This window comes from Oryza brachyantha, chromosome 3 (genome assembly GCF_000231095.2).
Source record: "Oryza brachyantha chromosome 3, ObraRS2, whole genome shotgun sequence".
Lineage (NCBI taxonomy): Eukaryota > Viridiplantae > Streptophyta > Magnoliopsida > Poales > Poaceae > Oryza > Oryza brachyantha.
The window spans coordinates 26,689,616-26,811,511 of record NC_023165.2 but is presented as its reverse complement, the minus strand read 5'-3'; the positions used below and the strand labels follow the sequence as shown (position 1 = coordinate 26,811,511).

Sequence of the window (121,896 nt, the reverse complement as noted above, 5' to 3'; positions counted from 1 at the left end):
AGCATCAACTTGATGTTTGGCTAATTTACAAATAATATATATATATATTATTTATAATTTAAAAGTAAAGATAAAAAAAATAAAATACATAAATATCTTAAAATAAACTTTAAATTTTACCTCAGAGAAAAAATTAAAAAAAGTAAGATGGAAGTGCTAGCGAGCTGGTGTGTGGTGTCGGTGTCACTGCCGGACATTTCCAGAAGCGCTCAGCTAAAAGCTCTCGGCTCTCGCTATCTATAAAGGCGATCCCGCGCTGGTCATTTCCACTACGCAAGTGCACTCTGCGCCACACGGCTCTCTGCCACTGCCGCACGCTGCGACGTGTAGCCATGGCGGCGGAGAAGAAGGCGGACCTGGTGCTGCTCGACTTCTGGGTGAGCCCGTTCGGGCAGCGGTGCCGGATCGCCATGGCCGAGAAGGGCCTCGACTTCGAGTACCGCGAGGAGGACCTCGCCAACAAGAGCGACCTCCTCCTCCGCTCCAACCCCGTCCACAAGAAGATCCCCGTCCTCCTCCACGCCGGCCGCCCCGTCTGCGAGTCGCTCGTCATCCTCTCCTACCTCGACGAGGCCTTCCCCGACACCCCGCAGCTCCTCCCTCCCCTCTCCGCCGCCGGCGCCGGCGCCGCCGACGCGGCGTACGCGCGGGCCAGGGCGCGGTTCTGGGCGGACTACATCGACAAGAAGCTCTACGACTGCGGGTCCAGGCTGTGGAAGCTCAAGGGGGAGCCGCAGGCGCAGGCGCGCGCCGAGATGGTGGAGATCCTCCGCACGCTGGAGGCGGAGCTCGGCGACCGGGACTTCTTCGGCGGCGGCGGCGGCAGGCTCGGCTTCGTCGACGTCGCGCTCGTCCCGTTCACGTCGTGGTTCTACAGCTACGAGAGGTACGGCGGGTTCAGCGTCGAGGAGGCGTGCCCCAAGCTGGCGGCGTGGGCGCGGCGGTGCGGCGAGATCGACTCCGTGGCCAAGCACCTCCACTCGCCGGAGAAGGTGTACGACTTCATCGGCGTGCTCAAGAAGAAGTACGGCATCGAGTAGGCGGGCGGCCGGCATCGAGATCGATCGCCGGTGAATGCGAAGTTAGTGGTTGAGTGTGCGAATTGGTGTTAGCCGTTGTGTACTTGGGTTGGTGGCAGGCAGCTGAGAGTTGCCTCCCGTTCTGCGTGAGACTATGGCTTAATAAAGTCTGTACTCCTTTTAGCTTAAATAAAGTATGTACTCGCTTGAGTGCTCGTTTGCATGCACTATACAAATAATGTTTGTTAGACATGTTCTTCCTCCATTTTCTTATATTAATGTAGGACATGGTTAACTTAAGGCTTTGATTAGTTCTTTTTCTACTAGTATCCTATCAAATCTTTGAACACCGAAATAAAGCATTAAATATATATAAACATTAAAACTAATTATAATTATACAGTTATGAGGGAAATCGTAAGACGAATCTTTTGAGCATAGACATAAGACGAATCTTTTGAGCATACTCACTATATGATTAACCATAATTGCTACAGTAACCAAATGTGCTAATGATAGGTTAATTAGACTCCGTTTCAGAAAAAACTTCATTTTTTCGATTTGTTGTCTAATGTTTATACATCCGTCTTATTTAAAAATTAAAAAATTAGTCACACGTAAAATATTATTTATGTTTTATTATCTAATATTAATAAAAATATTAATCACAAAAAATAATAAGATAAAGAGTCAAAAAAGTGTATCCAAAAACTGAATAATAAAGTTATTTTGGGACGGAGGAAGTATTATATTTAACCCTTCTCTTATTAAATAAATATGCAATTGTCGTTTATTTTGTTGTATTTATTCTATGGTTAAGTAAATTTTCAGTATGATTTAATACTTTACACATTTATATAAATAAATTAAATAAGTCTAATGGTTAAACACATATGCCTTAAGAGTTAAAATCATTAAATATAAAAATAACTCAATTATAGCCACTAAAATTGGAGGTGTTATGTGTGACTAAACACATAACACCTCGGGTAGGTATGATAGTTAATCGTTTGCTACTCTCATATTTGTCATTTCGCAATATATCTATAACAGGTAGACCATAGAACCACATGTCATATACATGTAGTATGCTAAATTGTGAAACAACTTAAACTAGTTTTGTGCTTGTTTGGAAACCAGTAAAAACAAACCACTTCTAATCAACTCCGTATGAAAACCAGCGAAGACCGCTCATTTTTCGCGAACCGCCACAAATGTTTCACAAAACCACAAAAACCGTGTGGTATAGCAAACCCTTGTTCCATCCAGTTCCACTTCCATCTCCTAACTCATTTGTAATCTCCACCGAAGAACAGGATGAACCACGAGATGATCAGATCCATCTCAACCTCAATAGTGCAAAACCGCGCAACAGAGAGCGCGACCGCAATACTGCCACTACAAATATTTGAATTCAATTCACTCGATAGATGTTTCTGGAAGGGAAAGGAATAGCGCTGACTACGGGACACGCTTATTCTTGTTCGAAACTCACGTCTCCCACAAAAATTTGTACATAGCAGCTTCATCTGGGAAGAGAAGGAAACGCACAAGCTTGTCTCTCAGCAATGGCAATGGCAGGCAGCTGCAGGAGGATGTTCATGATGGCCAGAAAAAAAAAGCATAGCAGAACGATGTAAAAGAACACGGGCAGTCATCGCAATAAACTTGTAGCAGCTCCACATGGTGAGTTCTTGCTGGAGAAGACGCCCAGATTTAATCTGATGATGTCTTCAATTCCTGCAGGTTGACAGAAATGATGATGAGATGTAAAATCCTGTAATTAATCTGTACAATACTGTAAGATGTTTCTTGCGGATGTCAATTCGTGTAGTGATAGGAGTATGAGAATACATCAGCTGTTAGGTAAACAGAAAGTAGGATGACTTTTGGGGGCTGATTTCTGCTGTATATATTAAGATCAGAATATTGAACAGATCATGTAGACCAACTCACCGGCAGCTTTTACTGCACACAATGAACAGAGGGAAAAACACTCATGTCTGAAGAAAAATGAATACATTTTCAATATTTGGAAACAGCATTCATGTCTGGAAGTTCGTTGCAGCGAGAACCATAGCAGCATACATTTAGGAATGAAACATCTATAAGGACCTAAAATAGCAGTAATTTACTCGCTGTTGACGAGCATGGCAATCACGCCAAAAAAAAAATGCACTCCTACCAAATAATATCTTAATCTAGAGACCCCCAAAGTAAAACGCACAAACACACACATAGCCCGAAGGTGCATCCACGCATTCACTCGAACCAAACATGCTCGGAAGCTCCTAGTTAATTAGGATTTTCTAAAAGATATACTATTGTCAACAAAGCAGGACGTTCAATATTCCTTCTGTTTCATATTGTAAGACTTTTTAGCTATATCTAGATCCATATATTAATCAATATATTATTTATACATATGTCTAGATTCAACATCCGTATAAATCTAGACAATCCTAGAAAGTCTTATATTATGAAACAAAAGTAGTAGTTAGACGCATAAAACCAACTAGCTAGAGTTCCTTTTGATGGGATGTTTTATGCTACTAGTACTTAACAATGCTCAAGTTTGCACATTTAATTGTGTACACTACGACCTGGTTAGGTCCCCAACCAGGAACACTACTCTCATCAGACACCATTTGAAGGAAAGCAACGTTTTATCCATAGGATACAAAGTGCCGAGCTCACTTTGGAAGTTTGAAAAGCACAATTCAAGGAAAACTGCCACAGAGCACAGATGCACAAAGTCCTACCCATTCCAGAAAAAAAAAACTGATCCATTTTCGTTTCTAACACTGTTTAATAGGCTTCAATGCAAAGCAAAATATATGGAATCCAACTGTGGTTCACATCAAGCTTTAGTTGAAAAATGCTAAAGCTTGATTAGAACAGGTGGAAAATTTTATGATGGAATAAATAAGATCAGCAAACAATTATAACAAATCAATAGAAGATTTTCTTATACCAGGGTTTAGAAAGTGGATCTTTTAGAGCTGTACTAACTCTATCGTTTATTGATATAGGAGAACAAGTACTAACTAATCATGCACAGGTAGAAATGCTTTATTGTACTGTCAACACTTTAAATATCTTCTTTACTCAATGTTTTCAATATCATACTAATACCAAATATATCTTTGTTAGTACTAGAAAAAATATTTTATTATGGCATCCTGCTTACAAAACTAAAGCTCACTTTACAAAAATTTATTGTTTGGTCCACCATTCCAGTATTCCACCATGAGATCTATATATGTGTGACCATATAGTTTTTGACTTTTTAATTTGGCTTTTATGTGATTGCACCAAAATGTCATTTCAAATTTTGAGTCCACAAAAAAATTTACCATAAAGCATTGTCCCTTTAGACATATAAAGCATTGCTTCATTTTGTAACTTCCTAAATCAATTACTTGGCTTAGTATTAGTTTACCATGGTTTATAATCCACTTGAACTGCTAGGTTCTAATGAATATGCATTTAAATCCAAATAATAAAAGAAACACTTTTGCTTACTGTATAAAGATCTCACTTATCTCCAATAATTTTCTTCCAAGACAATATGCTGGTTTGAATGCTTCATTTAAGGCTTGCTGCGTATGTTGATACATCGAACGGTACATACAGCTTACCAGTTCATGTTGATGCATTTCATACCAAACTTGCATCCTTTTTTTCTTGTAATGTGACGTAGCTAGGGCTTTCTACAATTTATTGCATTAAAAATTGCAAAACCGTGCACTCAGAAACCATGTGATTGGCCTGATTCCTACAAAATCCTTGCCTCGGTGACGAGCAATCGACACCTGTTTGGCCTGAACGCATGCAAAGCTAAATGCAGGTGTCCCGCCCCGGAAGTTTTGGGGACACACGTCGAATGGAAGAGAAGAGTTTTAGTGGGATTTTCAGGGGACGAGGCTACCTCGAGCTCTTCCAAGAAGATCGCAATCAAATCAAAATGACGAATTTGCGCAAACATTTAGGCTTAAATTACGAGAATTTCTTCATTTCAAGAGTTTGTTTTTTCATCTTACTTGGAGGATGTGTTGCCGGGATCAGTTCTTGCTCTTCTCCTTCACGCCGGAGTGCCGGAATCCATCCCACAGCTGCAATGCGGCGGTGCTGGTGAGCTGGCCTTCGGACGCCGCCGGATGCGCCGCCGCGGCAGCGTGGCCAAGAAGGAAGGAGATGGTAGAGCCATCCAGCCTTTGGAGCTGCTGGTGGTGGTGGCCGGACAAGTGCGACGGCGAATTGGACTGAAGGGTCCCCCTGTTGGCACCCAGGTAACCCGAGGACATGGAGAAGTTGAGGTTGTAGTCGCCGGCCGGAGCCTGTGGCGCCGCCGCCAGCTGATCTTGAGCGAGGGAGTAGTGCGACATGTCGCCGGAGCTGGAGAAGTTGAACGGCGGCGCCGGCACCATGCCGATCGGAGGCGCGTCACCGAAGCTGGAGGCGGAGAAGCCGTATGTTGACACCCCATCCGCGCCTTTATTCCCGGGGTGCGCGATGCCGACGCAGTCGGCGGCGACCTCGGAGACGGCCGCCGGCTGCCAGGACTGCCTCTGCTCGCCGCTGCTAATGGCGCCACCGGCCGACGCCGCCACCCCGGCGATGAGCAGCTCGGTGAACGACGGGGCCTGCGCTGGGGCGCTGGCCACGGTGACCTCCTTGTCACGGGAGCCGCCGCCGCCGCCCATGCGGCTGTCGGAGCGCGAGAGCGAGAGCTCGGACCCCTTGCTGGTCTCCGACGTGCTACTGCATCCGGACTTGCTGAGCTGCTGCTGCTGCTGCTGCTGCTGCCGCCGGCGCGTCGCCCCGGCGGCGGCGGCGGCATCCGCCTCAGCGGGGATGGCGGCGAATGCGGCGGGGTCGAGGGACGGGAGGCTGTCGATGGCCGGCGAGGCGGCGTTGATGAGCCACTCGATGGCCTTGCTGGGCTGGTCGAAGCCGAGGCGGTCCTGCAGGTCGTAGAACTGGATGGCGGTGGCCACCGACAGCCGCACCCGCCGGTCGCGGATGCCCTTCGCCGTGTACACCTTGCTGTGCCGGTCCTTCCCCCCCGTCGCCCGCACCCTGTAGATCCGCGACGCCGTCCCCGTCTGCCCCCACGCCGCCATCTCCGCCCCGCCGCCCCGACCTCGCTTCCCCTGGGACGACGACGACGACCTCCCTCCCCCGCCGTCCCCCGCCCCCGCCTCCATCCCTCACCACGAAAATGCGGCGGCCGCCCCACTCGCCTCCCGCACCGCACCGGCGGCAAACACCCCCCTCCTCCGGCAGATTGGTGTCTCCCTCCCTCTCACCGTCTTATCCCGCGCCGCGGCGCGCCTGCGTGACGACCGAAGAGTGCGCCGCGAGCGAGCGAGCACTCCCCCTTTTCCTCGCGGTGTCTCTCGCTCGCTTCGCTTTTGTGGCGATTCTTTTTGGCGTCGCGCGCGCTCTCTCCCTCTCTCTCTCTCTCCCTCTCCCTCGTCACGCGCGGCAGGAGGGGGAGACGCACGCAGACGCCGCCAGCTCGTGCCGGCGCTCGCTGCTCGCTGGCTTGCTGCTGCTGCTGCCGTGCAGCCGCAGTAGTAGAGAGGCAGGCAGGCAGGCGCAGGCTTTGGGCGGGGCCCGGGCGGCCGGCGCGGAGCGTGTCAGATCTGCCTGCGGCTGCGGCGGCGGCAGCCTCACTGGGAGTGTGTCAGTGGAGTGCTCGGCAGGCAGCTCGGGGTGGGCGCCGGCGCGGGCGCGAGCGCGACGGCGTGAACGGGTGGGTGGTGGCTTTGGAGGGCCCGACAGCTGTTGTTACTGCATGATGCAAGGGGGCCCAGCGAGGAGGGCAACAGTCGATGGTCACATTCCTGCACGTACTACAGTAGTGGTCTGTTTGACTGTTTCTACATTGCCCAGCACATGTTTTTTTTTCTTTTTTGCACATTTAGACCTATTTAGTTTTCAAATTTTATTTCTAAAAATATCTTATCGAATTTTTAGATATTTAAATAAATTATTAAATATACATAAATATTAAAATTAATTATACAGTTATGGGAAAATCATAAGAAAAATATTTTAAGCCTAATTAGGACATGATTAGCCATAAGTATTACAGTAACCAACGTGTGCTAATGATAGATTAACTAGACTCAAAAGATTCATATCGCGGTTTTCAGAAAGAATGTGAAATTTATTTTTCATTTGTGTCCGAAAACTCCTTTAAACATCCGGTCAAACTTTTAATATGACCTTTTTTAAAAAAAAAATTGACAACTAATCAAGGCCTTAACTCTAAACATGTTGCAGTCATCTGTCATCCTGCATTTATACTAGTCCTTAGGTTTTCCTTACAAGGCTACAGGTAACTACCATAAATTTGATAAATCACGTAATTTGATTAAATTATTTATTTAAAACATATTGTTCAGATGTATTGATGCTATCGTAATATTAACATTATCTTATTTTACTGATAATGGACGATTTGAGAAATCTACGTAGTCACTCAAGTCTCGGAAAAAAGCACGGGTGAAGCAATGGTAACACTATGCCACTATGGTAGCCTTCTCCCAACAAAGGTTATGGATTTGGTAAACTAAGAATAGTCTAGCTTCAAAATTGGCTCGCCTTCTCTCTACCGAGCTATTATCACCAAAAGATATAACTAACCGAAATCAAACAGCTAGCATAATTTATCGCAGCTATAGCTTAATAAGATGAAACCAATCTCGCCAGCTAAGCTAGATGAAACGCAAAATCAAAAACGTATGCAAGCTCACTACCGTTAGAAATCGAAACATGCCAGATCAGTGCATATTGCAAGCTCACTGCCAATAAACGTATTAGGCGTGTACATATAGAAATCCAAACTAAACCCCATGACATCCTAATCAAGCCAAGCGGCTCTTGAGGGACTATTTTGAAGTTGATGTTACTCTTCTCTCTCCAAATTCATCCCTCTATCTTGGTTCTTTTGCTCACTATCTTTCCAGCCCAACAAATTGAATCCATATGAAATTACTATAAACTATATTAAATTCCAAATCAACAATGTTATGGCTCCAAATCATCCTTGTTCGAAGCACTCTTATGCACCATCCTATACATTACAATGAGCCAATTGATGCCACTATTGCCATCTAGCTCCACCTCCGTCAAAATCACCAGTATTGATAAGCTTGCAACACTAATCAAGCCACTGTCCCAAGCTTGAAAAAACTCAAGCTCCTCTTGGAAAGTTGTGAAAATTCGTACATCATCCCTTCCATGCAAGTTTGCACCGCAGAATTTCTCATCGGTCTGCTTTATTTAAGCTATTGAGGCATCCTTCGTCATTTTCCTCCTCTCTCTCTTTCTCTCCCTACATCAAGATAGTTGCTATAAATATTTCAATGAGACCAAAATCATCTTTCATATCAATTTTTTCACTCCGGCTAGGCCCCTATCGCCCAACAAATATTTTATTTCTAGCAATTCTTGGATAAATTAGTGGTGTTGTGAGATAATCAAGGTGTCCCTCCTTATCAATACTCATGATTGCGATCTATATGGTCCAATTAAATGCAGATTAGCAGTATGTGCATAACTTAAGAAACAAACTATTTTGGGGATTAGTGGAAGATGCTACAAGTGAAATCATTTGGGTCCTTCTAAAAGGTAAAAATCTTTGGATTTTTTTAAGGTGCCACGAATGACCATGAGTTGTTCATTATATTGGATCTAATTTTATTACACTACACCGGTAGTAGTATGTGTAGTAGAAATTCTATTCAGTAAAATTAGAACTAAAGTATATAACTTTGTGCGTCATATATCATGTTAAAATAGTTGAATTTAATAAAATATATCTTATTAAAGTTTCGAATAAAATATTTAGTATATTTATCAAAATATATAGTTGGATCTAAATTTTACTACACTAAAAAAAATATACGGTAACAATATCCAAATATTTAGGAAATACTGGCTATATACGTTGGCTAACTACTATAGCTCTATATATCGTCCTCAGCTGTCCCCCCAACCATAGTAAATATTGAAGTAGTTATGTCCCTCAAAGGCTTAAAGTCGAAGATGTACATGTACTTTGGCCGGATCAGGTTGTATTTGTTTTTGCCTCTATATATATTAGCAAAGGCCCAATGCCATAGACATGATGACGACAGCAAGATATGGATCGAATTGTGTTAGCATTTTCAATTTTGAAGAAACTCACGATCATTCGAGCACCATCAATACCTTTCATGTTTATTTTACAGAATATGAAGTACTCCCTTTTGTTCTAAAATAATTTCACCTTTTCTAAATTAACATTATTTTTCTAGTTTCAATTTAAAGTGATTCTGACCATATCATTCGGCGAGATCTTATTTTCCATGCAAGTGATTCTGACCACGTTGTTCATGTTACGACGTCGAAACAGTTGCTCAATCAAAGTGCTACACCCAACAGTAAACGGCCTCTTTCCTTTTCAGTGCGCTTTACCGGCGTGGTTGGAGCCGAAGGAGCAAACCAACGAAAAAAATTTAAAAAAAGGACACTTTTATTTTTCGCTTATGCTAATACTACTTATAAACTAAAATTTTAATTTTAAGCTTAAATTTAGAGTTAATTTTAAAGTTTCTTTTTACATTTTTAGTCTTAGATTTTTATATATTTAAAAATATATATATATATAAATTTTTTATTTACAAATATATGTTTTGGCTTTTTTTTCATTGGACCAAACAATCACGGAGTAGGAGCGGAGTAATTGACACCATCATTGACGACGGCGCAGCTGACAATTTCTCTGGAAAAGGCAGGGCACACCGCACATGTCGTCTGAGAATTCAGTTAGACAGTGCCTGCCGCCTGCAGTTATTGCGTAGTAGTACCATTCCTTTTCCCATTTTAAGCCTTCTTAGGCCCTGTTTAGTTCCTAAAAAAATTTCACCTAAAAACATCATATTAAATCTTTGGACACCTAAATAGAGTATTAAATATAGATAAATCGAAAAATTAATTGAACAGTTACGTGAAAAATCGTGAGACGAATCTTTTGACCCTAATTAGTACATGATTAGCCATAAATGTTACAGTAACCCACATACGCTAATGACAGATTAATTAGGCTCAAAAGATTCATCTCGCGGTTTCCATGCCAGCCATGAAATTCGTTTTTTTATTCTTGTTCAAAAAACTCTTCCGATATCTGGTTAAACGTCTGATGTAACATGTAAAAATTTTTATTTCATTCACTAGACACCCCCTTATTTTCCCCTCTTTTTCTCTTGCGTTTGCGTTTGGGCGTCGGTGTAGGAGTGGACTGGAGTGGAATAGTGGACGGATAGTTCATCCACTGTCTGTCGGCATTTCGTGGGAAGTTTAGAAGACATGGACTGTTTGCTGGTATATGGCGAGAATTTTAGGTGATTTAGGGTTCGTTCAGTTTCTAAAAATTTTTAGAAACGAGGTCACGTCGACGTATACGGTAACACATTTAAAGAATTAAACATAGTCTAGATTTTACCCGAAAACCACAAGACGAATTTTTTAATATAATTAATCCATCATTACCATATGTTGGTTGCTGTATCATTTATGGCTAATCATATAGTACTAATTAAGCTTAAAAGATTCGTCTCACGATTTTTCCTATAACTGTATAATTAGTTTTAATGTTTATCTATATTTAATGCTCTATTTAGGTGTCCAAAGATTCGGTGTGATATTTTTGGAAAAAAAATTAGGAAAGCCTTATACCGCTTTATGTGAAAATTATGCAACTGTACATGTTTTGAAGATGTCCTAAACAATTCACATATAGGCTCTCTTTAGTTCCAATAATTTTCGCGTTCACACGTTATATGAAATCTTTCACACGTTACATCAAATCTTTGTACACATGTATAGAACATTAAATATAGTTAAAAAATAATTAATTACACAGTTTACAAGCAATTTATGAGATAAACATTTTGAGTTTAATTAGTCTATGATTAACCATAACTGCTACGGTGCTGTGCCCTAAGCAATTGACATAGTTTGGCATATAACTACTTGAGCCTTCGGCTTATCTACTAAAGTAAATGGCATGCAACTTAACCCAACACACGGCCTAATGAACATCATGTAGTGTGTGGCGCCGGCTCGTTGTTAGGCTCCTTTGCTAGTCTTTTGTCACCACCATCTGATCGTCGATCCGTCGTCCATGGCCTCAGCCCTTGGGTTGATTGCCCATCCTATGTATGGACGCGAGGAGCACACAATATAAGAACAATATATTTCAGCAACACCACATATATTCTAGAGCAAACTATCACAAAAACTACGGATTTAACAACAAATTTATCATAAACCTACATATTTTAATGCCTTATATCTTAAAACTACATATTTAAAATTTCTCGCTAATTACAACTTTTATAACTTTCAGAATAAATTAATCTGGACCTTAACCCTAGAAATATATAGCTTTGTGATATGAAATTTAACACTAAATTTGTAATTTTGTGATATAGTAATGCATATCTGAATATATAATTTTGTGAAAATTACTCATAGAAAAATAATGCCTTTATTTCTAATGCGGAAAATATCTTCACTCTCGTCCGCACAAATCATTTCTAACCAAAGGGAATCACATCTACCGCATGACAATCTATTTTTAGCCCTCGAAATTCTATTGAAGTCCAATTTTTACCATCAACTATGGAACATTATTATTTTTGGCCTTAGACTTTCCAGACGAAGCAACGTCCATCCTATTATTGAGGGTGAAAAATATACTTTTCCAAAAGTTCAGGTCCCCTTTGATTGGTAGGAAGTTTTCATTATTTCAATACTATAAAAAAATTTCTATAAGTGCCTTTGAAACAAAGGATTACACCTTGTCATTCCCTTTAAAATATCTATGGATTGAACAATCATATGTCATGTTTTCTTCTTCTCGTGACTCTAAATTCTTCTCCTATAAATGAACTAAACGATAATGTTAAGCTTTCTTCTATTTTCAATATATAGAAATTTGATGGACGTGATATTTCACTCCTATAATTTTTCTAGTCCGGCGTTTTTCACCGTCGGTGTTTGAAGAAGGTCTTTTTGTCAAAAATTGGACTTCATTAGTAAAAATATACCGATAAAGAGGGTCATTTTTTTTGGTTTTTAGGAAAAGACAGTGCTAGCAAAGACAAAAATAAATTTGATAAAAAAAACTCAAAATCAACTCTGAACTTAAAATTAAAAATTTATATTTTAAAATACTCCCTCTGTCCCACAATAAACCAACTCTTCGGTTTCCGTGTAGAGTGTTTGACCGTCCGTCTTATTTAAATTTTTTTATGAAACTTAAAAAATTAGTCACATGTTAATTACTATTCATAATTTATCATCTAATAAAAACAAAAATATTAATCGTAATTTTTTTAATAAGATGAAGAGTCAAATATTATAAGTAAAAAGTAAAAGATTGTTTGTTTCGAGATGGACGGAGTAGAAGCGAATAGATGGTCTCGTAGACCCTGTTTGGATCCCGTAAAACTTTTTTTAAGTCCCTGTCACATCAAATGTTTTGACACTAGTAAGTATTAAATATAGACTATTAATAAAACACACCCCATAATCTGGACTATTTTGCGAGATGAATCTATTGAGCCTAATTAGTTCATGATTAACGAATGTGATGCTACAGTAAACATTTACTAATTGTGGATTAATTAGGCTTAAAAAATTCGTCTAGTGAAATAGCTTTTATTTATATAATTAGTTTTATTATCGTCTATATTTAATACTTCTAATTAACATCAAATATTCGATGTGACATGTGACTACGAAAATTCCTCATCCAAACAGCATCATCATGCGAAAAACCACCATGATTACTTTCTGCGAGTCCGTGACATGACAGAGTACAGTGAATTCTGGATTGACAGTCGTACGGCTCAAAGCACTGTATGACAGCACGGACAGCTGACCTGGGAACAACGTACTAGTGATTCAGCAGAAGTTCCCCCTGGATGCTCCCATCTTTTGTCATAATACTAAGCGTAGTAAGTGTAGTACGTTGTACTAACTCCGTCTCGTAATAATTTTATTTTTCGTTTTTTCGTGTTCAATGTTTAACCATTCGTCTTATTCGTAAAATTTATAAAAAACTTAAAAAAACTAGTTACATATAAAGTAATATTTATATTTTATCATCTAGTAACAATAAAAATATTAATTGCAAAAAAAATTCAATAAGACGAATAGTCAAACGTTGGACACGGAAAAAAATGAAAAATAAGATTATTATGGGACGGAGATAGTATATGACGTTGCCAAACATTTAGATTTTAAAATTTAATTTTAGGACTGTTTTTGATAATTTATCATTTACTTCAGTATATGTTTTATGCTAACCCCGTCCTATAATAACTTTATTTTTCGATTTTTCTATCGAACGTTTGACTATTTGTCTTATTTAAAAAATTTATAAAAAAATTAGTCACGTATAAAATACTATTCATGTTTTATCATCATCTAGTAACAATAAAAATATTAATCATAAGTTTTTTTAAATAAGCCAAAAAGTCAAAACATAAGATCTAAGAACTGAAAAATAATCTTATTATGGGACGGATGTAGTATTATTTTTTAAGTCGCTAAAAGTACAAATGTAAAAATTTTAACCATGAATCTCTTTCTGTTAATACACCATGCGTTATATTGTACCAGTATGCGTGATACAGAAAGGTGGCGTTACAGTGTTTCGTTTCTTTCTTCCGATTTTTCCTGTAGAATTGAAGTTTAAATTTGAATCATGACAAAACGGTGATAATTTTTCCTAGGTATACATGATTGCAAAAACTCCGTTTTGCTATCAGGCAATATACTCATTGGGCTGGATTACACCTTGTCTGAAGTGAAAACATGATACTTTGGTTGGTGAAGAAACTAGTGATTTGATATAAAACCAGAAGCAAAGAAGAGAGAAAAAAAAAAAGGAACACCGGGGATTTTGAAAATTTTTTAACGGTAAACATGATGCTACTAATATAGACAGTCATAACCATTAGGAATAAGTGGAGACAATGAAATAGTTGTAGCTTTTGAAATACAGCAGCTGAAAAGGTTGCTGGAGCATGACAGATTTCTACTTATCATGACTAACGCAAAGTTGTCTGTCAAATCAGCTATGAATCAGTACAGCATATTTGTTCACATGTGAAGGTCATATGAACAAGGTTACTGGAGTTAGGACTTAAGAGATTGTAACAGCTCGTCATCTGAGCAGCAAGTTAGTTCAAAAATAGAGCATCATGTCTTCAACGAATGAACCAGTTGAGACGTTGGTATCACCGATTTATGCATCTGCACCAGCGACATGTAACCTTGACGATTCCACAGATGGCAGGATCACCAACTTCCAGTAGTCCAAGCAAGTATGAAGTGAGCAAGTTGACACACTTCTCAGAGGAAAAGAAAAACAGAAAAGTTGATGAGGTGGATTAGGATAAGATGAACCTTTCTCGAGCGGCATAATTGCTAAATTGAACTTGTCAGTCTCTGGAAATCCAGCCCAGCAATTTTCTTCACAATGGTTAGATTGGACGATGGAAATAAGTTATAGCCAGTAGTAGCTGAAACGAATGATAAATCACTCAAATAGTAGGGAATTCACACAAACAATTACTGTTATAGTTTATCTCGTTACTTTGTTATCCTCACGAACACATGGAGAGCCAATTAAAATGCGAACAAGCCAGTCCATCAAGGCAGCAGTCATCAGCATTCCAAATGTTTGGGTGAACTCAAAACTGCTATTTATACCAGTTCCTTTCAAATGCATAAACTGTGTGCATTCTTAAAAGAAAAAGGCAATGACAAAACTGAGTGTTCTATTTGCATGGCCGTGAAATTCAGTCTGAACTCTATACTATCATATAAAGAAGAAGAATAGCCTTGTTTTACAGGGAAATATTTGTCAAGTGTATACCTTGCACATACAGTTATGTACACAGCTTAGCTATTACTGTTTGGCCTATTCCATGATAGGTAACCGGCATCACCTTGTGGCCTGCAAACCAATCAAAACGTGAGATAAATTCTAATTGATAGACAACCTATATCTGCCGCATATGCAAATACACCCTAATTAAACAACAATCAGTTGGAAGTTTTGTTTATTGATGTTCGCATGCACAGAACATTCAACATGTGTGTGTAAGGGAAGTTAAGTTATCAATGGAAAATAAAAAAAGTATATCAAGAGGGGTATATTGCCTTAAGACAACTTGTTCCAAAAGAAAGAAAAACAACGCCATAAGTTCACACAGGACAAACTAAGAGGGTTAACATTATTAATTACCTTGGATTTTTCACATGAATCAGAGCAAAGAGAATGGTTAAGAAAAGGCTCAAGGAACCAGTGACAAGATATGCATATCCAAGGAAGTCATTCTTGCCACCTAGCCAGGTTGATGTTGTAAGAATTAGGCTTTTCTTGCCACCAAAACTGTACGTATTGTAATTGTTTGCTATGTGCATAGTAATGATTTCATCAGCTTGTAGATCCTCTTCAATGACACCATAGAGCTTTCGAAATTGGGGAAGAGCAGAAGTTCGCATCCACACTATAAGATCTTCCTGCTCACTCAGCTGTCAAAAAGATAATGTGTTTTGCTAATGAAAAAAAATGTTGTGCATGAGTAATAAGTAATAAACAATAAATGAGATATACAATTACTCACTGGTAAATCAGGGTCAAGTTTTCCTCCCCCAATTAAGGATCCATTCTGAAAATTAAAAGGATAGACATCCTTGCCAAATTTATGCTCACGGTCACTTTTCCATGAAATATTTTTCCTGTTAACCTTTATTTCCATGGATCCACGTGTAAATCCATAAGTATCATTGAACAAGCTCCAGGCAATCAAGCCACATGGAACAATTGGAAGGCCATTATTCCTTTCAATAGGACCACATGAACTATGTGTGTACTTCTGACCATAATGTAGTTGCTTATCACTTCTACTTTTGACATACCTGTCAGCATCAACAAATTCCATTGTTCATCAATAACACACATGAGATTCTTTTTCAGAGAGAGATAGTCAGATACATCGATACAACTTGCTGGAAATTGAATAAAGCTGTGTCATCACCTGCGATGATTCTGGTAAAAGTTCTCAAGTTCATAATACACATAAATTGGCGCTCTCATATGGTAATTAACCTGCAAATATACACACTATGACTCTCTGACCAAATTACACATAAACAATAGAATGTTTGGGTGATATCAACAGGAAGAAACTGCAACATGATTTAATCTGTGTGCTAAACTAAACTCAGATAATTTTATTTTGATACAAATAAAACAGGAGAAAAAACTGCATTCTGGAAAAAAGAGATGATAGATCTCGCAGGAGTCTACCTTCACTTGTTGCGTACAGTTCTTTGAAATCGAGCTGTCCTTAATATAGGCTTGCTTGTTTCTTTTGTAAGCATTAGGTACACAATCTATATCATAACGGTGAGCAATTTCTGCAACCTGCACACCCAAAATATGGAGAATTTAGTGCACGATCCCCAAATTGATGGCAGTTCAACATCCAGCATACAGAAATAAAGACAGTTACATGATTTGAAGCATGAAGACAAACAAGCCCAACAGGTACAAAAGTAACCCCAATCATCAAGAAAATTGTTATCACCTGAAACAGTGAAATTAATACCATATATACATTAAACAACAAATGAAATTCCGTAGAAAGCATATAGCTGAGGCAATGCGAACTTACACATCCTGGCGTCATTGCCGGTTTCCAAGCTGGGAGGTTTTGTTGGGTGAACCTATAGAACACTGCAAAACCAACATCATTAACTTTATGATGATGTAATAAAGCGGAATTTGCATAGAGTAAATAAACAAATGAAATTAAATCTGTGAGTTTGAACATACAATCCTCATCCCCATCATCTAATCAACTTCAGCGTCTCTACGAAACCTACCAAGCAAATGAATCTAAAAGACTGACTAAAAATGCTTCAATCTCCACATTTACATGCTCTTTGAGGAGCGATAAACCATTCCTTCGAGACGATGATTAACCCTAAGCCAAATGAAGCTTGCCAAATTCACGTTTACTTTTGTTCCATACAGGGAATCTCTACCTACTCTCTGGATGCAACATAGCGTGAAAATTATCAGATACAGTACTGTAGCAAGCAACAAGAGGAATACCACCAAAAGCAAAGAAGCTGCTGCAGCTGCAGCACGTAAATGTTAAGATCGCGACATGATTTGACGTCACCCGCGTACGATCAAATCCGCCAGATGGAAGCGAGCCCGTCGTCAGAGCTAAGAGGCATGGACTCACTCACCTCCCGATCTCGCCGGCGGGAACGCGCGCTGCCCGCCGTTCCCCGCGGCCCCACCGGACGCCGAGGTGCTCGCCTCCTCCATCATCCCCCTCCCTCCCACCCACCCAAGCCCCTCCCAGCTCGCCGGTGCAGTGAGTCGTGTCGCCGCAGGATCCGGTGAGAGAATGGCCGAGGAGACGAGGCGACGGAGCCTGACGACGACGAGCCGCAGAATCTGGGCCTGGACGTTGGGCCCACGTGATGTTCGGTTAGGCCCGGTGGGCCGTGGAGTGACAGCGTGCTTTAATTCTAGGGGCCCAGTGGGCCGTCGAGTGACGGCGTGAGGTCGGTACTAACGGCTGCCGCTAACGACTCTAACGGCCGATGCGAACCGAACCGGCTCCGCTGCTTTCTTTGCTCGCTCGCGTCGCGGTCGCGGAATTTTTTTTTCCCCCATCTCGCCGCGGCGGAGGGAGATGCGGGAGGAGGTGAGGAGCTCGTCGGGGGCGGCGGCCGAGCCGCCCCCCACGCCAGTCGCCAGGTACGGCCGCGCGGCGCACCTCGGGGGGCGCCCATTTTGGTGGTAGATTCGCCGCGGTCGCGGGGGCTGCTTGGTCGGTTGATTCGGGGTCGCGGGTGCTTTGGGTGGGTAGTTTGGTGATTGGGATTCGGAGGTAGAGCTCGATTTGTTTCTGGGCACGATCGCTCGATGGCGATTCGAGGTTTCTTGTGTACGGCGAGCGTGGTGAGACAGTGTGGTTGGTAGATGCTTGGTTTAAACCCTAGGGCGGAGGCGAGCTACCTGCATTCATCCATCGATGTTTCGGTCTCGGCGAGATATATATCCATCTAGGTAGAACCAAGTGATGTTCATGCAAAGCAAGATGGTGGACTATAGAGTTGCTTAAATTCCTGGATATCTGGAAAATTTATGAACCGGCAATTGTTTGTGGGCATTGGATTGGATGAGTTACTGTGATTCTGGGAGCTCTTGAGCCTTGCATGGGCATACTTAAACTCATGTATTTGTTATGCTTTTCAGTTCTGCAGGACCCTCATCACCTGCTATGCAAGCTAATGTTGCCAGCATAGATTGGTCGGGTAGTAGACAAGCTTCCAGAGTTGATTCCTCATCACATGTTGCTCCGCATGCCCACCAGCCTTCGCATAGTTTCGATGCCACTGGAACTGCTTTGGATTCTGCACCATCATGTAGGCCATGGGAACGTGGAGACTTGCTTCGTCGACTGGCCACATATAAGCCTACAACTTGGGCTTCTAAGCCAAAGGTTATCTCTTCTCTCACCAGAGCTATTAGTATAACTTACTGCCATTGTTGTTAGTAACAAGAGTATCAGGGCAGTGCTTTTGCATTTGCTTTATTGTTTGTTATAATCAAATTATGAATTATGATCATGGTAATATCAACCTATATGCACAGACTTTTCTTTGGTGATGTCAGTTAAAACAATAATTTTGTTGCTTGGATGTATTGAAATAATGAAATTCGACTGTAGTTCATGTCTATTGTGCATGTTCTAAATGGCATTTTTTGTTTGTGTCTATTAGGTTTAATAGTAATCTTTCTTTCCATCTTCATTCTTTATTTTTTAAGAACATTCTATACTCTTGCAACTGCACTTTAAGGAAAAAAAATATTGCAGGCTGCTAGTTCTCTGGCTTGTGCTCGGAGAGGTTGGGTGAATGTTGACATGGACAAAATTGAATGCGAGTCATGTGGTGCGCATCTCATATTCAGTACGTTGACATCCTGGTCCCCAGCTGAAGGTGTGTTTTCACTTTTCAGTAACTAAGCTTTTATAGATAATATGGTAGTTTGAAAATTTTCTGGGGTATTATGTGTGACCTACCAGTTTTCTTCAGGCTTTTTCTGTCTTTTAATGGTGTTAAACCAGTCATGCAACATTTTGTTTTAAATTCCAAATCTAATTAGAATAATTAGAAAGCATAAACTTGCAAAATTAATTTAGCTATGATGTACTCCATTTATTTATATGGTGGTACAAAATTTGAACGCTAGAAATGCTTATATTTTGGAACAGAGGTAGTAATGCCTTAACCATGTTGTGACTAGCAACACATTTATGCCTTCTGGTTTGCACACTTATTGATGTGAATGTCATTCTTCCGTTGTCTTGTGATGCCATTCTATGATTGTCCTTGCAAAACTAATAGGCAATAGCTGAAAACTTGTGATAGACCATAAAATAATTGGTGCACCGTTGTGATCTTTTTGGGAGAAAATTATCCATTTGTCATTCAAAGATTCCAGATTTTCTTATTTGACACCCACAATTGATTGTTCCCTTATACGCCATGGTATGGAATTTTTCATCTATGCCTCCGCTTTCACCTCAGATCAAAAGCTATTGTTAGGGGTGGAAAGTTTGCCAGTCTTTCGGTAAAATCACAGAACTACCACTAGACCCACCTACCAACTTATGTCTCTCTCTCATAAGTGTTCGCCTAGTTGCTCTAGTCGCTAGTTGGTAAACCACTCGATCAGGGTGTAATCGATGGATTAGTCTTCACCAATTTGCTATGAAAGTCAGCCTTAGGTGATCTAGCTGGTCCTAGTCAATCAATTTGAGTCGGTGATTTTTCAATTAGGCCGATTAGGAGGTAGAAATTGGTAAGATCTGAAACTTTTAGGCCCAGAGATGCAGGTTAAGGGCATCTGGTCCTGGGTGCACCCGCACTACTGCTCATAGTGGAGGCTTTGCAGCCCCAAAATGTACTACAAAACATTTCAAAATAGCTAGTGTCTGGAAAAAATATTTATGGTCATATTGGAGCCTCCGATTAGTCATAACCTAGTCAGCCTAGTTGTTAGTGGGGCACCGACCGACTTTCAACTAGAGACTAAGTGAACTCTTCTTCCTCTTTTGCTTTCCTCTGCTGAATGCATCTCAAGATTCTCAAGCCGCATCACGCGGTGGGCCTTCTCCATGTGGGTCGCAACCTGGCCTCTTCCTGTGAGGAGCAGTGGAGTTGCCTGAGGTGCAGGGTCAGTAGCACGTTGATTGAAGACTTGAGGTTCACACATGCAGCCATTTGTCTCACGCTCTGCATCAGATCAGGTTCAAGAGTGTTGAGTACAGCTCGAGTACCTCAACCTCATCCTCTCTGGTTTCACATGGTTAAGATTGATCTGTTTGGCCATGCAGCTACCCATTGATAAAATTGCTCTCTGCTTATTGACAACTTGTTTGGTCATAATTGTTTGATAAATTTTGGTACCAAAAATCACCATGTAAAACATCAAAATACCAGGCATTAATTTTATGCGGAAATAATTATGTGATGATGTAAAAGGATGGCTCTGTGACTTGTGAACCTAGAATATTATTCCAAATAGTAGGCAATGTCCACATCTATTCAATGTTGGCTGTTTTCGTGTATATTTTGAAGGAAAAAAATGTTGGTTCAAACGGATTTCAAATCTGACCCATAATTTGAAATAATAAAGCCATTAATAGAAAAGAAATCAACTAGTACTATCGGAGTTGGTTTGCCACCTAATGTGATTAGGTGGATATGATGATTATCTGTACCATTGAGATATAACCTGGTAATGCATGCAATGCGTGGGGGCCCATTGTCTTTGATCTAGTTAATTTTCTAGTGGAATATGGTTCCTTATCTGCCCATGAACCTCAGCGTACATGTATGACATGCAAGGGACACTATCATTGGCTGTGTTAATCTTGTTAGTGTCTCCAACACGTGCACGTGATTGTTTTCTGTAGAGTGGTTGGTTGATTTGGAATTAATGAAAACATCTTGAGCTGAAAGATCGGAGGGGTAAGGCTATTCGGTTGCGTCGTCTCTGCCTATAAAAGGTGCCGACCCTCCATAGCGTAGGGTTGTCCACCAACGCTCAAAGATACATGAGGCTTGTAGTTCTCACAAGGGCACTTTAGTCATTTCCATTCTCTCTAGATGGCTTGTTTATGGTGATGTAATTGGAATGGCTAGAGAGGATGAGTAAAATTGATCTAGTGGTATAAAAGGGAAATACTACATTTCAGATGGCATATAAAGGAACTTTTGAGGTTATAATGGCAAATAAGGATTTTCTTCCTCTTTTTTTCTTTTGATAAGTTGCATGTGTCTCATGTTTACAACTAAGTCATATCTTGAATTATTTATTGGTTAAAACACCCAACATTATGTCAATAAAGGTAGGGAAATTTCATTACGCATCATCAACAAAATTGTCTAGATTCTAGTCCATAACAAGTCTTACTGATGTTACTAATGTCTCACCATTTTACTAGGCTGGAAAATAAATTGGTACCTCTCCCTTTGCAAACTGAATTTTGTTCAGCTTTGAAACCTTTCTTTCTATGTTCTATATTAGTTTCAAACGCTGGAGAAGCCTTTGCCGAGCAACTTGATGCATCACACCATAACAGCTGTCCATGGAGAGGCAATAGCTGTGCTGACAGCTTAGTGCAGCTCCACTTAACACAATCAGCCCTTATTGGGGGTTTTAAAGATCGATGTGATGGACTTCTGCAGTTTACTTCCCTTCCAGTAATTGCTTCATCAGCAATTGAGAATATGAGGCTGACCAGGAGTACACAAATTGAACGCTTATTATCCCAATCAATTGCCTTTTTATCTGGAGAGCTGAGTTACAAAGCAGAGAGCACACCAGGAATTGATATCCAGCAAGATGCCTCTTGTAGCTACTCAAAAGTATGTTTACTTTTCTTCCATGTTCTCTTGTGAGGTCTTGTTCTTTTTCATTATTATTTTGCAGCGACTTTGGAACTTTAGCTTTCATTAAACCATTGATATAACTTCTGATTTACTTTTGTTTTCTAGGCTAGGAAGCTTATAAGCCTTTGTGGATGGGAGCCTAGGTGGCTTCCAAATGTCCAAGACTGTGAAGAAAATTCAACCCACTCAGCTAAAAATGCAGACTCTGTTGAACCATTTTTTCCCCGTTTTTCTGAACACCAAAAAAATTCATTCTCTGCATCAGCCAGAAAAGATAAAGGAAAAGGCAAAAGACCACTCAAAGACTCTGGATGTAGCATGAGATCACCTTTGTTAGACTGTAGCTTTTGTGGCTCTACAGTCAAGATCTGGGACTTCAGATCTGTGCCACGTCCTTGTCATTTTAGTCCAAATAACATTGATGCACCTGAAACAGGCAAGAAACTAGCACTGACACGTGGAATTAGTGCGGCCAGTGGGATCAATGAGTGGGTTACTGATGGGATGGAAAGAGATCCTGCTGAAGGGCATGATGAAGAAGCAACAAATGAGGGAAAATCATTATCGAATGCTGGAGTGGACCTGAATCTGACAATGGCTGGAGGATTGCCATCAATTCAATCTTCTATACCAATTGCATCCGAGCGTTTTAATGGAGGATTGGGAAGGGATCTAATGATTGGACAACCTTCTGGAAGTGAAGTTGGTGATCATGCAACGTCATATGAGTCGCGAGGTCCAAGCTCAAGGAAGCGCAACCATGAGGAAGGTGGGAGCACAGTTGACAAGCCACAGGACAGGCTTCAGCATGCTGATAGCATAGAAGGAAGTGTGATCGATCGTGATGGTGAGGAAGTTGATGATGCTGCGCAAGATTCGGACATCCCGAATAAGAGATCACGTGGGTTTGATCTTTTTGGTTCCTATCTTCCATCTTCTTCTGGAGCTGGTCCCAGTAGAAACTTATGCTTTGACCCTGATGTGGATGTTGGCAAATTCAGTCACGCTAGAGCTGCAGGTCTAACCGCTGTTGAGAGAGATTCTATGAGGGAATCTTCTGTAGCTGCAATGGATACTGTTCATAGTGGTGATGAAGATTCCATGGAGAGCGTTGAATACTATCCAGGTGATGGTAATGATATTGATATGCCCTCATCTAGTGCGCACAGAAATATTGAAATGGATGATGTCTTGGATCTCAACTATAGTAACCAAGCACAGCAAAGTGCATGTATACAGCCTGCTTCTGGAAGTGATGCAAGGGAAATAGGAGGAAGCAGTACAAATGAAGGGGAGGAAGTCCTTGATGCAGTAACAGCCCCTGCTTTTGCAAGGGATCAACTTAGCATAGGAATTAGTGGTGGGAGTGTTGGTATGGGTGCTAGCCATGAAGCTGAAATTCATGGAATTGATGTTTCTGTGCAAAGGGCTGAGAGTGTTGTAGGCGATGCAGAACCTAATACTGAGCTAACAGAGACGATGGGTCATACTGGTGAATCAGTTCCCGGACCTGGCCTAATGGACGAGTTTGTGCCTGACGAAGTTGATCGACAAGAACCTCATGGAGACAGCCAAGATATGGTGTCTCAGTCAGTGGGCCAAGCTGATAGTGGTTCAAAAATTTATGGTTCCACTAAAGCTGATTCTGTGGAGAGTGGAGAAAAGATAGGAGGGCATGCTGTTGGTCATGCAAGCAGGATGAATCCTTCTCTTTCTTGCAATGCAGGGATGCATACCGGTTTTGATGTATCTAAAGAGGAAGTGACACAAGCTGGCAAAGTATTGATTACTGATGATGTGCCAATGGGGTTAGATTATGACCTTCAGAATGGATTAGGTACTTACAATCAACCCTTGTTACAGATTAATTAAATAGTACTATTGCAATGTGTACTTTGCACCATTTTTTGTTGGTCTCATGCTATGTTATGTTCCCTATTACTCTCTCTGTTTCATATTGTAAGACTTTTTGACTATATCTAGATTTATTTATTAATCAATGTATATTGTTTATACATATGTCTAGATTCATTAGCATTTATATGAATCTAAACAATACTAGAAAGTCTTATGTTATGAAACGGAGGTAGTAGAATGCAGTATTTTTCATAGATACTTTCTACTTGCTATTGCTAGCCATGTTTTCTTTTGAAGTTGGTACTTATTCTTGACTTGTGTTATTCTGTTCAGTGGAAATCGCAACACGACTTGTTTTGAAATCAAGATTCAAATATTTGACAAATACTAGATTTTATTTAATTCTCATCATATAGATAATTTTGCATTGGGCCCCTGTTTCAAATAGGATGGATGGGTTTAATACCAATTGCTCCCTGGACTGTTTTTCTATCCAATGGAATGGATGCAATTCTAAATTGATCGATCTTTCTCTCATCTGTTAGACCTCTGTTTTCTATTATCCTGGCTCTGTTCTTCTCAATCTTTGCTATTTGTTTCTCAGGAGCAACAAATGGTGAAAATGATTTTGAATCAGGACTTCCGGAATTTGATCCTGTTAAGCATCACGACAGTTACTGTCCATGGGTAAATGGAACAGTGGCAGCAGCTTGTTGTAGCAATACTGAATCAAGCTCAAGTACTTCACCACTTTCTGGCTGGCAATTAACAGTTGATGCACTCGACACATTCCAGTCTCTTGGTCAAGCTCAAAATCATGCTATGCGATCTGATTCTGCAGCCTCATTATACATGGTAAATTCGATCATGCTCAGGACCTCTTTTGAGTTCAACATGAAATTTGGAAGTTTGTGGCAGCAAATTGTCGTACTGGCTTGTGATGCAAAACCAGATTTTGGAGTTTATATTCATGCATGTCACTGCAATACTTGTTTGGTCATAAAATTTCCTGACTGAACTCATCGTCTATGTACTGCAGGATGATCAAGTAACTCCTAACCACAAGCTAGCAAGGAGGGCATCAGTAAGCAGAAGCCATGGGAAATGCTGATTTCAGGACCTTCCACACAGGCTTTGCCTTTTCACCCAAAATGTATCAAAAAAGGAAAAAAGGAAAAAGATCACAGCTTCTCAATCATAAATAACATTTGCCAGAGCTCCAATGTGGCACACCGAGGAGCGTATTTACCTGTAGTTCTTCCTGAGTTATGTCTGCGTTTGGACATCATCCCCAGGATGTTGCGCTACCAATGATCAGACAGGATAAATCGGCCAATAATTTATGTTAAGAGTGAAGATTGTTGCCACTTGCCATCGTGTGGCCTATGTTGTTGCTCAGAAACTGGCAAATTGATATGGTGTCGAAACGATTTTATGTATTTGTTCTAAAGGAGTCGATTCAATGAAGTTGTCTCCCCCATTTGACAGGAACATGTTAAAGTGATTATCCACCCAATAAGCTTATTTCTTATTTTGCGTTTATATAGAATTTGAGCACATGGACATGTTTAAGAGCTTGTTCATATTGTTGCCAAAATAAACCATACCAAATTACCAATAATTGGCAATGCCAAATTTTGGCATACTTTGGTGCTACCAAATTTGATAGAGTTGGATGCATTTGATTTATAGCCTTCCCAAATATTGGTAGTATTTTAAGAGGTATCTAAAATTGATCTCTGAAACTAAAATTTGAAAATTAGTCTAGAAAATATATCTCCAATAGGTTACCAAGTCTATTCTTAATATTTACGCATGTTTAAAGTTAACTTTCTGGTATCTTAAATTTAGGGTAAACGTATGTGTTTTCGATACAGTTTATTTTGTTTTGGGCTTCTTTTGGAATATTATAATTTTTATGTCTAAATTTTTTAAATGAACTCAATGCAAGGTTTTAAAAAGTAAGGATTAACGTTCTCTTGTAGATGCTCTAGGAGCGAGTTTACAGAACTACCAAATTTTGGTAAGATTACATTGGCTAATATTTGCTTGGTTCCAGGATTCGAATTACTCACTGCAAAATCCGGTGAATTTAGCATCATCAGGCTCCACCAGTGTTAGTGTTCCACTTCCCTGACTTGTGGGGCCTCTGCTTCCATGCATTGCGATCTTTCCTCCCGCCCGAATCCGACCATCCAATGAGCGTCACCCACAGTGCCAGCTCAGCACCAACGACCAGATAAAGAAGCGGATGAGACGCGCCACTCTCTCTTCAACCTCGAGGCCTCCCCGAGATCGAATCGGAGGGAAGACGACGAGAGAGCAATGCCGCTCTGCAGCTTCTACGCCTCCACCTCCCTCCCCGTCGCGAAGCCCCACTCCGTCCCTTCGTCGTCGTCCAGGCCCTCCTGCACCGCCGTGCCTGCGCCGGCGACGTTGACGGCGGCGGCGGCGGCGCTGTCGCTGCACCTGCCGGAGCTGCCGTCGCGGGTGAAGGACAAGATCCTGAGCCTGGAGCTGATGGGGGTGGACTACGGGCGCGCGCTGGCGCTGAACCCGGCGCTGCGCGACGCGGCGCCGGAGTCCATCCACGCGGTGGTGGCGTTCCTCCAGTCGAGGGGGCTCCACTTCAAGGACCTCGGCCGGGTGTTCGGCATGTGCCCGTCGCTGCTCACCGCCAGCGTCCGCGCCGACCTCCGCCCGGTCTTCGCCTTCCTCACCGACGACCTCGGCGTGCCCGACACCGCCTACCGCCGCGTCGTCGTCAAGTGCCCCCGCGTCCTCGCCTGCAGCGTCCGCGACCAGCTCCGCCCGGCGCTCCTCTACCTCCGCCGCCTCGGCTTCCGCGACGGCCGCGCGCTCGCCTTCCAGGACCCTATCCTCCTCGTCTCCAGCGTCGAGCGCACCATGATCCCCAAGCTCGACTTCCTCGCCGGCCTCGGCATGTCCCGGGACGACGCCGTCGCCATGGTGCTCCGCTGCCCGGCGCTCTTCACCTTCAGCGTCGAGCGCAACTACAAGCCCAAGTTCGAGTACCTCGTCTCCGTCATGGGCGGCGGCGTCGACGACATCAAGGCGTTCCCGCAGTACTTCACCTTCAGCCTCGACAAGCGCATCGCGCCGCGCCACCGCGCCGCCGCCGACGCCGGCGTCGCGATGCCGCTGCCGGACATGCTCAAGGCCACCGACGACGAGTTCAGGGAGATGCTCGACAAGGAGCTCGAGCTGCGGAAGCGGAAGCAACCAGCAGCTTGATGCCGATCAGTCGAGCGTGCATGCGTTCTTCTACCATTCCATTTGATCATGGTAGAATTAAACTTGGATTAGCTGCATGCTTTGTACATAACTATTGACATTATTCGGCGTCACCGTTGGTGATTTGTATTGGAAGATGGTAATTTTCACTTCTTTCATCAATTAGTTAATTGTAAACTTGTAGTAATTTGTATAGTAGTTTGTACCCGGTGGCCGGTGCATGTATATACCGTTTTACAAGGTATGATGGACTTGTGAATAAAGTCATGGAGTCCGGCGAAAAATAAAGCAATCTACCACCCTCCTCGTTTAATCCAAAATTTAAATTTTTAACCTTAAATTTAGAATTGATTTTGAGGTTTTTTATTTTAATTTATTTTTTAGCCTTTGCTTTTAGATTGCTAAGAACGTATATATAAAAGTTTTATTTATAAATTATTTTTTGTTTACAAATATATCGTAATAACCGCTTACAGATGTACTGTACCATGTGTCCAAAATGCCCCCAACTCTACCAAGTTCCTTTCTCATTTATAGATTATTACGGGTTATCACTGACACGCTTTCCAAGTTCCTCATGTGATATTTCCAAAATAAAATTTTCAGCATTATACTACATTCATTCCAAAATATAAACAATTCTATGTTGTTTAGCATATAATATAAAGATATCCAAAAAATCTCTTTTAGTCACTTAAATGGTCAATTTTTAAATTTTGAATTGATTAGATTATTTTTTCAAAGAATCTGATTGGCTCTTAAATCATTGCAATGATCGAAATCGTGGAAATCACTGCACGAATGTTTATATTGTGGTAGAAAACTTAAATCATATAAATACATATATTTTGGAGCGGAGTAACCAGTAGGTAATTTAATTGTCTATAACCTCAGAACATCTATTACACAATCAGATACTAATAGTTTGGTGAGGTTTTGAAGTTCTGGGTAAGTTTTCAAAAAAAAAAAAAGTTCTTGGTTGAATGGTCCTTGTGCAATTCAAAGGCCCATAATAAACAGTCCGATATTAGTATAGCCCAGTTCCATCCTTTCGTAGTTTAAAGGCCCAAAGAAAATCACAGCCCATCGAAGGAAACCCTAGCTCGCTTCCTGCCGATAAATCCAGCCGCCGCGGCGACCGAGGGCGGAGGGGGGGTTTTGCCGGCGCCGTCGTGTTCCTCCTCCTAAACCAATCGCTGAATCTTTTCTCCGTCTTTTTTTATCCCCCTCAGGTTTCCTCCACGATTTTTTCTCCGTCTCTTTCCTTGTTCCCCTCAGGTTTCCTCCACGATTTTCGGCTGGTGCTTGGGCTTGTCGATCTTGCATCGCTGTGCTGGGAGGAGCGTGATGATGTGAATTTTGTCGCCCCAGTCTTAGGATCCCAGCTCCGGGGCCTGTGCTGATTGACATGCTATCAGATCTGACTCCCATGGCTAATGCGTTTTGATTTGCTCTTGTGATGATTTGTTGGCTTCGGTTTACTGTGGTTCCTTGATTGGATTGGGTTTGTTCGTTGTTTCTTTTGGCCTGAGGATGATGATGTGTTATTTGTCGCCCCAGTCTTATGATCCGCTGCAATCGCGGATATATGGTGATTGACATGTAAAATCTGACTCTTGCTGGTAAATATTAATAATTTTTTTTAAAAAAAACATATGTATACTGAATGAACCATATGTATACTGAATGAATGAAACATATGTATACGAATGTTTCAATGTTGCCTTGAGAAGATTTTACAACCTCTGTTTGTTTAAGACTTTTGGTTTCGTGGACATTTGTGCGTCTGACAGTTGAAATTTCATACTAAATTCCCTGTTGCATCGACGCCCTAAAATGTAGTGGCTGTATGGCTGAACGAGCTAATATTGTGATGTTCATGTCGATGAACTGTGATGCGGAGCTCTCCGTCGGAAAGACTGCCGGAAGAGAGGGGGAAAAAAGTCAAAACTGTTTATTTCTAAATAAAAGCTAATCTGGGAATAACAAGTTTATATACTATTTTTAGTGACTATGGCAAACGTTGAAAAATATGGAAATATTCTAAAATTAAATTTAAAAATTTTAAATTTTGACTTGTAAATATTAACATGAGCAAAATGACGAGGCCTAACTGTCCTTGCTAGATTTGATGATGGATCGACTGATTATGATCTGCAAGGATTATGCCATGTCACTGATTACGTTTAGCATTTTGCAAGATTTATGCATTCCACGTAGAAGAGCTTCAAAGAATCTTACCGACAACCTAACAATGTTAGTAGAATATGTAACTTTTTAATTAAAAAAGAATTAACTAAGTAAAACAGCCGTCAGAGTAGACTCATCTGTTCAATATCTGTCCAGGGTTCATACTCTGTACAATGATTTTTTTGCAGGTTCATACTATTGCTTTTTCTCAGAGTTTTAGGGGGTTATCTTTTTATTTTTGGAAAAAAAATTAAATGACATATTTGAAAGAGAAACAATTGTAAATAATCTTATTGATCTAAAAGTAAAAGCTAAAAAACAAACTAAGATGAAAAAACTCTAAAATTAATTTTAATTTAAGATTGAAAATTAAATTTTGGCTTATAAGACTAAGCGGAGGCGGTAAGTGCTCTAATGTACTTTCCCTGTGTTAGATTGAAATTAAATGAATGATTGTGGTGATGGATTGGGTTGATAAAATATGTACAACAAATTAAACAAAAGAAATATTGTTGTGATTGGTTATAATAAAGATAGAATTAGCTAATCCTATTTCATAACAACCTTTTAACATTGCTTACGTATATAGATATTATCCTCTCGGTTTCACAGTGTAAGGTTTTCTAGTCATGCCTAGATTCATATGGATACTAATAAATCTAGATAATCATATATATATATATATATATCAATTGATAAAATTAGATAAAACTAGAAAACCCTACAATATAAAACAAATATAACAATAAATATATACGCGTATAAAACCAGATCAATTAATAAATATGCGACTAGAAAGTCTATAAGTTTTGAAATGAGCAAAATATTCAGGTTAGGAAGAGGATCGACCAGAAGGCACGTCTCTTTCCACGTGGGTCCATCCGATGGGCCGAGACGACACCAATATTCCGGCCCAGTGCAGCAACGAACTCGATTCCCATCCACCTCGGCCTCGCCGTCGCCGTCGCCGTCGCCTCGCCCCCCACTTCAACGGAATCACCCACGCGTAAAACCACCGCCTCCCCAGCGAGAGAGAAGCACACGAGGGAGACGCGCCCACCATTCCGGCGAGGCGACGAGCCAGCGCGAGGGGATGGGCTCGAGCGAGGGGGACAAGCCGCTGCGGCGGATCGCGGCGTCGTTCGAGGAGCTCGAGGCGGTGGCCAAGCAGCAGCAGCCCGGGCCCGGGGCCATGGAGGTGGGCGCCTTCGCCCGCGCCTGCTCCAACGTCTCCGTCCTCTTCGGCTGCCTCGGGATCGCCTTCAAGTTCGCCGAGATGGACTACGTCGCCAAGGCAAGCCCCCCTAGTCTCACGCGCACTTTGCTCTCTACTGCTGCTGCTGCTGCTCCTGCTCCTCGAGGTTTCGTCGGAATTGGTGCCTCGATTGAGCTCGTTTGCTGCTTAGGTTTGCGTAATTGTTTGCTAGCCTGCGTCGTTGTGGTTAGATTGAGGGGATTGTCTGAACCTGAGCTGCTTAAGGCTAGGGGAGTAGGGGATTGTGTCGAAATGATCTGGAATTCTCGCCTAGATGGCTAGATCAAGTATCAAGTAAGGATGAGCGCGCACGCATCAGGATCAGATCAGCTAAACTGCTAAACATTGCGATGGCTTTGACTTGGTGAATTCTTAGTAGTTGATGACAGGTTCATGTCTATAGTATTGCGGCTACTCTCAAGTTTACTGCTCTATTTAGCAAAGCAAACCAGTTTTCAGTTTATCAAAACCTGTTACTGCTGCAAATTTGATAATGGTGTTACTTGGTTCCTAACTAGGCGTCCCTTGAGTTACCACTTTGACTGCACATGCATCTCGATCAGATCAGATCATCTAATCCAAATATTGTGATTAATTTGACTTGTGGATGCTTTCAGTAGTTGGCGTTAGAATCCTATCTATTACTGCAGCTACTCTCAAGTAATACCATTTAGCAAATCAGTTTTTCAATTTATCAAAGCCTTGTACTTCTGCAAATTTGGTGATGGTGTTGCTTTGGTTCCTGGCTAGGCGTCCCCTTAGTTACTACCTTCGTTTTCTTTTAGATGACTTGGTAAAGGAATGGAGGGAGTACCTCTTTAACCGTCACTTGCTTTTCTAAGCTTTTATTTTGTACTATTATCTGATATGCTTCCTCTGAATTGAGTGCAGGTTGATGATTTGTTGGAGGCATCCAAGTCAATCTCTAAATTGCCTGAGATGGTTGAGTTGGACATTCAGAAGGGCACTGTCAGGCAAGCTGGGAGTCATACTAGAAATCTACTGAGGGTTAAGCGTGGGATTGATATGGTTAAAATTCTGTTTGAGCAAATACTGGTTACAGAGTAAGTGGAGCTCTCAAACCGAATATTGGTGTTTTTGCCTTTGCAGTTATTCTAAAGTTGGTATTCTTGGATGGATGTTCAATCAATGTGATCAAAACTATTGTATTATAATTTCAGGGGCAACTCTCTAAGGGATGCAGCGTCTAAGGCTTATGCTCAGGTTTTTGCTCCTCACCACGGGTGGGCCATAAGGAAAGCTGTTGCTGCTGGAATGTACGCCCTCCCCTCAAAATCTCAGCTCCTGAAGAAACTGAATGAAGATGGTGAGTGATGGGTCTGATTTCTCTAAACCTCCATGTTGAGAGCAAGCACAATTTGTTATATTTGCATAACTGTTTGCTATAAGAGAGCTAGTAACACGTAAGTACATAGACTGGTATCTGGTGTTGAGCTAATCAAGTCGCATAAAAGAGTAGAAAAATGCAATAGATGAATTATTGGATTGACATAAAGATATATTATTTTTTTTCTACATGTATTAGTATCTGGTGTATATGAGATAATCAATTCCCAGGAAAGAGTAGGAAAATGTAATGATCGAATTGACATTAAGATATATTCGTTTCTTTCTAACCATGCTATGATTTTATTCTGACCTTGGACAATTTTACCCCTGCAGAAAACTCGGCAAAGGTTCAAATGCAGAATTTCGTCAGAGCATCTGGACCAGTAATTCTCTACGTTGAAGATCTGTTTACCTCAAGGAATCTTGGCATGGACTGGTGAACGAAAGACTATATATCCACTCTGAATGTACTAATCCAACTAGATGGTGTCAATATCCGCATTTTGAATGTACTAATCAAGTATGACGATGTGCTTTGTGCTGTGACTACAATCTGCTATACCTGGTTTCGACCAATTCAATAAGCTTCAATCTATGCGAATCAGATGCAGTGATTTAACAGTTGTGCTGCTGTGGAGGTTATGTTTGATTGGTGGATGAGAATCCTGTGTTACCACATACGCAGTTTGCAACTTCACATAACTGAAATTCTAGTCGCATATAGATGAATGGGTGTGTTTAGCAACTGATTGCAAAATTCCAGTGGTTGCTGCTCCATCTGATATGATTCAGTCTAACGCATATACAGCAAGCCTGTGATATCCATATCGAAAATACAGTATCTTTCAATCAGCTATTGGCAGACGATGCTTTCCCTGTACACGCCAAGTGAATCAGAAAATGGCATGTCACTGTAACACATCGCGATGAGATATCAATATACTAACTCCATTTCATATTGTCCATTTCATATTGTAAGACTTTTTAGCCTCGTCTAAATTCATCAATTGATGAATATATATAATTTATATATATGTCTAGATTCATCAGTATCCATATAAATATAGGTAAAACTAAAACGTCTTACATTGTGAAACGGAAAGAGGGTCAGATAATGTCAACATTGTAGAGATCAAACAGAGATTTCTCAACATTGTAATGATCACCACACAATTTAGCAAAACAGATCATGCAAGCTCAAACATCACTCATGAGCAGCTTCAGCTACCAGTTTCTGGCAACAGCGTGGCACAGGTAGTGAAAACTCAATAAATCTCAAATCTCTGGTAATTTGACCATGACAGCACTAGAAACAAAATCCTCATTCGACAAATTCAGTCTTTCTTTCACAATAAATAAGCTCCAGGACTTGACAAATTTAAACTTTGGCTAGAAGCATCTTAAAAACTCCAGATACTGGAGGACTGTCTCCAGTGTGACTTGACATATTCCTGCACTGTGTTAAAGGCTTAAAGCCTTCTGATTCCTCACCATAGTCCTGGCTGGAGGAAAGCATTCCCAAATGTTAGGTTTTTTTATAACCAGAATGAGATTCTTCTTTTTACAACGACGGAATCGACTCTTTACCTTCACGACAACACATGAACAGCTCACTACCTTTCTCGAATATAAGAAGTGGAAGTTCATGAGAACCAAGATATTCCACCTTTACAATAAAGAATCGCAAACTAACCATCAATGAGAAGTCGAGAACAAATTGTATGCACTGAGACTTAAGCAGCCGGTTAATTAGCTAAGAAATGAACGATGCTACAGTTAGCAGATGTGCATACATATGTAGATGCAACCAAATTCACACTTATGCTGGTGAGTGGTGATTAGGAGGTAAAATGTTGGGAATAAGAAGAGTAAGCATTATGCACAAACCCCAGCCCACTCTCCAAGAGTTTTTGCCCTAGATCAGGGGTACACGCAAGGTTTACATTCTCCATCATACTGATACAACCAAGACCACTACACGGTAGATAAACATTGCTTGATATCAAGGTTTACATTCTCCATCACACTGATGCTAACTACTGCTAGCATATATTTCTCTAAACTAAAGAAGAACCAAACGATCGCATCGTATCCATACCCTCTCTCTACACGCCTGGTCAATCCCCAGAACGTTACACTACACCAGAACACAACATAGCAGAATTCCACGGGGTATTCCAGAGCTACAAAAGTAGAAACTTTCAGGATGATTGTTTGGCTTATTATAGAAAAAAGTCAAACAACATATTTACAAATAAAAAAAATTATGAATAAAAAAATTATATATGTGTTCTTATTGATCTAAAAACTAAGGCTGAAAAATAAACTATAGCGAAAAAACATAAAAATCTATTTAAAATTTAAGATCAAAAATTTAATTTTAACTTATAAGTATAAGTATAAGTGAAAAGATAGGCTATTGACAGATACTTACGCCTGCCTCCTCAAGCTCCAAACACCAAATGAGATTTCAAGCGTGTAGAGTTCTGGAACAACAGAGAAAAGACTGAACTTTAAGCGATTAGAGTTATTTCCTCAGTTTTTAAAACAGTTTCTATATAGAAATTCACAATCTTAGATTTTTTTCTTTGTAGTAAATAATTTTATCGTCTATTAACTATAAAAAAGTAATCCTTTTCAGTCTAGGATGAACACAACCTTACGGTTAGGGAAAGGGAGGAGATCAGCTGGGCCTCATCTCTCGAGCTGAAGATATCATGGGCCTTTCTACTCTTCGCCCCGTTTGGTACTTACTAAATTGTGGCCTTTCCATGTGTAATATTCTCTTTAGGAAAGTTAGTTTGAGCCCCATGTTTTTGTGTAGAGAAAGAAAAGAACTGCTGAGATCAAGGATGAAAATGAAAAAAAACTTGTAACTGAAATTAATTAAAACATTAGTATGTTTAGAAAACCCTAATTTTTGAAGTTTGTCTTATAACCCCCATATTTTGATGATTTTAAAGTTTGAAAAGAAACCCTAATTTCCTTGGAAAGTTTAGCATCCTTTAAATAGCATTACCCAAACAACAAGCAAATTAGATCAGGATGGTGCAATGATGTTCAATATTAAAAAACATGTTTTTATATATGGTAACAAAACAAAGTAAATGTACATCTTCTTCTAGTTGATTGATTTTAAAATGATAGTAGTTGTTTTAGAAACTTGTGTAACTGACTTAGGCCATGTTGGGTAGTTGGTTTGGGGGGGAAAACATGACAACATATTAGTATATGATTAATTAATTATTAATTATAAAGATATAACAAAATAGATTAATCTGAATTTTTAAAACAACTTTCATATATAACTTTTTTTAAAAATATATTGTTTAGCCATTTAAAAAGCGTGCATGCGAAAAAAGGGAATACGTGTTAGTAGTATGAGTCGCCGAACGCGGCCTTAGTTGGTCTATGAGGGTATATACGATGAATTAGATTTGCCTAAAATCCTACCATGTTGGATTTGTATGGATATGGAAAAAATAGATCGAAGAGAGTAAGTAGTGATATGCTATTTTTTTCACCCACCGTAGAGGACATTCATGCGTTATCGATAAGGATGGATCTAGAAAATAAGATAATAGTACGTGCTCAATATGCACTTCTTCGATCTTAAAAACAACTTCAACTCTTTTTCCTATGGACCTATGTCATCTGGTAGCGGAGCCAGTAACCCCCTAGCCTCCATGGTAGATATGCCACTAGTTACCGACAATGACTTCTCATTTGCAGCGAAGCAACCTTGTATGCCCCATATTCTCAGGTAGATTATATAATGTGCATACCTAAACAACATGGGTGTATGCAACCCAATGAAGAAAGAGGGGATTGATTATCTTCTTACTTCGTGAGCCCCTTACTCTTCTTTTCCTTATTTTTTCCTCACATCCCTCTTATTTTTCAGAGGGATCTAGCGGTTAGGGAGTTTGAGCTCCACAACATTCATGCTGAATCTATCCATGCCTAAAAAACCCATGAAATATATGTACAACTATGTACTGTGTATTAATAATTATGTGTGCTCTAAGCTACAATAAAATCTATTTTTACAACTTGTTTTTAGAATAATTCAGGGATCTTTCCTATTTTTTCAATATAATTAAACTTTGTGCCACTAAGATTACAAAATACAAAAGCAAATTATTCTTAAGGCTATACTCCGTATAAGCCAGTAGGCCACAGCGAAAAGGTGCCTAACAAGCATGTCTTTGAGCCAAACACCTCGTAGCAATATTTTTCTTTACGATTTTTAGAATTTTCTAAAAAAAATACACTCTTCAAGCACTAAAGCAACAAGTAGGGTGTAATTAGCAAAAACGTCTGGCTCCTTCAAACAAATTTTCCTGTGCTAATTTCTCATTTTTAGGGTACTCCTCTCTCTCTCCACTCCACCGCCGCCGTCTCCGCGAGATGGCGAATCTGCCGCCGTCCCTCTCCATCGGCGCCGCCTCCTTCGCCGCGCCCTCGCCGCCCCCGCCGTCGCCCGGCGCGTCGTCGTCGTCGTCGTCGGCCCCCGGGGCCGCCGCCGCCGCCAAGGACCGGAAGATGGCGTCCGCGGAGCAGCTCGTGCTCGACCTCTGCGACCCCGAGCTGCGGGAGAACGCCCTCCTCGACCTCTCCAAGGTTCCCCCTCCCGCCACCCGCCTCGTCGGGAAATGCTATTCGTCTCTCTCGCATCGCCGCCTCCGCCGCGGAAAATTCTGATCTTTTCCTCTCTCTCTCTCTCTCTCTCCCGATCGATCGCTCTGGCGCGAGAGGTTTTATGGTGAGATTTGGGGAATCTGTACGTGCCATGTGGCGGGATCCGAAAGTTGCAGCCTTTGTGATGTAATGCTCTGTCTAGGCAAAAGTAGATTGGCGCTTGATGCTACGATGCTACTAGTCTGTTCTGAACGTAGATCGGCTCACATAGCCATTAATCTAGGAGTAAATAGCTTGCTCCATGTACTGTTTGATCGGTGTTTGGTGTAGAAAAAAAAACTGTACTTTCCTCCTTCTACGGAGGTCGGAGGATGCTTCTCTGGGATTTCGTTGTTTGCAGAGGTGAGCAACTAGTTTAATTCTGCCTGCCCATATCTGGTAATGAAGAGAATCTAGGGATTTTCTGCAGTCCTTTGGTTAATTTTAGTTAGGTAAATCATTAATCATATAACCCTTCTTTGTAATCGAGGATTAGCATTTTGGTTCAATGTCTATGCTATGATGTATTTGTTCTGATAATAGCTCCTGGTTGCAAAAGTGAAAATTAGCTCCAGAGGGCATTCTCAGCTTGCGATTTTGTGTTTTTGCTGGATTACTTAATTTGTTTTAGTTTTGATTGTTCTGATTAAAATGGACAATGCTGTTTGTCGTATTCTATATTCTGTTAGGATTCAACCGCCGAAGGCACAGCCTGGAATTTATTGGGAGTTCTAAATAATATAAGACCAACAAAAGCTGCATTTATAAATCGGAACCACCATGCCCTATAATTTTGTCATTTAATATTGATTAGTTACGTAGTCACTAGATATTTTCCATGTCACTATAGCATGAGCATAAAGAGAGCCGATTATACGAACCACTAACATAAACTGCTTCTTTTTTGCTTAAGGAAAGTCGAAACATTAATAGTAGGCAGAGTTGGACTATAAAAGTGCATTCGTCGCCCCGTTGCATGCGTAACCACCCCCACCCTTGAGAAATCGAGAAAAACCGAGCAGTTCATTAAAAAAAAAATCTGTTGGATCCCGTCCTCAGTCTTTTGGCCATCCAGCCTATTCCCATATGGCCCGTTGCAATGCACGGACATGTTACTACTAATATGTGAAATATGAAGTTGCTTGTTTTGCTTTTGTTTGAAGTCATAGGCAACAAATCTAGAACACAGCATTTTTTTAATTAATTTGACAATTATAACAACGAAAAGCTGAATACCAATGTTTTCAGAGCTGCTGAGCAGTTAAAAATTTGACTTGTTCATTTTTTTTGCCACCATGTCATCTTCGTGCCAAATCTTGTTCTTGGTGGCATGAGACCTTGGTGTTCCAACAGCCTTGCATTCAGATCCTGGGCCAGCCTCCAGTTTAATGGTTTTATCAGATATCCTTGCTCCCTAGTCTTTTTTAGCTCATGGGTTTACCTTCCATATCACCAAAAAAGTTGGCCTGCAGGGAGTGGGTTGTACGGATTGGTCCAAGAGCCCACTGTTTCCGACATGATACCATGCAGATGTAAAAGGGCCGTGGCCCAAGTAAAATGGTGAAGTCCACAACTCCACGTGGTGCATTGATCAGTGCTACCTGGAAACCCAGGCCCAAAACTTGCCAAATCGGACACCCTGAATCCGAGTCAGATTCCTACAACTATGTCTGATTCTGACCAGTACCTCACATGTGCGAAAACCCAAATCCGAGTCAGACCCTGACAAACTTATTTTTGCCGGGTCGGCCTAGGGTAGGCCAACCAAATTTTCTTAAGATTGAGAATATTTACATATCCGACAAACTTATCCTTGTCTAGGACTGCAGGCAAAGCTTTCCTGAAATGAATCCTTGCAGCCTATGAGTATGAAGATTTTCTTGGGACATAGGATGGTGAATGGAATTTTCAACCTGTTTCACCCTAGACGAGATAATGAAAGCAGTAACTCAATCTGGTTTCATTTATGAATTTAGACGTAATCCTTATTATGAAGACTGTCATGGTACTACTACTGTACTTCTTGAAGATTCTCCTATCTGGTAGTTTATTAGTTTTTTCCGCTTTGCAGTTCAGCAGAAATTCGTAAATCATTGTTGGTTTATCGTCATGCAGTCACGCCTGGCCATTTTGGAAATAGGGATTTCCTTGTCTAACTATTTTCATGGATTTTCCCTCCTTCCAGAAGCGAGAGATTTTTCAGGATCTTGCTCCACTCCTATGGCATTCCTATGGAACAATTGCTGCACTACTCCAGGTATGAATTTTGGCTCTTGCGAAATGAAATTCATCAAGTCTTCCATGGTTTTCTCATTCAGTCTATTTGTGGCTTGGAACATGCAGGAGATTGTATCAATCTATCCATCACTTTCACCCCCAACATTATCGCCAGGGGCATCAAACCGTGTCTGCAATGCACTTGCACTTCTTCAGGTACATGTTTACATGAGAAAGAAACCTCCTCTTATGACAGTGAGAAACCTCTACTTAGACTGGTGCCTCATGATGGGATGAGAAAATGCCATTTCTGTAGCATGTTGCAATACATAAAAGGGAGATGGTGTAAAGTGCTATCAGTTTAGCATCCCTAATTGATATAATACGACATGTTGCTTTCTGAACTTCAGTGTGTTTTTATTGCAGTGTGTTGCATCACACAGTGACACGAGGATTCCTTTCTTGACTGGTAATGAGTACTGCCATTTTAATTGCAATTATTAAATATTTTCTATGATGATACTCATTGTTCAAGAATCTTTCCGCTCTTGCCCAATATTTTTATCATACATTCTTACTCACAGTATTAATAATGCTGACAGCATCTAGTTAGTTTCAGCTGTGAGCAATATAGAAAAGCCTACTTATGGGCTATGGCAGTCCTAATACTGAAAAATTTCATATCATTGTTTGTTTCTACGTGGCTATACACCTCAGATTGGTTATTGTGAGTAGCCTTTTTCCTCTCTTGATTTTCCTTCTTTGCAGCTCACATTCCACTGTATCTGTACCCTTTCTTGAATACTACTAGCAAGACAAGGCCTTTTGAATACTTGAGGCTTACCAGCTTGGGTGTGATTGGTGCACTTGTGAAGGTAATTGCAAGCCAGAACTTTATGAAAATTATGATATGGGTGTTACTTGTGTGGAAGCAATGAAGCATAGGTTTTTAAGATTGAACCAATTGTTGATTCACTAAGGGTTCGTTTGGTTCAAGGGTAAGGTTGGATGAGATATGGCGATCCATGCTTTGTTAGATATGATAATACAATTGGGTGGATAGGATGAGCCAATTCTTTGTTTGGTTGAATGTATATGGTGGATGGAATGAAAATAATAAATTATTAATCCATAAGAAAAATATTTATTATCACTAATCCTACAATAATTAATATTAAATACTGTTCTGTTTTGCAATATATGCAGGTTGATGATTCTGAAGTCATTGGGTTTCTGCTGCAAACTGAAATAATTCCTCTCTGTCTGCGTACTATGGAGATGGGTAGTGAACTTTCAAAAACGGTTGGTAGCTACCTATCTCAACCCTTTCTATCTTGTTATTCCTTCTCTGTTTTTAGCTCTTGACAACACATTAGCATGTTCCTTGGTATGCTTTACTATTCTAGCCCAAAATTACATGGAGTGAAACTCTTCTCAGTTCTACCCTTTATCTCTATAAGACTATAGTGCCAGATTATTTTGCACTATATGTAACTGAAGGCATGTTGGAACCTGATATTACAATGGTCATGAACCATGATAGTTGGCTTCTGTAGTTCGCATCCTTTTTTGTTTGGCTTGATTTTACAGGGAAGTATATTTTTATGTTTTGACAGTTTTCTAAGTTGCTACACGGGAATGTCATAAAAAGGAAAACAAAAATTCGTTCTTGAACAATGTTGCACTTGTACCTGTTAGCATTAAACTCTACAAATCTATCAAATCTGGATTTATTCTGTCAATTTTGCTAATTCAATGAAGGTATAATTGCAGGTTGCCACCTTTATTGTTCAAAAGATTCTGCTTGATGACGTTGGGCTTCGCTACATATGTGCTACCGCTGAACGTTTCTTTGCCGTAGCCAGTGTTCTGTCACAGATGGTTCAGGCACTTGCCGAACAACCTTCTCCAAGACTACTGAAGCACATAATTCGTTGTTACCTTAGGCTGTCAGAAAACAGCAGGTTCATTATATTTTCTATACAGATTACAAAATGCAGAACCTGTCAATATTTAAATCTGAAATTGGTCTGTAGCCGCCTGTAATTCTTCTCATCTTTGCAGGGCATGTACAGCCCTCAACAGTTGCCTCCCCACCGCGCTGAAAGATGGGACCCTCAACAACTTCCTTCAGGTGTGTCCCAACTCGCAACTCATGAAATTACCACTTATCGTCGCTTTACCACAACAATTTACACTATAATTTACACAGCAAGTTTCAATTGATTACTGATTCTAGCTTCATATTACGTGCGCAGGATGATCATGTCACAAGGCGATGGCTCCAGCAGCTGCTGCACAACATGACTATGGCTGGCATGGGAGGAGCTCCTCATGGGGGCCTGGATCACATCATGGGGATGTGATTATCTGAACGAAGCTGGCTGTACCAACTCATGCAGGATAGCAACTCATCATCTGTCTGAAGTCAGAACTAGTCCATCTGTAGGTAGCCTAGCATTCTAGCAAAAAGATTATACTTTTAGTTTTTACCTTTAAAAAGACAATGGCTGATGGCCATTGAAGGATACGAAATATGTTGGTTGTAGTTAAAGGTACTGCTTGCTATCCTGTGATGCTGTAAAAATGCAACAGACATGAGGAGCTCTTTGCACAAGTGCTCTCAGCTTTTGGTGAACATTCCAAAATGTAGAAACAAAGGTAAAAACAGCACAAGCTTTACATGGTTCTCATCTGTGGTGTTGCATGACCCGATTACATTTTCTCATTACATTTGGTGAGCATAGTAGGCCATAAATTTGCCAGTTTTTGTTTTTTTTCCCCTGTAAATTTGCAGTGTGATCATTAACATGGCTAACTGCTGCAAGAGCAAGCCTCTAGGTTCTAGCCCTTTGATAACGTAGGTTTTTTTTTTCCACTGTCCTTAGAAAAGTTCTTTTTTCTTTGGCCAAGATTAACACATTTTGCAGGAAAATGCCTTTGCATGCACCTGCTAACTTATTCACCGTTGGATCAAATTATGATATAGTACTAATATACAAGTTGTATGTGTAGCATTCATCTGGCTTGGGTAGCTCCATGGGTTACATGCATGCATCTCTCTAGAGACATGGTGACCCTTGATGGCACCACAAGGCCATTTTATTAGCTGCAGGGAGCCACAGCCACCATTCTACTGGTCAAGCAGCCAGGCAACCCTCTGCTGCTTCCTCCAGCTAACCAAAATCCCCTAATCAACATCTCAAAAATCAAAAGGATCACTTGCAAAATTTATTCCTATTTTTCTATTTTGCAAACAAACATACTACTCGAACAACAACACTAATAATATTTTTACAATATTCTCTAATGGCACTTTTATAGTAACAATTATTCAAATTGGTACTAAATTTACCATTACCCCAAATAAAAAGAACACACAAAATCTTTCAAGCCCAAACCCCAAAAGAACAACACAGGAAAGCATCTGATTAGCACCAAACTTACCAACCCCAAGAGCGCCCGGGCTAATCACGCAATTAGCAGGTAAAGTAAGCAGCAGCAGCCTCTGCTTAAGTCGTCCCTTCCGCCACCTCAAGAGCTCAGCTTACTCCTCCCGACTTCTCTCTATAAACCCGCCTCCTCTCCGTACTCCTACAGATCAAAAGACCCCCCTTTTTCTTCCTTTCCTTCCTCGTGATCGGCCATGGCGACCGCCGTCGCGTCCCAGGTGCGCGCCATCCTCGGCGGGCTCCCCCCCGCCCCGTTTTTTTTTTTTTGGATCACCCGCTTTTCGCGCTGTGCGGTGGCCTGAGTTCCTCGCGTTCTTGTGGTTGTGTCTGAACTGAACAGGTGCCTGTCTCTGCGCCCGCCGGCTCGGATTGCCGCGTGAGGAGTTCTGGGATCCAGGTGCGTGTTTCGGTGTCTCCCGATGGTAAATCTTGCTCCTTTTTGGGTGGGTTCTTGGGGTGGAATCCTGTGTGATTCCGCGGCCTCTGAATAATTGAATTGGTCAATATATCAAATAAATCTCAGATTGGTTCAGTAGTGAGCGCTATCAAGAGCTAGGAAACCGCCGTGCTATTGCTGTCTCGTGTTGTCTCGATGTGCAAATTGATCATCAGGGTTCAGGGTTTTTGCTTCAGTAAGGATGTGAGTCATGAACTCGTGGCGTTCTTGAATGGCCGGTGCTAAACTGTGCTGGATTTTTCCTGTGTGGTTCTTCAGGTTACCAACAGTGTTAGCTTTGGCAGCAAATCATGGATTGGTGCCGCATTGGCGTGGGAGAGCAAGGCGGCACGACCGAGGCATGTGAACAAGGTGCACTGCATGTCAGTTCAGCAAGCGAGCAAAGGCAAAGTTGCTGTTAAGCCTCTTGATTTGGAGAGTGCTAAGGAGCCGCCGCTCAACACATTCAAACCAAAGGAGCCTTACACCGCTACAATTGTCTCGGTTGAGAGGATCGTAGGCCCCAAGGCGCCAGGAGAGACATGCCACATTGTCATTGATCATGGTGGCAATATGCCTTACTGGGAGGGGCAAAGTTATGGCATTATTCCTCCAGTAAGTAATTCATGTTCTTGATCATTTTCCCTTTTTTTAAGAGAGAATATTATACTTGTGCTTTATTGGTTTCGGAGTCCACAGTCTATTTATCTCAACAGATACCAAACAATAGTCTTGACGACACTATTAGTTAGGAGCTTACAAAGAGAAAGCTAATCAGTGCCGTAGTATATTAGGTTTAAACCTGGAAGCATTTGTTTTCAGTTTCTGTTCAATGGCTTAAAATTGCAAACCTAGGTGAGAAAACTTGCTGTTAATAGAAGATTGAGATGTATACACATTATACAGTTCCAATGGCGTGTCCATGGCATCATCTTCTTCACTTTTCTCTAAATCCTGTGCAATTTTGCCTGTTACTGTTAGGGGGAGAACCCGAAGAAGCCTGGTGCGCCACATAATGTCCGTCTTTATTCAATTGCATCTACAAGGTATGGAGATTCATTCGATGGAAGGACCACTAGTTTGTGTGTGCGCCGTGCTGTTTATTATGATCCTGAAACTGGCAAGGAGGACCCCTCAAAAAATGGTGTCTGCAGTAACTTCCTATGTAATTCAAAACCAGGGGACAAGGTTCAAGTGACAGGTTAGATGCTTTCTTTCATCTTAAGATGAATATAAATTAAAGGCTTTCTAAGTTTCCTACGAAGTCCTGTTAACTCCAAGTGGAGCAAAAGTAGTTCTTAGTTATGTTTTTCCTTGAAACCCACCTTTGGTATACTATCTATTTCAGAGTTTGTACGTACTTTACAGTTTACAGTATCATTTATATGTACACAACACAAAGTTTAAGATGAAAATTAAGGGGGAGAAGAAAAGAACTCTGCTTCGAGTGCATTAAGAGAAGTTAGTTCTAATGAAGTTATAAAATTAATCTTAAACACTGACCACCATGACAAGCAATCAGCAAATCAACAAATAACGGCTTTCTGCAGCAAAGGTTCCAAGAATCACTCTTCTCTAATATGATCATGCCCCTGCCATGATATATGGTTATCCTGTCTTGCTCTTTTCCTTTCTTACTAAGGTTTGCAGTGCTTTCTAGTTTATGTCTTTTTTAAAATGAGCCTTTAGTGCCCCAGCATACAGTACTAGATCTTTTTTGTTTTCTTTTTCACCCTATTTTTCCTGCTTCCTAGGCATATCTTAGACATGAATCTTCTTTTAGTCCTTTATTGTTAGTAGGATCGTTCTTCTATATCTGCTTCCTAGGCATATCTTAGACATGAATCTTCTTTTAGTCCTTTATTGTTAGTAGGATTGTTCTTCTATATCTGCTTCCTAGGCATATCTTAGACATGAATCTTCTTTTAGTCCTTTATTGTTAGTAGGATTGTTCTTCTATATGAACTTTGTGGCGCATGATGTATGACAAGTATCTCACAACGATTTTTCCTTCTGAACACCAGGTCCATCAGGCAAAATAATGCTCCTGCCTGAGGAAGACCCAAATGCGACTCATATCATGATAGCTACTGGCACAGGTGTTGCTCCATACCGTGGCTACCTACGCCGTATGTTTATGGAAGATGTTCCGAAGTACAAATTTGGTGGCTTAGCCTGGCTCTTCCTGGGTGTGGCTAACACTGACAGCCTTCTCTATGACGAAGAGTTCACAAGCTATCTTAAGCAGTATCCAGACAATTTCAGGTTGCTAGACATCATCTGTCTTAACTCCTTTAATTATAAGTACTATATGCATACTTGGCTGAAAAAGTGCCACAATATGAACATAGATGCCTCTGTCAGCTGATGCCATCATAGAATTATTGGGCTTTGACTTCTGAGAGCACCACATAAATGAAAGATTTTATGTTAAGTTCATTTGTACATATTGCTAAACGACCCATGTTGAATCTCTAGGTATGACAAAGCACTAAGCAGGGAGCAGAAAAACAAGAGCGGAGGCAAGATGTATGTTCAGGACAAGATTGAGGAGTACAGTGATGAGATCTTCAAGCTTTTGGATGGCGGCGCGCACATCTACTTCTGTGGTTTGAAGGGGATGATGCCAGGGATTCAGGATACCCTCAAGAAAGTTGCTGAGCAGAGAGGGGAGAGCTGGGAGCAGAAGCTATCTCAGCTCAAGAAGAACAAGCAATGGCATGTCGAGGTTTACTAGGATCTGATTGTTCTGGGATTATGACTGTCACGCATGATCTGATGATTCTTGTAGGGGTGGTGTAAAATCATCTTTTTCCTTTTCCTGAATATGAATCATAGCATCACCCATGTAATTCATAAGCTTCTGGCATCACATGGTGAACGAAATGAAGCATGGAACTTTTACCTGTTACGAATCTTACGATTGCAGCAGGAACCTTTGCTATCGACCATACCGTAAGGTATTTTGTCTGAAGCTGAACTTTAGGTACCTGTCATGGTCTATGCATATAAACTGATTGGATATTGTTGATTCAAGTCATTAATATAATCCCCTAAAGATCACTGAAACATGCTCTGCTCTTGGAACAGTCCTAGTAACTTTTTGAGCCAATATATCTCTCAAAAGCACAACCTTTTATTTTCGGTCTAAACAAACCCAGAAGTTCAGATGCTAGCATTTTATCTGATCTCACTACGTCTGAGCGAGTTTTTCTTTTCAATACCTGCATTTGTTGCTGAGCTTGCTCTTGCCCCATTCCGAGTTCTGACCATTGAAGATCATCGTTTGCCATCAGCAGCCACATTTTTGTAGTTATGAATGGCGTTATTCAGATCATGCTGAGGCCATATAAATCGCTGTGGTACAAAATATACGATTCTGAACTACTCTTGCGCTTTATGACACGCACATGCTTTGTCCTGTATACAGTAGATTACATGACCTGTTTTCTGTTTATTTCACCTAACGCCACCACAAACGTTAACATGCCTCAGCATAATCTCGACACGACCTAACATCTGACGCTATAGAAGGCCTCCTTGGAATTTTTACGGAAACTTTAGAGAAAATAAAGTAATTCCTGTAATATATATATATATATATATATATATATATATATATATATATAAGATTCACATTTGAAAGTATTTTTTTATAATTGTACTTTTGCGTCACATACGTGGTATATAATAGAGTAATCTTTAGTCAAATTCTTATTTTAACAAAATAAAATATGTCATATATTTTAAAATGGAGGAGCAATATATAGTAGAGATCCGTTGCCATTGCCCGCTTGCTACCCCTTCGTCCAAAATATATAAATGATCTCTCTATATTTAGAAATATTAAGGATAAGAATAAACTACAAGCATGCGCTTTATTAAATAAATGTTGGTTGGGATGAGAATATAGCATAGGGATGTGTTCAAAGAAATTTAAATGTGAATTAATATATATGACGACTAGTATTACAAAACAATTTTATATTTATGAAACTAATCCTTAGAATCCCATGTATATATAGATGGAGAGAGTATTATTGGGGGATTGTTTGGTATTTTTAGAGAAAAAAATCAAACGTTATATTTATAGACGAAAAATAATTTTTGAATAAAACTTTTTTATATGTATTTCTAGTGATCTAAAACCAAATACCGTAAAATAAGCTATGATGAAAAACTCTAAAATCAAGGAAAATTAACTTTTTGCTACTCTTACGAGTAATTAAAACAGATTTGTTACTCGTTGTCTATGGCATATGTGCTCTCATGAGTCTATGACATGTGGAACCAGTGACAAATATGTTATCATCACTCGTCTTTAGTGGCAAAAAATTAAATGTCCCCCAAAATCAATTTAAAATTTTAATTTTTATCTTATAAGTATAAACATAAAAAAGGGAAAATTGTAAAGATGTCATTATAATTTTGTAAAATTAGATATATGCTATTCTGACTCACATATCATTATTTATGCGGATCTTATATGTCATTGAGATACCGATAACATATCTCTAACTTTAAATTAAAAAAAAAAAAGACTATGCTGTGTTCATCGCTATCTTGGTGCAGCGAGCCCACTCCCACGGCCCCACCGTCCACCACCTCCGACGACGTCACCCGCTCTGTCCCGCGCGGCCAAGCCCTTGGACGATTCCAACCGCGGCCACGTCATCAGTCCCTGACCTGGCGGCGCGCGCGGCCGCGTTCCATTCGCCGTCTCCCTAACCACTCCCACCCCCGCCTTCCTCTTCTCCTCCGTCGCAATAACTGCCGCCATCCCCGTCGCCGTCGCCGTCGCCGTCATCGTCGCCGTCGCCGTCGTCCCCCAGGGGCCGCACTGAGCGCGGCGGCTTATCCCTCTGGCCTTTTGGGTGTCTCTTCCGCCGCGTAGGTACGAGAGTGACTTTTGGTTGGGACTTGGGAAGTTCATCAGTTACCAGGTGGTGTAAACCGAAGCCCTCGATAGCGGCGAGGCTCGCGGGGATGGGAGGAGCCGCTCCTGGTTGCGCTGTCTCCGGGGAGGGAGTCGCTGGAAGGAGGTAGAGAAGCCAGCCCAGGCTCCCAGCTACTGCCTACTTGGTGGCGGCGGCGGCGGGAGTCGTCGGATGCCATGGAGGCCGTCCAGCCCGTAAGCGATTTCCGTCTCTTCTCCTCCTGAGTCCTGCGTGCTGTGATCGCGGCTGATACGTTGGTTGCCTTTTCCTCTTCTGCTTGATTATGGCGAGGGAGCTGGTTCGTCGGCTGCTTTATTTTTCTCCATTTTCTAGGTTTTCTTTTGTTGAATTCTCTCCAACGATTTCTTAGTTCGTACTTCGTACTATACTAGTACTATCGAATGAATCATCTCCGAATTGAGATTTGTTTTGGAAATATTCAGGATTTCATTGTGCGCTTCGTTACATGTTCGATGATCAGTAGTTTCCTAGCTGATCAGAATTCAAGCTCATGTGTGATGCCAGTATATTTATGCAATCATTTTTTTCTTTCAAAAAAGGCTAAGCTTTGCCTTATTATGATCGGGAATCAATCCTGTCTAATTTAATCTCAAGGTTGAATTCGGTATCTACTTGCATCATCAGACTAAGTGCGAAAATGGTGCAGGTGTTGACTGACAGACTGAACCCGTTGCTCCACAAACCAGCTTTCCCAGCCGGCGTTGTGCAGCAGCCTCGAGACCATGGCGACAGCGTTCCGGGCTTGTACAGTGGGTCTTTCCTTGAAACGAGGGGCAGGCTTAGCAGCGGATCAATAACATCTGAAGATTCACCGGCGCTGACGCCGAGATGGTTGTCCATCAAGTCCAACTCCAGCTCTGACAACTGCTTTGAAGGATCCAAAAGAGTGGTATCGTGGTCCGACAGGCACGTTTTCGATGCAGAATTCATGGATTTGATGAAACAGGAAGTTGATAGCCAGCTTGATAGGCTCAAGGGGGATGTGACAGGCTTGGAAAACTATGCATTGCCAGATAATGGATATATAATTGGTACACACCTGGGCATGTCTCTTGATGTGATGCTGATTGAGATTGATGAGAGGTTCAACGCCTTGAAGTTACTGCTGGCCGCTGTGTTCCGGCAGGCTAGGGAGATGGCCAGCTCGTCGGTTTCTGATCTCCAGTTGGAGCATGAGTTGCAATTGGAGATCATCAACATCACAATAGGAGAATTCATTGGTGGCCTGCAAGAGGAGATGGAAAGAAAGCTGTATGAGCAAATTTCCATGACAAACTCCATGAGTAAGAATTGGCAGGATGCCATAACTCAATTTGCCAGCATACGCGATGATCTGGGTGCTCTTTCTAAGCTATTATTTCCTTCACTGCAAGAATCACATATTGCTCATAGTAAGCACGAAAATTCAGGCAGCAGGAGTAATAGATGGAAATACAACTTCTTTGGAAAGAAAAACAAGGAGGATCATTCATCTCGTGCTGAGGAAAACAAGAGTTTCAGGAAACAGAAGTCCATAGTTGTCTCGGAAAAATCTGATTTCCGGCATCTGAATGGTATGAGTACAGAGGAAATCATAAGTTATTTCAAGACTGAAATGAGCAAATTGAAGAGGATGCATGAATTGGACTTGCAGGAAAAGACAGAAGAGCTCTTCAAATTCAAACGGGAGAAGGGATTGCTTGCTCTTAAAAATGATGTGGAATTTGAGCCATTAAGAAAGAAAATTCCACAGATCATTTCGAGAATGGACCAAATCATTTCGAAGAACATAAAGATGCCTTCACTGTGCATGACTCACGATGGACTGGACGAAAGATGCATATCAGCAAAAAGAATCGATTCATTATATTATGAAAACCAGCATCTTAGAGGTTTGCTTGCAGATAATATGAAGGATGTCAAGGAATTATCATCTCAGCTATCTGAAGCCAGTAGAGAAATGTCTCGTCAGTTGTTGTCAGAAGATGATCTCCAGAGACAAATTGACAAAATTAAAGAAGAATATGAGGACCTCCGAATTGAAACTGATGTTAGGGATGGAGTATACCAAACTGTTACAAGAAAAATGCTTGATGATTCTATGAACAGCATGCATGATGCTGCAACAAATTTTGATGCAGAACTTATATCACTTGAAGCTGTGATATATGAAAAGGAGAAGGCCTTGTGTTCATCAAATGAAAAAAATCGAATGTTACAAGAAAAAATAACAGAATTAGAGCAATGTTCGATCCAAGATAACCAGAAAGATCCAGAAGTCATCAAACAAGAGAGTACAGAGATTATTTTGCGTGATATAGAGGTGGCTTCCCACATTTCACCAAGAATATCACAAGAGACTCTCAAGCAAGATCTGCAATATGATGAACTTGTCAAACTGAACTCAAGTTTAGAAATTGCTACAGCTGCATTGAAGGAAGTTGAAAAGAAAAATATCGATTATAATGGCATTTTCACAAAAAATGAGCAAGAGAAGCAACTCGAGTGCATTTTAATATCTATTATGAAGTTGTCAAAGGAATTTGTTGAGATTGAGCAAAAATTGTCAGTAGAAAGAAGTGCAAGCAGGTTTGTCCATCTTCCTTTTGATTTGCTTATCAGTAATTTTATCGACATACTACTACTTAAAAACACGAAGCTAATTTAGCGTATCAAATAGATGGTTTTGTTCTAGTTTTCATGAAAGTATCTTTAATTCATTTGTAGGGTTGATTTAAAAGTGTATACGTTATTCCTTGTGAAATCTGCAGCTTGGCTCTTACCAAAACCTGACCTGCAACTTCTGCTGTCCCTTTTTTCTCTCTTTCAGAATATGCTCCATTATAACTTGGTGTGATTATTGCTTCTTTCAGGTCAGAGGATTTGAGTGATCATTGCAACCACATGGTCAGACAAGCCGTTGTACTAACAAAAATAGGCCTCTGGTACAAACAAGTGCTAGAAACAAGACGTTCTGAGCTCCAAAAAGCTGAAGCCAAGGTACTTTTCTGTTTTTGCCTGTCCGGTTTCTATGCTTCACCTTTGCAAAGCAGAAAAAAAATTTAAGCACAAATCAAGGGTGGATTCTAACTTCTTCTGTTTCGAGAGCTTGATTATTTGTGCAAATACCATCGAAGGGATTAAGCATGGAAGCACTCTTTAGTCTCATATTCTTCCTCTGGGAGTCTTGCACATGTAGTGGGTTTCTTCTTGACATACTGATATATAAATACGGCCCATGGCTCATTTAGTAAGGGAAAACACCTCATATCCAGATGTCCTATCATGATCCAACACCCCTCCCCCTAATCTCGACTAGTACCTTTTTTTCTTCACACCGATTACTTCATGGAATAATTAAGCTCTATTGGACTGCAAAAGCATGTGATGTGTCGTTATAAATTCAAAGAGACAGCCTTGAAATATTTCCTATGTGGTTCAGGTTGTCATTTTGGGCGACAAGGTTAATGCGCATTTAAACCTTCTTGAGAAGATATATGTAACTCTTGATCGCTACTCTCCTACATTACAGCAATATCCCGGGGTAAGTATTGCATGTCCTGATATTATGCTGCTTAGGTACTCAGCATGTTGAAATTATACATTCGATCTCTTGTTACGTCTATGCCCTCAGTTGAAGAGAGTTTGCATATGCTTGCATCCATGTATCCTGCAATGATCAGTGTGAACAACTGAATGTAATACGGGTGCTATGTATGCAGTTGCTAGATGCTTTCCTGAAGACATGCAAGCTTGTGGCAGGTTTGAGAAGTAACCAGAACAAAGATGACATAGCAACATAAATAGGAGGGGAAATTAGGTGAGAACCCTTACTACAAAGAAACGTTTTCAAATAATACTACCTTCGTCTCAAAATATTTAAACCTATTACTGGATGCATATTCTTGTAAAAGGTTTAAATTTTGAGGCGGAGGTAGTATAATCTTAATTAATTTATTTATTTTTACCTTGCGTAACTTGCCATCCTTGCAATTTTGTCATCAGCTCCAAATTTTCGATTTTATGTACCGTATCATTTTATAATATATAGTTTAATGGTCATTTAGGAATTGTGGTTGATTTGCCGGTGGTAACTAGTCTATTGAATATAAACAATGCAGGCATGCTTAGGAGTTAGGAGGCCCAACTGCCAGTGCCAGGAGGGTACAACTCTCAACTCCAGTTCATGTGCATAACCAATTTGCCATGTGACTATAGTTGTAGATGAAGTGGAGCATTCTTTCGGTCTGAGTAATCGATATCCTAGGATATTGCTGTATATTTCGAAGCAGCTGTAGCAGCACTTACTTTCTGATCTGCAGTTATATATACACGTCCAGAAAATAGGTCCATGTAGTGATGTATTATAGGTCATGCCAACATGGGTACAATTGGTTATCCAGGTGCCCATTTTATACTGCAAATGATCAACTCAGGAACACATCCTATACAGAATAATCATCAGCAGGTGACCTGCTAGATTACATTGTGCCAGACTGTGCCAGTCTTTGGATAGACAATATAGGTGCATCTTTATTTAGTCAGCAGCCTTGAGTGTGGACGGCCTCCAACAGACTGTCTCTGAAACATGGCTGAAGGAGGTAAACAGTGAAGATCCATACATCATCCTGTACGTGAAGTTGGCTAGACTCGCCAAGGCCCTACGCAGCTGGGGGCAGAGGAAAATAAGTTCCATCAGGCAGCAGTTATAGATAGCTCATGAGATAATTTACCAGCTGGATGTGGCGCAAGAGAACCGACGGCTGACAACACTTGAGCGCCGTCTCCGAGCAGCTTGTAAGGGGAGATGCTTGGCTCTAGCATCCCTAGAAAGAATCAGATGGCGCCAGCGTGCAAAGGTGACGGCGCTGCAATGCGGGGCAAAACTTCCTCCGCATGAAAACGCTGTCAAGACGACGGAAGCTTTACATACCCAGGCTAGAATTTAATGATGAGATTGCTACTACACAAGGGGACATGGAGGAATTGGCAAGAAACTATTTTCAGCAAGCGCTTGGGAGCACAACAAGACAGGGAAGATCACTGAACCTGAATGAGCTTGGTACAAAGGCAGCAAGCTTGCAAGAGTTGGAATCTGAATTTAGTGAAGATGAAGTGTGGTCGGTAATCAAGGAGATGCCCAATGAGAAGTCTCCAGGACCGGATGGCTTCACCGGCAGTTTCTATCAATCTTGCTGGAGTTGCATCAAACGAGAGGTGTTGGCTGCACTCAACAAATTCTATCAAGGCAACGCCCGAAATCTACATATGCTCAACACGGCCATCATAACCTTGCTGCCAAAAAAAGAGGGACCGATGCTAATAAAAGATTATAGGCCAATCAGTTTAGTGCATAGCTTCTCTAAGCTAGTGTCCAAAGTAATGGCTATGAGGTTGGCAAAACGGATGAGTGAGCTAACCTCTTGGTCACAGACGGCCTTTATCCGGGGGAGATCCATCCGTGAGAATTTCATCTGTGTCAGAGGACTGGCACTGAAAATTCATAAAGGAAGAAGAAATATGATTCTCCTCAAGCTGGACATAACAAAGGCGTTTGACTCAGTCTCCTGGCCTTTCCTTATCGAGATGTTAAGACACCGTGGTTTTGGTCAAAGGTGGCGAGATTGGGTGTCGGCACTCCTTTTGACAGCAGAAACAACAGTCAAAATCAATGGCTCTGAATGCCTCCCGTTCAAACCAACAAGAGGGCTAAGACAAGGCGACCCCCTTTCACCCCTTCTGTTTGTGCTCGTAATGAATGTGCTACACGACATGCTAGCCAAAGCCACACACAGTGGCATTTTGTCGGTGGTCGACAGGAACATGCAAGGTCCGGCAGTCTCCCTTTATGTAGATGATGTTGTGCTTTTCTTTCCCCCGACTGAGGAAGACACAGTGGCAATAAAAGAGATTCTCATGGCTTTCGGGGAGGCAACAGGGCTAACACCAAATCTAGCAAAAAGCTCGATCTCCCCGATCAGATGCGAAGTTGGAGAAGCAGAAAGGGTGGCAAGCCGTCTGCAATGCAGAATTCAAGAATTCCCAATTACATACCTGGGATTGCCGCTATCTCTGAGAAAATTGACAAAAAATGATTTGCAGCCAACCTTGGACAGATTCGCCAAAAAAGTAAGTGGTTGGAAGCCAAAGCTCCTATCCACAGGTGACCGCCTCACGCTCATCAACTCGGTGCTCATGGCCCTGCCAGTTCACCTCTTGTCAGTATTGGACATACCACAGTGGGCGATCAAAGAGATTAACAGAAAATGCAGAGGTTTCTTATGGAAGGGGCAGGAAACAGTTAACGGAGGCCATTGCCTAGTTGCATGGGTGGCTGTTTGCATGCCAAAACAGCTTGGAGGATTAGGCATAAAAGAGATTGGTTGCTTGGGGAAAGCTTTGAGGTTGAAATGGGCGGTAATAGCAAAATCACAGAATGACAGGCCCTGGACAGCGGTATGGAAGTATCAACATGATCGCCAACTAGACAGCATGTTCTATGCAGCAATGAAGTTTCAGGTCGGAGATGGCAAGAAAACAGATTTCTGGAAATCCAGCTGGCTGCATTGTGGCCCGATTAAGCAGGCCTTCCCGGCTCTCTTCTCCCATACCTCTAGGCCAAACATGACAGTTCAGCAAGCTATGATTAATCGTAAGTGGATCAGAACGATAAAGGGGGCGCCTTCAACTAGAGCACTAGCCGAGTACCTCCAATTATGGGATGAGTTAGATGATTTGCAACTAGACACAGAGGTTGAAGATGCACTCATCTGGAGCAGGGAAACACATGAAAACTATACGGTCTCTTCAGCATACGACCTGTTCTTCATAGCCAAAGAACGATGCAGGTGGGGCTCTCTTCTGTGGAAGACCAGAGCACCTACAAAAATACGTTTCTTTATCTGGCTTGCTTTCAAGGAAAGGTGCTTAACGGCGGACAACCTATTAAAGCGAGGATGGCCGACGCAGGTTTCATGTCCCTTATGCCAGGCGCCGCAAGAAACCTGTACACACCTGCTCGTCGACTGCATTTTCACCAACCGAGTCTGGGAACGATGGAAGTGCTGGGTATCAGTGTCATTCCAGGTCCCCGGCGAATGTGGCCTGCCATTGGATAGTCGGTGGATGAAGACAAGAAAATGTTTTGGCAAGAGGTACAGAAAATCCTTTGACTCGGCGTTTGTGCTGATCTATTGGCTTATATGGAAGGAACGTAACGCTAGAATTTTCGAAAACAAAGCAAAGTCAGCAACGCAAGTGTTCAATGAAATTAGAGACGAAATCGTCACTTGGACGGAGGCTGGCTATTTCAAATATTGTGAGGAGTAGCCTTTTCCTTTTTGATCTTTGTTTTTGCCCCGGCTCTTGCCGGACTCAGCAAACTCTGCTGAGTTTGTAAAACCCACACTGTACATGCTTCTAACCTTAATGAAAATCGGTTAAGCCCAATCTGGGCTGCCCCACAAAAAGCAGCCTTGAGTGTGTATAAGATGGCCCCTACTCTTACATCAGCTATACGTTTTGGAATCGTCTACCATGTCACTGTTTTTGTGTTATAGTTAGGCTTTGAGTTATCCTCATTCTGTTTTCTCCGTTTAGAAACCCATATTGCCAAGTATTAAAATTGCGAAAAGCACTAAAGAGTATGAAAATCTGATACGCTAGATTACCTGATACGAGAAACTTTGGTCCAGATTGAATGTTGTAAGCAGTAGCGGATCTAGCCAAAAATGTTAGAGGGTCTGAATAAATTAGATAGTGCTTAGATAGAGCTTCAATCCTCCTTTCCATTAATCTTTAACATAAGATTTTATAAAGGTCTTAGTGAGGACTCCCATAATTTTAAGGTGGGTAAGGAGGGCTCGAGCCTCCACCGCCACCGTACTAGATCGCCCTGTTTATAAGTTCAGTTGAATATTGTGCTTCTGTGTATTTGTTTGCCAGGCAAGGTCAGTTCACATTGATAGTGCATAGGTAACATTCTGATATACTCCCTCTATATTTTAACCTCTATGTTTTAATAAGAGATAATGTTGACTTTAGGGCACACGTTTAACCATTCGTCTTATTGAAAAGCTTATGTAATTATTATTATTTATTCTAATTAGATTATCATCAAATATATTTTAATTAACCTATATTTTCATATATTTGCACAAAGTTTATGTAACACAAATGGTCAAATGTATAAAGAAAAATTTAATGATGTTATCTATTAAAATATGAAGGAGTTTTACTCTCCTAATTGTCAACACGTTTTTTTGAAAAAAGACACTTAGCAACTAGTCTAGCAAAACATATGTTCAGCAGCTCATAGGCTCCATTTGTAGCTGTCAATAAAATAAGTGGATCAAGAATTAAGGTTCAGTCTTTGAAGACCGCACAAAATGAAATCCTTAACGACCAAGGTTCATCTTACTGTAGAGATCTCTGAAATCGTCGCCTTACGGAATATGATTATCATAGTTTTCTACTGTCTACCGTTTTAAAGTTTTTCGTAACGATAATCGCTTTGTAACGATAATCGCCTTACGGAATACTATTATCATAGTTTTCCTACGGTCGGCTTCGTAAACCCTCAACCTTATTTTTTTTTCTTTTGTTTGCAGACCAAAATTTAAATTTTTAGTTTTAAATTTAAGTAGATCTTAACATAATTTTATCGTAGTTTATTTCTTAGCCTTATTTTTAGATAACTAAGAACACAGATATAAAAGTCAAAATAATCACACCCTTATCCGCCACCCCATGAAGCATGATTATATGGTTTGCCGCAACTATAATTGCGGATATCCCGGCAATCACAGTTTTCACAGCTATCCTACCGTCGGCTTTGCAAACCTGTATTCGTATGAAGTACGTGCTCGTGTGAACTAGCTATGAACGAGAGCATTGATTTTATAAGTTAATTTTCTCATTTTGTTTGTTTCTCTCTCTTTTTTTTTTCGGTCCATTTCGACAATAGACCATATTGGGCATATATTTCTCCATGATACAAGGCAAAAAGTTTTAGTTCCCCAGACCAAACATAGCTGGCATCTTCGGTTTGTGTATTACAAAACTGTTATGAGCCGTACCAATCTAACATGAGTGAGTGATTAATGACAAAGCTAGCAACATATTTTAAGTTATCAGTTGCACAGAGCATATGGAAATATGAAAACCCACAGGGGTTGACCGTATCTGAGACAATATGCTCTGACTGATTCGTATGACCAGTGACCACAAGGTTGTCACAGTTTGCCTTCACATATCATGTGATATCATGTGATGCGCAATTACCGTAGTACACTTCTGGTCTTTGATTTCGTGACCGACTCAATAAGCCGGTACATCCATCGGTCAAGCATTCCTGTACAGTAGGATGCCAAAGAGTTCGTATCAGTTAAAAAGCGAAATGTTGTTACTATTCTTTTTCTTGAAAGAAATCATTTGCATACAAGATCATCCAATGAGCTATTGCTACTGCGGCAATCCCTAACAGCACCATACTATGTAGGCTGTGGAGGCAAACCTGTCATTGCAAAGGTACCGCCAAGAACTGCACATAAGCGGGTGATGAAATGCAGGAAGTTCCTTCTTTCTTCTTTGATTGTGACTGTAATTGGTGAGAGATCATACAAGAAATACACAGCTGCAGAAGGAAAACATATTAGTCCTCGAAACAGATGAACATACCATGCTTGAAGAGGAGGGGGAGATACCTGGCCAGGAGGACCTATCAGTTGCGCGTTTAGGAACAAAATACTCAGTGACAGAAAACTGATTTGTTGGCAACACCTGCTTTGAGAGGTATCTGTACTCGGTTGGAACAATCTGCATATAGATTACAACAGATGAGATCATTTCTTTTTCAAACAAATAACGTGATGGATTTCCAACTGATCTGAAGGTGGTCTGACGCATATATCAGGTCCACATAACTTGACATAGGCTCATAGCAGAAGGACAAAAAAAAGGAAGGAGATGGGCTTTTTCCACAAGGTCCATCAGATACTTTGAATTATGCACAACTGTTTAAAGTTTTATGTATCATGATCCCATCCTTTTTGGTAAGCCTTCTCAACGTTGAAAGATGGGAACCAGCAAATTGTTGTCTGGACATGTTTGATCAGAAAGGAAACTACTATATGAAAATAGACTCAAAACTCACCTTGATATAGTATTTGAAAGTACCACTTGTGTCATGGAGTATCCTTGTAGTATCATCGAGTGGATTGTGAAGTCCAGGATACTTCGGACCAAATGATAGATCATGGATGACATGACTGACGTTCACATGGCTTGACCCATCAAAAATCTGCATACAAGAGATGAATAATGAAAATTTATATAGTGAAAATAGTAACAGTGCACAATAAAAGCGTAAAACACTTATTTAGAGATAGCATACTAGGCAGCAGACCAGAGCATAGTGCCTATTCGAAACGGGCTAAGCAACTACCTACACGGCATAAATCAGTTAGGCATCTTAGGCAGCAGTGCGCGCCTAGCGCCTTAGTGTCTGCCTTTTCATATGTATTTTTCATAAAAAGTGAGCACAAAAAAGCAAATCAAGGAAAATATTGCGGTTCATACAAGCTGACAGTTATATCATGTGATGGCCAGCACAAGAAGATACTTTCCGTGTCTCTTTTTTGTTACAATCCCAGCCTGATCTGGTGTGCACTATGACGGGTATTCAGTTGTTTACTGACCTTATTATTAATTTATCATTAAGGTCTTGTGTTTTTCTATCTCTCATAATTATTGGCATCTGTTTACCTCTAAAATAGCATATAATAAATACTAAAGTGGGCAGTTTTGCAAATTCTTGCCCAAGATGCACAAAACACTTGTCCAAGGTGGGATTACCAGGAAGTTCCACTAGTTCCCTATGGGATTTTTAGTCCAATAATTAACCCCTTGTGGACATGTTCTGTCAAAAACTTAAAATCTAGAAGCATATATTATTAGCCTGGGAACTTAATACTAAAAAGAAAGTACACACATTTCACAGAAAAAACAAACAGATGGAAGCACAGAAGTATATGCAGTTTTAGATGAATAACCTTCTCAGCAACAAAAATGTTTAAACCATGAACCGAGATATGGAAGTTACCAGCAACCCTCTGCACATCTAGAACCCCATACACCTGTGTAAATTGAAATGAAAAGGTTTTTCACAATTACAAGGTATGCCTGATGATAATTTCCCTAAATATCATTCCATAAATTGAAGTTTGAAGGATACTGGTAGAGAATTATCTTACTCGGCATCCTTCGCCATTTTCCATTGCTTTTTTGACACTCTTAACCATTTTATCTGCATCTTCATTAAAGGTGTGCTCCTGCTTCTTCTGTTCATCATCTTTATGCTCATGGTCATGATCTGTCAACACAATAGCTTATCATATACTCTGTCCGGTTGAAAATATTTGTCCTTTAGAATAAGATTTGGTTAAACTTTTAAAATTCTGACCTATCTGCAATTATTAAAATAGGTGAACTGCCCACATTGTCCCTTCACCTTAATTAGGTGCAAGTGCAACAAATTTCTAGTCAATGTTAATCTTCCGCCGCTGAAGAATGTTTAACCATGAAAGCAGCCCGATAGTTCACTGTTGCAATCAATTTTATTTTATTTTATTTTTCTTAAACTTGTTACTAAGTAAGGTAAACGTTATTTGACTCACAAATACTGCTTCCATGCTTGAACCCGTTCCAGGCTACAAACTTAATGGAACATTCTAAATAAATCATATCGGTCCATCAAAACATACATTGTAACTAAAGCAGTAAATCATGTTGGTACATAAATGGGACATTCTAACTACAGCATATTGTTAGTAATGTTACTATCTCGAGGTTTTCCCAAGATAATCAAGAGTGAGAACATATGCTTAATAAATTACTATAAAGTATTGTTTGGATAATTGAATCACAGTTATAACAGCAAACAGTTATTCCTAGTGAGCTGCACATTTTTTAATTGAGTGCAAGGACACAATGTACACACCAGGGACTGAAAAAATTATACCATGTGAAAATTCAGAGCTACATTAGTTTTCTCTTTATGGAGTCAGCAGAGTATACCATGATCGTGAGTCCCATGCTCCTTTTCAACTAGATCATTCAAATACTCGGTACCAATGATATGGCCATACTTATCCAAGCGAAGCTGCATTCAGAAGAAGAGGTAAGGTTAAAAATAATTATATGAGTGCCAGCTACTGAACTGAGAAAAATACTACGGTACAATTTTTGTTGGAATACTAAGTTTTCTATAAACATGAAGAATAGTGCTTGCACTAGATCAAGACATGCACCACCAGTCCACAGCTAGAAGAGCATATTCTCTGCTAGGTAAACAAATATGCGAGAACAAGCGTTGTACATAATATGGATATAGCCTTGCACCGTGGTTAGTAAGTATGTACATTATCCATACTCAAGGAGTTTGAGATCTGGAGGACGGCTGGTATTCTTAAATCGGGTAGTAAGTAGTTGCCTTAGCAAGAATAGTTTCCCTAGGTGCTGTGCTGCCTAGTTTGTCCTAGCGATAAACCGGGTCGCCATCGACAGCCTCTTGTCAATGCTCCCTTTGTAAAGAAAATCTACATTCTTTAAATCTTAAGGAAATTTGGCCACCCAATATTTGGGATGACCCTGCAATACATTATCCATACTTTAGGGATGTAGTGTTACTCATCGCAAGCAATGAGGATAATTAGTGCAGCCACATACTTTGCCTATTGGAACATATACAAAGTCACAGATGAACCAAGTGTTCACATCAGGTGGTACCTTCCAAATATTTGTATGCAAGTCCACTTCATGCTTGCCCGACATGTCAATTGCATCCACACTTAAGACTAGACAAAAGAGCCAGGAAAAAAATTGTCGACATAAAACCCCTCATGCAAATTAACATTAAAAAGAGAACTCATATCAAACTGGTAAGGAATATTTAATCAATAACTGACCTTCACATGGTAAAGAGGGAAACGACATATTTATATGAATCGGGAGAGTTTCTCCTCGTTTGAGATCTACTGACATCTGCAGACAGCGTCAGTTAGGTAGTTTGTCATTGGGAAGGGACAAAGCAAGGAATGGAAAATCATCATTTCCAAATAGCAACCCATAGACATCAATACAAAAATAAGAAGACAAATGTATTCTTTATCAATGTAATTGAAATAAGTCTTGTTAAATTTTGTCATCATGCAGATTTCTCTAATCAGTTTTGTTAAATAGACCAAAACAGGAGGCTATCACCTACAGACATATTCCCATTACTAATGAAATTTGAAAATCTGTTACTGAGTGGCAAAATGATCACCTTACAGTACAGTTGCACATGTTAAACATAAAGAGAAAAAAGGGAAAACAAAGGACCATACCTGATGAACAGTATAGGTGGTAAGATAAAATTTGAGCTCGTGCACGAATAATGTAATCATTATAATTAATCCAAAAATCGTGACTGCAGACATACCAATGGTTGTAACATGTAAGTAAACATCTCCAAATGAACCATTAGTACCCACAGGAGAACATCATGAAGAGATAGAATCTCCATACCGATAGCACCGGAGTAAGTTTTCTTTAGTAAATGATCTTCCGCGTGTGGGAAGGCATTGAAATTTTTCAGAGACGGTATCCTCCCCATCTTTCAGCTGCCACAAACCATATCAGCATTGTCACATAAGAATTACGCATTAAAGCACTGCCTTAATATTGCACAAAACCAAGTAAATATTCTCTCTAACATTTTACTCCAATTCTCCAGAAACAAATACTTCCTGAAAGGGTAAAACGATACCAGTCTTCAATAATCCCTCCATAATCAACACACCATGATAAACTCTTCCCACAAAAATGTTACATTTAATCCAAATCTCTTAATGTTTCCGTATAATTACAACATTATATCACGCATCGGATTACCAGATCGATCCAAATCCCCCGAATTCGCCCAGAGCCCATAGCATCGTATGATAAGATATCAAACTCTCAAAAACTCCGCTCTCACAAGAAAAACACCAAACAATTCGACTACACAGCGACGCTAGCCCACTCCATATCCCACCACCACGCGACGGCCACACCGATCCCCAGAACCCGAGGCCGGAGGGGCCAGATCGGGCGGGAGGAAGCGAGCAGACGACGAGACGGAGCTCGGGATTCGCTCACCTGGGGGGGGGGAGCAGGAAGCCACGGGGCGGGCGGCACCGGATCTCACGGCGACCTCGCCCTCTCGGGACACCACGCCGAGACCGGCGGCGACGGCGACGGCGACGGCGGAGGCGGAAGTCTCGTCGTCTCGTGGCGGTCGGAAACCGGAAACCGGAAACCGGAAACCCAACAAACCCGAAACCAAATTACCTCTCCTGCTCCCGCACGCGTCCGCCTCATCTGCCCCGCACGAGTGAATCTCGACCGTCCATCCGTGATCGGACGGACAGGAACTCTCCCAGCTCAAGCCTGGGCTCCAGGTAGTGGGCTTTTTTTCATTCGACCCATCATACTTGGCCCAAAGCCCACCAAAGCCCGCGTCTCGGCCCACTGTGATCTAGAAGCCGTGGCCTCGTGACCCTCGTCGCCGGCCGGCCGCCCGCTCGCTCACCGACGACGCGGCGGCGCGACGCCCGACCGGCGGCGGCGTCCGTCTCCCTGGCCCTTTTCGAGCGCCTCTCGCCGCGGCTGTTCGGTGGCCTACTGACGCTGCCCCGTTGGGCGCCGCAGGTACGCGATGCTGCGCGTTCGTTGTCCCTGCTCCGGCGATCTCTCGCCGCCCTAGATCCGCCTCTTTTGTTCCCATGTTCTGCCGTTCGTTCTTCGACCTAGGCTTGCACGAGATACTGCTTGTTTAATCTGCGGTTGTGCCACCGTGATTGAACCATTTTTTGTGTGGTTACCTCACCTGTCTGTCACCAATTGAACAGGAGGGATCAATTGCTTGGTGTTGGGGATTGGGCTTTTGCCAAGCTTGCACGAACGGATTCAGCTTGATGGGTGACGCCAAGGAAGAAGAGGAGTGGCCGCGCTGCGTCGGCTGTGGCCGGCGTGTGAAGACGCTGTACGTGCAGTACTCGCCGGGCAACATCCGTTTGATGAAATGCGTAAGAGAGGAACCGCTGCTGTTGACAGTGCATGTGTAATCCTCTTGCCTTGTGCGTTTATGACGTTTAACTTCGGATGCCGTTCTTGTGTAGGATACCTGCAAGGCTGTTGCTGATCCCTACATCGAGTGTGAGTTCATGGTGCGTTAATCTGGTTATGTAATGATATTAATGTTTTGGACAAACTTGTGATCCAATTCTTACGTGTAAAATGCAGTTTGTTTACTCCAGTAGTGATGCATTTAGTTGAGACTTTAACTATTCTTGCTTTGTAGATAATCTTGATTGATCTGATTCTACACAAGACAAGAGCATACCGTCATCTTCTCTTTAATAAGTTGAGGATTTATTCATCACTTGACAAGGTGGGAACCATATGGTCCTATTCAAACTGGCTTGCATGCTACGTTTAGTTGATATAAATATAAAAGAAACGAGCTGGGCTCATCTCATTTCAAGTTTCCTGAGCTCTTTGAAGTTTGCTTCAGTTTCTTCATCAATACTTCTACCTAGTTTTTACCTGTACTCTGTCTTGCCTATGTGTTTTGCTGCTCAAGAATTATTAGCCTTATCTGCCTTAGATCTGCTTGTTATTTTTTATTTTTGGTGTCCATGTTCTGCATCATATGATATCTTTAGCTCCTTGTCACACGAAGGCAAACATTAAAAAAATCATTAATTAAAAAGAGGAGGCACAGGTACTATTAGTGCCCCTCATGGCTCGCCACAACCTACTTATCAGCATTTGAAGGTGGAGTCCATCCAACTAGAGTTTAAAATAGCCAATCCCATGAATACACAAGTGTGGTAACGTTTTTGTAAAAACTTTCTTCCATCTTATGGTAATTCCATTACCCATTATGCCCTGGTATTTTGAATTTGTTTTTGATTCCGTTCTTTTCAGGGAGTACTGGTGTTGTCCATTCTGATGCATATTGTTCTTGATGCATGTATCCATTTTATTTATAAATTTTCATCTTCAATTTTGGTTGTTTTGAAGTATATATTCAACTTTAGCAACCCTTAATTATGTAAGTCAGAATATCTTTCTCGAGAGGCAACAAAGCTGATGGGGATTCTTCCATAAGCACGTTCTCCGCGATTCTCAAGTGCGGAAAGGTTATTAAAGTTGACTACATTTAGAAATTTTATGTTTCTAGTGCTCGTTACTTTGATAATGTATCGTTGTCTGCTATTCTTCAGGTTCTGAGCGATGCATTACTAGGGAACATCGTGTTTATGACCATGTTACTTTTGGAAGTGCAATTTATCCTAAAACTGTCTTTTGATATTAGAAGGTACCTTGAATACCTGCGATGTGGAAGTTTCAATTACATTTGTGTAGTTCATTATGTGCAAATGGTTATTAAGTATCCTTAACTGGAATTATGCAAACAGTAGCTATTCTTTCTTAGTACACTTCTGTTGTATAATATGAAACTATATCAGAATTTCACATTCAATGTGTGATATACATGGGTTGGCACTTGACAGTTGCACTTTGTCATTACTCAGGTGTAGGGAGGTTCTGTTAGCCGTCATCATTTCAAGCTACTTCAAGCTATTTCTCATAGCAATGATGGTATGCAAGATTTGTGTGTATGATTGACTTCTTAGTCTTATTTTATTGATTTTTCCCCTTTCACATTCATTGTCAATTTTTGCAGGTTTGGGAGTTTCCATCATTTGTTATATTCTTTGTTGAAATTTCCGTTCTCTCTTCAAATACTGTAGCACTTAGAGGTAAGTGCACATTGGATAATTCCCATCTTTGTTTATGAGATTTTAGCTGCTGCATCAATTGTTTAGCTGTTCCTATTCTGGTGCTCCCATTCCAATAACATTCATGTTTCCTCCATTTGATGTATAGAACTTATGCAACATCCCTGGTCATTTAAAATTAACAGTAAGGACCTCTCGTCCGGTGTTTGGGTAAAATAAGAAAATATCTGTGGTCGTTGAATGTGGTTCTGCGAATGCATGTAAAAATGCTGGAAAATGTAGGTTTTAGTGTTGTGGCTTTATGTATGTTTGTGAACTGGCACAGCATTACAGAATGCAAGTTACTCTTCAGTCTTCCATCCTTCAGCTTATAAGTATAAGCGGAAATTTGAATTTTAATTTTGGAGTTGATTTTGAGGTTTTCTCATCGTAGTTTATTTTTTAGCATTTGCTTTTATACTGCTAAGGACAAATATATAAAAGTATTATCCACAAAAACTACTATGCAGTGCTAGGTGAAAAAGACATCTCTGTTGTCACAATTTACAGTGATTACCTAAGTTTCGCATCAAATAGTTGCAGTTTTGCACATCCCTTCGATATATCTAGGCTTCAGCTTTGTTACTTCCATCTTCTAGAATTCTCTGAAGTGAGATGCAAGTCCAATACGAAATACAGACAAGTTCATCATCTGAGGCATAAATATATCAACGTGCCTTTTTTCCTTGGAAAAGTACTGAGGGATATTCTTTGATGAACAGTAACCTAACACATAGCTCATACTATTGATGATCACAATGTTCCTGTTTCTTTGCAGTTGTAACAGAGTTTTCGAAGGTCCATTGTTTCGGAGTCTGTTTTGGAGCGCACGCAGCAAGATACTTGACTGAGCGATGGCTCCTCGGGGCTCCATGAACCCACCGTCATGCTTCCTCCTTCCTGAGTCCATCAAGCTCCCTGTAGCTTGTGGTGTCTCCCAAATTCATGAGGATTCAGGACCACCCGCCATGCTTCTTGCGACCATCAATCCCCATATAGGTCGCCGTACTCCCCAGTTTATGCAGCATCTAGGCATACTGTACCACTTTGATGAGCTTGCTCTGATAAAATCAAATCTAATCATTTGAGATGCACCCACTGACTATGATACACACTGTTCCTGTGAGTTGCTTTGGGCCATGTTGGAACTGGAGGTCCTCATTGCTTTTCGTACGAGATGTTGAGCAATCTTTTTCTGGTTTGCCCACGTAACTGGAGTACGTTACAGAACGTTTAATGGCTGGTCTAATTTCGCGTACTTATGCCCAACGCAGTTGCTGCTGCTCCTGTTCAGCAAGTACACAATGAAAGGGCCTGTTCACCTTCTGATGATTGTAGCGGTTGGCCTGTTCAGTTCCGGTTTGTTCCATTTGTAGTTCTACTAACGTTGCGGAAAAAAAGAACTTGTGCAACGGATTGATTGCATTGAATAATGGTAGGAATAAATAGAGACTTAGATTTGTCACATCTAACCACATAACTTATGAAGACAAATACTTAGGTGATGAAGGTTCTGAATATTACTCTTAGCAAGTTGAAGAATTTTGTTCTTCACTACCCTGATTCTCTGAACCTTGTTGAAATTTTGAGCCTGTCTCTCTTTTCCTGTGCTCCTCCCCTGCCTTTTGCTGCTTGCCCACCACCAAAATGCTTATCTGCACTAACACAAAACAGTTCCAACAAATCTGCAATCTGCCTCCTAATCCACACTTTTGTTAATTACCTGCACTGAGGTGAGAACTATTCTAATTCGTTCTCCGTGTCCATGAATGATGCATCATCTATGTATCGAGTATACAGTGCACAAAGTTTTCTTAAACAAAAATACACTTTTTTGGGGAAAAAGTTAAACACTTTTGTACGTGATTTGCGCTAATCTGCTCGTCTAAAGGGTCGCATTATCGGTTGGGTTGTGATCATCGCGGCCGGCACCACTGAAATTAAACAACTGGAGTACGTGCGCACTTGTTTAGTGTGAAAGGCTGGGCATGCTAATTTGCTGAGTCTCTTGTGGAGCCTCCTCTTAAACATGCTTGTGGCACACCATCATTTTTAGGATTTTAGGATAAGGACCATAGTATATCCACACGACGAAAAGTACAAAAACCACACTGAATAAAGTCCGGTTTTGTAGTTCAGGGTGAAGTGTGGACTTCGAGCAAAGGTTTGAGTACTACAAATGGACTTTACCCTAGGATTATTGCATTTCTAGTAATTTTGATACGTATAATTGTAACAACAAAAATTTCAGATTTGCGTGTTTGAGGCCAGCCAAAAGGGGTGATTGTTTGTTTTTTTTTGAAAAAAGTTAAATGATATATTTGTAAATAAAAAATAATTTATGAATAAAATTTTTATATGTATTCCTAGCGGCATAAAAGTCGTCAAGGCTGGGAAATAAACTTCTGTAAAAAAATTAAAAAATAATTTTAAATTTAATATATAATTTAAATTTTAGCTTATACAAAAGTGTCGAAGAAACGGGTGGAGCATCAAACGCTTTATTAGATGTTTGAATATTTGTTGCAGTAATCACCGTGGTTACCAAAAGAACTTGCAACTAATCTCCAAACTTTGACGGATGCTTCTTGGCAATCATCATGGATTCGGTTGCTGCAAACCTAGTGAGCTTAACCACATCTAGTAAGTAGGCAAGTAGCTGGAGTATATTGAGACCCTGCTTTATTAACAGTCGCACACCAAACGTTCCCTAAAGCTACAGAAGTTTACATTCTACAAAGATATACTCCACCTCCTTCCTAGATATTACGGGTTGTTTAGATGGGGCTAAACTTTTTAGCCATATGTCACATCGGATGTTTGGACACTAATTTAAAGTATTAAACATAGACTAATAAAAAACTAATTTCATAAATGAGAGCTAATCCGCGAGATAAATTTTTTGAGCCTAATTAATCCATGATTAGCATATGTGATGCTAAACATATGCTAATCATGGATTAATTAGGCTCATTAGATTCGTCTCGCGGATTAGTCCAAGATTATAAATGGGTTTTATTTATAGACTTCGTTTACTATTTATAATAAATATTCAAATATCCGATGTAATTAGAGGCTAAAATTTAGCCCATAGAAACAAACACACCTTATATATATTCCTATTATCCTCCCTTGACCTTTGTGTTGTGTAACTTTCTAATCATCTACTACTAGCTTAGTGCTGTCACCTTTCATCATCTTCCAACAAGAAGTGGAATTATAATATGGGATTGAGCTCAATCAATGTGGCTCAGAACTTTTTTTTGAGACGGTGACTACTTATGATCAAAGCTGAGATTTATTGAGTTCTCTGTCTGAAGAATATTTTATCTTGAGACCATAAAGCAAGGCAAAAATTCAGTGGGCATTGGATGTGGCTGTCTTGCTCCGGGTCACCAAATTACATGATCAACGGCTATTAATCATCTTGTGCACCAAACCTTAGCTTCAAAGAATTCTTCCTTGTGCATGATTGCAGCGCCAACATATGAAATCTGACCAGAAAAATCCTTGTCCTGTCATGTTGATTTCGGGGGCCATCACTGGTTGTATTGGACCTAACCTATTTTAATTTGGGCCATTGCGACATTAAAAGAACAACCCAAAGCTTTCAAACTAATCCACAATACAGTTCCAAATCAACATGCTTATTTCATTTGTAAAACCAAGAGTTTAATATTTCAATTTTGAAAACGGATGAGTGCAACAAAACGACCAACACACACACACTTTTTTTTTTTTGCAATTACATAGTACACACATGCACATATACAACACTCACACACCTACCCACGAATACGCCCCCTAACATACATTCAAAGAGATAGAAATCAATGGCACGATTTCACTAAATTTATATTAAAAACTCACCTAAGTGTGCATAATATTCGTGGATATTAGTAAATTTAAACCGTAGCAGCGAGAGACGTGCGTCCGTGACTCCATTACCATGCCACTAGTGCTTCCCCAAAACACATAATTTCTCTTCTACTTCCGGATTAAATTTCTGCCTTGACTCAAAACAAATGATCTAGGTAGCGATCGAGGGAGGGAAAGATCAAAGATGGCATCAATAAATCGGACAACAATTAGGCATAAATGCAGCTGACGTTGACATGCTAGAAATTAATTAAGATTAAGCATTAACATGGGATCACAGAGTGGTCAAAGCTATGGCACCCGTGCTGCTAGTAGCTAGAGCTTTTTGCTGCTAATGCGCGTACCTACCACCTAGCTCTATATCATCTAATTTCATATCGATGCATCTAAAATCCTTAATTAGGTCGAAACACAACACGCCAAGCACACACTTAATTTTAGCCAACGCATGAAGACATTATCTGATCAATCACATTTTAGTAGGACGGACGTGTTCCAAATGCTGATTAATCATTAGGCCGACAGTAATTGATCAAACTGAGACTCGATCTCCAATTTTGAGCAAATGGGGTTTGATGATGCCCTGTTCCCAGTGGTTTTGTCAGTGTGCAGAAACTTGGATTTGACGCCCTAACAACACACATAACTAGTGTCTAGTAGTACGTGTCATGCGTACTAACTAGGAAGAAATTGATCTAGCTATATACATAGCCTCCCAAACGATAGAGAGGGCGACGCTATCTCGTGATAGTTATTGATGCCTACGGCCCATTACGTAGACAGTTACAGTTACTACAACATTTTAGGCAGATATTCACGAATCGGGATCCTCTGCAACTTATGCGGTTGCAGCTCTCACCATAGGATGGAAATCGGATGGCCTAAATCAGCGATGCGCGCTGTTCAAAAATACTATAGCAAATTTTACTGTTGCAAATATTACTGTAGCGACCATAGTGCAATGTTCATCATCAAAATAAACGGCTCAGATTACGTGCAGTCATAATTGTAACTGCACCTTATCTCAATTCAATATTCATGGCCAAGTTAGTTGCAAGAGTTCACTGTGTCACCGGATGACCTAGTGAGTACACTGACCAGCCACCGGCCATCCCATTTCTGTGTTATCGGGCTTGAGACAGCGGAAGAATCACGTAAAATAAGGTTTCTTAGTAGTGCATAGTAAAGCTATTATAAACTTAATAAATAGATTATAATTATATTAAAGTAAATTTTAGATAGAAAATCATTAGTAAAATATATTGTTAGCGGTTTAATAAACATACGCATGAAAAACGAATTATTTTTCTTTCTTTTCCTCTCAATTCCTAACAAATAGAGCATTGGCACTAAAAGTCTTCTTAGAGTGTGATTGTAAATTTGTTATGAATTTAAATTATTACTATAAAACTGTTACTAGAAAATTCAAAAAATATTATAAAAAATACACAAGCAACATTTTTTCAAAATAGAACAAATCAGTGATAAATTTACAAATGCTACGAGGTTTCTGTAGAATCTTCGGCTCCCTCAAACAGTACATGTTCTCACTCAAATTAATCAATTAATTCTAACAATGAGTAGCTACAGAATCCATTTCCCCCCTATTCTCACCCACCGCTTGTTACAGTCACCGGCTCAAACAGTGTTTAGCTAGCTTTTCCACGCCAATTGGGGAAAATTTGCAAAATTGCCTTTTTTTTTTTCTGTTCTTCGTTTTTAACTGTCGATCATGGGCCCATGCATGCAGATGCTTTATCTCTAGGCTCTCCTAGCTACTACCATCACCATTCACCAGCAGCAGCAGCAGATTTCCCCAGCACCCCACGGGTGATTGCCCCCATCTCAAACAAATAATTTAATCTGTACCATCCAAAGCGACGAGACTAGTGGTAGTAGCAGGGGAGTGTAAGAGCATCTCCAACAACTCATCTAAATTTGGTCATTCATATCTTTATTTGGATGATTATCTAAAATACTTTCATCCTTCATATCTCTTTGTACTCCAGCAGATCATCTATATATGGTATCATCTATATCTATTTGGAGGATTGGAGAGAGAACATCTAAATATAGAGTTTCTCTCTCCTAATATGGATGACATTCAAAAATAGATGATGAGATAGATGATCTGCTGGAGCTCAACTTTTACTCTTTATCCTCTATTTCTAGGATGGAGGATGGGATGGATAAGCTGTTGGGATGCTCTAAGCATGAAAAGGGCTACTAATGATTTAATCTGTATCATTAAGCTGCTTCTTGCAATTAACTACCTGCCAGATCTATTTGCTCTTTTTTAAGCATGAAAAGGGCTACTAATGATTAAAGAGTAATTTATAAGTAAAATTTATGTACGCATATATTCTTAGTGAAACGAAAGTAAAGATAAAAAAAAACTATAATGAGACAAACAAAATCAATGCTAAATTTATACTGTGAAGTTTAAATTTTAGCTTATGAACATAATAAGAACTAAAAGATATGGGACTTTAAAGTTTAAATTTTAACTTATAAACATAATAAAAATTAAAAGATGGGGGCTAAGGCCCATTTAGTTCCAAAAAATTTTATCCCAAAAACATCACATTGAATCTTTAGACACCTAAATGAAGCATTAAACACAAATGAAAAGGAAAACTAATTACATAGTTAGATGAGAAATCATGAGACGGATTTTTTGAGCCTAATTAGTCTATGATTAGTCATAAGTGCTATAGTAACCCACATATGCTAATAACGGATTAATTAGGCTTAAAAGATTTGTCTCGCGGTTTACATGCGAGCTATGAAATTCGTTTTTTATTTGTATCCAAAACCCCTTCCAACTTCCGGTTAAATGTCCAACGTGAAATCTGAAAATTTTCTTTTTTGGACTAAGACCATGGTTAGATGGCAAAATATTTTAGGTAAGATGTCACATCGAACGTTTGATCGGATGTCGGAAGGAGTTTCCGGATACGAATGAAAAAACGAATTTCACAGCTCGTCTGGAAACCACGAGACGATTTTTTTGAGCCTAATTAAGCCATCATTAGCACGTGTTGGTTACTGTAGCACTTATGGCTAATCATGGACTAATTAGTCTCAGGATTTGTCTCGAGATTTCTCACATAATTGTACAATTAGTTTTTCGTCTAATCTATATTTAATACTTCATTTAAATGTTAAAAATTTAATGTGATGTTTTTTAAAAAATAATTTGGGAACTAAACAAGACCTAAATGGGGCCTAAGTAACCCAGCCATGGTAGGATGGATGGATGCATGGATCAACAAGATGGTATTTTATTCCCCGGCCTTGATCGATCGATCTAGCTATCTATAAAGCGTGTAGCGGCCATAGGATACCGGCATATTGTCACGTTGACATCAGTCCACGCACGCAGCCATGCATGTACTGCTTACTAGTTGTATGTAGCTAGAGTGCACGACTATAGAGTTTACCTAGATGCATTCAGTTATTAATACATATGTATCTATATTTATTAGCATATAAATAAATCTAGCCACGACTATAAAGTCTTATGACGTAGAATAAAGTAATTAAAAATGGTTTGAATAAAACTTTTGTATTAATATTTTTAACGACTTAATGTCGAAAAAGTATACTATGATTAAAAAGATTCAAAATTTATTATAGCGAGAAGTTTGTGAATTTAAATTTTAGCTGCGGTAAGCGGAAGAGGGAGGTGGAGGCGTCCGGATGGGATGGGGGCGGGCGTGTCCCGGGCGACCCGGCACGCACGCATCTGAGCCGTACGACCCGTGCCCCGGCCCCCTACTGCGCTCGATCGCATCCGTCCGTCCGTATGCGCAAGCATTGCATGTGTCGCTGCAGCTACGTGCATGCATCATCGACTTGTACCCTGTGCCCCCTCGCTAGCTGTTCGATCTCTACAACATGCTGTTTCCTCCGTTCCTAATGTTATTGTTTGGTTTTTTCTTTATATATTGGTAAACGAAAAATAATTTATTAATAAAATTTTTATATACATATTTTTAGCTGTCTAAAAGAAAAACTGAGAAATAAACCATGATAAAATCTCTTCACAAAATTAACTCTTAACTTAAGGTTAAAAATTAAAATTTTAGCTCATAGATATAACCGTATGAATGAAAAGATAATGTCATAGAAGTTCTTATCCTATCTAAAATCATTCATAGATATATATATCTAGATACATTACCATTCATATAAATATAGAAAACATCATAATATTTTATAATAAAACAGTCATACAGAGGTAATACGTGCTAATGCTGCACTGTCATTACTAATCCATGGATATACATGGACGCCAAAGTGGTTCCGTTTGGAGATCGACATCCGGTCCACCGGACCGACCGGATTGATTCGCTGGCTAGCTCAACCAGAGCACCATATGTAACTCTTGCTGCATGCATGCACGCACACACCGCAAGTAAGCACGAACCATGTTTGCATACGTACGTGCAAACTGCAGCCATCAATTTAACGGATCTGCTTGATCTGGTACTGCTATGTGCATCTATATAGTTCGATAATTCTTATGATATGATATCTCTAAACGAAAAATAATTTATAAACAAATTTTTTATACACGTATTTTTAATAATTTAAAAGTTGAAGCTAAAATAAACTTCGATAAAAAACATAAAATTAACTCCAGAGTTAATGATAGATAAAATTTAAACTTTTGATTATAAATAGAAACGAAAAGACGAGAGGTTATTGTTTTGGGTAATAACTTATCTTGGCTACGATTTTCTTTTATACGGCTTCCTCAAGGAGTTTCCATCACCACGCTAGCTAGCTAGCACACAGCCATCGTTTTGCTAATATCCGTATTGTGCCATGAACTGGCAACGATAAGCCTCGATCAATACCACGAGTGACGAGTCGACTTGTACCGGTAGGAGTGCCACTAACATGTTAGCCCCATATACTTCTGAATCTAGGTATATTAATTCTGAGTATTGCAAAACTTGCAAGATTTATGTAAGCAAATCAGCCAATTAACACGCCCACGTCACCTATTTACCACCCAAAAACCCGGATCCAATTCTGATTTAATAATCAGCAGTGCAGTGCAGTGCAGCACGAGTTACACACTTGCACACTTACACGACACGATCGAGAGAGTAATTAAGCAAGACTGGTATCTCCCCCCCCCCCCCCAGTGTAAATTTATAAATTATTTTTAATAGTTGATAAATTGTTTTGTTTATTCTGGTTAAAAGCAAAACGATGAGACTTTAATTAACCAGAGGTGGTGGTTGTTTGATTTTTTTTTTGGAAAAGTCGAACAACATATTTACAAACAAAAGGTAATTTATAAATAAAATTTTTATATAAGTAATAGCGATATAAAAGCCAATGTTGAAAAATAAATTTTATTAAAAAAATCCTAAATCATTTCTAATTTAAGGTTAAAAATTTAAATTTGACCTATAAATATATAAATATAAGCAGACGAAAAAAGATAAGAGCTACATCTTTTAGCTTATGCTGGTATGCCAAAATTTAAATTTTTAATCTAAAAATTAAAGTTGATTTTGATATTTTTTCACAAAAATTATTTTCTACCATCGTGTATATATATATATATATTATTTTAATTTATAAATATATCGTTCGTTATTTTCGGCCTGGTGGAAACCCGGTATCGTTACCGAATACCGGCGAGTGTGTTGAGTCAACGCCACGAACACCACACCCACTCACACGCATCCCCTCCTCCCGCCTTCTATAAATCCCACCCGTACGTGGTACCAACTGCTCGATCGATCGACCCGCACGTCGTCGACGCCAAAACCCCTCCCCCTCGCCGGCGACACGAGATGGAGCCGGCCGCCGCCGCCGAGCAGCTGGACGTGGACAAGCTCACCTACGAGATCTTCTCCATACTGGAGAGCAAGTTCTTGTTCGGTTACGATGACCCCAAGCTCGTGTTCAGCGGCGGGTCGTCGCCACACGGGGTGGTGGTGTCGGGGAAGGGGACTCCGGCGAGAGCGGCGGCGGAGCGTGGTAAGGTGTGCGTGCTGTCGATTGATGGAGGCGGGCGTGCTGCGGATGGGTTGCTCGCCGGCGCCGCGCTGGTGAGGCTGGAGGCGTCGCTGCGGCGGCGGACTGGGGATGAGGAGGCGAGGCTGGCGGATTTCTTTGATGTGGCTGCCGGCTCCGGCGCGGGCGGCGTGCTCGCGGCGATGCTGGTCGCGCACGGCGGGGACGGGCGGCCGATGTTCTCGGCGGAGGACGCGCTGGCGTTCCTCATGCGGAGTCTCCGGCGAGGGTGGTCTGGCGGCGGCGGCGGAGGCGGCCTCCGCGCGCTGTTCCGCCACCGCTCCGGCGCCGCGTTCCGGAAGGTGTTCGGCGACCTCACGCTGCGGGACACGGTGCGGCCGGTGCTCGTCCCGTGCTACGACCTCGCGTCGGCGGGGCCGTTCCTCTTCTCCCGCGCCGACGCCGTCGAGACGGCGGCCTACGACTTCCGCCTCCGCGACGTGTGCGCCGCCACGTGCGCCGGGTCGGACGGCTCGGCGTCGGCGGTGGAGGTGCGGTCCTCGGACGGCACGACCCGCATCGCGGCCGTCGGCGGCGGCCTCGCGCTCGGCAACCCCACGGCGGCGGCCATCACGCACGTGCTCAACAACAAGCGCGAGTTCCCGCTCGCCGCGGGCGTCGACGACCTGCTGGTCATCTCCATCGGCAGCGGCGAGTGCGAGCACCGTCACTCCGGCGGCGCCACCGCCGCCTCGACGTCCGAGATCGTCAGGATCGCCGCCGAGGGCGTCGCCGACATGGTACGGAAAAAAGCACGCGATTCGTGCCAGCCTTAGCTCGATCCGCTCACCATGAGCCATCCAGTCATCTGGCATGCATCTTGTTCTTTGTGTTTGCTCATCGCTAACGCTTCGCTCCGACGCATCCCTGGCGCCAGGTGGATCAAGCAGTGGCCATGGCGTTCGGACATAATAGGACAAACAACTACATCCGCATACAGGTCAGATCAGCTCGCAACCACTACGACGGCCATGGCCAATTGCGCTGCAATCTTGCACATGCTTTAGATTGATTCATTTGTCTTTGATCTTGCAGGCGATGGGTTCGCCGCGGGCGAGCCAAGGAGGGGTCAGGTGTGGCGGCGGCGGCGGTGGCGGCAATGGCGCAGGGTGGGGCGTGGCGGAGGAGATGCTGTCGCAGAAGAACGTGGAGTCGGTGCTGTTCCGGGGGAAGAAGCTGGCGGAGCAGACCAACGCCGAGAAGGTGGAGTGGTTCGCGCACGAGCTCGTCAAGGAGCGCGACCGCCGGAGGACGGCCGGCGCGCTCGCCCCCGCCGTCGTCAAGCAGCAGCCGTCGGCGGCGGCGGCGGCCGACGGCCACCCGCCGCCGCCTACGTCGTACTCGAACCTGGTCAGCCAGATGTTCACCACCATCCTGTAGTGTAGACGTGCGTGCGTGGCCAGTGAGATGTGCTTCCGATGTATTCATTCTCTCCTTATTTTGCCTGATTTTTGTAAATGTAGAGTAACAAAAATGTTCGTTGCTTGCCGTGATCTGTACGTAGGACATGTCTGTTTATTTAATCTCCCTCTAAATCTTAGGATGCTTAATGCAGAGCGAGCTGGTTAGTTGACTAAAAGCTGTAGAATCAAGTTAAGTACTACCACTACTACTATAGTGAAAGCTGTTATAGAAAAAACTAAAGCAAACACATAATAGTAATATAAGAGGATCAGATCACTGAAACAAGTGCCAGATTTAATGAAACGATGCTAAAAAAATGTACTTATCCTGTACTATCAGAATTTCAACAGGCCGGTACACACTCATGAGCTGTTGCAACTTGCAAACTTGAGACTTCAGAACAGTAGTTGCTCGCAAGTCTCAGTTTCCAACAAAGAGAAGAAAAAAAAAAAGAACGTAGTTGCTCGCAAATCTAGGGTAAACGTGTCTCACAGGTACGGATGGTGATGAACCCCCTTTGATGCATGGCTAATTTCAGTGTGGGTAGTTAGAATTGTCTAGCAACGTAAAATTTTATAGGTACATGTGTAAAATCTGGCTATTCTCCATTTACTACTATCACATATATATAGCTCATATCCATGGTCCGTCAACTAGACAATGTAAACCATGTGGTATAACTAAAGAAATAAATGATACTTGGATGAGGGTTGAGGCATATTGGTGTCTGGGTTTTCAATATGGAATAGGCACTTCAAAGATAACGACAATATTTATGCCTAGTCGTATTAAAGCGTTGTCAAAAATCAAATAATTATTCTCACAAGATAAGACAACATGTAAAATGGTAAATCCATGCATGATTACCTGTAGGGCCATTGGGCCAACGATGGGGCAGAAATGTTATAATAAGTGAGAGAGCAATTAGCACCTTTAACGCAGGGGAGACAGGTTCTGGGCAGGCCGGACTCGGATCTGCAACTGCAAGAACCCTGCAGCTTAACTCGCTTTAATTAAAAACACGCAATCCGAGGCGCGCTTGTTGACAAGCAGGTGATGTATTCTTTGATCCGTCGAAATAGGTGTCACTCCTCCTGCAACGTGGAGGCTTGGTGAGTTGCTGAGATGGGCATCGTTATGGCTTGAAATGCTCCAAATCCAGCTATTTGTCTTCCAATGTGACTTGCCTCATACTATATATACTGTCCTACAAGGGGCATCACACCATTGATTTCACCCATGGCAGGATAACTGGAGAAAATAAAACATATGAAAAAAAGTAGGAAATTAAAATGCAAGTGCAAATGAAAGGACTACAATTTATAAACACATGAACTATATGGGAATCACGCTTCTATAGATGTTAGGGAAACACAGTAGTGGTGTTCAACTTGATTCCAGGGATGGATAGCTTTCCTTGTTCTTAATGTGGTGGGACTTGGGAGTGAGCTGATCCTAAGTCCAAAGTAATGTGCATTTGATCCTGTTAATAGCTTAACTGAGTGCAAGAGATCTGTATATTTTACTACACAACAGACATTGGACCTACTTACTATACTGTCCCCTTTTATGATGGGAGTGGCCTAACAGCAATGCTGATAAACCATGATGTAAAAACACCAGACCATGCTATGCTAGTAGGTAAATAGGCACGCATAAAGCATAATGATCTAGGTTACAACTTACAGGCTACAAAGTAGTGCTGGTGGTGCAAAAGTAGCTCCAGGAGGTGGTAAACAGGTACTCAGGACAATGCCTAAGACAAGGAGGGGATATAAAATTTCACTCCAGCCACACCAACTTACTTTTCCAAAGATCAAAGCAGTACTGCATGCTACAGGGTGAAGATAGATCACTGATCAGAAACCAGCACTTCTGCACCAGATGGCATGAGCTCAGTATCACCATTCACTGCACCATTCAGGCCACTGGAGAACCAAACACTATCAGTTACAGCTGAGCCTTTGAGTACTGCACGCCCACGCTATAGTCTTGTCCCCCTGCTGCTTTGGATTCCATTTCCATGCATGCATAGGTACATAGGTCACACGTGTAGCATTACTACATAATTCTGCCATGGCTTATATGTGTTTGTATATGCAAGTAGCCAAGAATCTCTCTAGTCTCTCCCCTAGGGATGGAGCTGGAGCCGTCAGCCACGCAATTTGCAACTTAAAGAGTTGGATCTAATCTCACTCCTTTTGCACCAAAACATGATAATCTAGCCACGTTTGCAAAGTGATTCTTGGAAAGAGGTGTGATTAACAATTGTAAGTAGAAAAAAAATTCAATGTTTTGCTCTTCCCACGGTAAGGATAGTTAAGCAGTTACCACTTACAAGCTTCGTCCCCTCTCCACTAGTTTACTACGAGTCAGAATGACGAATTATTTAGGGGTCTAGGATCTTTAGTCACATGTTTGGCTACAGTACATTGAGATTTTTAACGTTTGTTGCCTTGTCATAAACGATCTTCTAGTTTGTTTTTCTTAATGAAGTTATATTATATACATTAGACAAACTAGACCTGCAGTGTTTGTCTAGGGAATCCTAGCCTGCATATCTGTAGTGTCTCGAAATTAGCCAGCACACACAAAACTGTTTTTGTCCGTGATTTTATTTGGCTATTTGCATTGGTTGTTCTCTTCCATTTTGTTCTAGCCTCTCATATTTTTCATCAGCTGAGCTGCCAAATAGGTAGTCGCAATAACATTCAAGGTTATAAATTGTGAAATGGATAAAAGTGGCGCTACTGCCAATTAGACATCACTTATTAATAGCCAATGTATTCTTCCTTTTCTTTTCTTATGGTTAGTCGATGGAGAAATAGCTTGAAGTCTAAAATTTAGGGAATGATTGTTCAAACGTCATATTTGCAAACAAAAAATAATTTGTGAATAAAACTTTTATATACGTATTCTTAACTATCTAAAAGCCAATGTTAGAAAATAAACTTTGATAAGAAAAGTCTAAAATCAACCAACTTCAAATTTAAGGTTGAAAATACAAATTTTAGCTTATAAGCAGAAGCGAAAAAATATAGGTGTTAAATGATGAACATATCGTCCTAACTACCAAAAATAAATGGTAAACTCTCAAGGATAAACCAGAGCAAGAGGATGAAATGCTTCCATATTTGCATCAAAAATATACAAGATACGCATATTGCTGCATCAAATGAATGGAAAATGACTGCTTACTTGACCGATATAATTGGTGGCCACACGTACGCCAACATGCCAGGACCATGCATCTGCTATGACTGTTCTGGGCAGCGTAGCGTACTTCGATTCAGTTGCGAGACTGGGACCCCGGATGCAGCTTTCAGAAAATGTGCTGCTCACCTGCAAGAACAATCAATCTGCGTAAGTGCGTAATGCACGAGCAATGCGTGCAGACTACTTATACCTAACATACAGCAGCTTAGATTGTTTTAGTCAATGAGTTCTCAAAAAAAGAGATGTGTTGCATCGATATTGCATAGTACTATCGACGGCTAGCAACATTTCTATAGTTGTGCAATATTTATACTATAACATTTGAAGAAAAAGGTTGTCAAATGCATTTTCCTACTACGAATTTCAACCTCATTGTCATATATAACAGATAATATATATGCAGTGCCCTGCATCTTCATGAGCAAGAGGCATTATTTTGGTAAATATATGAGAAGAGGAAAATGGGGCACAAGAAACAAAAGTAAAAGGGGATTTTTCTCAAGAATAGAAAATAAAACTTTTACTATCCCTGTACTCAAATATCCCTGTACTCAAATTTTGATAGCTTAGATACATAGTATTTGAAAGTACCCAATTTTACAAATAAAAAGGTACGACATCTTCTGTTACCTTTTTAATGATGGTAAAATTGTTCATTAAAAATATAAATTTACTAGGTAAGTGTGGCTTAGCCAAAACAATACAAAGCTGATTTTACTCTAGCACCTACTTCTGGAGTACTCCTTTCATCCCAAAATAAACAAGCCTACAATCAAATGAGACACAATACTAGTAGCATGAATTTGGATATCGATATGTTCCATTCGATTCTAGATTTGTTTATTTTAGAAAAGAGTAAGTAGCTCACACAAGTTGATACTCGTATTTGAGTTATTGCCAATCTCACAATTATTTAACTGAAAGAAATTTGTGAGTGTTTTTAGTCTTAAAAACTAATATATTATATTTGTTTCATATTATAAGATGATCTAATCTTTCCTAAATTCATATGGATGCTAATAAGTCTAGACACATATTTAAAACATATTTATTAATCCATGGATGGATCTAGATAGGACTAAAACATCCTATAATATGGAATGAAGTATACCACAACTTTTCAGTGTGACAGATAATACTATGAAAAATGGAGAAAAATAAGGTTATATTCCTTACCTTTCCTATGATGCTCCTGAATACTTCATCAATAAGAAAGGTAAAAGGCAGATGCAAGGATATAAATGTAACGGAAGTACGATAAAACAGACAAAATCACAGAAGTATGCTATGAATAATTGAAATGATTACATAGGGGCCAAACCATGAAAAAACTTCTTTTAAACTGCAAAATGTACCTGCTTCTATCAAAGATGCGGGAAATTTATGCTCAGTGAAACAATTACTTGAAGGACTTAATAAGATGATAAAAATAATCTCTTAAAAAAAAGGTAACATCAATTTACTAACATCTTCGCTTACAATAAAGCACACATATTGTACCAAAGTACATCAGTAGACACTACCATACTAAACTGAAAGTTCTCTGTTGGGTAAATTAGGTTAAAAAACAAATATAAATATGACGTTTGGTTGGAAAAAATTTTCTCCCTGAACAGTGCACTTAGACATTTATTATATTAGGTCACTGGGCAGCATCTGATCTGATATCATTGCAAGGGTAGAAGACTTCAACATTAAAAAATTCCAAGGAATATCTAAATCTGACCATTTAAAGATATGATGGTCCTTACAGGACCTATGGGCCACAAAATCATAGCCTTTACTGATGCTAAGAAACAATAGTTGGAGTATATTATATTACCACAAATGCAAAACTTTGTCCGCGATGACATTGGATTTTAAATGCTAATGGCAAAATATATTCAGACTCTCATTTCAACCATTAGATAGATGACCATAGTATAATCATTTTGACTTGAGTATGCTACAGTTAGACTTCTTAATTACTTTTAGGAAGTAGAGTCTGATATAAAGGGTATGCAGACATTTCCATATATCCAGGAGAAATATGTGGGAAACATTAACTCAACAATATTGTACCACATAAAGTATCACGGTATCACCGAAGTGAGAATTGGACCACTGACAGTACAAATCTTGATCAAATTTAATATATATAGTTTTTTTCATTTCTGTCAAATTAACATGTTCAGTGAGCATTCTCAAAAGGATATTCTGTTACATCACTTGGATGACAAGTATGATTCCTAATCCCCTAGTAATACCATGATACACCACCAAAAAACAAGAGTGGTTAGTGTATGGCTTTATTACAGTACCATTATGCATTTCATCTCGTCAACAGGGTTCAGTCTGGCAAACAAACTAGACTTGTAGTTAGTGTGTTTTAGTCCATGACATAGTAGGCCAGCAGAGAAAAGGCACTTTCAAAGTTTCAATGGTACCAACCTGGCTTTTCTATATGATATGGAACAGGGAATAAAACAAATAACCTTCAGAAAAAGAACATATACATGCAAATATTGCCATCATTACTGATTTCTTATTTCATAACAAATTGTCCAGTAAACAGTATGGCCCTCAACTCTCACTTGGGGCTTGATCCACTGTTTCTGTAAAATAGATGCACATAAATAGAAACCAAGGAGGAAACAGAAGAATTATAGGTTAGACACAACTCACAACCCCGATGGAAAGTTTAAACACCCCAGTATTTTGGATGCTCCTCTCATGCCACTAAGAACTGCTCCTTCCACACTTGGACTTGTGCAGAAATCTCCACAAATGGCCAATTTCATGCTCTTGTCCCAAACACACTTGTCGTCTCCACTTGTAGCGGTGGCTGGGAAAGCACTCCCCCTGCAATTTTGTTTGAAATAAAAAATAGCATCATGGATGGAACATGGCATTAATAACTGGGTAAGATTCAACCTAGAATACTGACCATCTGTGGGCTTTCATAAAGATTGGCTGTGGAATGTTCAATCCTGTAGCCTGAAATTCTTTGAGCAACTCCTCTGCCACCTTAGCAAGGGCATCAGCTGAAGGTTTCCGTGGACCAATATTATTGATTACCTTGGAAGCATACTCAGCTGTTGAATGCAATACCCAAGACTGACTGAATACACAGAGTTAATGAAAATGAACCACATCACAGCAAAAAATCTTCATGTGGACAAAAGTCTCAAAATACATATGCACCTGTTAAGTGGCACACGAGCACGTCCTGGCTTACTACTATCACAAAATGCCCAGCTTAGGTAATCAGAATTATTGAACGAGAAACCTTGAACAGGTACCTGATAAAAGTAGCATGGAACAGAAGAATGAAGTGGCTGGATGAAAACTATTAAAGCTTCCAAGCATCATATGACAGACAACTTGCTGGATTGATTAGATTATATGAATAATAAAGGCGATTGAAGACCCCTTTAGTTCCATGCTATTTTGGGATTTACTTTGCTCTTGGAAAATGGTTCCATCCAAGTGTACAAAAGGATAATTAAGACTTAGTCAACTTTGTAGAATAGCAGGCAGAAATGCATTCTGATAACTGATAAGAATGAAGCGATTATTACAAAATTATCATGGGAATCTCATCATAAAAAGGTTGCATATACCTTAGTCAATGGCTCTGAGAATGCTAACATAAGAGCAAAACAGGGGCGGATAGGGATATCCTGAATCATTACTGACAATTGTGGAAGCAATGACCAATCTGAGAAGGAAAAAAGAAGCAACTGTTAAGACATTCAGCTAAGATATCATAAAATATGCTGATCTTATGTGTAACTAGGAACAATAGTATTGTGCAAGCCATATGAGTCCAAGCAAAGAATCAAACAAATTTGGCAGTAAACTGCATTGTGCCCTTCCTAATAACTATATGAGCAATTTCTTGCTGTCAACTTATTATGTAAACATGGTAACTTATAACTTGTAAAGAAACTACTGCATGTCATTGTCTTTCAAAACATAAAATAAAAGTCATACATCCATTGTCTTGAAACCTGAGCTATGGTAGTGCATAATGAAGAGAATATAATAAAACGAACCAAGAGGAGGTGGTCTTCCAGTTAACCCAGAAAATCTTGGTGATGCTATATTCTTATCTGTTGCTACAACATAATCAAAATGGCCAAGATCTCCCCCATCCAAACTAGCAAGTGACCATGAACTCTTATCTTGAACCCAGTCCATCCTGCCAATGGTGACACCAAATTTGGCCACCACACCTAACAAGCACAAGAGATAGCATGTATGGGTATCAAGTTCTAGATATCTTGGTACAGAAGAATTATAATGCTACAAGGTAAGTCTCACCATCCTCTAGGCAGAGTGATTTGCATATTGAGTTCATGCCTGGTACTCCCACATACTTCTTAGTTGTTTCCTCCTGTACGAATATAATGCCAGAAATATCAGGTCAGTGAGTAGGAAGTATCATCTTAAGCCGTGCAGCTACATCAGAATACATCATTCTAATCCACCGAACCCCTACTCCTTCTGATAAGGATCAGCATTACAATAGTACCATCAACAACAGAGACATCACAGGTTAAGTGAATTCTGCACATTTGAGTAACGATAGTTCAATCTTAAGTCAATTGTACACATAGGTTAAGTGAATTCTGCACATTTGAGTAACGATAGTTCAATCTTAAGTCAATTCTACACATAGATTAAGTGAATTCTGCATAGTTGAGTAACGATAGTTCAATCTTAAGTCAATTCTACACATGTGAGTTACGATAGTTTGATCTATCAACTAAATTTATAGAATAATGCACATTATATTCAGTGATGAATAGAATTAGCAGCCAAAAGACGGTTTACTATTCCAAGTTTAATCTACTGCATTCTATGTTGAGTTAAAGGGTATTCACTAGTAAAAAAAGGGGGCAAAATATCCCGATTCTCACAGTCATGATACCAGCAAATACGTGACATGCCCCACAAGTAGGAACGTGACATGCCCCAAGTAGGAGCGGGTTTCCAAGCTTCGAACCTTCTCAAAGTCTGTGAATTTTCCGGTCTCCCGATCAAAGCACGCGAACATGGCCTTCCACTCAGCGACGAGTCCACGCGCCTCCCACCCGCTTACGACACGAGCAACCTCGTCGTTGCTCACGGTGAAGTAGGGCGCGCCGTGGTCGAAACGCAGCTCCGCGCCGTCCTCCATCACCTCCCTGCCTCCACACAAACCCACAAAACGGAGAGAAAAAATATACAGCACCGATCAGCGGGGAAGCAACGCACGCAGCCCGGGCAGTAAATTGTTCGAGCACCTCCGCTGCGCCATGCGTCCACCGGCCCCGCGGCCGGATTCGAAGAGCGTCACGGCCACGCCGCGCGCGGCCAGCAGCGACGCGCATACGGCCCCCGTTACTGCAGAGCGGTCCCCCGAACCAAACGGGATCGCACGGGTCAGTTCGAACGGGAGCGAGCAATCGGATCAGAGGATCGAAGGGGTTCCAACGGGCTGCGTTGCTTACTCCCGCCTCCGACGACGGCGACATTGGTCGCCGTCGCCGATGCAGCGGCGGCGCTCATCGCTCGACGCCTTCCCGGCGACGTGGACGCGGTGCGGTCGGGGAGGAGAGCGCTTCGCGGTGGCGCGCGGCCGCGATCGAAGCGGGCGGGCGGGCCGGCGGGAGGGTTTGGCTGCTTCCGCGGTGGAGATTGCGCGCTGCGGCATCGACGTGGCGTCTCGTGGACCCTTCACCTCTCACTTCTCTGGGCCCTTCTCCATTCGGCCCAACAAATATAGATCCGGCCCATTAAAGTGTCATTTAATGGGTATTCCATGAAGATGCCATACTGTTAACACTACGATTTGGCAAACGAGATGATGGAAAATGGTGGCTAGATCATAACAGTATCTGGATACAAACACAGCGCGATCACCAATCCAACAGGATCAGTCTCCGCCGCCAATGCCGCCGCTGCCGCCGTGTCCAAAGCCACCTCCCTCTCTGCTCATCGTTCTGTTCTTATACAACTCACGCGACACACGCAACGCCAGCTGTAGCAAGGCTTAGTTGGCATGGGCCCACTCCAGCCCGTAGAAGCGCTTGCTGGGTTGGCGAACATGCTTGATACGTGGGTCGTCCTCCTGTAGCGAAACCTACACGTGTTTGTGTGTCGTAGCTGTCGCCGCTTGTTCCTCCGCATCAGCATCAGTGCTTGTGTCGTCCTCATGTGGTATCTTGACAATCCCTTCCTCTTGAAACACAGGTTGTCCCCAAGCTGGCGCTGAAGGAAATCGTGCACGCAGATTCCAAATTCTCCTAGGTAGCAGCAGTCGCCGGTGTACCGGTCCACTGAGTCAACAGCTGGACGATCGTCTTGTTACCCTGATGATGAAGTCGGCGATCCAGAAACTGAAGCGGGACCTGGAAAGGATCAACTGGAGCAGGAAGTTGGTCCAGCACAGGAGCAGTGAACCCATTAGTTGAGCGAAGTTGGGATACATGAAAAACAGGATGAATCTGGCTGGATTCCGGTAATTTCAATCGATAAGCCACGGAGCCCACTTTGGCAGTAACTTGAAAAGGGCCGAAGTACCGGAAAGCCAGCTTGTGGTTAGCGCGAGGGGCCACCGAGGCCTGGATGTAAGGTTGAAGTTTGACATACGCCCAATCATCCACAGCAAACTCGCGAAAACTCCTCTTCTTGTCAGCATAATGCTTCATCTGGAGCTGCGCCCGTTGCAAATGTCGTTGTAGAAGACGTTGCATGAGATTACGTTCGTCCAACCATGAAGAGAGATCAGTATGATTGCAATCAGTAGGTGAGATGCCAAATTGGATAGGTTGTGCTCCATAAAGAACTTCAAAAGGTGTTTTGTTAAGTGAGGAGTGGTAGGAACAATTATACCAAAATTCTGCCAAATACAACCATTGGGACCACTTAGCAAGGGCAGCATGAACAAAGCAGCGCAAGTAAATCTCCAAACATTGGTTGACTCGTTCTGTTTGTCCATCCGATTGAGGGTGATATGCTGAACTCATGTGTAACTTGGTGCCTGCTAACTGGAAGAGCCGGTTCCAAAAGTGGCTAGTAAATACTTTATCTCTATCCGAAATGATGGCAACCGGCAAACCATGCAATTTGTAAATATGCTGCATGAACAAGTTGGCCACTCCACTGGCAGTGAATGGATGAGACAGAGGTAGGAAGTGGGCATATTTAGAAAACTTATCAACAATGACAAAAATGCAGTTGTAAGATCGAGACTTGGGTACACCTTCGATAAAATCCATGGAAATGGTCTGCCAGGCAGCCGTCGGAACTGGTAATGGTTGTAACAATCCAGGATATTTAGCATGATCTGGTTTGGCTTGAATACATACCTGGCATTGTTTAAGTTGGTCCTTGATCGTAGCTTTCATCCCTTGCCATGCAAATAACTGTTTGATCCGGCGATAGGTGATTGGGAACCCAGAATGTCCCCCCAAAGGACTGGAATGCAATTCATCAATTAATTTCATCTGCAATTTCTTGTTAGCTCCTATCCAAATACGACCCTTATATCTTAGCATACCATCCTGAAGAGAAAAATATGGTCTGGCATTGGAATCAATAGCCAATTCAGCTATAATTTGAGCAGTAGACTTATCATGATTGTACCCTTGTACCACTTCGTGAATCCAAAGGGGCTGAGAAGTAGAGATTGCCATGATAGTATGTTCAGTAGGAGAATATTCATAACGTGAAAGGGCATCAGCAGCTGAATTAGATGAACCCTTCCTATAACATATCTTGTACTGCAAACCCAATAGTTTAGTAAATGCCTTTTGTTGCCAATTGGTATGCAGTCGCTGGTTGTTGAGATGTTTCAGACTGTGATGATCTGTTAGGATTGTAAATTCTTTATGCTGCAAATAAGGTCTCCACTGCTCAACAGCCAACAATATTGCCATGTACTCTTTCTCATAAGTACCTAACCCCTTTATGAGCAGAACTCAGTGCTCTACTCAGGAATGCAATAGGGTGTTGATCTTGAGACAAAATAGCACCAATTCCACTACCACTGGCATCAGTTTCAACTGTGAAGTGCTTGTTGAAATCTGGCAATGCCAAAGTGGGTGCCGACACTAGAGCTTATTTCAAATTCCTGAATGAATCATCCAATTCGGTCGTCCAATGAAATGAAACTACCTTCCTCAGAAGCTGTGTAAGGGGCTTACTGATAATGCCAAAATTCTTAACAAATTTCCGGTAATAACCAGTGAGACCTAAGAATCCCCTCAACTGCTTAACATTGACAGGTACCTTCCAATTCAATACATCCTGAATTTTCTTAGGGTCGGTGGAAACCCCTGATGCACTGATAAGGTGACCAAGATAGCCAATCTGCTGTTGCGCAAAAGCACACTTGCTCAATTTAACTTTCCACTGATGGTTTTGCAACAGTTGTAACACTTGTTGTACGTGCACCACATGAGATTCAATATCAGGACTATATATCAAAATATCATCGAAGAAGACCAAAGCACATTTTCTCAGAACTGGTGCCAAAGTCTCATTCATTGCACCCAGAAAATTGGCAGGAGCTCCAGTTAAACCAATTGACATTACTTTATATTCATAATGGCCTGAATGTGTTTGAAATGTTGTTTTGTGTTCATCCCCGGGTGCCATTCTAATCTGATGATAGCCAGCTCTGAGATCTAACTTAGAAAACCATTTAGCTCTAGCTAATTCATTCAAAAAGTTCATTCATAACAGAGACTGGATACTTGCTCTTAATGGTCATGGCATTCAAATTCCTGTAGTCAATGCAGAGTCGCCAAGAACCATCTTTCTTTTTCACGAGGAGAGCTGGAGATGAGAATAGGCTCTTACTATGTTGTATAACTCCTGACTGTAACATTTCTGCTACTTGTCGCTCAATTTCATCCTTGAGAGCTGGTGTGTACCTGTAAGGTCTCAAGTTTACCGGTACAGAGCCTTCTATAAGGGGAATGGCATGATCGCACTGCCTTTTGGGAGGTAATCCTTTGGGTTCATCAAAAACATCCTTGAAATGTTCCAATACAGGTTGCATGCATTCAGGAATAGTGGATTGTGCTTCTGTCTCAATAGTAAGTAATTGGACTAAGCACATAATAGCACCAGATTTGACCATGCCTTGCAATTGATCAGATGAAATTGAGGAGCAACGATTTACCTTAGCAGAAATGCCCTGAAATTTAACCAGTTGCCCTGAGTACTAAAATTCCAGCCACTTGTAGACCCAATTAACGGTCATAGGACTATGTGCTTCCAGCCAATCCATGCCCAATATAATGTCATAATTTCCCAAGGGTAATAGTCTGAAATCATTTTTGAAGCTGTACCCCTGAACCCACCACAAACATTGTGGAATCACATCAGAACAAGTGATCTGCCCACCATCTGCTACTCTCACTTGAATGGCCACAGGTAGCTTTCTAAGTCCCACTAACTTATGCCCAATCTGCTCATCAATAAACGAATGAGTGCTTCCCGAATCAACTAGCATGAGAAGTTCAGTATTTTGTATCCACCCCCTCAATCGGATTGACTTGGCTGATTCAGTTCCAGTCATTGCTTGCTGGGAGATGGCCATCAGGGATGTATCTTCCAGCTCACTACTACCTTCTGGTGGAATACATTCTTCGGGTTCATTGCTTAAAACATCCATCAATTCCTCAACCACATGCAGCTGCACTGAACTGGCGCATTTATGTTCTTTGCCCCACCTCTCCCACAAACGAAACACAAGCCCTTGGTTTGCCTGTATGCTTTCAAAGCAGATAATTGGTCGTCTCTAGCTTTAGAAATTTCAGAATTTCTTTTATCTTCAGAACTTGCAGACATTGAAGATCGGTTGTGGGGTGTCGTTCCAGTCAACTGAAATTTGTGAGCGGGTTTAATATAACTGACTGAATCTGATCGTTTGCTAAGCTGGGTAGGGTTACTTTCCATGGCTTCCTCCTGCAACAAGGCAATGGAACATGCAGTATCCAAATCGGTTGGCTTCTGAACCATCACCACTGTCCGAATATCCTGTCTGAGCCCTTCCACGAAACGAATCACAGAATAGACGGGACGAAACTGGTTATCATAAGCTAACATCTGATGCATGATCAAATCAAATCGTTCGACATATTCCATGACAGTGGAAGTTTGTTTCACGTTAAACCATTGCCGGATTAGAGCCTGATGACGATCTCTAGCAAATTTAGCGCAAACACGATCACACAGTTCTAGCCATGATATCCCTTCTAACTCATCACAAACCGACTGCAACCAAAATGCTGCCAGTCCACTGAAATTTAGAGTCACCACCTTAACCCAGTTAGCTGGATGAACACCATACACATCAAAGTATTTCTCGCAGTTAACTCGCCACATCTGTGGATTCTCACCCGTGAACTGAGGACATATCATCGGAGGAACGTTCCCTCCCACACCCATGTTACTCCAATTTCCAGCAGAAAAATTCACAGCATCATTTTCCCAAGTGGCGTAAGAATTTAGTTGTGGATCACGCTTACCGTGGATGAATTCAGGCGTGTGCTCGGCGGAATCCCGATTCGATTGCCTCTAGACGCTGATCTCCAGATTGGCCACCTTGGAACTCAGCACGCCCAACGCAGTACCCAGTTCATCCACCTTCCGCTCCACCTCGGGAAGCTGGAACTCCATCGCACTCTTCAGGTCGATCATGTTGGTGTGGTTCCTCTCCTCCGCCTCCACGTGCTTCTTCTCGTTTTCCTCGATCATCTTCAGGAGCAAGTCGAGTTTGCTCTCTTGCGCCATGATCTGAGTTGCTTGCCTGGTGATGTAGTGTGGTTTCTCCAGGATTGCGTGGCGCTAACCAATGGAAGGCAAGTTGCCTTTTCGCGGAGTTCGATCAGATCGCCCTCCAATCCTTCCACTGGAATTTGACAGCAAAATCAAGAGAGTAGTTGAGCGAGACCTTGCTCTGATACCAAATTGTTAACACTACGATTTGGCAAATGAGATGATGGGAAATGGTGGCTAGATCATAACAGTATCTGGATACAAACACAGTGCGATCACCAATCCAACAGGATCAGTCTCCGCCGCCAACGCCGCCGCCGTGTCCAAAGCCACCTCCCTCTCTGCTCATCGTTCTGTTCTTATACAACTCACGCGACACACGCAACGCCAGCTGTAGCAAGGCTTAGTTGGCATGGGCCCACTCCAGCCCGTAGAAGCGCTTGCTGGGTTGGCGAACATGCTTGATACGTGGGCCGTCCTCCTGTAGCGAAACCTGCACGCATTTGTGTGTCGTAGCTGTCGCCGCTTGTTCCTCCGCATCAGCATCAGTGCTTGTGTCGTCCTCCTGTGGTATTTTGACACATACATATTATTAATTAGGTGACACCTCGGTAAAAAAGAAATATTGAACTACGAGGAGAGAGGAAAAATTAGTTTCATGATCATAAAACTTTTGGGCACCGTTAACCAGCCCTCGGTAACGCAATAAAACTCGCATCGAGGGACCTGAGACATTTCATACAATCAAACTCTCTTTCCATGCAATCAAATTTTTAACAGTAATTAAATGATTTATTTAGCTTTAGAAATAGTATAATGAAACGTTACATTATGAGTAGCTGTTTTATACATCGTTTCATTGAGTTAGCTGTTTTGGAAACCGTGTAGTGAAACTGAGCATTCGCCTTAGCAAACGTAACTCGTTGATTTAACCAGAGTTAATTAATTACATTTACAGCGCTGTAACCGAGAATTAATTACGGCGACCTCGCGCAGTAATACCTCCAACCCCCTCCGCTATATAAACCACGCAAGCCTTCGGTCGCAGCCACTCCAGAGTCACACGACGATCGACCACCGCGAAAATGGCCAAGCTCGCCGCGCTCGTGGCCACCCTCACCGTCGCGGTCGTCGTCGTCTCCGCCGCGGCCGTCTCGACCGCGCACGGCGCCGTCGCCGGCCGCCGCGTTCTGGAGAACAGGAGCGTCACGCGCATCGCCGTGCCCTCGGCGGTGGCCGGAGCGCCTTCGTCTGGGGCGGCGTTGCACGACGCCGCCGTGGATCTCGGCGTCGACCCGCCGGCGTTCGGAGGGCCGGCGGCGGCTGGCCCAGAGGAGGCCGCGTGCAGTGACAACGACGACGCCGATTGCGACAACAAGGTGCCGGTGTTTGGGCCGTAAGGCTACGTCGGCCGCGTGTACGTGAAGGTTCAGTTCATCGTCGCCTGTGGAAATTGAATTGAAGTGTGTCGCTGTCCATGTAAACGGCCTTCAGGTTGTTTATTAATGCACTTGAATAATGAGATGAAGAACCCTGTCTTAATTTAATCACCTTATATAATGATGGGTTTCTTTCTCTGGGATAAATGTTGCTAGCTACTCCCTCCGTTTTATAATATAAAATATTTGATTTTTTTCTTACAATGTTTAACCATTTGTCTTATTTAAAAAATTATGAAAATATTATTTATTTTGCTTGTGACTTACGAACTTTAAGCATGACTTATTATTTTTTTATATTTGTATCAAATTTTTGAATAAGACAAATGGTCAAATGTTATAATAAAAAAGTTAAATATTTTATATTATAAAACAGATGTAGTACTGATTTATCATACTTGGATATATGAGATATCAAAGATACCACTGTGTGACAGATCTTCGTCCATTGTTTATTAAATTTGCCGTCTTTATTTTTGGAACAACAAAATTTAACATGTTTTCATTTTAAAGAAAATAAAAAAAGGTGTTCCATTTAAAGATCCAAATAAAGCCAAGCCAAGCTGACCGAACCTGAACAACATTGTACAAACCATTCTGACGTTATAAGATTCAACGATGGTTCATAAGTAGATACAACTCCAGAAACTGCTTACAACCAAACAATGGGTAAGATGCTTGCCGGTATTCTTTTGGAATGCTAATTAATCTTAAAGAATGGATATGTCAAAGAAACACGTAAATGTTCAAACCACCTTTTTTGAAATAGTGAAATCAGGCATGGGCAAAGTTTGCAGTAATAAGAAGACAACAAAACTCATTACCAATTCAATTATTCGATATCACATTGTTCTATAACTGTAAATAATATAATGCAGTGCAACGTACAACCCAAATTTGCCTTAAACAAATATGCTTCTTAAGCAGAAAATGCTAGCTACTCAAAACTAATTTCTGGGTATGAATATGTATATACACTACTAGAAAATGTAAGCTTTGAAATTTAAATTTTAGCTTACAAACATGAGCAGAAGCAAAAAGATGAGGATGTATGCCCAAATTCAAAACATATGAGTTGAAATTTTTTAGAAAATTCAAATTTATTAAGAGGGATGAGGCTTCAAACCTAAACCGTACAACCCACCACTTTATAGTGCTAGCTGGAAAAGTCAGGATGTTTCTCACAAACTAACCAATATCGTTCACCGTTTGATCGACACTATTCACCGCTTTGTCAATTTCAATTCAAACACATTATTTTTTTAATTTTATCATAATAAAATACACCATGCTAATTGTTCATCACACTAATTAATCATACTATGATTTCACATTTTAGATAACATCACACCGTGGCTTGACAGACCACACAAAAAAATGTTCAACGATTCAGCCGTCGAATTCGTCTTCCAGATCCTAAGGTGCACATAGCAGTGAGGAGAAAAACCGAGCGTGAGCAGGCAGCTTGTGCAGCCTTTGCTCCCATGTAACTTTATTATCTTTTCGTTTATAATTATACTTATAAACTAAAATTAAAATTAAATTTTTAAATTAATGTTGATTTTATAATTATTTTATTATAGTTTATTTTCTAACATTTGCTTATAGTTCGCTAAGAATATATAAATATATATGTTTTATTTATAAATGATTTTTTATTTATAAATATGTTAGACAAACAATAATCCTCTTGTTTGAATCTCTTCGGGCCTTAGACGCGTAGGCGTTATCTGTAGAAGTGCAGAGCAGCTGAATTGGGCTAAAGACGTTGCAGTGACGACGCCGACAACGACAACAAATGCCGGTGTTTGGGCCATAGGCATATCACGTACGCGTAACTTGAAGGTTCAGTTCATCACTTGTGTGGAGATTGAAATATGTCGTGTTGTCTATGTAAACTGCCTTCAGGTTATTATTACACCCGCACAATGAAATGCAGAACTATGTCCTAGTTTAATCGCCTTATATAGTTGTGTTTCTTTCTCTAGGGTAAATCCTGTTGGCCAGTGATTTATCATATATGACAGATCCTTTTCATTAATGGTTTATTATTCCTCCTTGTCCCTTTTTCTTTTCTCAAACAATAAATTAAAATGTTTCCATTAAAAAGAATAAAAAATAAATTGTACCCCATCCAAAGATACAAAATAAAGCAAATATAAGTGATTCCCGAGCAATCTCTCACAGTCCAGACCGGAATAACGCTCTTTCCCTCTCTATAAATTTCTAGGTTTCATCAAATCTTTTTTCTCGAACGCACAAAAGAATTACACGTCAATATATTAGAAGAAAAGAGTTTTGGTACATGACGCCTATAAGCCTAACAGACTTTAAGCACAGAGCCGAGAAGACAAAAACAGAGCGACTAGACTAGACGCGTAACTAAAAACAAAGTGCAACACCAGGAGAGGGGAGGGGAAAGACCGCTCTACACTCCTAACATGTCTCCAAAGGTGGTGATGCCGGCGGCTGACCACAATGGCCTTTAGCAACAACCAACTCCTTCACCGCAGTAACGGGGGACAACGCCGAATCGAAGATCCTACGGTTTCTCTCTTTCCACAGCTGCCAAGAGACAAGGAGTACTAAGGAGTCAAAGCAAACCCTTAGGTGGTGGGGAAGGCAGACTCTAGACAAAGGCCACCAGTCCTAAAGACAAGCACCACTACGGGGGGAGAGGGGCGTCCGACCCACCGGCAGTAGTACCTGGAGCCAGACCTGCCTAGCAAACACACAATCAAGGAGAATGTGGTTCGTTGTCTCGGGCTCTTGCCCGCACATAGGGAAAATAGAGTGGCTAGCGTGCCACGCTTCTGGAGCAAGTCAGCTGTCCAGCAGCGCCGCTGGAGAACGAACCAGAGGAAGAACTTGCACTTTGCTGGGCCCTTCGTGCGCTAAAGCAGTTTGGCACACGGAAGGGGCAGCTGGCCGACGAAGAAGGCATTGTAGGCCGAGCGTGCTGAATAGCATTGGTCGCTTGTCCAACGCCACAAAAGATGGTCCTGCACTCCAAGCGAGAGCTAGACGTGCCGCACCGCCTCCCAAACGAGGAGAAACTGAAAGATGACCAAAACACTAAGCGCTCCCCGGATATCGGAGATCCAGGCATCGTTGGCAAGACTAGCGGCCACAGAGCGTTTGTTCCGGAGGTGGCGGGGAACTGCGAGGAGCAAGAGTAGGGCTAGAGAGGCTATCGACCGCCCATTGATCCAACGATTGGTCCAGAAATGAGTGGACTCTCCGTCACCGGTAACAAAGAAGGAAGAGGCGGCGAACATGTCGGACACATGACGCTCGGGGTGGTCCTTGAGGTCGGCTCAATAGGGGTGACCCGAGTGTTGAAGCCAAAGCCAGCGCAACCGTAGGGCGAAACCAGCAGTCCTCAAGTTCAGGATCCCTAACCCTCCCAGAGCTTTTGGGCGGCAGACGTTTGCCCATGCCACCTTGCATTGTCCCCCATGGACGGAGTCAGATCCTGTCCAAAGGAAAGCATGACGCTTCTTGTCGATGGCTTTCACAGCCCAAGCCGGTAGGCCGACCGAGATGGCCACATGCACCGGGATGGAGGAGAGCACCGACTGGACCAACACCTTGCGGCCGACAAGGGAGAGCAGTCGACCCTTCCACGGGGGTAGACGACGAGAAACCTTATCGACTAGCGGCTGCAAGGCCGACCTTGGGAGCTTCCAGACCGAGAGGGGGATTCCGAGGTAAGAGCAAGGAAAATCAGAGATTGAGCAGGGGAAGGAGGAACGGATCAAATCAAGATCCTCTGCTGAGTAGCAGATTGGGGTGATCGAGCATTTAGAGAAGTTGGTACGTATGCCAGAGGCCAGGCCAAAGACCGAGAGGATGCCTTGAACAAATTCAAGGTCCTGACGAATAGGAGAAAGGAAGAGGACTAGGTCGTCTGCATAGAGTGAGGTGCGATGATGAATAGCCCGATCACCCAATGGAGAAACCCGTCCGTATCAACGGCTTTGCACAACAGCGCATTGAGCACGTCCATGACCAAAATGAGAAGCATGGGGAAAGGGGGTCGTGCTGGCGAAGGCCCCTTCGGTGAGGAAAGCGGGGTCCCGACATTCCGTTGATCAGCACCCGGGAAGAGGAGGTACCCAGGATGATAGAGAACCAGTCGCGCCAGCGGATTGAACCCTAGGTGGGCGAGCACCTCCAGCAGGAAAGGCCAGCTAACTGTGTCAAAGGCCTTGGCAATGTCCACCTTGAGAAGAAGGCGAGGGGTGCGCTTGGCATGCAGCGCCTTTGTCGCCAGTTGGGCAAAGCAGAAGTTATTGTGGATGGAGCGCCCTTTGACGAAGGCGCTCTGGTTCACCTCAACCAAAGCATCCAAGCGGGGGGACAACCTGGAGGCGAGGATCTTGGAAAATAGCTTCCCAAAGCTATGGATGAGGCTGATCGGCCGGAAGTCCCCAACTTCCACGGCCTCATCTTTCTTTGGCAGGAGAGCAATCAAGGCGTCATTTAGGCGATCGAAGCCTTGGCCGTTAGCCAAGAAGAGGCAGTTGAGCGCCGCCAGGATCTCCCTCTTAATCACATGCTAGCAAGTCTTGTGGAAACGACTCGTGAACCCATCCGGGCCAGGCGCCTTGTCAGAGGGCATGGACTTGACCACCTCCCAAACGTCATCCTCGGTAAAGGGCCGGGCTGTCTAGTCCCTCGAGGGGGGTGGTCTGAAGGCCGAGAAAGTGAAGGTCTAGGGCCAGCTCGCGGTCCACGCAAGTCCCCATGATGCTGCAGAAGTGAGAAGAGGCTAGCTCTTGAAGCTCTCCTTGGGTGATGGCGCGCAGATTCCCCTGACGGAGGCGGGAAATGAAGTTCTTCCTTCTCCATGCTCTGGCGTGCTGATGGAAAAGTTTGGTGTTGGCGTCACCCTCCTTAAGCCAGAGCAAGCGCGAACACTGGCGCGCTATGGTGCGCTCCAACGAGGCAAGACCTAGACACTTAAGCTTTAAGTCTCTCCTCAGCCAGGCTTCAAGAGGGGAGAGCGGGCGGCTCTCTTGCGCCACGTCGAAGCGAAACACGATCTCCTTTGCTAGCAGGAGCTGGATACGGACACTGCCGACGTGTCGATCGCTCCAGCTCTGTAAGCGCTTTGCCGTGTTAGAGAGGCACCAAGCTAGCGCTGCGAGAGGGGGGAGGTTGGCAGGGGGGTGCCACGCATCTTCTTCAACCTGGAGGAAACCATCAAGGGATGGCCAGAAAGCCTCAAAGCGAAACCGGTGCGCTTTAGGCGAGCCCACGCAGGTGTGGAGCAAAAGACCACAGTGGTCAGAAGCAACTGAAGATGCCGCTTGAAGGAGGCAAGAGGGGAAGAGCTCCTCCCACTCCGAGGAGTAGAAGACCTGGTCTAGCTTGACAAGGGTAGGAGAGGCCCGCTCACTGCTCCAGGTGTAACGACAACCCCGCAGTGGGAGCTCAAGAAGATCCAGCTCATCAATCAGACGACGGAAGCGTCCCATCATGCGTCGGTTGATGTTCGAGTTGCTCTTATCACGAGCCTCAAGGATGAGGTTAAAATCACCCGCCACGGCCCAGGGGCCTGCGAGGGAGGGGCGCAAAGACCGCAACTCGTCTAGGAAGCGAAGCTTATCAGGTTCCTCTTGGGGACCATAGACGATAGTGAGCCACCAGGGGACGGTCTCCGCGTGGTGACGCACCCTAGCAGAAAGAGAGAACTCCGCAAGCTGGGGGTCCGAGATGGACCAGGTAGAAGAGCGCTAGGCGAGTATGATATCCCCACTCCGACCAACCGCAGGCAAGAAAGAAAAATCGAAATCAGGGCCTAGCATTTCCAGAATAGCACATGGGGGGAAAACATCCATCTTGCTTTCAACGAGACAAAGGAGAGAAACACGCTCCTCACGAACCACATCGCGCACAGAATAGCGACGGGCCCGGGAGTTCAACCCACGCACATTCCAAACCAAAATGTTCTCATTGCAAGATCCCATGGGGGGATCACCACCGACGGAGCGCGAGAAAGGTCACTCGCAGACAGCAAGCTGCTCGGTCGCCTGGAGGAAAGGCGGGGAACTGGAGAAGAGCTTGGAGAGCGCGACGATGTGGTCCTGCGGAAGGGGCTTCGCGAAGAGGGCGTCGAGGTCAGACATGGCACACGGCGGGATCGGCCCAGCCTCCGGTGCTAGGCCGAGCTTGAGCACCAGAACGCGCTGCGCCCTAGTGATCGCATCACCAGAACCGGAGCGGGCGAGCATGGCCGCAATCCGCTTGCTTCGCTTCGGAACCACCTTCGCAGCCTCAGCCGGCATACCAAAGGTGGCGGCGACGGTGGAGCAGGTAGCAGAGCCGGGGGTAGGGGTTTGCAGCAACTGGCGAGGAATACCCTGAGAGCGGCGCACTGCGCGAAGGAGGGAAGGGCCCCCGAAGACAGCCGGCCGTCAAGACCGACGGCAAGGACCGGCACGTCGACTAGGGCACTCCAAGCAAGGCCGGCAGGGGTTCCGCTGCCGGGCCCTCTCTCCCGGACGCCAGGGCATCGAGCTCATCGAAGAACAACTCTGCAGAGATGTCGGGGGCCCGGAGTGTACTCAGAGGAATGCCGGCCGTCGTGGACGTGCAGGGCGCACCGAGGGGGTCGAGGACCCGCACCCCGGGGCTGGCGCACGCTGACGCCAGGGTGCCCCCGGCGCCGTCGGTCGGGGCGACAGACGGGGGAGCGCGGAGAGTGGCTGGCACGGACGGAGAAGGTGTGCCTGCAAGCCCACCGAGAGACCGTGAGGAAGGCGGCGTGCTCCCGGGGCTAGGGCATGGCGACACCAGCGCGCCGCCAGCACCGTCGGCCGGCGCGACAGACGGGGGAGCGTGGAGGAGGGCCGAGGAGATTGGCAGCGGAGCCTCCCTGGCGATCGGCGAGACCGGCAGAGCCCCCTCGGCGGTCGGATTGGGTGGAGCATGAACGGAGGCATCGTCGACCGGCCCGCCGGCCGATGGGGTGAGGCCAACGGCGTTGTTGCGCGCATCGCGCCGCACCGGGCCACCGAGCGGCGAGGAGACCAGGAGAAGCGAGGTGGCAGGCGACTTCACCGAAGCGTCTTGGGCGGCGGCTAGCGGCCGAGCCAAGGTCGACGGCGAAGTTGAGCCGGCTGCGCCGTCCGCCGAAGGAGAGGTGTTGCCGGCGCAGACCACCGACCAATCCGCCGTCTCCGCGTCGAGCAGAGGGAAGGCCGGCAGGGGGGGGGGGGGTGAGGGCGACAAGCGCAGCGCGGCGGCCGGTGCAGCGTCGAGCGGCAAGGAGACCGGAAGAAACGAGGTCGGCGAGGCAGAGGGCTCCACCGAAGCATCTTGGGCGGCTGCCGGCCGAGCCGAGAACGACGGCGACGCGCCGTCCGCCGGCCGAGCCGAGACCGATGGCGACGCGGTCCGCCGACCGACCCACCGAGGGCGGCGAGGCAAGAACCGGCGGGGCAGGAGGCTCAACGGCGATCGGAGAAGAGGGTGCGACGACGGCCGAAGGAGCGAGCGGCACCGACCACGCTGACTCACCTGGGGTCGGCCCACCCGGCGACGGCCCGCCTGGACGAGGCGCTGGGCCTGGAACCAGCCCAATGCATGGCACTGTGCCTGCATGGGCCAAGACGCAAGATACCGGCCCAATGCATGGTACTGTTCCTGCATGGCTCGCGAGGCCGGGTGGCGCGGGCGGCGGGACTGAGGCCGACTCACGAGCGAGCGGAGGTGGCACGGGAGCCGAGGCCGCAATCCTCCTAGGATCGCACGTCGCCACTGCCAAGGAAGAGACAAACGGTGAAGCTGAAAAAGCTGAAAAGGGAGGGGCACCTGTCGGACCTGGCGGCGGCAGGGTGGCAGGGGCTAAAGCCGACAAAGCTGCCACCTGCGGGGAAGCAGCGGGAGCAGCGTCTGACCCGGGAGTGGACCCCGCATCCACCCTCGCCGCGGGCGGGCCGCCCTCGGAGAGCGACGCCGACGCCGACCCGCCAGGCGCGGCCGGACGCACCGCCATGGCCGGCGCGCCACCAGGACGAGAGGGGCGCCGACGAGAGGAGCGCATGAACGGATCATCTCGGGCGGGGGCGGAGTCACCGGCGGCCGCATGCGAAGCGGGTCGCGACGACGGGGAACGAGCGCCGCGCCTGCCGGGGGCAGCGCCGGCGTTGGGCTCGTAGGAGGGGCCAGGGCCACCGTGGGGGGGCGGCTCGCTGCCCGGAGGAAGAAGCGCCGCCGTGGCCGACACCCTGGATGCCGCCCGCACCCGGATGAAAATCTGGTACTGTAGCAGCGTAGGGACGCCGGACGGCAGCGCCGGCTCCGGGATGAGGAGGAACTTCTCCCTCGGAATGAGGGCTAGGTCGGGGGCGAGCGCCGAGACGCCGAGACGCTGGTAGTCCTCTGGCCGACCGGCCGCCGTGTCGAGGGAGATCAGCCGGCAGGGTGCGATGAGGGCCGCCGAAGTGGAAGGGTTCCAGGCGTGCACCGGGATGCCCTCCAGGTCGAGAGAGACCCTGAACGGCAAGGGGAAGGCGGACGCCAGAGCTAACCGCGACCACGGACAGAGGATGAGCTGACGCGAGGCTGCCGGAATCGGGGAGCGCGCGAGAGCAAGATCTCTGTCACCGGAGTTAGAGAAGAAGAAGACAAAGTGGTCCGGAGGGGAAGAGTGCACCGTGAAACTGCAGGCCGGGATGTGGAGCGCGGCCGACATGGCAGAAGCGGCTGCTGCTGGGGACATCGCCATGTCCATGCCCGAGACACGCGCGAACAGGGCACGTCGGAGCTGGCCCTCGTCGTCGTCGATCTGCTCCGAGCGCTCGACCACGCAGTAAGACACCGGCGAGGGAGGCGAGGCTGCCGGCGACGACGTTTGCGGGGCTGGAAGTCGCCGCGACGACGGCTGGCCCAGGGGTGGAGGGGAGAGGGCAACCGCGGCCGCCGGCGAGCCCTCAGGAGTGGAGGCATCCGACGCCGAGGGAGTGGCGTCCGATGGCGCACGCCGTGGCGCAACACGACGGCGAGAGCCCGGCGAACCGGAGGAGCCTGGGCTCCGCGGGTGCTTGCAGTCACGGGCGACGTGGTGAAGCCCTCTGCAGCGACGGCAGCGGACGGGAAGGCGGCAGGAGGCGGCACGGTGCGTCGAGGAGAGGCAGTTGAGGCAACGGTCCTGGAGGTCTGAGGGCATCGGCGGCGGACTGCCCGCCGGCGCCAGCCAGGGACGCAGACGACGACGTCGACGACGACGTGCCGGAAGCCAGCCGTCGTCGGCTGCCTCCAGCGGAGACGCAACGGTCACCACCGGCGCCGCCGCCGGGGCCGCCCCGAGGACGCCCTCGAAGACGGTAGCCTGCGGACAGCGGGAGGAGGAGGGCCGACGGCGAGGAGCCCGGCGACGGCGGCGCGGGGCCGGCGCGGCAGCGGCAGGCACCTCGCTCGGCGCCGCTGGGACCGGCGCACGGGGCGGGGAGGGAGGCCGCCGCGCGACCTCCAGGTAGGAGGGAGGGGGAGAGGGGGAGGAGGGAGAGAGGGAGAGGGAGACGGCGCGGAACATCGAAGGTGACGACGAGAGGCCATCGTCGCCGAGCTCGCCAGCGGGCGCCGGAGGGACGACGACCACTGAGCGGATGGACATGGCAGGAGGCTGCTGGAGAGGCGGCGGAAGAGTGGCCGCCGGGGCCGGAGTGGCCCCCGGCGCGGACAGCGGGACGCGGTGGCCGGACTACGCTAGCATGCCACTGTTCGCTTCCCTGTACCAGAGCTCAGTACGTAGACGCATCGATCAACCTGACACGCGCGCCGCCACGACGACGACTCTGCAATCTAGGTTTCATCAAGATGAAACACATTCTCTCTCTCAATATAAATTTCTTGTCATCACACCAATTTAGCTGGTATGTCGTCTCATTTAGTGAGATTATAAAACTCTAATGAAACTTGTACTAGAAACATATATTCTTAGATAATTAAATTGGTCTTACTTTTTTAGATAATGGATTATATTAAACCCGGTATCTAGGAAGTGTACACAGCCCAAATCAAATTAGTCTTTATGTGGAGGAGATTGAAGAGACGAGAGAAAACATGTTGCAAAATGGTAAATTGTTAGAGTACGAACTCTATCAAACTGTATAAGTATAAGATAGCGTAATATTTTATTAAAATCTTACTATAGATGGAGTATTATTAGCCCTCGCTCTTAATGACATTTTCTCATTTATACTGGATTCATGTTTGCATATTTTAGTTAGGGTGGTACGCTCTTTACCTCGGTTGACCATTGATAGTAGGACCTAGCTTGCAACTTGTTGCTGGTGACAATACTTTCAACCTACCTTTTAACTTAGGTTTATAAGCCAAATTTATATTTTTAATCTTAAACTTAAAGTTGATATTGGGATTTTATCGAAGTTTATTTTTCAGCATTGGCTTTTTATCTCTAGAATTAGGTATATAAAATTTGTAGTCATAAATTATTTTTATTTACAAATATATCAATTGATTTTTTTAATAAAAAAAAGACCAACAATCGTCGCCTTTGTTTATGGATCGCCCTAGGCCATCACCGATTTTCTTTCTTTTTACTCCTTTCCGTACATGCGTTCTCTCAATTTACTCACTGAAACTGTAGTAGTGATTAATTGCCGCCAGACGCTCGTTAATTTCACCACGGTTACACAAATCGTCTTTTACTGCGCCATTACACACACGCCACGTAGCTTCTGGGATTAATTAATTCCAAAACACCTATAAAATCCATGCATCCATCGATCCATGCCTCCGGTTTAATTTCCAACACAGCTCGCGATCACACGTGCGCACGCATACAGGTATAAATATGCACAACCCACAGGACCAGGCGACCACGACCAAACCCTCCGGCGAAATGGCGGCTAGGCTGCGGATCGCCGCCGCCGTCGCGACGCTTCTCCTCGTCGCCGCGGCAACCACGCCGACGACGTCGGCACGCGGCATCCGCCTCCTTGAGGGAAGCGTCGCCGCCGCCGCCGACGACGACGGCGTCGCCGGCGGCGAGATCGCCGTCGTCGTGCCCCCGACGGCGGCCGGAGGGGCCCCATTGCCGACGTCGTCCTTGACCTGGGCTCTCGTCATGGCGCTCCGTGACCTCGACGCCGGCGGCCTGTCCGAAGAAATGGCCGGTCCGGCGCCGGCGCCGGCGGAGATGTACCGTGAAGGCGACCTCGAGAACAAAGTGCCGGTGCTGGGCCCGTAGATGCATGAAGGCCGACGAACGTACGTGTCAAAGGTGGCGCGAGTTCATACGTTTCAATGTTCAGTGTCACGTCCAGTAATTAAACTAATTAACATACGTACGTCCCAAATTTAATTCGTGAACGGCCGGGCTAGCTAAACACAGAGTGTGTTACCGTACGTATATGTTAATTCTGCCGCTTATATTTGTTTAAACGTTGAATTTACCTTTTTTTTATCTCTTGTTTTGAATTTGTTGGACTTTTATTCAGCTTCGTCAGACCTCAAGTATGTGATGTAATTGGATACATAAACCAATTTTTATTCAGTAAGAGTACAAACAGTTATTGCTTTGCTATGATAAAGTGTGTAGTGCATGTAGTGACCTACGAACAATGTTGAGCATCATTTGTTTTGTTTGAGATCACATATGCCGAAGTATTTGTACTACTTCAAATATATGGTGGTGGTGAAGTCGATACAACTTGAGGTTGGAGTGAGACATGGAAACTGTTTTAAACTCTCGAGGGGACGTCTCTCCTATTGCATGCTATCTAAATAGTCACTAAAAATATGAAAAAAAAATTATAAAGATAGATTAATATGTGGTATATCATTACACAAACATGTTAAAATATAACTTCTGAAATCCATAGCAAAAATAACGAGTATGTGTATACTATTCACAGTTTAATTTGTTATTTTCGCTATAAATGGTAGAAGTCATATTTTAACTTGCATGTTTGTGTAGTGATATATCATATATTAATCTATCTTTACAATTTTTTTATATTTTTGATTATTTAGATATCATGCAAAAGACGAGAGAATGTCCCCTCGATAGTTTAGAATCCATGCTCGTGAGAGAGACATTGTTTTTTACTTCATCCTGCACTCAATACTCCCCTTCTCCTTTATCTCCTTAATTACTCTCCATTGAGATCAATAATTAAGAGGGATCGAGCTAATATAGTCCTATACAATAGATTGGCTTATAAGTGATGGTCATATGTATGACCATCAAGTGTACTACATGATATTAGTGTAAATACGAGGCGTGAGCGCTCTCTAATACCATCCCATTTGAATAGGAGAGAAGGTTGGGAGGGGTACTGCAAGTTGTAGTTCTTTGATTTTCTCATCTTGATTAAAGTAACATTTTAGTTGTTTCATTGTCACGTTGAAAAAGCATTCCATTAACCTATTTGGGACATTGATCTATATTCAACAATTTTCACTGACGGATCTACCATGGGAGAAAATGGACATTAAGCCATTCTTAAAACATGGTTTCGCTGGAATGCCATCCCAAAACAGTGATTCGCTAAAATACCAATTTAACCACACGCACACTGCTATTTTGCTATTTTCTACCTTTTTAGCCATTTTTCATTCTATTTTTGAAAATATAGAGGATGAGGAGACAATTTTGCCCCTTCGGCCCCGACGGAAGGATCACATGGTCAGTCATGAGTACGCCCAAGATCGGGCACATGAACTCAGCCGGAGGTGGTTCCTCCTCTACCGTAGCCATAGCCGACCACGTCGGCGAGTGGAGCTTCGGTACCCGTTGAGGCGGTGGGCAAAAGTGTCTCTCCATCCTCTACATTTTTGAAAATGAAATAAAAAATGGTTAAAATGGAGAAAATAGCAAAGTAGCAGTGTGCGTGTGGTCCAAATTGACATTTTAGCGAATCGCTGTTTTAGAAATAACATTATAGCGAAACCGTGTTTTGAGAATGGCTTAATGTCCATTTTCTCTCTACCATGGGGGCTAGTTACCTTACATGTTCTATCATAAATTAATTAGAGCTTGAGATAGCTATAGGTTTATTCAAAATCTTCAGCTCGTTAAACAATATATACATATATAGATTATCACGTAGATGCATGGTCGATGAGAATCATTAGCTAAAAAACCATGAAATAACTGAAAATATCAAAATTCCCAGATTCTCAGCCATTAACTTTTTATTTTCATTGGGTCAGTGACGGAACGTCGGCCAAAATGCACTAAGGTGCTGTTTGGTTCAACCACGGCAACGCAAACGTGACCGGGAACAGTTCCGGCGGTAACCGATTTCATCGTATCAGATTACGCATTTTGTTTGATTTGGTACAGTAACATATACTGATTAGTTAACGCTGTTTGGTTGCTCTGCAAGGTAATAGATACGGCGTGCATAGCAAAACACGTGACCGTTGAGAATTCAAACATTGAGACAGTCACAACGAAAAAACCAGGGCAAATGGCACCATAGCAGTATAAACCAGTTTAAACTGTGCATAAGCATGTAGCAGCAGTTTTACTAGTAGCAATAATATCTGTCAATAAACATAGATAATGCATCTTCTCAAAATCTGGGCACATAGCAAGCACATAATCTTAAAATATGAGCTACCCGTTTAACAATCTCAAACGCAAATTAGCATAAAATGTCAGACGAGCTCCAAAATGTTGTGACAAGCTTCAAATGTTGTGACGCACCAGTACATCAATTTCATTTTCCTTCATCTGAAAATGGAAGAAAAAAATATAAATTCATGGAAATAAAATAAAGATCAGATGCAAAAACTATATGCAATGAGAGAAAATGATCACGTGCTAATAGACACCCAGAACTACAGTTAAAACTAGTTTTGCCATTGCAAGTTAATCTTTATTAATAAAAATATGAAACCATGTGACATAACACAGTGCTAGTAGCTGCAGTCGCAGCAGCCAGCCGCTGAGTTTCATTCTATTCAAATGCCAAACTCTATACCAACAAAAACACTGTGCAAAGAAAATCTGTATATCAATAGCAGCAAGAAAGCAGAGTAGCTCAGTAGCATCCCACAACCTCAAATTGTTCAGTTACAAGGACAAAGTCACTGATCATTGCGCATTGGACCAAACAATTGATCTACAGTGCAGCAGACAAACTAAACAGCTGATGTTCCAGGATATGAATTCTAGAAATAGTCACGAGTAAACATGAAAATTTGCATTCGTTCAGTTAATGCCATATGAAAAAAGAGTGGAATTTTTCAGAAATTAGTAGAATCAAGATCACATGAAGTTAAGAATTAAAGTTTGACTAGTATTTTCAAAAACTGAAAAGTGAATTACCAGCGAGTATTTTCAGCACGTATTCCCTCCTGAGAGACTCTGGAAGAGCAAGAAGCATACTCATTTGTGCTGGCACTTATACAAAAGTAGTTGCAGCATTGACAACTTCAGTGCCGGTCAATCCAAACTTTTGTAACTCAAGAATAAGCTTCATGCTGCAATTTTTGTAGTGGGTCCACCTCAGCCATTGCCTTCTCTTGAAACTTAGCTTCACGTTGCATAGATGCCACCATTGCTCCCACATGCTTTGAAACATTCTTCAAATCATCTCGAACATCAATGAAAACATCCGTGAAAAGGTCACTTGACAAGATATTTTTCAGTTTGTTGTCTTTCTTTCTCTTCTTGGAGCTTGAAGCAGTTGAATCAATGCTTCGTCGATGAGGTGTAGTTGAATCGATGTTCCGTCGAAGAGGTGTTGTTGAATCGACGCTTCGTTGAGGTGCTTCCCTAGACACCCTATCTTCAACCTCATCGTCGTGAACATCATGAATCTCAATTTCTTTCTCCATGTTAGCAACAGCTTCACCAAGTCCCTCTACGCCTTCCCCAGTAGCAATGTCTTTCCCATAAATTACAGCTAATGTATCATAGTGAGGGAATGCTATACCATATAAATCCTTTGCTTCATTGTTTTTCTGTAAAATAAAAAACATGAGATTACAACACATGTCTGGTATAATTGTTTTCTTATTTTCCAGTTGAAGTGACTATGACAAATGAATAAAGTCTAGCAAGTAATCAACAATACAAGCATGTGATTCAAGTCAAAAATAAAACAAGAATCAAAACACAGAGGAGGAACATAGAGGCCATAGTGTACCTAGAGATCACAAATTGAAATAGGATATCGTTGCCTTCTTCTTGTTCCTTCTGGCATGTGTTCTTCTTGTGCCTTCTTGTCATGGCATGAGCAACAGGGGCAGTGGCGGTGTGTGCGACCGCTGCGGTAACGAGAGCGACGACGGCGGCGAGCGCGACGTCACTGGTGTGTGCGACCGCCGTGGCAATGAGCGCGATGGTGACGGCGGTGAGCCCGACAGCGGCGGCAGCGAGCGCGATGGTGGCGGCGGCGAGCCCGACAGCGGCGGCAGCGAGCGCGATGGCGGCAACAGCGAGCTCGACGTCGGCGGCGTGTGCGATAGGGACGGCGCAACTCGCGTCGCGTGGGAGCGAGAGGATTAGGTCACGCGACAGCTCCGTATCGTTAAGTGATACACCTCGGACCGGGACCGGTAACCCTTTTCAATTGGGCCGGTATCCGATTACGGGGTATTTAATTACAGGCCTCCGCAAACAAACATCTTCTAATGAATTTGGTTACCAAGGTAACGGATACGGGCTGAAAAAGGCCCAACCAAACAGCTACTAAGATTTAGGGGTGATACATGAATCTACATATTAAATATGGTCGTGGCTCTACATAGACTGCAGAACGGCTAAATTAAAACACTCTGCAACATGCACAAACATAGACATCATCACATATACATGCAAGTTAAATCAAAGAGCTACGTCGATCCACGCCAACCACACTGGCCATGTCCACCATTCTTCATCGTGTCCGCCACTCCCGCGCCGGCGAACAGGACACCGCCTGGAAGACGCGGCCGGAGTTCATTTCCTTCCAAATCTCCAGGAAACATGTCTGATTTCTGCATCAGGCACCAATTAACTGTTCTAGGAGCTAGCTGTTTATTAGAATGTACAGTTCTATAAACGGGCTTTAATTAGCCACCAATGCATTATTGCCTAAGAGCATATACAAGCTTTAGACAACGGTCATCTATGTATATTCAGGTCACATTATTCTTTGTGGTATCGTTAATGAAGAAAAATTTGGTCACCATCCATTTGTCCATCTACTGCTCACGCCCATGCTCTCAAGCTGGATGTAAACTATTTTCAAGAAAAACACCGTGCATTGATTATATGCAACAAATACAAAACATAAAAAATAATATATTAAATACGATAAAAAAACTAAATAGAAAACTCATTTTACAACTAGTCTATTTAACTACTGTCTCGGTCCCATAATAACTTTATTTTTCGATTTCTATGCTCCAACGTTTGACCATCCATCTTATTTGAAAAATTTATAAAAAAACTTAAAGAAACTAGTCACGCATAAAGTACTATTTATGTTTTACTATCCGGTAACAATAAAAATATTAATCACAAAAAATTTTTAAATTAGACAAAGAGTCAAAACATTGTATCTAAAAACTGAAAAATGAAGTTAATATGAGACGGAGATAGTATACGTATACGTGAAATAGCCAACGATATATACACGTCCTAAATTTCACCGTGGGTTACTTCATTGAATCGAGGTTAACCGCACCGCGCCATCACACAGCGCGGCGGTTTCGCGGCTTCCATCCGTTCCGAAACTCCTATAAAAGCCATGGATTCACGCCTCCATCTTCAGCACCACGCACTCGCGATCACACTGCAAATTACCACGAGCAAAGACCGCCAAAAGTTGGGAGAGGAAATGGCCAAGGTCACCGCCCTCGCGGCGCTTCTCATCGCCACCCTGGTCGCCGCCGCGGCAACCACGCCGGCGTCGTCGTCCTCCGCGCGCGGCGTCGGCCGCCTTCTGGAGGGAAGCGCCGGCGCCGTCGGGCTAGAGGGCGCGGCGGTCGTCGTGCCGCCGACGGCGGCTGCACGGGTGCTGTGGCATGTCACCGAGGTCGGCGACGTCGACGGCGGCGCTGTGTCCGATGAGGCGGACGGTCCGGCGCCGGCGGCGGAGGCAGACGACGACCTCGACCACAAAGTGCCGGCGCTAGTACCGTAGACGAAGGACGACCTGCATATATATGCCCGGGAGTAATGTGTTGCACTAGTATATATGCTAATAATTAATGTCTCATCAACCTTAATCCGTAAACTCAATCCACCATGCTAATAAGTAAAATTCAAAATGTTTTCCGGCTAAGTATTAAAAATGAGTTCACTTTACCTTTTTACTTGCTTGTGAATTTGTCGATTTTGGTTCAGTTTGGGAGTCAAATATATGAGATGCAATTGGACACATATCCATTAATTTTTTATTCGATAGACATGCTGATTAGGGCTACGTTCGGCTTACTAGGCGCATTATTACGTTCAGCGTAATAATAGGTTAGTATATGATTAATTAATTATAGTTATAAACAATTAAAAAATAAATTAATATGAATTTTAAATAAATAACTTTTTGAAAAAAAAATTATAAAACGTGCGCGCGAAAAACGAGACAATCTGGATTATTTAGGGGGATAGCCAAACGCAGCCTACGAAGCCTACCGACTTGAACTATCAATTGTGCTATTTTCAAACGCTTAAACCTAACCTTTATCATTAGAAAATAAAATCCGATCAAAGTATCAAACTTATTGATATTTACCCTAAATTTCATAATTCTTCCCGTGCTAAGGTCCAGGTGTCCAACGCTACCAGCATCAACAAATGGGCCCGTTGGGCTTGAAGAAAATAGCCCATTAAATAGCCCACTTGATAAAGCCCATTAGTCTGGGCTGAGGAAGCCCATTGACTACAAAGCCCATTAGGCCCAATTGGGGTAGCTCTGCTCCACCGAAGCGAAACGTATCCCACCCACCCCCACCGTCTCCATTTGGACTCCATTTCCACCGCGACCTCGCCTGACCGCCGCCGCCGACGGCCACCCCAGCAACCGCCTCTCCCTCCTCCGGTGGGTGCTCGCGGCGGCTCTACGGCCACGCGCGTGGTCGCGTCCCGTTAACCAACTCCTCTCGCTCACCCCCCCACTTCTGTTCCGCCAGATCTGCCTCTCCGCCCGCGCGGATCTAGCCGCCACCTGGTACGCCGGCGCCGCTGCTCAGGAGCCGAGCCGCGTGGTGTACTCTTCTACCGCGCCGCCCACCATGGTGAGATCCGGTCCTTAGCCAGCTTCGTGGGCTTTTGTGACGCTGTGTGGAGGGTGATCGCGTTCATGTGGGTTATGGTTGGGAGGAGGTGATTACTGGTAGGAATGGATCTCGCGTTGGTTCTAACTTCTACGTAGCTGAAATTTTCTGCATCTTCTGTTCGTTTCGGCAGATCAATTTCGTGCTCCTGATCAGCCGCCAAGGCAAGGTGAGGCTTACCAAGTGGTACTCGCCTTACGCCCAGAAGGAGAGGACTAAGGTCAGCATACGGTACTGCATTGTTTAACACTGATCATAGGATGCTGTTGCTGTTTCTGTCTCGCCGTGGTTTTTCGATTTCGTTCAGTAGTTAGCGGATAGCACAATATACAGTGTAGTTCATGTGATCCATGTGCCGGGCTTTGTACCTTAGGCTGTTTTTTTTTTCTTAAATCTACACTGGTGGATGATGGGTTCTTCTTCTACCACAAATTTTGCCATATTCTTGTTCTCTGCATATTACTCCTGTTCTAGGATCTGTCTGTATGTAGCGAACATGTTGTGTGCAACCTATGATGATGATTCTTGTCTCATGCTCAATGGCACGGTATGGTGCATTTTTGCGCCAGTAGTGGGTTTGATACTCTAATTTTTGCTGAAAAATCTGCTCTGAGCCCATGCCTAACTCTATAGGTGGCCATTGAACGTTCTTGACGGAAAAAGAAAGCTTCAGCATTTATTATTTTTGAATTTTCAGTGTCAAGTGCTTATGTTCTGTTGGTGATCTGCATTGTACAGTTTATCTTATATGTAATTTTTTACTCATGTTGAAAAGGTTATCCGTGAGCTCAGTGGCCTCATTCTAACACGTGGGCCGAAACTCTGCAACTTTGTTGAGTGGAGAGGTTACAAGGTTGTGTACAGGAGGTATGATTTCAGCATGTTATCGATGTTCTATTGTTTGATCGGTTATGTTTCTTTGTGGTGTCTTCTTGTTAGCTCCTTTTATATCTCTGTTTATAATTATGGTGGAAAGGTATGCGAGCCTGTATTTCTGCATGTGCATTGATGCTGAAGACAATGAGCTCGAGGTCCTTGAAATTATCCATCACTTCGTTGAAATACTGGACCGTTATTTTGGCAGCGTGAGTGCTTTGATGCAGTTTACTATATGGATTCTTGTTCATTTGCTTGTTGTACTGCATTTTGAATCCTTGTTTCAACCTTTTATTAGGTATGCGAGCTGGATTTGATATTCAATTTCCACAAGGTAATACCTTTAGATTCCGAAGTTGCTAGTGCAGAGGATCTGGGATTGGAATTATATGATTCTTCTTGCTAGCATATTATCATGTTTAGTAGTTGTTGACTTATGTTTCATGAGTTACATTTATTCATTTGGGCAGGCCTACTACATACTTGATGAGATTCTCATTGCTGGCGAGCTTCAAGAATCTAGCAAGAAAAATGTTGCAAGACTTATTGCTGCACAGGTATAATCCTGGCCCCAGCTAACCTAAAATCTGCATTCCTATTTCCCTGACTTGTGAAGATTATGTGGTTTGGGTGGAAGAATTTGTCTGATCTTTTCCATCTGCAATGTACCTCTGGTTCTTTTTTATGTTTCATTAGAGGTGTTTGTGCCCTTAAATGTCAGGAGAAGCATCATCATCTAAAACCTCATTCATTGCTACTTGATTTTCTTTCTTTGATCTATTTTAAGTTTAACACGTGTACCAAATTACCAATCATTTTGCAAAACATACTTTCTGGTCCATGATGCACACACATGTACATGAAGAAAACCATATTCTGGAATAATCTGTTAGTTATATTTTATTCTAACAATTTGGTTTCTAAATTCAATAGGATTCATTGGTAGAGGCGGCTAAAGAGGAAGCAAACTCTATAAGTAACATCATTGCCCAGGCTACGAAATAAAACTCAACTCCAGTCTGTTGTTTGCTCTCTTTTGGTTTGTTGTTATATTGGTAAATGTAATGTGCTAGTCTATTTGGTCTGTTCAGTTAACTACTTTCAAGGCTCCAGGATTAAGAATGAACATGATATGTAACTACATTGTATCTGTTACTTTGAACTGGAATCGGATCTTCCAAAAGAAAATGTGTATGAAAATGGATTGTGGATTCTCTTGCGCTTGTACCACTTAATTGCTCACGTTGTATTGCAATGCCTGTAAACGCTGCCAGTTATCAGCGTTCATGTGAATTATGATAGCTTTATCTTACCTGCATACCCTGGGTAAGTTATGGACGCACATTTTTCAGTGTGTTGGCATTGTGAAAGAATGACTGAAGGGCCTGGTAATTCAATATTGCAAAAAAGAAATGCAGATAATTCATGTTTTTTGAATTCTTTTCTACTTTTATGCCCTTGTGGGTCGCTACCAGGCTACCACACTCATCTTTGCGTTTATGCTTATGCTTATCTCTACTATTTAAAAATAGAGTTAGATGTTCTCATCCCACGTCATGCGAAAAACCACTGCTTCTTAAAAAAGTAGAAAAAAAATCAAGGGGTTTCTTTAAAAATATTATTATTATTCTTTATAAGATTGTGTAGTCCATTATTAATTATATATATGTGTTGCAATATACTGGTTTATTACTAACAAGGTAAAGGAGTTGATTTTGAGGTTTTATCGTAGTTTATTTTCTAACATTTGTTTTTAGCACTAAAACATGTATATAAAAAAATTATCTACAAATTATTTTCTAATTATTAATAAGCGGTTTTGTTTATGCTTATTACCAGCAAAACAACGAGGTTATAAAATTGCCCACTATCTACTCACTCACTTAAAAAATGGAATTCACCTCACTTGCTACTCAGGCTTTCATTTGTTGTCAGGCTTGCATTGCCTTTATAAACACCTGCCTCTGTTGCTTTTGTGACTTGCCAACGAGTCGTAGAGCATGGGAGGCGTCAGGAGAGCAAGCACTGGACAAATAATTAGTTGAAGCTGTAGATGTTACGAATGCATTTGCGTGTGTGATCTCGAGGATTCGTGCAGGGGACAGCCTAGCACACCTTTGATCCAGGCAGGCCAACATTACTGACATGTGGAGTCTATGGAGAATGCTATGCATTCATGTATAGGATCCCAACTACTATGAAACAGCCAGGCTACACCTCGCGCGTGTGCTACATGAGCGTGCAGTTTATCATTTGGAACAGATGCGATTCCCTAATAAAAAGGTCATTTTAGAGGGTTTTGTAGGACCCATGACACGCTCCACCTAACAATTAATGACATGCTCCACTTACCAAAATTAATATCGTATATTCTTTATATCAGACACATAATATATGATACTTTTCTGTATGACATGAATTAAAGATGATGAGATACCTCATAACATCTCTATAGAAAAAGGGATACCTTTATCTAGTCCCATCAATCATATCAAAAATACTTTATCCTCATATTAATTAGTCTATTTTAGTCATCTTATTCGTGACATGATGATATCTCTTTAATATTATAAAAGGAGAGCCATGTCTATAAAAAAAAAGCAGATCAAACAGACGAGGTCTCTAGAGAGAGCCGGATAGAAAACATACCTAAACCAGATAAGAGAAAAAAAGGGAAGAGTTCTAGTTGGCTATATGTATTCCACAATAATCATACTCAATCATCTACCCAACAGAACTAGGGTATTACACATCTAAGTGGGCTAAACTTGTACTTGTTTGTGGGATTTCATCCACACATCCTTCTTCCCCATCTCCACTTTACAGCACATTCATGGCCCGTAGCTTCCCCCACACTCCTAGGTTGACACACACACACACACAAAAGAACACCGACCTCCTTGCTCGAGGAGTAGCCCTCCAATAGTTGGTGCGCCAGGTAGGGGCGCATCCAGGTGGTCACGGGCTTCACTTTTTTTGATGTCGTTGTTATTTCGAATTCTACAAGGTATATACTTCAACATTGGTAAATACATCTCTCCAAACTCATTCCCATTGCATATTTCAGGTCTTGCATCCTTAAATATATCCAACCCTCACCCTTGTATGCGAAAGGTCGAGCTTTTGCGCTAAAACATAAGCTTTAGGGATGGCCTGCCCAATGCACCAAGGATAGTATATGGTCGTGAGCGACACCCTGGCTGCTGCTGATACCCTAGGGGTTCTAGGCCACTTCATAGTCAGACATACTTTAGCCCTCGGCAGTGGACTGTGGTGCTCGGTTTGGCCCATCTCATGAAGTATGTACCTAATGTCTCTATGCCTTGAGCCTTCCTAATTGCTTGGAAAATACAACACGATGATCCCTCGATGGGCAGGTAAGAGGTAGAGGAGGTTCAATCCATCTTATATAAAACTATAAATATCTTTCTTGTATACCAAGCCTTGATTCCGGGAACGATGAGTCAAAATCTGGGACTAAGCCTTTACGCCAAAGGATAACATGTGGTCGCAAGATACCTTGGGGGTTCGAGCTTGCCTCCTAGTTGGACATAGCTTAGCCCCTGGTGATGGGCTATGGCGTCTGGTCTGAACCATCACGTCGAGCATGCATCCAAGGTCTTTGCGCTTTGAAAGAGCTCGACAAATCGGGCTAGCTTCCTAGCAGGGTCGACCCATTCCTTGGTGGAGTCCCCGGGTCAAGATGATCCTTGAGTGACGCTTCACCAATATCGTTTGGCCTTCACCCCAACCTTCATCAGGAGGTGGAAGTTTGACAAAAAGGCCAGGGGCTACTACCAGTGTTATGGGAACCAGGGTTTCCACACCAGTAGCTCGTGGTGCCGAAGGGGCGTCAACTGGCCGGAGGATTCTCCACTCAAAGTATCCTCCACCAAAGAATTCTTTAGCCGAAGGGTAGGTCAAGCCACCATAAGGAGACGTTGGGTTGGCCGAAGGATCCTTAACCCAAAAGATCCTCCACAGAGGGAGGGGTTGGGCACATGCTAAAATGTCATGAACATTCATTGGTCTATGTGTATTCTAAATCTTTTTAACTTTTCCTCACCTATTCAGGTACTCTCTGCACACTCACAACCTCACTTACAAAATTGAAATCGACCTCTTCACACATTAATCCCCTGTCCTGAGGAACATGCCACACTTCCCTTTGTTCTCAAGCCATTTTACCTTTATAAACACATGCCCCATTTGCTTCCCTTCCTCCTCCTCAATGATCCTTGTGAACTGTCAATTCTGAGTGACAGAAAAACAGAGAGAAGAGTCTGAGTATGGAAGGCATTGGGAGAGCTAGCATTACAAAACAGACCCATTGGAGCTATCTTGCTCATGTGTTTTCAAGTACACTGCAGACACATTGGGGGAAGAATGTTTTGGACTCATGACAGTCCAGCGGGGAGCCAACTCGCGGAATGTCAGCCTGTCTGCTGAACTCCTGAAACTTGCCATCCCAAGCATCGTGTGCTTTGAGAGTGTTTGCTCGTTTGGTATTCACAAGCAACTGGCTTGGGCCGAGATAACAAAGTGGTGATTGTTTGGTTTTTTATAGAGAAAGCCGAAAACCAAATGATATATTTATAATTAAAAAATAATTTATAAATAAAAATTATATATATATATATATATATTTAGTGATCTAAAAGCCAAAGTTAGAAAATAAACTTCGGTAAGCTCTCTGGGACATCCCAGTGCAGGGTGAGATGGGTTCCTAGAGATTTCCATAGGGATTAAAAGCGAGCGGTTTCGGATGTTGTTGTCGCCGTGTAATTTCCCTAGCATGTCCGATGAGGATGGTTCATCTGGGCATGCTATTGCGAATTTGTGATGACGATGGTGTGACGAATCGGTTGGAGTCTTGTGGCGACGGCGGCAAGTTTCTCGTCTGATGATTTGTAATGTTGTTCTTTAGGTCGTATGGACTGTTTGTTCTATTGCTATGGAACAATTCGATCTTATCATCCAAAATATTTATTGATTTACAATTTGTCCATTTCTAAAGGAAAGGTCTTTAGTTCTTTTTCCCAAAGAGACTGACACCGGGTTATTTTATTTATGGAAAATTATGGTCACAAGTAATTACGGGTGTATTTCTGTTACCTGTGAAAAAAATGAGAGTTGCCAACCATGCCGTTAATGATAAAATAAATCATAATAAAATAGCTATTAATTATACAATATTTTAATGAGACGAATGGTCAAATATATGCCAAAAGTTAATGATATTAAATAAAATAAATCGGAGGTAGTATAAGACATTGATTTTTTTACACCTAGGCACAACTGAACCCATTATTTTGTTGGGTTAATTAGATTCATGTCATTATAAATTTGCCAGTTTTGAAATATATTATTACTATTTAACTAATTGTAAGGATGTCATTATAATTTTAGAAATATTTCAGATAGGCAATTTTTGGACCAAATTGTCCTTTGCACATACCAAGAGCACAATGAACCGTAGATGGGTAATATGGTCCAATTTTTCAAAAAAAATACACCGAAAGGGTATGGAGTGGCATATTTCTAATAGTTCTGAAATTATAATAACATCCTTATAATTAGTCAAATAGTAATGGTATATTTTAAAACTGGCAAATTTATAATGACATGGATCTAATTAACCCTTTATTGTTGCAACCTAAATAGTTATAGATTTTTTAAAAAACTGGTTGCATCAATTATGATGATTTAAGTGTATATACAAACATGCAAACCTAAATTTAATCTCCAGCTCTGGAAATAAAATTTAATAAAACCACACAGCAAATAGTACATATGCATGTATACCACAAATAACATTTTGTATTTTTTGCTTTGTTGTGTGTAGATCGAATTTACCCCTTGCATGTTTGTATAATGTCTTATAGCATAATACCTTATCAAATTTTATAAAAAAAATTCCATAACTATCAAAGTCACATGCATACACTTGGATGCAATTGCACCTTAGGTGTATAAGAAAATGATTTTTTTACTATCCTTATAAAGTACCTTGAGTTAATAAAAATTTAGTGTAAAATTCTAGCACCTTAAGACATATGGTACCTCAAGGTACTAAATTTTTACACAAAAAATATAATACATTAAAATATTTTTCCAAGAATAATAAAGAAAACTCATAAGAAAAACGTTCTGCTCTATATCCTTTGCTTCCTAGCAACCTGCCCTGATTAAACTCTTCTAGTCCTCTTCTCTGGACCAGAAGTGTGCACCCTTGGCTAGCCAGTTTCCCCTTTATATATATACATGGCCTATGCGTAGTATTACTCTGGTCTGATCCAACAATATTTGGTCTGAAAATGATAGGAAAAGATGCTGTGAGCAATCTGAACAATATACTGTTGAGAAATTGGAGAGTTCTGGCCTCATGGGAGTGGAAGTCAATGGGAGAATTTCAAGAAGAAAAGTATGATATTCTTTGTTACTTCAAAGATAGGATCCTACAACACAGTTAACAAAACTTGGTCGTGACATCAAATATGATAGAATCTTACATTGTTATTGGTCATTTTTGCTCTTAAAACGTGAGATTGTATGTAATGTCTTAGCTAAAATGCATGTTTTGGCAGTAATAGACATCGCGGGTAGAGCTAGAATAAATTGTAGAGGGAGTTTGCATGTTTGCCGTACTGTTCTGAACTAACTTTAATTTGTCACTCTGGGTGACTGGTTTAGAACGATGGTAACGTATATATACGATTAAAATAGATAAATTATAGGTAAAAAGTTATTTGATCCGGGTTCATAGGCTGCCATCTTCCGCCCCTGATAGGCATGTAGATTTATACACAGCACCACAAAGTAGAGATAGACTGTGGACTTTAGTGAACACTGAAGTACAAAAAGAAGCATTTAAACATCTTTCTAAAAAATCTGACAAACACAGTAAAGTAGTTTGCACAGTAATTCTACGCAATGGTGCTGTTAATTAGTTTGCATACATCGCTGAAACCTACGCCAACCGAAGATCTAGCACAGTAATAGCATCACCCTTTTGCAGGAACAACTACTTACAAGCAACGTCGACAAGCCTCGGTGTGTTTCGTTTACTCCCAGCTGTTCGTCATGAGTTGCCGTCTCGCGAAACGCGTGCAGCGGTTGATCGTCGTCAGATCCACTCCTGCCAACTCCGGCACAGAGCACAGATCGACTCCGGCCAACTCCGGCACGGAGCACACCCAGGCGGTGTTCTTTCGGATATCTGATTTTTGTTAGTTATTCCCTTCGTTTCAAATTACAAGACTTTCTGCTTTTACCTAAATTCATCCATGTCTCAAGGTATATATTTTGTATATATATCTAGATTTATTAGCATACGTATAAATCTAGACAAGATCAGAAAGTCTTATAATCTAAAACGAGGAAATATCTATTAGTGTAAATAATAAAATTATCTGCTAAAAGTTAAAAATTCTATAAGAGAGATAAGACCATATATATATATATATATATATATATATAAAACCTCTATCCTACTACTAAGTGTAATTGTTCCCTTCACGTCTAAGGTGTAGAAACATCTCTATATATTTTTCTACTATCTTCCAAAAGAAAATACAAACTGTTGTATCATTCATATGAGATTTATCAATATCTATACTTTCTGTTTGGTGGGAGCAGAAACAGTTATGAAAGTGTTTTTCATCATGAACGTGAAAGTAGTAGCTACACCTAGTAGTATGATCTAATTTTCTTATATATATATATATATATATATATATATATATATATATATAAAGCAATTTTACCATCCCTAAGTAGGTATTAATAGGTATCAAAATTTTAGTATAAAATTGGATACCTCTCGATACATGATATGGAATGGAGTTAATAACATGTATTCGATGGACCAGTCATCTTCTCTTGATGATTACCTCTTAAACTGTACAATTTGATAATTTAACAATCAATCTCCTTATTATTGATTTATTTATACTAGCACTCGTGAGTATGATATATACAATCATCTAAGCCAGTAACAGTAAATCTAAATCAGTATGTCAAATAATCGCGACCCAATTTATCCAATCAAATATATATGCCGCCTCATTGACCCCTGCTCCTCTGGCGAGTCTTGTCCAACAATACCTTGTCTGATCAGTGACAAACAACAATGCAGTGCAATAGAATGTGTTAAGTTACGTGCACCAGCAAGTTGCACCTAAAAGACAAAGTTACTTTATACACTTCCACACTCTTACTCACGCAAACTCACACAAGACCCCATAAAGTCTCAAGCGTAAAATATTAGAGTGGGCTTCAATTAATTTAATTAATTACGCACCAGTCAGGATCTGTACAGTGTACTCGAGACCTCTGACTCTGATACCATATTAAGTTGTACGTAGCAGTCAGTTACACTAAAAGCCTAAACTAATAGGGAAAAACAGGTAATTCACTCTGTGTACTCCAATAGAATGCGAGAGTACAGCTAGGAGGGAAAAAATGATTTGGTTTTGCATTGGCCTCCTGGAAAAGGCGTATGGAGAATCCCTGGAAAAGGTGCTTGATCAATTACTCTTATTAAATATTGACTGTCACCAAACAGCATTAAAAACCTGCATTTCATCATGGTGAAAATTTTGAACTTCATATGCTTCAGAAACTCATTGGAGACTTCAATTAGGTACCTTTTGGATGAAAGTATTTAAGATTTTGGATGGTGCAAGCCATCGTCATCAAGTGCATTCCTAATTTCATATAGAAGCACATTGACAACAACAAGAAAAAGAATCCATTTTTTTCATGAGCATAAGTAGATCAAATTTGTTTGCCTGTGAACTACTTGATTGAAGATGTAATTACAACACTTTATTATGCAGGACCAACATAAAAGGAGAGAGAAAGAGGTGAACTAAGTAATGCTAAAATAGAACAATAATAACAATAATAATAATAATAATAATAATAATAATAATAATAATAATAATAATAATAATAATAATAATAATAATATAGAGCCTGGATACAGTTTGTGAAGACATGACCGAAACTTTTGGCTTCCTGGACTTGGAAGGCTTCGGGATAAGTTATCTCATAAGGTTGCGTGCACCGCCATATTGAAAAAATAGCTAGGCTTGTGGAACTGTATCAGTTGTTTCATGCAAAACAGTAGAAAAAATCTAATGTTTTTTTCTGAGAGCTATTAATTAGAATATAGTAAAAGGATATATGTGTGGGCAAACACCGTACATTAGTTTATTTAGTAATTCGGTGTAGCAACACTGCCGGTTTGTGTGTACATGAATGTAAGATTACTGCCCTAAGTACAGATCCAATACAATAAACTTAAGAAAGAGATTAATATGATTTTTAGAACAAGTTTTTTATATATTTAGAAAAAAAACACTAGCTAGTATCTCGAGAGACGTGTTCACGAAATACAGAGAAAGTTTTTCTTCGAACTAACGGAGCCTAACATGTACTGTGCATCTCTGCCAGCCAAGCCAACACGTCGTCCTCTGCATATAGGATGCCTCCTTGCGCTCCTCTAGACTGTAAACGCTGCAGTGCTGCGCATGCAGGTAAGGTCACGTTCGACCATAACCATAAGTTAACTAAGTCCTTTTTATTTTTTACGTGCACGTTTTTCGAAGCTAAACGGTGTATTTTTTATAAAAATTTTCTGTATGAAAGTTATTTTAAAAAATCATATTAATTTATTTTATATTTTTTTAATAATTAATAATTAATTAATTATGTACTAATCTATTATTATTTTTCCGTACCAGACATAAACATACCTAAGTGAGTCTGATAGCCGATATATACGAAGACGTTGTGAACTGACGGAACAACAATGCAGTGCTCGAGAGAAATGGGGTAAGAAATGGTTCAGTTTTTGTCATTAGAAGTGGAAGGCGTCATGGAGTCAAGTAAAGATGATAAGAGCTACTTCGGTACTAATGATCTGTACACTGCGGTACTACTGTAGTTACATCACTAAATGTGTATCATCAACCGAAGGCATTTCCTTCAGGACGGAAAACTTCACGGTATCTCTACTCTAAATACGCTGGTTTGTCAGTATCTGTTCCATTTTGGCTGATGAATTTCATAATCCAGTATGCATGTGCAATCTGTGTATTACTGCTCGCATCAAACAAGCATGGTCAGTTGAGCCTTTTACTATTCTTCACAAAGTATCTCGAGGTATTGTACTTTTCAAAATTTTAAACTAAAATTTTAGATATCTCAAAGTACCTTTTAAGAATGATAAAAAAAAAAACCATTATCAGTTACGACAAATCATGATCTCCCTCCAACAGATTAGTTTCATCAGCAAGAGATACATAACAACACAATTTACTGGAGATATAACACATGTACATGAACAGAGCACACCGCTTGATACCATTTTTTTTTCTCTGAATCTGAGTTCTTAACAACACAGTTTACTGAAGATATAACTCATGTTCATGAACATATGAGCAGCAAACATGAGCTTGGAGAATCAAACATGCTTCCGGTCACGGCGATCCAGGCCAGACAACGACCAGTGATCGCCAGCACGCAGAAGGGAAAACCACTGACGCCGGCGACCTGCCATGCGTCGTGGCGACGGTCGGAATTCGGCCGGCCGTGTCTGCGGCGCCGGCTCGCCGGAGCTCTGCCGGTAACACCGTGACTTGGGCCCATATGGGCCTGGTATCTCCTTGCGTATGGAAGAAAATCCGGCCCAATCTAGTGAGAGTGCTTTGGGCCCACCTCTCAGACGTTGCGCTCTGGAAATTTCTCACAAGAATATTTTCAGTTTTTTCCTCAGAAAAGAAAAGAGAGAACATTTTCAGTTTCTCAGTTATTTTGATCGCTATAATTCATATCAGTCCAGAACAGGGGGTAAAATATAATACTCTGGATACCCAAGATTGCATAGCGATCCAAATTAGGGTGTAAAGGTAAAAGAGAAAATTCTGGATCGTCAGAAATATTTTCAATTTAATATTTCTTACAATCCCAGCTAGACCGTGCAGGTGAAGAGTGATTTTTTTTATCTTCTAAACGTTTTCATCTATAAATTTCAAAACTAAACTTCACTAAATTTTATTTTCATAAATGAATCTTTTGATCACGCTGCTCCACCTTGTGTAGCTGAATAAAACTATGGTGTGGCAAGGGATCTAACATGCCAGTTGGACTAGTGTGACGGAATAAAGCTGTCACTTCAGACGAAATAGCGTGGTCAAATGATTAAATTTGTAAATAAAAGGATCAAAAAACATTTAAAAAATCCGTTCAGTATCTCCTTTACGTCCTATTACAGTTGGCAAAGAATTGTATACGGTTTTGATTTTGGAATGGAAGGCATTGAGAGAATTCCGAGCAGAAAGATGTGTAATTCATGTTACCTGAGTGACAGGTTTAGTTATCGATGTGTTGTATCACATGCTATACAAATGTTAAACATCGCTATTAGGCATTTTTAAGCCA

General features: G+C 42.2%; 15 protein-coding genes and 2 non-coding genes across 23 annotated transcripts; 12 read left to right on the top strand and 5 right to left on the bottom strand.

The window, feature by feature from the left end:
* The first annotated feature begins 259 nt into the window (after positions 1–259).
* Positions 260–1,269, top strand: LOC102701431 (probable glutathione S-transferase GSTU1). Its single transcript, XM_006650630.3, has one exon. It carries the CDS (start codon positions 333–335, stop codon positions 1,038–1,040), a length of 708 nt encoding a protein of 235 aa, XP_006650693.1. The 5' UTR covers positions 260–332; the 3' UTR covers positions 1,041–1,269.
* Positions 1,270–2,036: 767 nt separating this feature from the next.
* On the bottom strand, positions 2,037–6,199 carry LOC102713259 (transcription factor PCF6-like; the record flags this gene model as incomplete). Its single annotated transcript, XM_006651822.3, has 2 exons — positions 2,037–2,759; positions 5,063–6,199. A coding segment is annotated over one exon (1,116 nt), but the record flags the coding sequence as incomplete, so codon positions are not given.
* A 7,813-nt stretch (positions 6,200–14,012) lies between these two features.
* On the bottom strand, positions 14,013–17,445 carry LOC102700973 (putative ALA-interacting subunit 2). Of its 5 annotated transcripts, none has more exons than XR_001549772.2 (10): positions 17,358–17,442; positions 16,775–16,836; positions 16,613–16,687; positions 16,408–16,524; positions 16,136–16,206; positions 15,722–16,016; positions 15,340–15,629; positions 14,968–15,048; positions 14,496–14,611; positions 14,013–14,394 (listed from the first exon to the last, which is right to left on the bottom strand). XR_001549772.2 is itself a non-coding variant. In XM_015834796.2 (9 exons), exons 1-8 carry the CDS (start codon positions 17,440–17,442, stop codon positions 14,994–14,996), a joined length of 1,050 nt encoding a protein of 349 aa, XP_015690282.1. In that variant the 3' UTR covers positions 14,013–14,437; positions 14,968–14,993. The 5 variants fall into 5 exon arrangements, 3 of the variants coding, with proteins under 3 accessions (XP_015690282.1, XP_006650692.2, XP_015690281.1); XR_001549773.2 differs by having other exon boundaries at positions 14,496–14,561; XM_015834796.2 differs by lacking the exon at positions 14,496–14,611 and having other exon boundaries at positions 14,013–14,437.
* A 348-nt stretch (positions 17,446–17,793) lies between these two features.
* On the top strand, positions 17,794–25,121 carry LOC102700693. Its single transcript, XM_006650627.3, has 7 exons — positions 17,794–17,877; positions 18,379–18,625; positions 19,001–19,124; positions 21,721–22,061; positions 22,191–23,922; positions 24,547–24,797; positions 24,982–25,121. Exons 1-7 carry the CDS (start codon positions 17,813–17,815, stop codon positions 25,051–25,053), a joined length of 2,832 nt encoding a protein of 943 aa, XP_006650690.2. The 5' UTR covers positions 17,794–17,812; the 3' UTR covers positions 25,054–25,121.
* A 1,109-nt stretch (positions 25,122–26,230) lies between these two features.
* LOC102700414 (transcription termination factor MTEF1, chloroplastic-like) lies at positions 26,231–27,481 on the top strand. The gene has a single exon (XM_006650626.3). It carries the CDS (start codon positions 26,268–26,270, stop codon positions 27,195–27,197), a length of 930 nt encoding a protein of 309 aa, XP_006650689.2. The 5' UTR covers positions 26,231–26,267; the 3' UTR covers positions 27,198–27,481.
* A 1,056-nt stretch (positions 27,482–28,537) lies between these two features.
* LOC121054066 lies at positions 28,538–28,624 on the top strand. Its single transcript, XR_005811531.1, has one exon. It is a non-coding gene; the product is annotated as a small nucleolar RNA U31b (small nucleolar RNA).
* A 102-nt stretch (positions 28,625–28,726) lies between these two features.
* On the top strand, positions 28,727–28,813 carry LOC121054065. The gene has a single exon (XR_005811530.1). It is a non-coding gene; the product is annotated as a small nucleolar RNA U31b (small nucleolar RNA).
* Positions 28,814–30,318: 1,505 nt separating this feature from the next.
* LOC102700128 (accelerated cell death 11) lies at positions 30,319–32,672 on the top strand. The gene is made up of 4 exons (XM_006650625.3): positions 30,319–30,681; positions 31,534–31,706; positions 31,824–31,969; positions 32,326–32,672. Exons 1-4 carry the CDS (start codon positions 30,481–30,483, stop codon positions 32,430–32,432), a joined length of 627 nt encoding a protein of 208 aa, XP_006650688.1. The 5' UTR covers positions 30,319–30,480; the 3' UTR covers positions 32,433–32,672.
* Positions 32,673–36,331: 3,659 nt separating this feature from the next.
* On the top strand, positions 36,332–41,571 carry LOC102699850 (CCR4-NOT transcription complex subunit 9-like). Its single transcript, XM_040522485.1, has 9 exons — positions 36,332–36,615; positions 38,858–38,929; positions 39,016–39,105; positions 39,316–39,358; positions 39,658–39,764; positions 40,096–40,191; positions 40,663–40,853; positions 40,954–41,023; positions 41,148–41,571. The coding sequence occupies exons 1-9, from the start codon at positions 36,403–36,405 to the stop codon at positions 41,253–41,255; spliced, it is 990 nt and encodes a 329-aa protein (XP_040378419.1). The 5' UTR covers positions 36,332–36,402; the 3' UTR covers positions 41,256–41,571.
* An 848-nt stretch (positions 41,572–42,419) lies between these two features.
* On the top strand, positions 42,420–45,751 carry LOC102699575 (ferredoxin--NADP reductase, root isozyme, chloroplastic). Its single transcript, XM_006650623.3, has 6 exons — positions 42,420–42,559; positions 42,682–42,738; positions 43,057–43,392; positions 43,759–43,978; positions 44,802–45,042; positions 45,256–45,751. Exons 1-6 carry the CDS (start codon positions 42,536–42,538, stop codon positions 45,512–45,514), a joined length of 1,137 nt encoding a protein of 378 aa, XP_006650686.1. The 5' UTR covers positions 42,420–42,535; the 3' UTR covers positions 45,515–45,751.
* A 1,784-nt stretch (positions 45,752–47,535) lies between these two features.
* Positions 47,536–51,927, top strand: LOC102712981 (WPP domain-associated protein-like). The gene is made up of 6 exons (XM_006651821.3): positions 47,536–47,908; positions 48,382–50,303; positions 50,588–50,714; positions 51,157–51,258; positions 51,437–51,534; positions 51,836–51,927. Exons 1-5 carry the CDS (start codon positions 47,891–47,893, stop codon positions 51,515–51,517), a joined length of 2,250 nt encoding a protein of 749 aa, XP_006651884.2. The 5' UTR covers positions 47,536–47,890; the 3' UTR covers positions 51,518–51,534; positions 51,836–51,927.
* A 4,769-nt stretch (positions 51,928–56,696) lies between these two features.
* LOC102699294 (endoplasmic reticulum-Golgi intermediate compartment protein 3) lies at positions 56,697–62,066 on the bottom strand. Its single transcript, XM_006650622.3, has 12 exons — positions 61,893–62,066; positions 61,281–61,375; positions 61,100–61,182; positions 60,680–60,755; positions 60,501–60,568; positions 59,790–59,874; positions 58,967–59,085; positions 58,766–58,849; positions 57,868–58,014; positions 57,419–57,530; positions 57,229–57,348; positions 56,697–57,066 (listed from the first exon to the last, which is right to left on the bottom strand). Exons 2-12 carry the CDS (start codon positions 61,366–61,368, stop codon positions 56,993–56,995), a joined length of 1,056 nt encoding a protein of 351 aa, XP_006650685.1. The 5' UTR covers positions 61,369–61,375; positions 61,893–62,066; the 3' UTR covers positions 56,697–56,992.
* Positions 62,067–62,317: 251 nt separating this feature from the next.
* Positions 62,318–65,758, top strand: LOC102712434 (protein ARV 2-like). The gene is made up of 10 exons (XM_006651820.3): positions 62,318–62,444; positions 62,645–62,821; positions 62,915–62,962; positions 63,097–63,186; positions 63,726–63,771; positions 63,858–63,940; positions 64,025–64,119; positions 64,337–64,403; positions 64,489–64,564; positions 65,361–65,758. Exons 2-10 carry the CDS (start codon positions 62,711–62,713, stop codon positions 65,456–65,458), a joined length of 714 nt encoding a protein of 237 aa, XP_006651883.1. The 5' UTR covers positions 62,318–62,444; positions 62,645–62,710; the 3' UTR covers positions 65,459–65,758.
* An 8,481-nt stretch (positions 65,759–74,239) lies between these two features.
* Positions 74,240–76,201, top strand: LOC121053866 (patatin-like protein 3). Its single transcript, XM_040522130.1, has 3 exons — positions 74,240–75,243; positions 75,381–75,443; positions 75,539–76,201. Exons 1-3 carry the CDS (start codon positions 74,281–74,283, stop codon positions 75,881–75,883), a joined length of 1,371 nt encoding a protein of 456 aa, XP_040378064.1. The 5' UTR covers positions 74,240–74,280; the 3' UTR covers positions 75,884–76,201.
* Positions 76,202–81,328: 5,127 nt separating this feature from the next.
* On the bottom strand, positions 81,329–84,745 carry LOC102712156 (renalase). 2 transcript variants are annotated; one of them, XM_040522054.1, is made up of 9 exons: positions 84,601–84,745; positions 84,394–84,493; positions 84,114–84,294; positions 83,429–83,501; positions 83,161–83,340; positions 82,726–82,823; positions 82,307–82,404; positions 82,050–82,223; positions 81,329–81,964 (listed from the first exon to the last, which is right to left on the bottom strand). In XM_040522054.1, the coding sequence occupies exons 1-9, from the start codon at positions 84,656–84,658 to the stop codon at positions 81,784–81,786; spliced, it is 1,143 nt and encodes a 380-aa protein (XP_040377988.1). In that variant the 5' UTR covers positions 84,659–84,745; the 3' UTR covers positions 81,329–81,783. The 2 variants fall into 2 exon arrangements, with proteins under 2 accessions (XP_040377988.1, XP_040377989.1); XM_040522055.1 differs by lacking the exon at positions 81,329–81,964 and having other exon boundaries at positions 82,109–82,197; positions 84,601–84,679.
* A 9,892-nt stretch (positions 84,746–94,637) lies between these two features.
* On the bottom strand, positions 94,638–100,063 carry LOC102711875. The gene is made up of 5 exons (XM_040521816.1): positions 99,151–100,063; positions 97,341–97,702; positions 95,985–97,028; positions 95,270–95,869; positions 94,638–95,195 (listed from the first exon to the last, which is right to left on the bottom strand). Exons 1-5 carry the CDS (start codon positions 100,061–100,063, stop codon positions 94,638–94,640), a joined length of 3,477 nt encoding a protein of 1,158 aa, XP_040377750.1.
* Positions 100,064–109,256: 9,193 nt separating this feature from the next.
* Positions 109,257–111,675, top strand: LOC102722842 (AP-1 complex subunit sigma-2). 2 transcript variants are annotated; one of them, XM_015834692.1, is made up of 8 exons: positions 109,257–109,337; positions 109,429–109,533; positions 109,706–109,792; positions 110,348–110,439; positions 110,549–110,657; positions 110,747–110,782; positions 110,919–111,005; positions 111,382–111,675. In XM_015834692.1, exons 2-8 carry the CDS (start codon positions 109,531–109,533, stop codon positions 111,451–111,453), a joined length of 486 nt encoding a protein of 161 aa, XP_015690178.1. In that variant the 5' UTR covers positions 109,257–109,337; positions 109,429–109,530; the 3' UTR covers positions 111,454–111,675. The 2 variants fall into 2 exon arrangements, with proteins under 2 accessions (XP_015690178.1, XP_006650684.1); XM_006650621.2 differs by having other exon boundaries at positions 109,257–109,533.
* The last annotated feature ends 10,221 nt before the right edge of the window (positions 111,676–121,896 follow it).

Coding starts and splice junctions, on each gene's coding strand:
- LOC102701431 (XM_006650630.3), top strand. CDS start 333: ATGGCGGCGGAGAAGAAGGCGGACCTGGTGCTGCTCGACTTCTGGGTG.
- LOC102700973 (XM_015834795.1), bottom strand. CDS start 17,442: ATGATGGAGGAGGCGAGCACCTCGGCGTCCGGTGGGGCCGCGGGGAAC. Junction 16,837..17,357: donor CCCGCCGGCGAGATCGGGAG/GTGAGTGAGTCC, acceptor TTGGTTTTGCAG/TGTTCTATAGGTTCACCCAA. Junction 15,630..15,721: donor AACTTGACCCTGATTTACCA/GTGAGTAATTGT, acceptor TCTTTTTGACAG/CTGAGTGAGCAGGAAGATCT.
- LOC102700693 (XM_006650627.3), top strand. CDS start 17,813: ATGCGGGAGGAGGTGAGGAGCTCGTCGGGGGCGGCGGCCGAGCCGCCC. Junction 22,062..22,190: donor CCTCTTGTAGCTACTCAAAA/GTATGTTTACTT, acceptor TTTGTTTTCTAG/GCTAGGAAGCTTATAAGCCT. Junction 24,798..24,981: donor CTGCAGCCTCATTATACATG/GTAAATTCGATC, acceptor TATGTACTGCAG/GATGATCAAGTAACTCCTAA.
- LOC102700414 (XM_006650626.3), top strand. CDS start 26,268: ATGCCGCTCTGCAGCTTCTACGCCTCCACCTCCCTCCCCGTCGCGAAG.
- LOC102700128 (XM_006650625.3), top strand. CDS start 30,481: ATGGGCTCGAGCGAGGGGGACAAGCCGCTGCGGCGGATCGCGGCGTCG. Junction 31,707..31,823: donor GAGCAAATACTGGTTACAGA/GTAAGTGGAGCT, acceptor TTATAATTTCAG/GGGCAACTCTCTAAGGGATG. Junction 31,970..32,325: donor GAAGAAACTGAATGAAGATG/GTGAGTGATGGG, acceptor TTACCCCTGCAG/AAAACTCGGCAAAGGTTCAA.
- LOC102699850 (XM_040522485.1), top strand. CDS start 36,403: ATGGCGAATCTGCCGCCGTCCCTCTCCATCGGCGCCGCCTCCTTCGCC. Junction 36,616..38,857: donor CCCTCCTCGACCTCTCCAAG/GTTCCCCCTCCC, acceptor CCCTCCTTCCAG/AAGCGAGAGATTTTTCAGGA. Junction 39,359..39,657: donor GAGGATTCCTTTCTTGACTG/GTAATGAGTACT, acceptor CCTTCTTTGCAG/CTCACATTCCACTGTATCTG.
- LOC102699575 (XM_006650623.3), top strand. CDS start 42,536: ATGGCGACCGCCGTCGCGTCCCAG. Junction 43,979..44,801: donor GGACAAGGTTCAAGTGACAG/GTTAGATGCTTT, acceptor TCTGAACACCAG/GTCCATCAGGCAAAATAATG. Junction 45,043..45,255: donor CAGTATCCAGACAATTTCAG/GTTGCTAGACAT, acceptor TTGAATCTCTAG/GTATGACAAAGCACTAAGCA.
- LOC102712981 (XM_006651821.3), top strand. Junction 50,304..50,587: donor GTAGAAAGAAGTGCAAGCAG/GTTTGTCCATCT, acceptor TGCTTCTTTCAG/GTCAGAGGATTTGAGTGATC. Junction 50,715..51,156: donor TCCAAAAAGCTGAAGCCAAG/GTACTTTTCTGT, acceptor TATGTGGTTCAG/GTTGTCATTTTGGGCGACAA.
- LOC102699294 (XM_006650622.3), bottom strand. CDS start 61,368: ATGGGGAGGATACCGTCTCTGAAAAATTTCAATGCCTTCCCACACGCG. Junction 58,015..58,765: donor ACATTTTTGTTGCTGAGAAG/GTTATTCATCTA, acceptor TCTTGTATGCAG/ATTTTTGATGGGTCAAGCCA. Junction 57,349..57,418: donor TGATAGGTCCTCCTGGCCAG/GTATCTCCCCCT, acceptor TTCCTTCTGCAG/CTGTGTATTTCTTGTATGAT.
- LOC102712434 (XM_006651820.3), top strand. CDS start 62,711: ATGGGTGACGCCAAGGAAGAAGAGGAGTGGCCGCGCTGCGTCGGCTGT. Junction 62,822..62,914: donor ACATCCGTTTGATGAAATGC/GTAAGAGAGGAA, acceptor GTTCTTGTGTAG/GATACCTGCAAGGCTGTTGC. Junction 63,187..63,725: donor TTTATTCATCACTTGACAAG/GTGGGAACCATA, acceptor CGTTCTTTTCAG/GGAGTACTGGTGTTGTCCAT.
- LOC121053866 (XM_040522130.1), top strand. CDS start 74,281: ATGGAGCCGGCCGCCGCCGCCGAGCAGCTGGACGTGGACAAGCTCACC. Junction 75,244..75,380: donor CCGAGGGCGTCGCCGACATG/GTACGGAAAAAA, acceptor CCCTGGCGCCAG/GTGGATCAAGCAGTGGCCAT. Junction 75,444..75,538: donor ACAACTACATCCGCATACAG/GTCAGATCAGCT, acceptor TTGATCTTGCAG/GCGATGGGTTCGCCGCGGGC.
- LOC102712156 (XM_040522054.1), bottom strand. CDS start 84,658: ATGAGCGCCGCCGCTGCATCGGCGACGGCGACCAATGTCGCCGTCGTC. Junction 84,295..84,393: donor GGACGCATGGCGCAGCGGAG/GTGCTCGAACAA, acceptor GTGTGGAGGCAG/GGAGGTGATGGAGGACGGCG. Junction 82,405..82,725: donor TCTCAGAGCCATTGACTAAG/GTATATGCAACC, acceptor TACTTTTATCAG/GTACCTGTTCAAGGTTTCTC.
- LOC102711875 (XM_040521816.1), bottom strand. CDS start 100,063: ATGGACATGGCGATGTCCCCAGCAGCAGCCGCTTCTGCCATGTCGGCC. Junction 97,703..99,150: donor TGCCACCCTGCCGCCGCCAG/GTCCGACAGGTG, acceptor TCCTTCGCGCAG/TGCGCCGCTCTCAGGGTATT. Junction 95,196..95,269: donor CGGACGGGTTTCTCCATTGG/GTGATCGGGCTA, acceptor CCTATTCGTCAG/GACCTTGAATTTGTTCAAGG.
- LOC102722842 (XM_015834692.1), top strand. Junction 110,440..110,548: donor TACAAGGTTGTGTACAGGAG/GTATGATTTCAG, acceptor TATGGTGGAAAG/GTATGCGAGCCTGTATTTCT. Junction 110,783..110,918: donor TGATATTCAATTTCCACAAG/GTAATACCTTTA, acceptor TCATTTGGGCAG/GCCTACTACATACTTGATGA.